Source organism: Ammodytes marinus (genome assembly GCF_949987685.1).
Source record: "Ammodytes marinus genome assembly, chromosome: 9".
Lineage (NCBI taxonomy): Eukaryota > Metazoa > Chordata > Actinopteri > Uranoscopiformes > Ammodytidae > Ammodytes > Ammodytes marinus.
This window is the reverse complement of record NC_137213.1, coordinates 15,122,642-15,265,723: the sequence shown is the minus strand read 5'-3', so window position 1 is coordinate 15,265,723 and position 143,082 is coordinate 15,122,642. Positions and strand designations below refer to the sequence as shown.

Here is a 143,082-nt window from a genome sequence, read left to right as displayed (position 1 = left end):
TCACTTTACAGCCCGGGGTTTATTGTGCGACAGCTTAAACGTAGCTCAGGTTTCATGCAGGACTGCTTCACTGTTCTCCCCTCTTCTGACTGGGGGATAAGAGGCATCTTGGCTCTGGGAATGAATATGAATTGAGTGTAAAAGCCAAAAAAAAGAGAGTTGACACTTTAAGTGATCTTTGACCTGAAAACGTCAATAAACTTAGCCTGATGACTTCAACAGTGGGAAATCCACAAGAGAAGTACAACTTGGAGAATCTGTTTTTTTTTAAATAACCCACTGTTTGACCTGACCCACTGTATGATACCACTGTGACTACAGCATACACAGTAAAATACACTTTATAGTGGTCATCATAAGTGAAGTGAAAATACTGTGGAAGGAGGGATCGATTCCAGGAAAAAGTCATTCTCATTTTCGAAGATATATGAACTGAGCGGTTTTGCACCTTGCGCAAAAATTGAGGGTCACATGTGTCCAAGCTATACAAATGAAATATTTTCGGCGTATACCAACCTATAAATATTGTTGCATTGCAGGCTCATTTAACAGTTTATTTCCTGTGATATGTGCATGTAAAAAAAGCCTGAAAGCCAGCAAAGTCATTAATGGCTCTGACATCAGACTTGTGTGTGAGGCCTGGAATAACTCCTTATCTGGTTAAATGGACCAATGGCTGAGACAGATTTACTGTTCAGCTTAAAGGCAGCCCGAAACAGGAGACATTACACCAGTGTTTTTCAATCACTTTGGCCACTGTAATTGCACTGAAGGGAACACGCAGCAAAAATGATACTCTAACTACTGAGGGAGTCACAGTTTAAGAATTCCCATGCTGTCGTTTGGAACAAAGGTGCATTCATCTCTTGTACATGCGACACGGCCCCATGCTGGGCCTTTATTGATTGTAAATATCAAATATTGGTGTGGAATTTCCATTAGAGTGGACCATAAAAAAACGGCATTGTCAATAAAAACAGACTGTTTTCATTTTTTATACCCGGTCACTAAGAAACAGGGTCTGGTTTGTAGGTAATGCTCCGACTCTTCGTTTTATCTGGGGAGCTCATTGGGTTGATGTCAAGTCTGCTACGAGAGACTGAGGAAAGATGAAATGAAATGATGCTTGGCCAGACGAAGCTCCAAACCAGCAGCCATAACGCTGACCACTACGTCCATCCACCATGAAAACAGACACAGCTTTTTTATTTACCATGAAACCTATGAGACAGAGACTCTAAAACTAACAAAAAACAAAAGAGGGAGTTCCCACTTTTAGTGACTGAAAAATGTGTCTGTTCAATCTGAGCCAGTAATAGTTGGCTCTTTCACATGCAGCGGCTCGCTGACCTGCTCATCTCTTGTGGGTTATGCTGGATTTTTGGCTGAACAGCATCAGATATACTGTACACACAGTTTGTCCTCTAAGTGCTCTTTAAAGGATAAGGCTGGCGATAATTTATAATCTTGACGTGCACAAATCAAATGACAAAAAAACAAGTTGTTCGACCATCTCTCAACACTTTTTTGACTTATTCTGCTTGTCTTTGGCACTTTTAAAAACCCTTGTGAGGGTTGACCTTAATTTTCAAAAACGGGTAAATGATTTTCCAAAGCACCAGGGCACTAGTTTTTAGCAAAGAAATATTCAAACCGGATTAAATTACATAGTCATTGGAGAGTAATTGTGGCCATAGATATGGTGTACCAGTGAATACTTGCAGCAGGACAGTGTAAGTGGTATTGAGAGAGAAAAAAAAGGAAAAAAAAGGACTACGGTGCACATTTTCATCGTAATAAAGTAACGTTACCAATGCAGACTGTGGCTAATTTTTGTTTCAAATAGTTTCAGAACAACAATGAAGCCCTAAACGTCACAGAGGAATAAGCTTTATCAGGCTTTGGCTACACAGACAACCCTTATTAGATGGATCAATTCAGAAATTAATAAATCTTAGCTCAGATTTCTTTAAAAAATCACAAGCTGCCATCTGACAAAATGGGTTTAGAACACAAATTGTAAGAGCAATGAAAACAATAGCCATTGACCTATTTGATATAATGGCTTCATTCCCTGCCACACGCTGTGACGTAAGCCCTCTATTTGTCCAATCTTTTTTTTTTGTTTCCTGTGCAGCATTGCTATCCGGAACAAAAGTGGGTGTTTTTGGCCCCGCTGTATTCTGGGAATTTTCAGAGTTGTTGTCCGAGGGTCTCTGCAGTTCTGTACTCCCTCTTGGCAAAACTTCATAAGAGGACTCACGCCGCTCAAATATTTCGGCTTCAAGTGAACTAGAAAAACACATTCCCACTGGGTGGTTAAATGTGGGCGTGTATGTATGCACACATGTGAAGGGTGTGTGTGTGTGTGTGTGTGTGTGTGTGTGTGTGTGTGTGTGTGTGTGTGTGTGTGTGTGTGTGTGTGTGTGTGTGTGTGTGTGTGTGTGTGTGTGTGTGTGTGTGTGTGTGTGTGTGTGTGTGTGTGTGTGTGTGTGTGTGTGTGTGTGTGTGTGTGTGTGTAGAACTTTATTTGTCTATAACTTGTGACTGTCCTGACTCAAAGCGCTTCAGATCCTGCCGATCTCAGATGACTCTTCCAAACGACTTGTGTGTTATGCTGTGATTATTTTCGGGATTACATGAACCCAAACAAGCTGTCCTGTCTCTGCCGCAAAATTAAAATTAAAATATTTCAAAAGAGAACGAAATCACAGATATCAAGATTAAAAAAGCCAGTACATCAACTAATTCCCAGGACCAAATCGTGAGAGAAAGTCCAAAGATCCTCCTCGTGAAAGTCAGAGCAAAGGCATTCTTACTTACTATGATTCTCATCCAACCACACAACACATTTGTATGGGGTCAGTATCAGCCATTGGGCTCGCGGCCAAAGAAAATGTGATGGAATTCAACTTTATCAACAGAAAACGTGCAATGTTACACAAATGGCTTTGTGAGGCGGGTGCTGCGTGGTGAGTAAATCAGAGGCTATATTGCTGTAGGCCTCTGAAGACCACCCTGGCTTTCAAGCTCCTAAAGCCTACCCACAGGCCAAAAAACAACCAAGCCGCCCCACCGCTGAACTCCCCTATTTCTATGTAGAACAAAAAGCAAAAAAAAGCAAAGTCCATGGGCTGACCAGAGCCAGAAAAACAAGCAGCGTAATCTGCACATTCAGACTACTAAAGCCCAACAGAAGCTGATTTTTTACCAACAAATGCACTGAGGGAAAACCATTCTGTGAAGGGGGCAACTGTGCTGGGTTCTCAATGTATGGGTGATACCAGATCTAAGGTATAACTATTTTTTTTCATTCTATTCTATTTTCATTATATTTTGTAGAGCGAAAGAATTATGGAAAACAGGTAGGACAGCTGCCATTTATTGGAATTTAGACAATAAGTGATTCAATTTAAAATTAAAAATTTATTTTTTAATGAAATTCAGTTTGTCGACCCAGAAAAAGAATGGGTAATATTATCTTATTCATTACTTAATTTAATATTAAAATGAAACTGTTGTGCATTAAAATGTCAATGATCTATACATTTTAGTTGTTGATTATTGAAGTTAGATTAACAACAGCATCTTTATCCTTTTGATTCTTCTTAATTCAGTAACAATCCATTTTAATTATATGACTTGAAATAGTTGTATTTTCATCATAATGGTATGAAACTATTACTGCTATGATACAGGGACAAATCATCCTATTATTTTACCATTTTATACTATTTTGCTGTTAAATGGGATATTTAATGTTTTAATTAGGTAATCTTTATATGTTACTTATCCAATAATACTGGTCAAAATATGCATCCCAGCGAACTTTGAGATATTCATATTTGTAATTCTGTAGATTCCACATAGGTGTAGGACCTTGAGATTTGTTGAAAGCGTTAACATTTAATTTAGCATTTTTATTTTAAAACGGTTCAAATCTAAAAAAGGAAATAGATTGTTCTTATTTTCAAAGCAAATTACATTTTATAAAAGACGTCCAGATAGGATGTATGTTGGGTAAATGCACACCAGATATTTCATATCGCTCACACAATTACTGGCAGTTTAAACATGTCAAAATGGATCACTAACAATAATTATGCTTCAGCTGAGGAGCTTGCTATTACATTACAACAAGTGTAGGTGTGTGTATGCACTTCTGTGCCTATGTTCTTGTTTATCTGAAGCCCTCTATAAGTTTCCATGTCTGTGCGTGTGTGTGTGGGTGCACATAAGAGGACTTAAATAAAGGGGGCTGGAATAAAGAGAAATACTGATAATGTTATGGTAGGTGTATTGGACTGTAGAAATCACAAGTCATTAGAAAGAAGAAACGGATAATTTGCTGCTTTGGCTCTGCCAAAGCCAACACTACTGAACTGCAGGTAAGTACACAATAAACGTTTGAGGTTCTTTGATGTCAATCTCAGTCAAATCTATTGGAATCTTCAACAAGTCCAAAATAAATGCATATAATCAAGATAAGAATGTTACAAATGTAAAGCTAAATGTGAACAGTTACACACAAAAAAATACAGGAGCATTTTTATGCTAAATGAAACCTAAGTAACTTAAATGAACTTCCAAGTGAACAACCAAACTAATGTGTTATCCTCAATATTCACAGGCAAGCCTATACATAAATATGAAATAATACTTTCAAATGATATGTGTAATAGGGAAGGGGCTTGTACTATTTTAAATACCGATCTACTTATTTAAAAAATAAATTAGAAAATGTGTTTTTACATGTGGCTCTTAAAACCCTGTCTATTCACAGCATTTTCTCTGCTAATGTATAGCACATTTCCAGTTCCTATAGTAACCATGTGATTTTAACAAAAAAATACAGGTGTAGGGACCTGGGAGAGAGCTAAGAAAACTCTTCAGTTGTCCTTCACTTCTGTCAAATGTCTTGAGCTGTGATTCGAAGGTGCCAGCCCCTCACTGACACACCTCCCATGGGTCACACTGGTAAATAAGGCCCAGTGTGAAAACTGAGAGCATGAAGTCATTTCCTGCTCATGTGGGCTATGAAGTCTGGCAACTGTGTGGCACAGTATACCTCCCCGGCAATTTTTTGGAGACAATGATGTCATAGCTGTTACCTCAGCCCTGCACAGGCTAAGTGCTGTAAAGTACCTCTGAGGCCACAGGCAGGTGACTCTAAGCATCACTAGTGGCCCCACCAGGGCTGTAATAATATCCTGACTTTTTTTATAAATACCTTTTCCCCTCCAGACATGTATTTCTCAGATTGGGACAATTATGTGCTTAAAGTTAAAGTTTTGCCCTATTTGAGTGCACTGCGCTGTGAGACACTCTGTTTGTGAGCACTACTTGCAGCTCCTTCAATTGTAACTGAATGTTAAAAGTGTGTATATGTATATTCAGAGATACATTTGAAATTTAAATGTTTTCTTCCGAAAAGTTTCTACCCTCACTTGCGAACCACACTGAAACACCAAAACAATAGCTTTACTCTTCTTGTTCTTTCTGTGTTCGCCCAATAGCCAATTGTAAAACCTATGACCACTATGGGGTGGACGGACTGACGTGAACCGACTGTCAGTGGTCTGCTCTTCTTGGTCTCAAGCTCCACTGCGCTTTCTCTACGTTTTGTGGTTTTGTCCAGCATTTTATTCGTAAAATTGCACTCAGAAACTTAGGTAAAAAACATATCTGGAAGAGAAAAGAGAGGTAAAGAAGACATTTATTACAAAACCATGTCCTGGTCCAATATTGGACCTGCAGTACAAACTATAGTTTGTGTGTTCACAGTTTTTTCTGTCCAAAGAAATACCATTACTTTATTTAATAGTAGTTCACAAATTCTGGCTAAAACTGTTTTATTGTAAAAATGTTCTTAGCTATTACATTGGTGAATACAATATCACCATGAGATGACTCCAAAACTATCTACTATGGTAAGGCCCAATTTTTTGTCACATGCCGATCAGCCAAGAGTTTCACTACTTCGACGAAACTCCATATCTAAGTCCTAAGGTTAGAAATGCATGTACAGGCGTGACTCCTCTCTTAGACTCCCACACTGAGTTAAGTTATCTGGCTGGCTTGATCCAGGCTGCTCTGCTATTGCCATTATTTACAGTGGCTCCACTCTGCTTGAAGGGTGCAAAGTGCTCCTAATAAACGGTTTAGGGTTTCCTCATCTGCTCACTGCTTGCCAGCCACATAAGACTATCGGAGTACTGACAGTAAATGGGGGAGCCCACTGGACCCTTCCCTGAGGCAAAAGCTGTGGATTGGGTGGAGGTGGAGGTGGGTTTAGGCAAACAAACCTGTCCTATGAAACAGATGAGTATACGTGAAAACAGACAGAGACAGACATAGAGTATAAATAAAAGGCAAGCCATGGCATCTATGAGTGAAACACGAGAACTATTAGGCCTTGTTGAAAGAGCACTTGTGCGGAGACAAGCCAGGCGATAATATTTCACAGGTAAAGAGATGTGCACATGATGATAACACCCCACTAGCAGAGAGAGGATGAGCGGGGGGACGAGTGAGAAGTCCCAGGCTTTGGTGGAACCCACCCCACACCACTATCACTCCCCCCCTCAACTCACGGCTCAGAGGAGATACCACAGGAGCAGGGAGGCTGTTATTATTCTCATGGCTGCCTGGTTCATCAGCAGATTCTTATCATGCCTTACAGACTTAATCTTAACTCTGGTTCAATCATAATGCACACGCCCAAGAAATTCCTTTAAAAAGAAATGCTTAAACTGTGGGCCGGCCAAAGTCACCGCAGCAGGTAGTAACGTTGTCACGGTTGAGCTTGAAGTGTAGGGAAGGTGGTATATGATCTTTCCTACACGTTGGAAACCGTATATCCCTCGCAGCTTCTTCTCCGTACAGTATGGTCATGGCACGTCTCGTATCGCCGTCGTCATGCATCCGCCATTAGTGGTGCATTTAGCCAACAAAGAATATGAAACTTAATCGTGTCCTTGGTTTTTTATCTCCCGAAAGGATCAGTTGGCTATGGTTATCAGAGGTTTAATATTTGATAGGGTGCCGTCATCTCCTTTCATGAGAACTCTGAATTCTCACCCTTTTTATAATCCCAGAGATAATGTTCAGAATTTGTAAAAAATAAAAAAATAAAAAATGTGTACCTCACACCCTGGCTGGCAGCTACCCACACTTGGTATGGCTAATTCAATAAAACGTTTTTTTTTCTCTTTTCTTTTTTAAAACACTCTCATCTTAAAACAAACCAGTTGAACATCTTGGGAGAAACACTTGTTCTTTTTCTTGCCAAGATGTGGTCGAGAAGATTACCACTGTGCTGTATGTATAAGACAAATATAAAGAGATCATCAGTAGCTAGTTAGCATAGCTTAGCATAAAGACTGGAACCAGGGGTGCACAGCTATAGCCTGGCTCTCTCCAATCAGGTTAAATATCTACAGTATAAAAATATGATAGAATGTGTTCATTGGTAACATTTTGTGTTTGTTGGAGGTGAACGCAGTGAAGTGTTCGGTGGAGATAGGGAGGTAATGTGTGGGCCTGGGTCTCAGTTTAATTGAGTGAGGATGAGATGTCCAGCCATCCTCCCTGCTGCTGCCCCCTCAGAGAAATGGAGAGGGACCGAGCTGCCTGTCTGGCTCTGAATTAATCATCCGCATCTCACTGGTCAGTGAACTGTGGTTCATTAGACTGTAGGGGAGAAAAGAAATGAGAGCGCAAACACGGACAAGGAGAGTGGAGACTGGAGTGCTAAATGATGAGGGGGCTACATTAAATCAAAAAACATACATAGTGTTTAAGAACAATAATTCAATTTGTATGTTGATACACATACTGATACCAAGTTTAAATTAAAATTCATGAAGATGAAAGGATCAGCTTTGCTTAATAAATTCAGTAAATAAAGTAAAGCCAATAGATGTGGACTAACATCTCGGTTAGCATTACTTTATGAGCATCTTGGAAAAGTAATTATAACAAGATCTAATTGCTTCAACTTGACAGGGTTGTCCTATGGGTACTATGGCATAGTCTAACGAAAACGATACGACTGTAGTATTATAATACTGTAATCAATCTTTAAAAACAAGCGTGAGAATAATAATATTATTGACAAAGTATAAAAAGATAAGATTAGCAGCAGCATAACTCATGTCATGTTCAATTTACAATATTGTCTCCATTGAAAATGGAAAAAAAAACAAGTTTGTTGAAACTGACTATGCTCAGATAAATTATCAAACAAATTGCTTGTACAGTTTTGTCATTGGGGATTTACTTGGAAGTACTTATTAATGACTAAGTCCACGTTAATTCTTATATTAATTAAAATAACATAGCCTATTAGTTTTATCATGATTTTTTATTGAAGCATCAGTTTTCTTTATCTGAAGAATATGCGCATTATATAAATGTTTATTTAATACACAATGCTACAATGAATTGACTACAAAATACAAATGCATTCCTGTCCTGTGCTATTCTATTCAATCATAAATAATCATGCATTACAAGAGCATTATGAAAGGAAAGATCCCAAACTACAACAAAAGAGGAAAAAGTAATTATATTTGCATGAATAAGCATAGAAATTTGCAATTGCAAACGTTAAGGTATCAATCCACTCTCCTTTATGTTGGCATCCCACTTTTTTTGTCATCTCTTTGGCCCAGATCATCCCTCTATTCCTCGCAGGAATGTGTAGATGTTGACTGATAACGGAGGCGGCGAGTTGAGCGGAGGGAGAGGAGGGAGAGCTTAATCTGCTCCTTGTAATAAGTGGGGCCGTAAAACTGTGTCAGAAAAATGTTGCCCTCTCGTTCTTCTTTCCCCTCCCTCCCTCCCTTTATTCTTTATGGGTCTGTAACCGCATTTGTTACTCGTTTGATGGGCTGGGGGAGCCGTCCGGGGCCCTGGAGTCCAAGATATTATTCTTCACTCGCCCCCGTCGCCCCCCCTCAGCCCTCCCAAAATAACAGCCTCCAGCAGCCTACTGTTTAAAGTCTCTCACCAGAGGGAGTGGAGGGGGGGAGAGAGCAGAAGAGCAGGGAGGCTGAAAGATGTCTCCACACAGCTCTCCTCCGAGCAGATCAAAGTGGACTATTCCTTCAACCCCGTGGCACCATAACGGTTTTGGTGGAGTCCGAGTGAGAGCCCTCGCTGCTCAAGATGTTGTAACATGGATGATTAGTGACAGTGTAATACTTTGAACATTCTCCGTACAAAGGGAGAACCCAGCTGGGCAAGACGCTTTAAACTTTTTTGGGGGTGGAGTGGGTGGGGGGAGGGGGGGGGGGGTGAAGAGGTGGAAATATGGGGGTTCCTCAGCCCGCCAGAGAGTATTAAGGACTGAGATGTAAGGAGATATCACATTCATTTTTCTCCTTTTTATACGCGTCGCGGGAATAAGGGACAACAAACAGAGTGTGGGAGGCAAGCGTACATGCCTGCCATTCTTTCCATTATTAGAAGAAGGGAAGTCTGGGACATGTTTTTCAATGTCTCAGTGACACATTTGTACAGGGAAGCAAAGTTATTTGATCCACGGGCTTTTCTTTCCCTTTCACATTGCATTCAAAAAGACATTTGTTCATGCACGTTTGAATTTTGAGTCAAGGATCTGAGATGTCTGGAATTTAAATACGAATAAAATCCACTCTTTTTAAGCTTTGTATACCGTAACATCTGCACAGATGCGTAAAGTAGCAAACCACTGTACTCAAGTGAAAGTTTAAGTTATGAGAATATGAACTACTGAATAACATATATGTGTACACAACTGTGTTTATATATATATATATATATATATATATATATATATATATATATATATATTGTATAATTTTTACAATATAAATAATGTTTCGTTTCACAACAAAATAAAGTGATTTGTTGTTATAGTTAGACCTGTCTTTTTTTTTGGGGGGGGGGGGGCGGGGGGTAGCCTATGCTGCATTATTAAAACTCCAACAAGTACAATTCACTTAAAAAGTTACATTAAGCACTTTTGAGGGAACTCCTGATTATTTGACCCCTATAGAGAAATCTAAAGACAGAATAAATGTTATATACAGTAAGAGAGCCAAGTAAAAACTGAGAAAATCATTAATAAGGACAGCCTGATTCGGTCTCTGCTCAGTCCACTTACGTGTCAGTCCAACATGAGGCCTGCCCTTAGTAGAGAGAGTCTTGTCAAAATCTCTGAATTCCCAGGTTGTGACTAAAGAAACGTGCTATTTCAAGGATTCCTTGCCGAGAGCCTTATATAGCAAAAAAAACAACTCAGAGTGCTCTTACTTATGCAGCGCCGTGTTCTGTGGTACAGACACTGTGCTAGAGTTAGACAATATTCACTGTTGGAGTGTTGATGATAACAGAGACATGATAGCTCAGTTTGGCTTTTCAGTTTGAATAGTTGTATTCCTTTCAGTGGAAAAAAATTGGAAGTCAGTGGCTGGAAAGCTTACAACACTTAGCAATCTAATATCTGTGTAAATCGATCTCCATTTGCTCTGTCAGTTTGTGATGTGAAAGTGTTTGTTTGCCTTTGTTCCCTCTGTACTGTCTGTGCGTGTTTCACTCAACACAATCCCTTCCTCTCCTCACTTTATCACTCGCAGAGAGGCATCATCAGGGGATCGCAGCTTACTGACGGGAGAAATCCAACGGTACTTAGCGGAGCTGAAGAGAGAAAAATTGCAACGGATTTTTACATTCCAAGCAATTATACTAGCTATTCTTGTGGCAGTGAAAATGATTATCCTGGACGGAGAGTTTTAAGGAGGTCACTTACGCTCTCCCAAAGCAAACTCCACCAGTTTTCCTATTATCCTGTCTCCCTCCTTCTCTCTCTTCCTCTGTTCATGTGCTCTCAGCATGCATGTGTTAGTGTGTCCATTAGCAAAGCTATAATCAATACTTACAATTATTTTAAACAATGGATCAAAGTATTATGTGTCTGTGAAAGGGTCGATTGTATGATAGACCCACGCAAATTATCACCAGACTTTGTATTTTAGCATATTTTTGTGTCTTTACTTTTTGTGTCTATCATCAAAGTTATTGACTGGCTGGGGGAACGTATTGTTTCATTTAGCAGCTAAAAAGCTAAGTAAATATCATCATAAGAGATAAATCATGTCATCAAACAGAGCTAACATCTATCTGCTAGATGTGTAAAAAGGGCAACATGTTAGCAATGACAACTAAGGTGATAATATGTCAACAATGTGTTAACAGCATGTTGAGCTGCCCCCAAGAGGGCAAAAAATAAGTCGCCCCACTTAATAAAAACTAAAAGATCACGGCAGAAAGTGCCATATTCTTATATTCTTACTGACATTATAACAATCTGTAAAAAACACATCATTTTTTTTTCAGCTCTTGCTCTCTTCACCTTTGCCCCCCTACCTGCTTGTTAGCTTGTTTTCTACTTACTTGTTAGAATGAAATGCAATACTAACAATAGAGAATTGGTCATTTGTTATATAATTATTAATAAGTTTTCAACATGATGAACATAGCAAAAGCGTAATGAAATGAAAGCAATGTTAGCAACCAGCTCGACTTAAATCTTATGTTGAACTGCCTTTTTACAGTAAATAAAAAAAATGCTCTATTGGGCCTCATACAATCATATCCACTGCTGTCCTCTTCTTCCTAAAAAAACACGCCCACTGTGCCTGTACGGTGGTATGATATGGTCACTGCCAGGCTTAAGATACCAGCTATGTAATCCACTTATCTTAAGTGGGCTTTGGCTGCCTCACCTGCGTGGCTCTTAAGAGGAACAGGAAAGGAGTGAGGGAAAGAAACCTTCACCTGGCCTCAGGCAGCCATGACAGAATGAACCAGTGCACTCTGCTTCACAGCACATAAAGGGCGCTCCCAGCTATTATCAGAACACTGGATCGTTCACTTCACAGGTGGAGGTGTTTTGGTGGTCGCTTTATGGTTGCAAAGTCTAAAGCCGGATGTTGTGATATCGTCTTTTGCGTGACAGTTGTTATGTGTGTGTGTGTGTGTGTGAGTGCATTTGAGATGTTGTGTGTGTGATACTGTGTATGTGTGTGTGTGTGTGTGTGTGTGTGTGTGTGTGTGTGTGTGTGTGTGTGTGTGTGTGCGTGCGTGTTTAAACATCTGCACCTACTGGAATGAATTCCCCCCTTTTTAAGCCCCTGGCACTCTTCATTTAGTCTAAAAATATTCAAAATATTCCTCAAAGAAATAAACAAGTTTAAAATAAGACGGAAAATGAGCCTTTTATGGCTGAGAATAGACTTGTCTCTTTCCGCGTAGCTTTCATGTTAGAGGAAGTGCAAAACAATCATATTGTTACATTGTTACATTTCCTTCTCTTGCTGTGAAAACCTCACATTGATCTTTATGAGGTCACATACAGTGCTTTGGACTCCCTGTTAATGCCAGATTTATAAATAAGTATAACTTGTGTTATGAGGATCCTTTTATAATTAAGTGAGATATACAAGTACATTCTCTAGCACAGGAACAACCCCACAATGGAGAGAGAATAAGGTATTGCTACAGTATAAATTACTTGCATTTTATTTTGTGAGTTGATTCCATATTATCGCAGGGTACCGATTTTTTTTCTTCATATGACTTAAAAGAAAAACATAAAAAAACTTTGTATAGTTCTTGATATACTTAATCGGAGCGATCGCTATGTGTTGGCCCATCATGTCATATGCATTCATTGTCATTTTCTGAAAGTCAATTTCCATTACAAGATACTACCATAGGCTGTATGGACAGTAGTACCCTACCCATTAAAGTACCAGGTACCAGGAACTTTTACATAGCTGAAAACCAAAAAAGGCGAGTAGTGTGCAGCCGATACCAGTTATGGAAAAGTGCCATTACAGTTGTCAACTGGAGCCAGATACTGAAACTCTTATTGACCGCAAAAACTAAAATTGACAATCATCCAATTCACACTTTTTAACATTAACACATGTCTTGTGAAAAAGGTACATGCAAAAGTCATGTTTCAGCAGGAAATAAGATGCAAAAAAACATCCACAAAAGATGGCTTGTCAGGGAAAAAGTAAACGTTTGGACCGATGCTGTCATTTTTCTGTTGATGTCAGTCTCCTCCTCCAGCAATGTACTATATCCACTAGATCAAGTCACTAAAGACACACATGAGAAACCAAATAGAACCTGTCTCTCTGTTTTATTGTCTTGTTAAAACCACTGGCCTTTAAATGGCTGTGCAGCAGGACTGTGTAAGAAGAGCATATTTGAAAAGCAGAGGGAGGTAAAAGAGTACAAGAGCTACAGAGACAAAAGAGGAGAGTGAGACAGTCGGAGAGAGGATTTGCGATTTATCAGAGATGTCACAATGTTGAGTCATGTACTTAAACTTGGCAGAGGAGAGGCGAGTGATGTGCTGAGTGGAGTTTCAACAAAAAAAAGACTCCTTGATTATCTCTTAATAGTCACTGGCTTGCTCTCACTGTCAGGACCGATCATCCACCGGGAGAAAAACTGCATTCTTCAACTGCAGCTGGGACTAATGAACTGACAAACTCTGTTAGAGGCACATGGTAGGGGAACCTGCGAGGGGGCAAGCACAGATAATGGCACAAGAGAAAACACAAGAGGGTTAAATAAGTCAGCTATTTCCCGTCAGTGCATTAAGCCATCAACCTTTTTTGTCTTGGACAGTTACGTCATTAGAGATACCGGAAAAACTGACTAAATTCCTCTGGTCAGTCTCAACAAGTTCAGTAAGAGGCTGGGTCTGAAAACCCCTGTGGAAAGTCTGAACTTGCAATTGCCCTTTTTTGTCCCTTAACCCCTCTCCTCCGTGTTGTCTTTCATTGCTTACACCCTCCAACCACCTCCTCTCACCCCCCACACTATTGTAGGGCCCAGCCGTGTCTGCTGCTTCTGAACCATTTGGTGGTAATCAGGTCCCATGTAGGCCAGAAGGCCCACATCCTCTCCTCTGATTAACACTTCTCAAATTCTAACACAGTTCTCGACTCCACCCCCTTCTTGAATATTCGACCGCAGACCACAGATTTGCTCACCTTCCGAGGTAGATGAATAGCCCTGTTGTTGACATGGAAAACAGCTCCATCTTTTGCTATATACCCCGTCGTGGGCTCTCTTTCACTCTCTTCTTTCCCTTTGAAGAAGGGAAAATAATTTTCCCTCCAAGTCTACCCGGCAACTCTATTACAACTGATGGGTTTCAATGCCATATTTGTTTATTTTACCAAGCCAGCAGTGGAAGTATTCTCCTTTTTTGTAATCAGCTGAGTTTCTTAAAAGGTTCCTGGTCCCTGGGTCTTTCTACCTGTAGTGGAATCTGGCCCACTCATACGCTCCATTACCAGGGCTGTCAGGCCCAACGAAGTCAAGGCACAACATGCAGATTAATCCGGGGCTGCGTGTTACAGGACATTTGGAGTAGACGTTTTTTGTCTGGCCAGAAAAGTCAGAGAGAAGGGGGGAAAAAAAACTCCCTTGAAGAAACATTGTCCAATTAAGTTTTCCCTCTGTACTCGGAGTAAATGACTCAGAATCTAGAAATGTTTTATTCTAAAAAATCAGGAAGGTGAATTCAGAGGTGCCATGTGGAAGTTTTTGATCACTAGTGATGCAATATTGAGCATTGTTTGGATGATCTGGTCCCCAAGTTTGTTTGGGAAAGAACACTGCATTCAGTTTTTCCGGCAATTTGGGTCCAACAGTGATCATCAGGTGCAAAAGAAAATTAAGAAAAGATTTCCAAACATCAAAACATGTATAATTGGCTGAGGTGGTAAACTAATTTCTACTGGTAAACTAATCATCTTGCCTTTTAATCCAGTAAATCATCATTTCTAAAAAAAAAAACTAATAATTACAATGGAATGTGTGGTCTGGAATTCTAAGTTTCATTGAATTTAAATAAAACTTTGTTCAAAACATCAACAGTGTGCAAATCCAGTGTCATCATGACCATAGACAGACAAAATCTTGAACACGTTTTGAACACTCACATTGTAGAAAGGTGAATCAGTTGTTAAAACTCTCTCTCTTTGAGGATCTGTGTGTGTGTGTGTGTGTGTGTGTGTGTGTGTGTGTGTGTGTGTGTGTGTGTGTGTGTGTGTGTGTGTGTGTGTGTGTGCGTGCGTGTGTGTGTGTGTGTGTGTTTTTGTGTGATTAGGTTATTAGGATGCAGCCTGTTACACAAACTGGAGTAGGCTTTTGTTTCTAAATAATCACAGACTGCATGGGGTCTCTTCCCCTCCTCGGCCCCGGGCTGTGAAGTTTACAACCTCTCCATCCTCCTTTTATTTATCAGTCGTACTCTTTTGATACATTCAACATGCCTGACCACATTTCCCTTCAGTGACATGCTTCTTTTCATTCAATCCCAAACATGGTCTTTTGTGGCAAGGCACCCCACTGCCAAATCTACTTAGAACTTTCTTTGAAGTTCTTTCCCGTCCGTCTTTTGCTTTATTAACCTCTTGACTCGGGGTGACAACATTTTTCACTTCATAATGGTCTGCTAGGAGCCAACCAAAGGCCATGGACACCCTTTGTAAAACCTATAGTATGAAACCTAAATCACATATTTTAGCCTGACACTGTGTGGCACACTTGCTTGTGACACAGACACACACAAAAAAACAAATAGTACCACTTCTGAAATCCAATCAGCAGTGTTTGATTACAAGGGGATTGTGTGCCCATAGTTCTATTAATAGTTTGCCATGGCATGAAAAGGAAGTGACAATTCATCCCTGGGCTGATTGGCAGATGCATCTGCTTCGAAACCATTCATCATGGACGGAGTTAAAGCTGGTGAGTCCTCCACTTACTCTAAGAGCTGTATACGCCTTTGAACTACAGGGTAAAAAAACTGATTTTCGGTTACTGTAAATGGGTTCATTGTAGTTGGATGGGGACTTTTGCATAGATTAGAATTGAATATACAGTATGGTGGAAAGGTTTATGTGAAAAAATTGTTGTCATAAAAATATTATTATTAGTTCCAGGAGATTTTAGTTCGTTACCCAGTTCTGCAGTTACCTGGTTAAAGGTAGAGTCAGCAATTTATGTCGCTTGTTGTCAAAATCACTTTTTGTTAAAATCATTGAATATCTCCTCTCGATCCGCTTTCTGTCTGTACTGTGTGTCTGAAAATGGAAATGGAAACAAAGGGTATGTCAACAAAGGGGGTCCACACTAGATAGCAACATGCTTGTTTAAAGAGCCTAGGCTATGTATGAACAATGGATTTTTTTTTTCAGCGCACACAGTACGTGCTGGTAGTGAATCGTCAGTAGATATTTGCTGAACATGACAAAAAGTGATTTTGACAACAAGCATTCATCAAAATCGCTGACTCCGCCTTTTAATGACTGTCTCTTCTTATAAAAGACAGCACCACCGAATGGACGCCAGGGGACGTGCCCTAATGAAACCACATCGTAACTTTACATACAGGTGACAGCATGTGGTAGAGGTTAGTTACCAACTCCGAAAGTGTGACCACCTGGCACAAATGAGCTCCCCTGAGAAGATTTACAAACCCCTCGTCTGGAACCTCAGCCCCTCAACTGCACTCTTTTCCCCTCTCTCTCTCTTTCTGTCTCTCTCTACCACCCCCTCTCCAACTTTAGCTCTTAAATCTCCACTCTGTTGCAACAAAACACTGACTGAAGTTCAGAAATACACATACACACACACACACACATACACACACACACACACTTCCCCAGCCCTCCTCGAAACAAAATGTAGGAGTGTAAAAGTGACAAGGGGTAGTGCAAGATGAGCTTTGCCATTATTTGTCTAATGGGCTGCTAGAGGATGAAATATTGCAAAGCTGCTAAAGTTTCCTATTCCTCTTCATCGCATTTGTCCTCAGCATTCTTGCCGAAGCCCAGGGATTATGAGAGAAATCAACATCATTTTTCAGCAGTCAGCACAGAGGGTCAGAGATATAGTCTCGCTGAATTTGCATTATATTACATTTAAAATTTGGATTATGCATTAGCACCATTGCAGAGAGTGTTAATTGTATATTATCTAGTTAGTGAATGCAAGGACGACGGACATTAGACATTGAGTCCTGACGCAATTTTACACTGAAGGAAATCAGAAATATTCATACATATGGTTATTCTGGGGGGAAAACTGGCCTCTAAACAATTGCATGTATTGGTGTGTGAATACAACTGTACCTTGTTATAATTATTGCCTTAACGTTTCCCATGAGGGATACATATAAGTAATTAGAAGTGAACTGAAAACAAGGAGTCGTTCTTTCTGTGAAGCGAGCCACAGAGAGGCAAAGAAAGAGAGAAGGGGAGACTGATTTTTTACACTTTCTGCACAATTTCCTCTCTATTTCCTCCCTGAAGACCCCTGTCTGCAGAATGTGCAGAGTATGCTTTCCATGGACAGGAGGCTGTGGAACCTGCCAGAACAAAAAAAAAGGGGGGAGAGAGAGAAAGAGAGAGAGGAACGCTCCTCCTTGCTCCTGCGATGCAATACAGAAAGATGGAGTTATTACCCAGAAAACCTCACCACCTTGTTTTTTTCACTTTTTTATCCTGGAGTTCCCGGAACACTGAGCTACTATTACGACCAGAATACTTGGACCGCACACCGGTTACCCGCTCTGACGTTGAGACAGAGAAGGAAAAAATAGATCCTTGTAGCAAAGTAGATCAGCCTTTATTTCTGTCCTGCATTGCACCTAGTCAGTGCTCATGTAAGACTGAGACTGAGGTTCAACTGTGGGTAGTAATATTAGATAAAGTTGCTGGCCCCCCTTAAACTGTCTCAAAAATTTGTCCTGGTTTCAGAAAATGACAGCGTGGAGGTTGTTATTGGATAAGCAATTTGACCATACACTGCAAAAAATATTCATGTGAAATCAAGCTATTACTAAGCGAGTCCTAACATGATGCAAAATCAGAAAATGTGTTTATTTTTTTATGTACAGGTCTTGGTATAAAATATAGGCCTGTTTAGCAACACAGTTTACAACATTACTGATATGAACAAATTGTCTTCCATATTAAAATGTTACAAATGTAATTCCCTTTCTCCAGGGAAGTCCTATTTTATTTTATTTGTTTACTGTTTTGAAATACTGACAGATACACGTCCATTTTAACACAAAAGGAAGAAACTTCAAAGGACTGCAAAATAGTACCATACATTTCATTTCTGTATAAAATACTACATATGCTTATTAAATATCTGACATGACTGCCAGACACAAAGTCGTCCTTGTCATTGTGTGATTTTCCAATTCCTGGAACAACAAGTGTGCCCTTGTGACAATCAGTGAAATAACATTTGCGTTTACCGGTATCAGTAAATCATCATCCATTTTGACCCATTAGGAGGATAAAAAAAGAGTAAACATCAACAAAAACCATCCCAACAAGGACACACATTTTCGGTGACTGATGACTAAATCTGAGATTAGTCCTGTAAAGCCATGGTCAATGACCGTTTCCCCCTCCCAGTGTTGCCTCCTGGTGAGGAAGAACGTCTGCAGTTTGAGGCCATTTGTCCTGCAGCAAATTAAAGCTGAAGTCCAAGGGGCACTTGAAGCACCTTCTGACACTCACTGGGAGAACCTGTGAAGCAATGCTTTGCACAATGGGTGTTACAGAGCAGAGGAAGTTGGAGTCAGAGGAGGAAGGATGCCCTCTTAAAAACCAGGAAATGAGACTCCAGGATGCCAACTGCTCTCCACTAAGGATCAGGTCAGACAGTGAGATATTTACTCACTCTGCAGCCACTATTTAACCTTCTGTAGTGGCAACACACACCTTGTTTCAACACATGCCAGATAGTATAAAACTGAAGCATTGCCACGTTTAGTCATTGAGGAAAAAAGTTGCTAAACCTAATTAATACTCTTAAAATAAACGACAGGGTGTATTGCGTCTGGTACTGTCATGGTGTGCTTCAAGTTGTGACAGGTGTGTTTTCATTCGTTTCTTAGAAATGTCACCCCATATATGAGTCATCAACCGCTGGTTGTCACTAAATGAGGCTCTTAAATCAGACACTGCAAACTTTTATGCAACTTAATAATGACCAACTCAGATCTAGTACTCTGCATACTAAACACTCTCTCACACACACACACACACACACACACACACACACACACACACACTGTAATGACAGTAATCAGGTCTGGGTATTTAAACAGTGGGAGGATGCAAGAGCAAGGCCAAGAGCTGGGGGAAAGGGAGAGGAAGCAGAGGGGGAGATGGGTAGATAGAGAGAGTCATTAAGATAGCATGGGTGTCAATGTAATTCATCAAGCCTGATAAGGCCATGGCCCGCTGCCAAAGAGCAAGGTGTGGCACTTTCCCCGACCAATCACTGTCAATGGTATAACCCTCACGGCCAGTTTGTTGTTCAGTTTGAATGAAACTGAAAAGATAAGGGACAGCTGACACATTAGGATCATCTGACTGAAATTCATTGCAATACTAATACTATATAAAAATCAAATGTTCAGATAATTCTGAAGATTGTACCACACATTGGCATATTAATTAACCCTGTAGAGTCCAGGTTGTTTTTGCAGACTTTCTATGCATTCTTAAATCCTTGTTTAGCACTTTTTCAACTCTTCTTTCCATTGTTTTTTTGTTTTTTTTCTGGCGTTAACTCTGACACTGATCTATAATTTTGACAATTTTGAAAAAGCGTAAAGCTGCCAGCTGCCAAGGGGAAAATTCTTTATTGACAAAAATAGTATCAATGTTCAATGTTTTAACATAATAGATTCCCTGTTTATATAGACAAAAGGAGAAATAAAACGAAAGTATATTTAAAAGTAAAGGTATCCCCCCCCGCCCCGCCCCCCCCCCCCCACTCACACACACACACACACACACACTTGCTTTCAATTTAAATGCTATGTATTCCTGTTAATCTCTGAACATATTACTGTAATAATCAACAGTTTTAAAAGTTACTTAAAGGGTGCTTTAGAGTCTTTTGTCATTCCACTCACTCCATCTCGGAAACGATATTCAACTGTGCCTCCGCAACTTGACTGATGGGAGGTGGAGGGTTCAGTCTGTTTTCTCTCTTTAAATTAACCAGAAAACGACTTGAGTACTGTCTCTGCAGCAGGCAATGATGGATGGATCCATTCAGCAGTGTTGTCTACTGATTAAGTGGCAGTATCTAAACACAACCTCCAATTTGCCAATCTGACTCAGAAACAAAACCACAGCGGTTTGATCTCTTGTACAGTATTTTCTCTCTCTTCATTTCAACTCCTTCTCTTTCGTCAACCCAGCCCCATTCAAGCATGTCAAGTGACCAAGGTGCGCTACTCCCCGAGTGGCCTGGCCTCGCAACAAGCACTGTACAGTGAAAAAGCCACACAAATGGACATTCATATCAATCACTAAAACACCAACAAACAGGTCCCTGTGTTTCCAATGGCTATACAGGCAAACACTCCCAGTTCTGTTCTGAAATGAAAAGTTGCCTGTGACCAAAAATGTGAGGTGTTAAAATGGTGCTCGAGTGGCGTGTTGAAACTCAAAGGGCGAGATTCTCTCCACGGCTTTTTTTATCAACGTGGAGGAATCGAAAAACTCAGAAATGTCTCCATTTTCAACACCTTCTTGATAAAAGTTTTTTTATATTATATTTCATGTGGCATGTGAAGCATTGATGAAAGAGAGCATTATGCTGAGGAGGGTAATGGGGGAGGTGGGTTCTGAAAATGAAGTGGAGGAGAGAGTTAAGGCCTCCTGCTGCATTTAGGAGGTGTGAAGGGCTGTCCAGGTTACAGTGTTCAGCATCTGTCCCCTGAGCAACAAGAGAGGCTGTGTGGGGACCAGCTTACCTCGCTACACAAAGGATGTCCTGTGTTTTTTCATGCACACACACACACACACACACACACACACACACACACACACACACACACACACACACACACACACACACACACACACACACACACACACGTACACACACACACACAGTTAAAGCACACACTGAAACACATGACCCCTGAAGTTTTTCCTTTTGTGGGTAAGGCACACGCTTCTGAGGCCCCAGCTTACAGATACTTGTTTGCTGACAGCCTGCTGTGTTTTTCTGAGCCGCGGCGCAGGAGAGTGAAGAGCTTGAACCCACATCTCTGTCCCTCAGGCTGATAAAGTGCTCTGATAAGCTGCGAGGTGCTGGTGAAAAGTGGCTGGCCCTCAGCCCCGTAGGGCTACAATATGAAAGAGTGGCTTGTCTGCAGCAAAGCACAGAACAGAGGAGATGATGAGGCCAGAAAAAAGGAGGGAAGAAAGGAATTGGATTAATGATGAAGTGGTCTGGTTGAGTTTTGTGTGTGTGTGTGTGTGTGTGTGTGTGTGTGTGTGTGTGTGTGTGTGTGTGTGTGTGTGTGTGTGTGTGTGTGTGTGTGTGTGTGTGTGTGTGTGTGTGTGTGTGTGTGTGTGTTTTATGCGAGAACTTACTTTCGCCACCAGCTGTGGGCGGTGGTAGGGGGGGCAGGGTGTGTAAAAACGGGGGAGTCCTGCCATGTGTTTATGTTGACTAATGAGCTAATTACCCAACCCCTAATCTACCTCACCTTGTGTCATTTCACAGGAATGCTGCAGCAGTCAAACGCTTGCAGATTATGGGTCATTTCCTGACAGTTAAAGGCAAACTACTACAGCAGTAATTCCTCCACACACCGGGCGTTAAACCACAAGTGCTGCAGCCTCTCCATTTGCTTCTTCACAAATGTATTGTCCTAAAATGTGACTGTAGGATTGTAATGCAAACGTAGAAATCTGACTTCAACATGTTGCTTATTTATGAGTCAGATGATCTTGCATTGCATTATACTTGTACTTGTTTGGAAAAGTATTTCAAAATTCCATACATTGAGCAAACATATGTAACTGGTTCATGTGTGGCACCTCACATTACTTATGTAGTAAGTAATATGTGTGTGTAAATGCATATAGTCACTGTCCAGTGGAAATCATACATTATCAAATTAACCAAATGTTGTTATATAAATGTTTCTTAAGGATCAAGTTTTCCTTTATGGTTTGAGAAAAGTATACAAAAAAACTATGTAGAAATGCATGGATTAAATACAAATGTATAGTGACAAAGCTGAAAATAGGGCTTTTTTCACAGGACAGTAGCTACATAAATACCTTTAAGTGGACCTGCATTGCTTTTAACATAGTAAGTCTGTTTTCTAAGGGAGGACTATTGCAATTTATTTATATATATATATATATATATATATATATATATATATATATATATATATATATATATATATATATATATATATATATATATATATATATATATATATATATATATATATATATATATATATATATATATATATATATATATACAGTTATCTGGCTCCAGAGAAAGTTTGAAAGTATAAAAATTTAAACATCTTGGGTGTGGAGTTAAAAGGATGTAAGCGTACCAGAACTCTGTTGCCCACTTCTCATCTCAGTTTAAGGCTAGCATCTCGAGGCTACATTGGCAGCTACAAGCATCACTCACCCGAATGTCTATTCAGGTTAGGGTTGGGTTAGGGTTATGCTAGTAACCGAACAGTCAAAAGGGGATTGAAGGCAGCAGGTTATTAACAAGAAGAATGCAAAGAGTAAAAATTATTTTATGCATTGATTGTTGTTTTAATGAGACCGACATTGTAGTGCAAAATTATGCTAAATCAGTTTCGTACTCTAACCAGAATGAGATATCATCAGGAGATACTTTAGCTAATAGCGTTTATGTGAAATAAAAATGGAAAGGATACACATTGAGAGGAAAGTTTGGGAATTGCTTGAATATGTGCCGGGTAAACGTTGACTGATCTGCTCTGCAAGAAATCTCTTTATGTATCTATTCAACTAACTAATAACAAACATTACCACCACTGTACACTTGAACTGTGGGAAGAGTAGCAGCTGTTGGAAAGCATCTTTTTCAAATGAAACCATGTAGATGCAAGTAGAAGATTTGAGATAAAAACAGGCATACCTTACAAAGTACTTTAGAGGTTTGAATCAATCACATTTTTAAGTCGGACAGCATGGGAGGTCTCCATCGCTGCTAACCACAGTGAGAGGTGTGAGGGGGGATTTAGTAACCCCCCTCCCCTTGTTCATCATCCCCCTCTCTGGGGTGCATGCTGCTCCGCTCCCCCTCAACAAGCTCCCATCCATCACTTCTAAGATTTCACTTTAATAGGTGGTCCTCTTCCTCCTTTCACACACCCTTATGGGAAAAAAATTGGCTAAGGAGAACAAAATAGCAAAGGGTCAACATAGGACTAGGTATTATTTCAAATGCATTTAAAAATACAAATATCCAATGTGATATACAGTATTGCTGCTGGCATTTTAACGTCTTTTCATTTTATTGCTGCAGGTATTAGCTATTATTATAAAGTTTTTACAAGAGTACTCAATACCTTCCCTTTTTTGCCTGTGTCTGCTTTTTAGTTACCCAACAACAAGGAATAGTAAGATGTTTTTCTGCAACACCATTTTCTTTCCTGTTTAACAAAAATCAGCCAAATATGTGGCTGCTTCATTCTGTATAAACACAAAGCAGGACATTGGCTGTAATAAAGTTTATTATTAAAAGTTGAATAAAAAGATAAGACACAACAATTAAAAATCCAACCTAGCATTCAATGCTAACTTTCAGCACAGTGCTACGGAAGCATTTTGGTCGGTAGTGAAGACGCAACATTTGCGCGTGGTGTTCTAATTCGTCATTAAACAACCACATAACTATTATTAGAATATGCGCGCAGAAACGACCACCACAGTGCTGTGTGTTACTGATGTTCCCCCAGTTTGGTCCACATCCCTCTGGTTCAGAGGGGCTGAGCACGTAACACCAGCATGGAGGGACGAGCCCGGGCCTAGCTGATGTGCAGTAGCTCCCCCATTCACACAGAAGGCAGGCTGGTTGATATTTAAACAGCCTCTCTGTTTGTTTTTCTTTTGGTCCCGTGTGTGTATGTGAGCCCAGTATAAAGGACCGTGTCCTTTTGAAGGGGATAGCACCAGGAAAGTGAGGGGGAAGGAAACTTTGCTTTGGTGTTTTATATATCAACGGGAATGACTTCCCTCAAATAAAGACGTGCTCCATTCTGCCGGTCGGACCTGGAACAAGCTGCTTGTTTCCTGTCCTGAAAAACCTCGCAGCATGTTGGAACAATGCACAGCGGCCAGAACAGAGGAGGTGGTGTCACCTCTTTAGGATCTGGTGCGGCGCTTTTGTTTCACCCAACAGGTTGTGGGGCTGAATCGTATGTTTACAGTATTTGTGACATTCGAAGGAACCAACACTATTGTGCCATTTGAATTAGTAGAAATGCTGAAACAATTGATGGCAGCTTTTGAACTGTCGTATGGGAACAAAGGGAAAAGATGAAAGTTTCCTTTTTTTCTCCTATTGAGGCTGTAAGGTTTCTTATAACTCACTTTTTCAGCCATAAACATTGCCACACAATACATCTGTCAATGGCGTTAAAGACTGCTAATGAATGGATCCCAGTTGAATTAATTTACCTCCAAACATTCACACTCCTGCCGACTGCCATGTCCACACTATATATACGGACAAAGGCTCTTCTTTGCCTCTCTCTCTCTCTCTCCGCTGGGAGATCGCCATGCAGAGTTGCTCTCTTGCGCTGCTGCCCCCTCATCAAATTACAGCCCTGCTCCCTCCTGTCATGTTGGCAAACAAAGGTCTTAAAGCGCACTCCCAGTGTAATTGCCTCTAATCTCAGACATAATGTGCTCTTTCATGTCAACATGGTCGCAGAGAAAAGGGAGCTGTTGTTTCTTCTTGTCTGCCTTATTGTGCTCTCTCCCACTTTCACTTTGAGGAGCACAATTAAAAAATCTCAACTTTTCACTCCATTTCTGAGGAGGAAGGAGACTTTTATTGTGACACGGCGTAAAACATTTTTCAACAATGTAAAAAGTTTGCTTCAATTGATTGTATCCCTTGTGGACATTCCATACCAAACTGCACCTCTATACGGTCAAAGGCTTGGTTTAAAATAAACACCTTGAGATTCATGAGAGAAAATGTACATGGCATGGCGCAGTAGTCCTCAACCTCCACCTTTGGCCTGGATTCTCTCTCTGTGGCGAGCATCAGGCAGTCTGCAGCTGGAAGTGTTTCTGTGGTTTTGGCCAGGTGTCTCTCTGCCTGCCCCCTCTCTCTCTCTCTCTCTCCCTCTCTCTCTCTGCCTGGGACAAGCAAAGGCCTCAGCAGCAGCAGGGCCTGGGTCTGGGAGTCTGGTGGTGAGGAGTGGGTTGGAGGCGCTGAGAAAGAGAGAGAGCTGGCTTCCCCCCTTTGTGATCTCAAACGTCCCGCAGCAGACCCACCTGACGGCTGTGCTGCTGGTCAGCTTGTAATTGATACGATACCATATAGCAGCGCTGGAGGGGGGAAAAAGGGAAGAAAATTAAGATGTGTGCTGGCGTGTGGGGAAAGAGACAGGGGAACACAGAGCGGTTGGAGAAGAAAGGGAAAAAAGAAGAATCATGGACATTTGTGGACAAAAGAGGTCTGTTGGTGCAAATTATGGAACGTATAGACTTTTAATAAGGTTTCCAGGGGGATAAGGCAAGCAGAGATGGACATATCAAGTATAAAAAACCCCAGTAACTGATTTCTAGATTGTGAGAGAAAGTGCAAGAGTGTAGTGCACAGGGTAAGAGGAGCTGCAGTGTTTCTAAAATGCATTCAGCTGGGCTTTTTTAAGGGACCCAGCTGTGCGCCCTGGAGGTCCCGAGCTCTCTAACTGTGGCAGAGTCAGCGCGGTGAGGCCAGGGCTGCAACTTCAGAGCCCTGGTTAGCCATGACCTGATGTTCCAGGAGCCTCGGTGAATTGATGGGCCCCGTGGGAGTCATCAAAAGGGCCCTTCGAACAATCACCCATTCATTCCGGGCAGGCCGCGGCAAGAGGGCAAACACACTCAGAAATTCAGTCTCAGAAATGTTGAAAAAGCAGGGTTTTTTTATGTGTAGTATCAAAAATAAAACTGAATGTTTTTTTTCACAAGAATATTTTTTTTGGGGTGGGGATAGAGTGTTAGAAATTTGAATTAAATATTTGAAGGAAGCTGGTAGGTGAACGTGAGTGTGAATTATAGATCATTTTTCTATCCACAACCTACGTTGAGTTTCTCAAGGTGGGCAAAGTTTTCTATTTTCAATTGTGAAATTTTCAGAGGAACGTGAAATAACTGTACGGCCAGTTTAATTTTGGATAATGTGGCCGAAACTGGCTCGAGCCCATCACGCCTCATCTGCCAGGACTACACACTGCTGTTACATAAGACAGCTGAGCCAGTCCAGACAGCCAGTCAGACTAGTCCTTATGTGGACAAAAATGGGTGTGTTCACTGTAGTCCAACCAGCCCCAAATCCATTTACCATGACTGAATAAACCAACTTTTCCTCAAGCGTCTGCCTCTTTTTTTTGTCAGTGTCTCTTTCACCCTACAAAGATTAGAGGCCTGGAGGTCAGCTGCACATCGGTTACATTTTTTCGGTAAGCTACCGGGCCATGTTATTTATAGAGCAAGGACAAATATACAATGGAAGGAGGGTGGTGGTTTGGGTATAGGAGGCAGGTTAAGCCCCAGGAACATCTGTCCTTTCAAAGGCATCTCTTCCTTGGTATGCTCAGAATCCACTCCAGTCTGTGTCAGCGCTTCACTGCTAGTCGGAGAGCTGGCATGCTAGTCAAAACAGAGCTGAAGAAGGGGATGGAGGAGGAGGGGGGGAGTGAAGAACCTCATCCAAGCTCAATATCTCATATCATTACCAAGCACAGTACATGTTCCCCATGTCACCTGACCCCTGACAATGCTCGGGTTGAAAATTGAAGAGAATGTGTTTTTGTTTTGTTTTGTTTTTTACCTTATTCTTACTTGAGGATCTATAGGATAATGTGCTGCATAAATGCCATACTGACTTGATTATACCTTTTTTCTCAACATTTGAAGATTGGTAAATAGATGCATGTAGTATGCAGCCAATCCACATACAGTATAAGTGCACAACTGGAACAAATACAATTGCATGTGACTTATTCAACTCCTATTCAGCGTGGTTTTATTTTTAACATGGCTTCATAAGGGCCGGAACAGGACGTATACCTGAAGAGTTGTGCACGGGTGTATGGGTGTATGTGTGTTTGTGTGTGTGTGTGTGTGAGAATCTGGCACAGTCTCTGTTTAGTCTGCGTGCGTCAGAGATGCTTCATTACACACTCGTAAATTCAACCTTGCTAACACTCCCAGTCTGACCTTTCACTCTCTATGCCTCTGATTTGTACTGACAGGCATGGAAACAAGCACAGACACACACACACACACACACACACACACACACACACACACACACACACGCACACTGCGCAAGCACATGTTAGGACAATGCCAACGCCTTTATTCACCTTTATTTCCCACTGAAAATTTGACTTTAAAATGTTTTTAAATACCTGAAAATTGTAATTATTTAACAATCATTTTTTAACACTTGTAGCAATATACCTGTTACATTTCAAATATAGCCATAAATTTACCATAAATATTATAAGCTAATTATTTTCATTTCCTATCTAAAACAATTCAATTGTAATTTCTTTCAAGTTACATTTCATTGTCCAACCTATTTAAATCCCAGCCATCTCTTTGCAGAAAAAATCTGTTTGTGAGATTTATATTGCTCTAAATCTTCATTGAGTATAGTAAATATCGTATTGTCTTTTATCCATTGTGTTAAAAATGCATTGTAACTCATCCATTTGTTTCTTACCGTCAGTCAAAATCCTAAAATACTTTTCAGGAATCTGATGGCAGTAAGCAAAACTGCACAAGCAAATGAATTGAGTGAGAATAGTTTTTTTTTCTTTTCTTTTCCTGTGGACCTGGTGTGTTTTACTTTCTCGGCCATGCAGCACAGAACAAGTAAGGAAACTTTTGGGATGAACAGCAGACTAAATAAACTCACTGAAAGCAGAAATACTTCACGGAGAGATGTACGTATTGTAAACTTTTCTAGGTTTGTACTTGTCTTCTTATTCTGCTGGATACATTTCTATTCAGTTTTTTAATAATATAAAATGTCATTTTTGGAATTATTTTTAGCGGACAGATTTCGCATACATATTTCAAAAGTAATCACAAATTATGATCAGCCTTTTCAATCCCATTACAATCCCATCCTTTACAATGTTCAAACCACCAACATAAATAATACATTATAAAGAATTTAAGATTTTTATTTGATTTCATTTTCATCAAAGATCATTTTCAGTAAGTGCAGCAAACATCTTGAGCAACCTGAATTTCTTTTTTTCTTTTTTCTTTTTTTTTTTTACTTTAGTGGAATTGTATGGTATGGGGAAAACCGAATTGTAATTTATGTTTTAGCAGACAAAATAACATTTGAGCTTGATCTCCTGCTTCATTTTATTTTCCTGAACTTTACCTGGGAAATATGTTGAAATTATTACTGGCCTCTGCAAATAACGCCACAACAAATCGATTGCTTTACATTTGAATTAATTTAGCTGATTATATTATAGGCCTATTATTTTGTGGTACATTTATTTCGAATGGTAAAAAAGAATAGGCCTATATATCTGGTTAAGTTTGTACTCAGATTTTGCAATTTTCCCTAGTGATTTGAAAATGTTACTTTATGATCTAAATAGCTTGAAGATTGACCTTATTATAATTGATGGTGTAATATGTAGGCATTTGCATTGTTACATTTTTCACAGACAGTACACACTGTAGATAGGCTATTTGAATTGTGTGGTTTCTTTAATAGCGCCCTAGTTCCTGATGCCGTGCTGGTGCTGAACATGCGCACCTTGGCCCGTTTTTCTCTTGTGCGGAAGTGTCAACAGCGAGGTGACAAGGATCAATCTGAGATTGAATGAAATCTCGAAAAAACGAACTCCGGCGGAGCAGCTTCAGTCTGAAATATCCACACGCGCGCGCGCGCACACACACACACGCACACACATTTAGTATTCAGCAATAAAATATGACAGCCTAATAATTCAAACAAATAGATAAAAACACTCGTGACATATAAAAAAAAAAACACTAGGCCTATATAAATCTGTTACTTCACAGTGGGGTTTTTTAATGTGCAAACAGCTGAAACAATTATGTGTTACATATATGATCGTCTCGAGAAGAGGAAAATCAGTGTTTTAATTGCTTTTGTACAGTTGACCGACCCCCGCCACCGTTATAAACACGTTCGTTATTTTCCATCGCAGATACATCCTGTGACTGCTCAGGGTTTCTGTGGGGTCATCGGTGCGGTGCATGCTTGCTGGGAAGTCTACAGTGTTTCTCCCTTAGTTGCTTTGAGTTTGTCAGCATGAACTATCAAATAATAATTTCATTTTATAAAGCACGTGATTATACAGCAGAATTAAAATAGTAAAATAAACTACATGTGTATGTTATAAGGAAATATTTATTTGAAACATTTAGAATGTTAGAAACAATGGAAAAAACAGCTAGGCCTACTGTAAAAATGTAACCATAAATAATGTTTAATATTAGGTTTAAACAGGTTGGTATAAATGTACAAAGCATCATGAATCGGCATATTGAAAATAGAAAAGTTCAACAGAGGTGTCAAACTGCTGTGTGCGAGGAAGGCATCCCACTATAATTACATTTTAAGAGTAGAGGAAGCTGTAGGCCTGAACCCCTTCATTTAGTCGCCATTAAATAAACAGGAGCCCCATCAGCGTCAGATATGCCCTCACACAGTCGCACTGTAAGAAATGACTTTCAAGGCCCTGAGCAAAAAAAATGAAAAATCTGGGGTCATGATCAGGGCACTTGAAGAACAGTCGAGCTATTGAAAGGAGATACTTTCAAAGTGGGTTAATTGTTAAGGAACAAAAAAAACAATCCAACAACACTATCACTTCAGTGTGTTATCTCATCAATCCATATTCAACTCCTTCTGGAGGAAAAAACGACACTTTCGATAAAGGATGCCAACTATTCTGCACAGGGAAAAGTTCAGGAAGCAACATGTTGTTACTTGTCCAGTGACACAACATAGACTTTGAATGATGGCGACTGCTTTCCCACAACAAATACCACAGTCCTACGGTGTAACATTTGGATAAGAAATATTGTTACCGTTATACTAAACAATAGGCAATAATTGGAAGGGAGCGCACTGCGTATTGTTCCCACAGAGGTTTGCAGGATTTACAAAAGAAATGGAATTTGATATCTAACACATGTCAGGAAAAGAATTCTACCCCTTCGTCTGCCCCGGCTCGCCTCTGATGCGCTGCCAAAACTGTCGGCACAGTAAAACCTCTAAGAGCCTATGAAGACATGCATTACCCAGGGATTACAATGATTCAATGACAAATAATTATTGTGTGTGAATTTGAGATCAAAAAGGCATCAAATTGGTTCGACAAAGTGTCAGACTGTGATTCCTGTCTCGGTATCAGTATAAACAAATTCAATAATTGTAAAGTATTATTTTGCTTTCAAAAATGTAGATGGCAATCTTATCAATGTTTGATCACAATATGTTATTTAATCTATTTTTTCTCTTTTATTTATAATAATCAAATCGGGGTTGAAATCACATCATAGACCATTTCTGAAGTATATTTACAAGTATTAAAAGTACACTTTTAAAACAATGTAATTAGAAATGGGGAAAAAATCCTTTTGACGTGTACTTCCCAATCCCAAACTTTGATGTACAACTCAATCATACAGAAATGAGATGCCCCCGTTGAGCTCTGTCCCTCTCCGGTTGTAGCTTAGTGATTTAGGCTGACCTTTATAACCTTTAGGTCAACATCAACATTGTTTCAAGGTGTACTTGTGCATGGGTGAGCAGTGCCAGTGCTCCGTGACACTATAAAGCATTTTTAAATTGAAAATAGGAAAGGATGTGACTTTGAATTTTTATTTACTTAATTGTTGTCTTGTGTACTAAAGTGCCACTTCAAAAAAAAAACTATCAAATGTAGAAAAAAAAATAACAAAAAAGGAATGAAGGCAACTATATAAGTAGTATACAGTAAATTATGTTGCACACACCAAAAATCTTCAGCATACATTAACAACAAATGCATTTTTTCTTATTGTCTTCTTTTTCTACCCTCTTAATTGTCACCAGAGATCCCACGCTTATGGTCTCAAGCGGTAAAACGTACAAGTAATAGCTGGTTACTTACTTGTGCTATCTCTGCCACTACAAGCTGTCAATCTCTGCCCTGCAGCTAATTAAAAAGGCCCCGGTGCTTTATTTGTTTGCACACACTCTTGAGGGCAGACTGGAACAGTCAGGCGTGGGGGCATGACGAGCACGCCATGCCCCCTTAAATCACTCCCCTGTGCCAAAATGCTGACACAACGCTTGAAACCTGACAAAACATTTGCCGTGTCCCCGGTGTGGGCGAGACACAGGGACAGATGATTTATAGGCAGGAAATGTCCCAAAAAAAATCAGATTTGTTTTTTATCATTCTTTTCTTCTCACCTCCAGTTACACACTTTTATCCTTTTTCTTTGCACGTAAAAAGTCACACAGTTCATACACCGCTTGTATTCCTTCACCACATAAAGAACAGGAGGCTTTTCTGCAAAGCAAATGCTATAAACCATGCATTAACAACTCACTGTATTGTCCCAGGCCTGAATCCCGTTATCTCATTCTCATCCCTTTAGATGGTCTGCTGCATCTATTTTTCTCTATATGTCGCCACCGCTGTCGTTGAAGGGGTTTTGCTATAGCCTCTGATATCTGGACATCCTGAGAACTGTGACACAAAGATGGAGCTGGCAAGGAATAAAAGGCATACAGAACATTTTAATTGTGTTGGACCTCGGGGGCATCAGCTGCTGTGGCCTAGTGGCTCTCTGCTGCCACCTGTCTGCCTTTGGAGGTGCACATTAGGACCTGCTCTGAAGATGGACCTGCAGAATGTGCTGAGTAATGCCTAGGGATTATGTTAATTTATAGCTTCATTTCTATAATGACCCTTTCATGAAACATGTTTTCATTATTTATTGTTGTTTAAAACTAGAACTAAGATGGTTCACACTAAAAGTACAGCACGTTTTTCCCCTGTAAGAACTTTGTGATCAAAAATCGCAGCATGAAAGTTATGAATGTGGACTGACCAGACCTCCTTGATATAAATAGTGTGATTGACTCCCTAGAGGGCAGCAGTAAAATTGTCTTGATCATGATCAGATCTCTGTAAACGACTGTTTGGAGTAGCGACCCCCTGTTTAGCATGACTTTATAACCCAACAGGAAGCTGTTGAAACTCTAACATAAATAGCAATCAGGCCACGAGTAAACCAATCAGCAGCTTTGTTTCAAAATATGCACCAATCAATTAGCAAATGGATTTCCTTCCAAATTTACTGATGGAATCAAAGCCTTGCAGGAAACAACGTTACGGACAATCTGCAGTTGCGGATTAGAAAGTCTCAACTTTCCAGATTTTGTACAAGCTTAAAAAGGTGTTTACATTACAGAGGTTTTTAATTATTCGACCGATCATCCATCTATTCTGTTGTCAGGAGATGATTCATAATGCAATGTTTTTAGCAGTTATCCCCTGTTGAGCTCATTCCAGTGACATTTTAGCTCGTGCTGATATAAACGTATTGTCGACATAACAATACAAACAATCTCTATTCAAAAAAACGACTGACTGTGGTGCAAGTCTTTAGTAAGACAGCCCTGTTGGCCTCATATGTCCTCCAGTCGCACTGGTACAGCTGTCTCCCAGGCTCCAAGCAGAGCTCCATCACCTGCATCCAGCTGAAAACCACAAACAGATTGAAGCTTTCCCCCTGGAGGGTTTAGTGCAGTCAAGCCATCATCAGCAGTAGAAGATGAAAAGGCAAAATATTAAGTGAAACCGCCCTCCGCCGCCCATCAATACAACAGTTTGCACGATCCTAAGCTGTTGTGCCAGTGATGGCTGATACAGTAGTAGTAGAGGAATGTTGTCTGAGCATGTGATTGGGAGCATTTCCCAGACCACTAAACACCGAAAACAGCCCCGTCGAGGGAACATGTTGCATTGATTTAGTCATTTGACAAATAGCTCTGGAATGAGTATCCACGTCCAGTCGTCTGTAAGCGGTTGCCATATAAGTAGTGGATAAAAGGAAAACACGGTCTCTTATTTTAAGAACAGGAAATGAGACAATGACAGGAGACAAACGTATCGCAACATTGAGACGGTTGCGGTTTACGTGGTGAGAAATGCTCCCTGGATGGAGTCTTTATTGTCTCCCCATGCTCAAGTCCTGATGTGGTCTTATTCCCATCCACAAGATCTTTCATTGCATCTGGTGTACGGCTGCAGCTCTCAAGTCCACATGTTTACAGTGCCGGATCGTACTGTTCAGTGTTTGTTGACCAAGGATTTTTGTAATGACCTACCTGTGAGAACACTGTTTTTTTGTCAGTGTGTTTCCATTTTACCACAGTTGTTTAGTATATAGCAGGTTAGCCGAGTCAGTCGGTCAGTCCTCAAGACTCAAGAAACTGAACTCTTGAGGAATCCTTGGCCCTCTGAATCCTTACACAAGTAGTTGTGACTCTGGTGTGCAGCCAAGCCTGTACTCTGACCTTGTTGGAAGCCGGCAGTGGAGCCGAAAGAATTTCCTGGTTGCAAATAACTGTGGCGTTTATTTCCCTCAACATGCAGAGACTACTGGCCTGATTTGAAATAAGATATCAAATGTTGTTTGAGATTTGATGGAAATTGCTTTAACTATTAATATCTTGTGTTTTATTCTGAAAATCCGTCGACTGGTACAAAGTTGTGGATTGCACCTTACACACCTGCCGTATAAGTATGTGTGAACATGAGATTAGCTCTCTGCATTCTGCGTCCAAGCAATCAGCACCAAACAACCCCTCGAGGCCTCGCAAGAGTTTGGCTTGTCAAAACACGGTGATTGCCCTCCATTTGATTTTCCTAAACCCTGCAAGACCCCAATGTGGAACTTCTGTCAGTGAGAGCAGCGCAGTTGAGAAAACAGGATTACTCGCTATGGCAACACCTGGGAAGCAGCACGTGTGAGCAGGAGAGAAAAATTATCCTGGTTAACTAGCAGATAATGACTCTGCTATATTTATATTTGTCTTTGGCAAAGGGACAGTTCAGCCATTCCACCACAGCCAGGTTCTTTTTCTTTTCTTTTTGTCTAAACAGTGCCAATGTGGCTCTTTACTCCATGTAACAGAAGAGTTTCAAAATACCAACAGTGTCAATGGTGTCAAGTGACTTAAAAGTTTCTAATGACTGAAAGTAGGAGTTGTGTTCTTCTGCGGCATATCAGTGAGTCAGTGCAATAATGCGGTTGACAAAGAAATGACCTAGAAAGTGAAGACAATAGAGGGTGTTTCATTATGTAAGTGACATGGTGATTAGACCATGTGTTCTCGCAGGGCAACACATTAAAGACACTTCATTGATTGCACTGCAACACCTACGGAACATCATGTTTCTGCCAGAGATCACTGGCAGAAAACTGACTTTATAGGCAAGGCAAGGCAAGGCAAGGCAAGGCAAGGCAACTTTATTTATCACAATTCAGACACAAGGCCACTCAAAGTGCTTTACAGGGGCAAGATCAAAATACATAAAACACATTATAAAACATTTAAAAGCGAATAAAAGAAGCAAATAAAATAAAAATTGCAGGTTAAAATGGAAACATTTAACTTCAGTTTGATTCGTTAGGTTTCGTCTGATATACTGACATTTTCCTGGGTCGAGACCCAGCTGAAGAAAAAGCTCAATAAGGACAGGACAGGCGGTAGAAAGTAGGCTAATAAGTGGGTGGCTGCAGAGAAGGAACACAGCCTGATACAATGGATACATACACAAACATTTTTTAACACAAAATGAGAACTATACTTGTTGAATATACTTGAGGAGAGGTTTCAAACACTCATGCCTTCGCAATATGATCAAATTCCTACTATTGAAGCACCCTCATTCTGGAGTATTTCTCTATATCATTAAGTATTGGTTACGAAATAAGCAACAATCAAAGTTAAAATGTTAAATATATACAAAAAAACTGTTTTAACTAGTTAAGAATTCTCAAAAGCACATCTTCTCTTTCTCGGTCACTGACAACAGATAAATAGGGACTATTTTTTGTTCTTCCAAATTGAACTGCTGGACCCAATATGTCTCCTGCTTCACTGGACAAGGTCTATTCCAAGTGCCAGTGGTGCGTCCATGTGCAGTGGAGGTTTTAAATTTCCTCATCACACATTGCAAAAGTTGCATATTGGAACACTTTTGGATTCCAAAATAGTCCTGCTCGTACGTTCAGCCTAGTGTCAAACTCTCCACGAGCATCATCCCGCACAGTGGAGCTCTAACATCCAAAGGTAAAGTAGCAATAAGAAAAGATAAAAAGATTATATCACTTTTAAAAAAATCAGGACTATTTTGGTGTATTTTGATCATATCTGATTGACTTTTTTTGCTTACTTTGGTTAAAACTGTCATCATTTTTAATTCCTTTTTGTCTTTGAAAACTCTTGATGTAATAATAATGGATAGGATTTATATAGCGCTTTATTGCCTAGGCACTCAAAGCGCTTTACAGGGTTCCAGGTTCCATTCGTTCACACACGTAAGCTACGATAGTAGGGATGTCACCACTTTTTTAAAGAACATAGATTTCAGATAAAAAACCAGAGGTCTATTATGTGAAATAACTAACATTTCCGTTGGCCGATGGTTTGTTTGTGTCATGAGAAGATGGCGAGACTAAAATCCGGTCCTCAAAGATTAAAGTTACGATTGTACAACAGATTGATTTGCTGCTGCATATTAAACCCTGAAAACACCAGAGCTGTCATAACAAGGCCGTGGAAAATCACTTGAAGCATCACACCTTCACTGATTTATTCCCATGCATTGCTACTGCCTGTCTCCACTCTCCCAGGTCACATTCAGGTGGAGCTTCTGTTTGACGCCACAGGGCCACGACCCCCCTTTTTTTAAATAACTGCCTGACCCAGACATTACGCCAGGCTGTGTACAATCGGCTTTTATAGAGGCCTTTTCCGGTCCATCACCGTTTGCATTGTGCCAACAAAAAAAAAATGGCAACTATCAAAAGAGATGTAGAGCCAGAGGTGAGAAAGGCCAAAGAGATGTAACAAACAAAGAGATAAGGTGTCAGACAAAGAGATAGTGAAAAACAGTGGAGTGGAGAACGCGTTATCGCCGGGCGCGTTTGTCACTTGACTCAGGTCAGAAGGGGTGTGAGACACGAGTTGGCAGAGCTTTAAGAGCAGGGGGCTCGCTGGAATATGTGTGGGGCCATAGGAAGTGCTGCGTGGAGAAGATAACAGGGTGTTGTGAGCATGTGTGTGTGTGTGTGTGTGTGTGTGTGTGTGTGTGTGTGTGTGTGTGTGTGTGTGTGTGTGTGTGTGTGTGTGTGTGTGTGTGTGTGTGTGTGTGTGTGTGTGTGTGTGTGTGTGTGATGGAAGGGAGAGGAGGCAGCAGAGGGAGGGAGAGAGGGAGGGTGGTGGGTTTGAGAGAGTATAACAGTGTCCTCAGCCCTGCCCTGCTTTCCTCTATTCACTGCCCTCATCCTGTCTGCGCGTTGCTCCCTAATGGCTTATAATGAGCCACTGGTGAATCCCTCTCACTTCCTGCCTTCACACAACATGCTAGGGGGAGAGAGAGAGTGAGTGAAAGGAAGGGAAAGAGAGAGAGAGAGAGAGAGAGAGAGAGAGAGAGAGTGAGTTAAAATGGGTTGAAATGTCAACGTCATCATGGCCTCAGTGGTGGTCAGTTGTTCTCCCCTACAGGTCTGCATGAAACACAACCGTCTAATTAAGATATCATGAGATGACAACCCAATAGTCTTGATGTGTCCCACCCTGCAGGGGCACAATTGACTGTTAAAAAGTCATTAAATGTACGATATACTAGCACATCTCAGTCCTGAAATTAGGATGATGGGTAAATTTAACTAAAAATTTCAAAGACATGCCTTGCAAGTTGTACTGAGATTACTCGCAACACTGAACAATCTTGTACACAAAATCTTGAAAAGCAGGTGGTTGGTCACTCAGAGTTGAGTGTTACAGTAAGTTACTAGTGAAAACACATTCCCCAGAAGCCAATCAGAACAAATACTAAAACTAATATCCATGTCATATGTTAAGCTATGGAGGCATCATTTTTAGGATTCACTTTTAGATCCCTGATCTGTCTTGGAAATAACTAAACATTTCTGTGCACTGTATTGTTGGGTGTCACATTACATTAGTATTATTTGCCTTGGCCTACAGGGGGAAAAATCCACACAGACAAACACTTGTAACTGCTCACTCATGCACAAAGGTATGAAACACTTCTTAGCGCCCCTTTACATGACGTCTCTCTCTTGTGTGCCGTGGCTGGCAGGAACCCGTGGCTCAGAAGAGGTTGTGTGTCTGGTCGCCGTTGTGATAGATGACAGGTGAGAGCATCTCTCTGATCCCTCTGACACTCTGTAATCGAGTTAAGAAGGCTGGATTATGGGCTCCTTTTGAAAGAGGGGGCTGAGGTCAGCGCTCTATTTCGCTTGATGCATAGCTTCACAGAGCGAGGAAAGGCCTGACATTGATGGCAGGAATGTGTGTGCACGAGAGAAATAGATAGAGTGGGGGGGGGGGAGTCAGAGACAGTTATAGCACTTGTATGGATGATATTTGGATGGGGGTGTGGGGGAACGACTGGAGGGTGCTCTTTGGAATTGAAAAAAATAAGCTTTTAAAGAAAGTGGAACGGACACGGCTTTTAGTTATTGTTGCAGCGCTCATCAAGCATTCGTTTTTCTGGATGTAGACTTTTACCTTGTTTTCTTGTGTCTCTGTTATTATGAATATGACAACATAGCGTAGCTTAGCTTAGGGAGACTGTAGAATTGCAATATGCGCAGAAGTAATTCATCCCAAGCTACAAGAGAAAGCCCTCATTTGTTTAGAGTTAACTATTGGACAGTGACAGCAAAAGTCCTCCCAAAAGTCTAACCCTACTGGGAGGTAGGAATCAAAAGTATGGAATGGCCAAACATCAGGGTGATGTATGGCGGGATGTTTCCTGCTCGGGGCTGTTACATCCCTGGTCACAAATCTGTTGAAGCTGGGTGGGCCAAAGCCCCTGCTGAGTTGATAACGATGAATAAAAATGGAAAAGCATTGTACCTGACATGTGCTTTTCGCAACGAGAGGAAGAGTTCAAGCCATGTCAAGGAAGCTAGCATCGGCAAATATATAGCACACCGTTGACAGCGTACTAAAATCCATCCACACGGCTTCTGCTTTCCAGCGCTTTCGAACCGCAGTAGAGTGATAGAAGGAACAGTTGTCTTTTCATTCCTTAAAAAAGAAATCCTTTCTTTGGGAAGAGCTTGAAAACAAATGGAGCGGACTTCCAGCCAAGCCGGTACTGTAGTGGTGACAGCGCCTAACAGATGGCGGTTAGGTTAACATTAGTCATAATAGTCGCGATGGTGATGATGATGATGTCAATAATAGCTCCGGCAGCAGACGACCACTTTTGCAGGTGGAGGGGATACGAGGAGGAGGAAATGTGTAAATGTGTGTGTCCATGCAAACACCTGGGTGTCTTGGCAACGCTCAGAAAGGGAAGGGATCCGGTCATCGGACATCCCAGTCGCAGGACCCACTCCCTTCAGCAGAGCCCCTAATCAGTGGGAACAAAGGGGGGAGGGCATCTAGCTAGAGGCTCCAAAATAGCACGAGGAGAAGGAGGAGTGGAAGGATGTGGGGAATCTGATGCAATGCCTCGCAGTGCACGTATTTGTTATGATCGACTAAAGAAACAGTGTAACCTAGTTAATATCTTGTCTTATAAAAGCAAGCGCTTCCTACGCAGGAAGCGGAGGGAGTAAAGACAGTACAGACAGTGGGGCTTGAAAAAAAAACTGAGTGGAAGGATTCACATTTGTTGACCTTGCTGTGTTTATCGTGCGTTTTGATAATGTTAATCTGTTTAGGGAATTTCGTGTGTGTGTGTGTGTGTGTGTGTGTGTGTGTGTGTGTGTGTGTGTGTGTGTGTGTGTGTGTGTGTGTGTGTGTGTGTGTGTGTGTGTGTGTGTGTGTGATTGTATGTGTGCGTGTTTGCATGTGGTTATGTGTGACTTCCTCAGCTGTTCATTATGAAGTGACAGCCTGACAAACTGTGGCTCTAGTGGTTGCATCAACTTCCTGACCCCATAAGCCTCAGTGTTTTCCCTGATTGACTTTTCCTCTCAGACGCCACACAAGATGGGAGGATTATATCACTTATCTTGACACAAATCAACCATGTTTACTACAGTGAATACACAATCTATTGGCACTTAAGCATTATGTGCACACATATGCATATTTGCAGCATGTATTGCTGTGATTTAGAAGAAAAAAAAACACAGTAAGAAATCCGTTGGCCCTGACACGCGCAAGTTTCCTTTTGAGTTACTCCAAGCACCCGGGCTATCTCCTGTAGCTCCTTTTAATGATAAGTCCCTGTCCTTATGGAGCAAGACCCATCAAAAGCGAGGGATGATAAAATGGACAATAAGCGGGGGCCACCAGGTCCCCCTCCTCCCGGGGCCACAGATTAGGCCTCCTGCACTTCCTTTGGAAAACAGGCACCGGACCCAGAGGAAGCTCCTGTCAGCTACGCTCTCTCACCTCCCTGGCCTCTCTCTTGCTTTAACTTCTAATTCCCTCCCTCCCTCCCACTCCTCCACCACTCTCTCTCTCTTTTTCTCTCTTTCGCTCTCATTCTCTCTGTCCAGGGGATGAAACACAGGCCTTTCCATCCACAATTTGCCACCGTATACTCCACCCGGATACCACAGGCCAAGCCTCATCAGGCTACTGCAGCATGTCACCGTCACTCGCTCTCTGTCTCTTCCTCTCTCTCTCTCTCTCTCTCTCTCTCTCTCTCTCTCTCTCTCTCTCTCTCTCCCTCTCTGTCTCATATTGCTACATGCTATCTTGGCTGAATTTAAAAAATCTCTTTTGTGGATAACGTTGATCAGTAACCACACCGTGTGGGTTTGTGATGTGTGTGGAGGGGTCGTAATTAGAGGAACACAGATCTGTGAATAGAAAGGCGAAGCTCCTGCTGAGAATATCCTGCGTCCTGCTGCCAGGCCCGGACAGTCGCACAGTGGAAGGTGGAGGGTGGAGGGTGGAGGGGGGGTCAGGTGGTCAACAGTGATTGAGTATGGACACTCCCTTGACTGCAGTGCCAAATCACTGTTAAAGTCATTTAGGTCCTCACAAAGATAGTCCTGTGTCGCCTCCACCCTCCCACTGTCTTGAAGATGACTCAGACAACTGTGTTGGGACTAGGTGGGTCTTTAGCCTTTCAAAATAAAGGACTATTTTGGGCTGATTCATAGCTCTAGCATGATTGTTGCAACTTGATTGTGTGTATTTTATGCACTTAAACATTTTAATGAAGACACAACATGCTTCCTTTTCTTTAAATAAACAGTTAAAGAGCAGTAAAACACACACTTCCTCGAATCAACAGCTTCTGCACTACAGCCTTTCTTGGTCTGGTATAACATGAGCAGTCACTAAAACATACATTTTCTCAATAAACTTGCTTTAAAGTCAGGTTGTTGAACGATGAAGTCATCAAAGTAAATGACTTAAGCTTTGTTTATTTCAGCCACAAAAACAGAAATTATCCATTGAGATTTTTTTTCTCACAATAAATACATAACTAAAAAAAAGTGATGCTTGAAAAAAAAACTATGACGAAAATAACTTTGTTTCCTGCATGGAAAATAAAAAAGACATGATATTGTGAAAGTTGAAGACACGGACAGATGAACTCATTACTGCATTAAAGCCACTACGAGTAAGTCGGCACGTTGGCGACACCTTTGAACAAAAGCGGTAGTATTATTACGACGCCAGCTGTCGTGAAGCTGTTTTCTAGCTCGTGCAGGGCGTTCAGATTCAAATAATCAGGAAGCAATATGGTGCGTGTCCGTGTGTTGAAAGCAAAGTGTGAGGGCACCGGACTCTTTTCGGCTCCGTGAGTCTATGGGTGACACAGCATCAACTAATGCCAGTAAGTGCTAAACACACCTGATTGCAATGAATGAGTTGATGCATTGTCACCTCTCACGGAGCTGAACGAGTCCGTGTCCCCACACAAAGCGAATGAACGAGAGATGGCAGTTAGTTAGAATGGATCACGATGAGGTAATGTGTTTATGTTGTAAATAATGACTATTTCAGATGAATAATGGTCATCTGATGATGCTGGTGAGGCAAAGTAAACTTTGTTTTAGTAGGCTACCGCTCATTCATTTAGGAGTAAACACTGCAGTCTACGTTCGCTGCGTGAAATTGTGTATACGTTGCTTGGCAACGCCCTCCCGCCCGACTATCACTCTCCCTTTTCGCTTTTCTTCATTGCATTTTCTTTTTTTTCTTTTATGGTTCAGCCCCGTTATCAGTCATTATGACGACAAACAACTGTCTCAAACAAGGCTCCCGCTCCCCTTCCCTCACCTGGAGGGATAGGCTTCTCAAATCGCGTAACTGCGCCACACTGAAATCTGTGACCAATACGGATATGTGACCATAGAGCATGCACGCGTGAACCGAAAATCGGACTGGGTGTACGACCAGATCAAATGCAGTAATAAAAACTATATAAAAACGTCTTTCTTTGCACTGATGGTCTCGTTTGCTGTTAAAGGTAATTTATGATTATGAGAGGAAACATGAGGCTGTTTAAAAGATATTTAAAAGTTACTCGTTGCCGCTTTAATGCAATGTTCATTCAAGATCAGCAGGTATCACCCATTTTATCCTTTGAGTAAAACCATCCTCTGAAAACCCCCAACATATCTCCTCTCCAGAGGTTTATTTAGCTGCTTGACCTGTGGTTCCAATAAACAGCATTTCAGTTACATTACATTTGCCAGTTCTTGGAGGGGGGAAAAGAAAACATTTGCCAAGAAGTGGCAACAAAACAGCTGCTGTCGATTCCGCTGCTCCTGGGAAGAGCAAATAGCTGCAGTATTTAGTGAGCAGCTCAGATAAAACAGCCAGCGTTTGGGAATGACAACTGTATCTGCTGAGGAGTCAGTCTGTATTACTGCAGAAAAATTCAATTTTGTGATGGATGAGAATAAAAATTTTGAGAAATTAAGTGAACCTCAATGTGTCATTCATTTCTTAAGTTGTATACAATGGGAACGGGTTAATCAGACTTATTTGGAAGAGAAAACCAAAGGTGAATGTGAAATTATGAGTCGGTCAAAATCTAAATGTAAAAATCTCCATTCTAGAAATATTATGACATCTTGGGTGTGATCACTTTGGTTTTACCTCTTTATAAATTGCATCATACAATCCAGTTAAACTGCTGGCTTGTTTACAAGATGTATCGTCTGACCTGCTGTGTCAGACTGTCATAACTGATAGAACCGATTGCCTCAAGATGGAAAAAAATGAAACCCAAATGGTAGTAAAGTGAAGTTTCTGCAGAAAATTCAACCCCTCATGAGCAGACTTTCAGTGAACCTTGTGACGGTAGTTGAGGCTATATCCTGTCTGGGCCGCACAATGCCAAAAAATCATGCTGAAGTCACAGACCCTGATGATTGACATGTTTGGTGTCACATGTGTGGTTATTATTCCATCCAGGGTCCGAGTTCTGCTCTTTGTAGACATGACAGGCATTTCAGGAGACTGCAGTGCTGCACGTTCTATTTCCAGCAGATCCGCCACAGGCAATTTGGATCTCCTGCTGGCCAAGTAGTGCTCCTGCTGCTGTGGGTGCACATGGAAAGCCTAAGTAGGTAACTCTGTCAGGCTTCCCTGCTGGCCCAGTGGCCACTGAAGGCTGGCACACGGTGCCCTCTCCACCACAAACAGTGTCACAGGTAATGTTTTCCTGAAGTCATGCCAGTGTTTTAAGAATTTCCATGCATTGAGGAAAAAGACGCTGGCCTACCTTTCAAAGTACAAGCAGTCTTTTCAGCCAAGTCCAGCACTAATGTAGTCCGCCTCTACGGGCAGACTACAGCTCTCCTGTCTTGGAACAAGAAAGGTGAGAGGATTAGGGTTTGCCACAGCATTTAACGACACTGGATCTTGTTTGATTCAATCAAGCTTGGTAAAAAACAGGCACAGAAGACTGACCTAAACATGCTGTTTGCTGTTGACCCTGCCATGCAAAGTGAGTTTGTATACACGTTTCTGTAAGTGTGTGTGTGTGTGTGTGTGTGTGTGTGTGTGTGTGTGTGTGTGTGTGTGTGTGTGTGTGTGTGTGTGTGTGTGTGTGTGTGTGTGTGTGTGTGTGTGTGTGTGTGTGTGTGTGTGTGTGTGTGTGTGTGTGTGTGTGTGTGTGTGTGTGTGAGCTGAGCTAGAGACATCTGGCACTTTGCCACGCCCTGGGCGAGCAGAGAGACCAGGTTGATCTTGAAGCCAATTCCATCATGTTTTCCCCTTGACAAAGTTGACAAATTTACAGGAAAGCCCCATCACTGGTAATCAACATGCACCTTGGATGAGATTAAAGTTGAGACACTGCTCCTTTCAGAGAAGCCCTTACTTAACGTCTGAACGCTGAACAACACTATACTTGCATATACATGAGAAATGTCAAGTCGGACTAAAAAAACATTTTACAGCTTGATGTGTCGACTAGATCGACATTCTATGCTATGCAACCATCTTACTAAAATCTTTCTCACTCGTTCCCATCCACGTGAGCCAAATTGCTGGCGTTGCTCACCATTACTCTCTTTCTGCATTCATTTCCTGAATGTGACTCAATGAAGTAAATATAAAATCAAGCATCGAACCGAATTTCACTGTTACATTTTCAGAGAAAAAAAAAAGCCCAGCACAAGACTGAGATGTGTCTTTGCTGTCATTCCTTCCATTTCTTTTTTAAAGCCAAAAGCCAGACCTCAGCCAGACACCAATACACCCTATCCCTCTGGAGACAGGTTCCGTGATTTGACAGGGTCTGGGCCTCAATCTGAGCAGCAGCGAGCCGCAGAAGAACGACATGTGATAAATGGCTCTTATCTGGAGGTTGTGGCGTTGGGAAGCGGACTCTGTTTCCCTCCGATTACATTAGCAGGCAGGAAAATGGGACGCGGGGGGAATGGCTGGAATTCCATAGAACAAGGGGCAGACGTTCGTTTTCACTTATTTGCCGACTGATAAAGAGACCAGAAGGAGGAGGTGTGCCGGACAAGGTGTGGGTAAATATGGCCTGAGTATGATTTGACATGGCTGTATAGTGTTTTTATCTGACAATGCATAGTATATACACTATATTTTGAAGAGGAATAAATTAAAGGTGGTCGTCTACGATTCTGGACGAAGTTTGTTGTCAAAATAACTTCTTGTCAAAATAACTGATCTTCACGATCTGTTACCTGTCTGTACTGTGCTTGCTGAAAAACATCTGGTGTGCTAATACACATCCTAGGCTCTGTAAACGAGTATGTAAATAAAGGGTATGTAAACAAAGTGGGCCCACCTGTGTATAAACCCTGGAATTTATTTTCAGGGCGCACACAGTACGCACAGGTGGAACATTGTGAGGAGATATTCACTGATTTTGACAAGCATTCTCCAGGATTGCTGACTGCACTGACTTTAAATGAAGTGTAGTTTATCCGATAGTACACAACACCATCCCTTTCATTTGCAGGAGCATGTTTTGTTTTGGTTCCTGTCCTGTAAGTTGGACAATATATATGTGCCGCTCTGTGCTGACCTAAGCCCCTGGAATAACACACTGTTGAGAGCCGATATCCTGGTGACCGCATGGGTCCATATACTGAGATGATTCATAACTAGGTAGCAAAGTGACACCTGTGCCACTTGACTGCACTTGACTGGATTGTTTCCTAGCCACAGACCTCCGCAGTGGAGCGCAGTCCAGTTTAACTCAGGAGTCACTATAGGTCATGTATCAGCAGTATATTGCTCACAGCAGGGCGGGACAGAATGGCAGCAACCTGATTATGCACAATGAGGACTTTGATTGTTTTGATTGTCTTTAAATGTATAGAGATAAAGTAACACAAATATGTATTATATGTTCTAATTCCATGGATGTTAACATTAGTTTTTACTCATTATTGAAGGTTTAGTTATTTGCATAATTAAAAAAGTTGATACAACAACTAACAATTATCTTAGATGATGTAAGTAATTCCCTACTTGGTTTTTAAAGGTAAATATTTATCTTGTTGCATGTTCTTTCAAACAATCCTCTTTATCGCCATTTTTTTCACAGTCTAGTTAATTTCCTTCTTTTTTATTATGTGTTCAATTTAATGCATTTTGTAAATATGACATAGGAAGAAAGAAAAAAAGGAGATACTGAGAGCCTGTTACAATATCCTCATTAGATGGAGTTTTTTTTATTTTTTTTATTATAATTTTTTAAATGTATAACTTATTTATTTTTATTTTTCAAGATGCAGCTTGTAATCAAAATGTTGAAAACAAGCAACTTATTTTCTCAACAATTAGCTGCTGTTTGTGACAAACTGAATCTGGCCACAACAATCAAACCACCGTCATAGTTCCATTGACTTGCTTTATATATCATATGCTTAGCTGTATCCATGACATGAATTTAGGAGTGGGGCTTTTGTTTTCAGTTTTCAGCGGGCTGTGCTCCATGAATGACTTTCTATGAACAAAATGAAAACATTATTAGGCCCTTGCTACAACTTCTATGCCTCATTCTGAAACAAAATAATATTGTTTTAAAGATTTTGGACTGATAGAAAACATAGATATAGTGATATTGAGGGAGAGGGAGAGGGAGAGGGAGAGGGGAGAAAAGGAAGACAGAGTGATTGTGATAAGGAGAGTAGGCAGCAGCCCAGACAAACACGGCGTGGCCCTTCCTCACTGAACATCCTGAGGAGGAAGCTGTGGTGCTTTGGCCCCTTCTGCTCCAATCCCTCCGAGACCAGCTTCTCCAAACGGGTCATCTGAGCGAGCCAGGATCAACTTGTATTAACACTTTCCCTTCCGCTTTCTCTCTCTCTCTCTTTCTCTCTCTGTCTCTCTCTCTCTCTCAGCAGTTTTTCAGTAAGTACGTGCTGTCTACTTTTTTTCGTCTGTCGAGATATTACCCGCTGCCCATATCAAGCTAGTTCGTTAGCCTTGCATTTTTGCTCCCACCATTGTCTCTATCTTTCTTTTTCCATCCATTTCCATCAATTCCCCCAGCCAAACCCCCCGCCCTACACACACAAACACACACACACACACACACACACACACACACACACACACACACACACACACACACACACACACACACACACACACACACACACACACACAATCCCCTTCCTTTCCACTCTCCTCATCACTTATTTTCCACACCTGCTTGTCATGGTACTGAATGGGAATCATCTACCAAATAACTGCAGATATCCACCAGACGTGCAGTGGAGCGAGTAGAGGAAAAAAATCATACTCCAGGCTCCTTAAACCCCTGTTCAGACAATCAAGCTAATTGCCGCTCAAATGGCTACTAATGAAGCTGTAATTGAATTAGGTGGTTGGTGCAATTTATGAAGCGCGGTAAGCCCAACTCTGGAAAGGATATATATCTCAGAGAGTGTGTTTTTTAAGTGAGGCAGGCCCGCTGGCACCAGAGGCACAGTGGTAAACGGCTCTAGTCTAGCATTACAGCGGTGACTCCCTGTGGGCCTGTCCTCCACTGCATGCAGCAACCTGAGAAATTGCAGGCACTCGGAAAATAAAGAGTGAGACCAGAGGAGAACCAGGTTGTGCCAGTGAAATATGTACACCCGCACAAACACAAGTGCATTTTTTGGCTGCGAAATACAAACGCGCCTGGGCAGTCTTGAGTCCTAAATGTTTATAGATTCCTGTTTATAACATGTGCGTTGTTTTGATTTGAAGGAAATGTGCCAATCAGCCTTCAAATATACCAAAGAGTTGATGATGGACATGTTTTTGAACAAGGCGGCACCGTCAAAAACACAACTGGTAAAGTCCACAAAAAAACAATGAGCCAAACACGCACCTTTATTTTTCACCATGTTGGGTATAAATGATACTGCCCCTGTGTTGTTATTCTCCCTTTCATTTGGTTCTCACATCTATTCATCCTCTGGCCGTGGTTATCTGCCCTCCGCATGCCTGTCCAGCACAGCAGGGGTCCCCCGGGAGAACAAACCGGTGTGTGGCTATGGAGTGGTCCCACAATCCCCTCTCCATCCCTCCACCCTCCCCTGTCCCACTTTTGTCCGCCTCCTCATGTACTACCGTGTCCCTGCCTGTATGCCCCGCCAGTCTGCCTTATGACCTGGCTGCTGATAAGACCAGAGGCCCCGCAGTGCCTAAGCGACTGGTGCCAGCACTTCCCCCCTCATACAAAACCCAGTCGTGCTGTGTCACATATGGGGTAGGTGATCAAAAACAGTGGCCTAGCTCCAAAAAAAAAAGTAAAAACTATCAGACAATAGGGCTCCATGACATGTTAGTGTGCCACTTTTAACCCATGTGTGTAACTGCTTTCCAACCATGAGAGATATTTTGAGCAACACAGCGACAAAGATGGCAGTTTTAAATGAATCCTTCTGACATTGGTAGTTCCTTGGCTTTTCATAACACAATCTTCAAGTCAAAATGTCTTCTTCATTTATGAACAAATATTGAGGCTACCCAACTAATCACATTCCCATCAGCCACATCTCTATTGTGTTTAATTCTAATTAGCGCATGTTAGCACGCTTAACTTGATAACTTGTGATTGTGAATGTGGCAAAACTTAAAGGTGCTATAAGTCATTGTTTTGGCCATCAGGGGCAGAGAATACTATTTTTGACACAGCAGTTACATATCAAAACTTTTAGATTGATATTAAATTTTTTGCTGCTCGATGCCCTTAGAAGTAAACTTGCTTGTCACTTATGTACAGACAGCTAAACAATTATAGGTCTATGCAAAACTCACTATATAGGGCGATACAGTCAGGGGGAGCTGCAAATTGATAAGTTGTTATGATAAAAAAAACATTGACTATAAGGCACAACAACAAATGTTAGCATGCAGACATTAGCATTTAGCTTAGAGCAGTGCTTTGCCTTTAAGTACAGGCTTTAGTCTTGATTTTCCTGTGATTTGCTCAAATCGAGTAAAGTTTTTTCCGCCACTCTGACACCTGTTCAAGGACGCACACACCCTCACACACCACGCTCCTAAAGATACATGTTTACATACAACAACCATTCACTCACTCTCTCACTCAGTCACTCAATAATTCACTCAAAAGCACCCCTATTAAGAGAGAAAGAGAGAGTGTGTGTGTGCAGTCTTGCATGGCTGAGTGTAGTAACTATTTGCCTGGACACATATAACAAGGCTCATCAATCTTCTTCAGGGACTGTTCGGAGTTTGGATTAAAAACACCTGGGCCTCCGCTTGGCTGACTCATGAGGTGGAAACACGCTCTTGCCCTGTCAGAACAGCGAAGAGTGGTCAGCCTAACACACCGTCAGACAGATAGAGATGGAGACCTGGGCAGGGTACAGAACCATGGCTGTGGCGGCTGGGTGCTCTGGGAGCTGTCTGAAATATAATCCCTTCTTCCAGAGCACCACCACTGGAAAGAAAAAGAAAAATGAGCGAGACAGTTTAGCATATGACCCTCTTCATTCAAACCCATAATAAATCTGTTGGAAAAGATTAGAGATTAGAAGAGCCAGCGGCCAGAGAAGGATATTGGCTTCCTTTGTGGCCTGTTTGCCTTCCTGGGCTGTTTTTTCGGCTCTGGCAAAAGATTAAGTAAACTACAGAAACAAGAAAGGTGAGACCTGAGGTAGAAACTTAAAAAGTGTGCCCATGTTGAAAGGCTGGTATAATCCACCGAGGAAGGAAGAACAGGCAGTCTGAGGGTGTTTCATAAACACACATTCCTGAGCAAAAGCCGAAGCAGTGCAGTACAATAAAACCTGTCTTGAGGAGAAATTGAAGGCAGTCCCTGAAAAAGAGAAGACAATAAAGACATAGTGTGGGTATTTGTGTGCATTTCAGTCTGTGCACATGGGATCATCAGTGTGTGTGTGTGTGTGTGTGTGTGTGTGTGTGTGTGTGTGTGTGTGTGTGTGTGTGTGTGTGTGTGTGTGTGTGTGTGTGTGTGTGTGTGTGTGTGTGTGTGTGTGTGTGTGTGTGTGTGTGTGTGTGTGTGTGTGGCTATAAGAGAGGTACTTTGACCCCGGTCAAGTCACTTGACTTCTCGGCACTTTTGCCTACCCCAGCTGTATCAACACATCCCCGCTCTATATACCCAGCTATAGGCCGCCAGGCAGTGGGCCGTCGGTGTGTCAGGAGCCTGGCTTCAGCCCCACCACCCAAGAGACTGACTGGGTGTTTGTGTGCGCATGGGTGGAGGGGATAGAGGGTGGTGGAAAAGAACCTGCAGCCCTCACTCACTACAAACTCCCACTCACACACTGCGGAATTCAAATGATTCCTCTCTGCCCCCAAACGTCCCCCACTGGCAACCATGCCCTGAGTAAACAAGCAGCTGGGGTCAGGGGCAAAGCAATCAGCACCACTGGGTAGCTCTTAATGGATTGCTGTGTTTGCTGACAGGTGGCTTGGTGGTGCTTCCAAATCAACATGGAATCAGAGGAGGGATGCCCCTTTTTAAGACACATTGTAATGCAACACAATGACTCTGTTACATTGTTTTTCAGCCATAACAATAAGAATTCTCAGATCTTTAAAAATGATATGAAAGATGGGAAATTAAACCTACAACTATATATTTGTTTTAATGTGGTTGTTTCACCCTCCTCTGCTGACTCCAAAAGCACTCGTTCCCTCTCTCACTAAGAAACACTAAATACTTTAAGTTACTTTGTACCACTTCCTTTTATAAGACATTTTTAATAAGGGATTATTTAGATCATTCTACTAGTCAAGTCTGCATTTTTTAATGTTGAGAAATACTTAATAAGTTTATTTTTGCCCAGGTACTTTGAAGTGATTTTCTAATAGCTAAGTAGTTAAGGGTTCTTATTAGTTAAAGGCTTCTTGTTTTCATTAAGGGTTTTTTTTTATGATAAATGAAAGAGCAACAGTAGACACAGCTGCTAAAACGTAGGAACCCAAATCTTGTTCTTATTCATGAGTTATTCATTCTCTATAAAGCATTAGTAAATCACTTGTAAACATTTATTAAAGGTGCCTTATTAGAAAGTGTCATCCATTACTACTCTAACAAACCTGATGTAAGAAAATTGCCCCCTAATTCAAAATCATATTGACTTTTTACATACATTTCTACAAATCTATCCCTGGAACATTACCTTACTCAACAGTGCGTCATTCACTCCATAGAAAATAAAAATAAATATATTTACTATTATTTCAATGTTTTGTCCTTTTCACCAACACATTTTACCCTCAGATTGTCAATAAATGTCAGTAACAACATATCACAACATTTTCCAATTTTAATGTTAAGTGTTTGAGCAGATGGTCATTCATCTGTTCACGTACAGTAAAAACCATGTGAGCATATTTCTTTAATGCCAGATAAGAGATAATGGAAGGACAAAGCTCTTTATATATAATGTGCTTAACAGTCATTATCCTCTCACGCCTGTATACTCATGAAGAAACTCAATGTGTGTGATTTTTCTTTTTTTTTTTTAAATGTATGCATGCATTTTACAAGTAACATTTTAAACAATGGTGAACGTAGATTAGAGCAAACGTGAGTCAAGACAATACTTCCTCTCACCAACCTGTAACCTTAGCACTTTAGTAGTCTTCATATCAGACTTCATTTAATTCATTAACTCACTACGGACGGTAGCCGGAAGAGGATGTGGGTGGAGGTAGAGAGTGGAAGTGGTGCACTCTGCCAGGAGGGTGTTTGTCTTGAAATATAATATGAACAGCAGAAATCAATGTCTCACCTTTAGATGACAGCGTGGAAAGATACACACTATCACATTATTTAAGTGTATTGAAGTGTTCAGGTTTCTAAGATGTTTAAAAAAACTTGTGTGCCATTTAGCCATTTGACCTCAGCATATATCCACATACTATTCCATTTTATGAACCGATTTGTCAGGCTGATAAGACACTGTTTTCATTTTCCAGGGTGACACAAATGTCACACCACAGGAAGACTGACTTTCTATACGAGTCGGCCCGGCTTGAGCAGCTGTTAAAGATATGATGCATGTTTCATTTCCATCCACTGGGTCCCCTTTCAAAAGGATTTAAGGATGTTGGATGCCCTCAGCAGTGACATTAAAAGAAAAGAAAAAAGGTCTGCTACTTTGCTAATCCTCTCTGAACTTCTAATATCATTACTGCGGTAAATTCATCTTGGGGGAGGAGGAATGAATGGGCCTCTTTGTTTTATTATTATTATTTCTGGCACGGAGAGCCACACACACGTCTATGCAGCGCTGACCGAAGGTCTTTACCCAGATGGCAGTGGTGCTACAACTTATTGTACAACAAACACATCTTTCAGCCTTTTCAGCCAGTGCCGGCATCACTATGGGCTGGGACAGGGCCAACCAATGCATTACCTCCCACCGCCTATAACCTCCTCTGCCTCCATCCCACATAGTTAGCCCTCCTCTGAACGGGAGCATCCCAATCCCTTGGCTGATTTACTGTCTGAGGGATGCTATGGGTTTCCTGCTCCAGAGTACACATAGGACACAGTGAGACACAGCATGTCGGCAAATGACACAATGGATCTATGGGGAAAAAGGGAGCATTTCAGACGTTTAATTACTTATCAAATATTGCATACTTGCCATTGGATGACAAATGACTATTTGGAGTTGGGCAAGGGTTGGTGGGGCCTTGAGTGCTTGGGTGTGCGGTTCTGTGCAGTCTGCGTTCTGACAGCTGGCGGAGGAAAATAAATTAACCTGGCAGAAACCTGCTCTCCACAAAAAAAGCAGTCAATAACAGGAACTCAATCAAACTGCCCCGGTTTCCGGTAAGCTATGCACTCTGGACTGCCTGGTCTGACAGAGGCTGGCTCGCTGAAAGACTGGTTGGCTGCAGGTCGGCCCCCACCGCAGCACGGCAAACTCTCAGTTGGCTCTGTGGTACCACGCTCATTTGTACTTCATCTGAATGAGGTTTCGTTTCTTATTCAGCTGGGCTTTAAAAAAATACATATATGTGCCTTACACTGCAATTATTTGCCAAAGAAAGTACTGAGCCCCAGTCTCACATTAGGTTAATGCAACATAAAGATTTGAGTTATCCTGTGCTTGCTTTTTAAGACACATAAAGTGGTCAAACATTTTGGAAACGGACGCTTACTATGTATCTCACAGCACTGACTATTTAAAGTGATATTCCACCAGAATGTAGGTTTTGAGAAGGAAAGGGTCAGTGTGTGTCGGCGAAAGACTGTAAAATCTTCGATTACAATATTAACATGTTTTCATGGCAGACAAAAATCATCCATAGACCCTTGTCAAACCGCTACTAATGTATGTTTCCACTGTCAAGGTGTAAGTTCTGTACAGTATCCTGTATCCAACTTTCATTGCTGCATTAGTTTGAGATTCTGCCTCTTCCACATCACAGCCAAATCCTTACCCTGAACTGTTTTGTCCTAATAGACCTCAAAGTATAAATTACAGAAATGTTCCTCAAATCTGTGTATCCATTTAATTATTTATTTGTTATTTCTGCCTGAATACTTTTACCCTTAACATTTATCTGGCCAACAAGGTGGAATTTCAGGTGGCATGGTCGGCAGGACTTGACAGCAGAAAGCAGGGTGCTCATCAATATCTGCAACGTTGCAGTTTCCATATAACGTATTAACACAAACGCAGTCTGGGTAGCATTATATTTGTTCCAAAAGATATTCTTCATTGCAAATTAGTATAATGTAATTTCTAGGTGGTAGGGTAGACTAGCTCACACAGTGGCTAGCCTAATTACCTAACTACCAAAAAACTGAAATAAGCATGACTATCTTTGAGTTCATGTACATTCTGTAAATGTAATGATAAGTGGAATTCACAGGTAATAAAAACCTGTATTGATAGGAAATAAAGAATAAGCTTGAAGGCATTACCTGAAGACACTGTTTCAAAGGTTTGTGTTTATGCAAGATACAATGTGTAAATAAGACACATTATTAACAGCCAGACAAGCTATATCCCCATTCTTCAGCACTGCAGCCCCGCCCCCAAAGGTTCCTGAACCTTTGTAAAGTCCTACCCCTCTGAGTAGGATCTTTTTCTGGGGTAATCACAGTTCCAGGAACTATGGTTTTAGACCCTGGTTCCCGTGGTGGAAACACACAGAGTTCCTCTAAAGGGTCCTAATTCCTGGAACTAGTTCCTGTGGTGGAAACAGGGCTCTATATTTTCATTTTGGGGGGGCAACTTGGGGTCAAAATAAAAAAGTTAGAAGCAAAGCATTGATATATATTATTACCCTTTAAGGTTGCACTTTTCCACATACAGCTGACAAGGAGCAAGATTAGCATTCATTTAAAGTTTCCAGCCACCAGATGCCTCATTTAAACATATTTTCAGTCTCCTTTAACCCATGAAGAAAAATACCTGTTCTTTTGCAGTTAAATATCCCCGAGCTAGTTGCTAGCTGTGTTTTGATTCGCCATTTGAAGCCTGAGCAAAATGAAAACATTATAACTGCTTAAAATAAAATTCTAGTAACATGCGGTGCTGCTGTATTAAAATGTGCACATGTGGAAGATCTGCGTGAAGCGGTGCAAACTGAGATAGTTAAAAGTGCGATGGTGGTGGTCAGGAGGACTGGGTCAGAGGTGGATGTAGCGGTAAACGTGGCACCCCGATGTCACAGCCAGTAAACCTTCGGAGTGACAAGTCAGGGGTGAGCGCTCCACGCTTGGATTCCACAGCTCCTGTCGTCACCTTCGCCTTGTTTAGTCTAAGTGTCACTGTCTATCAGCTCACCGTTACAGAGAAATATTCCTCTTTTTTCCCTGCAGACAAAAGGAGGAGGCAGTGCTGTGAAAATCCCCCATCCAGATTCTGGGAAGTAAGTGAGACGTTTATAGGAACATTTAATGTATTGTAGATATTTTTCAGATCTTTCCAATATTAATTTTGCCCCATTTGCAGTACAGTATGATAACAAATAAATCAATACTGGACGTGAGGTCTGGCCTGTGTGTCATATATACACACTGCTTTTTTTTCACTCCGTACCCACGTCAATGCTCGTGCCCCAGTGGCCAGTATCCCTTCCTGGGTTGTCAAGAGCTTTTGTATTTACAGTTGTCTGATGACATACGATGAATTAAGACTTACAGGTGTTCTTTTTCCTTCCTCAACTGCTACAACCAGCTGTTTCAACTGTCCTTGGCTTCTGTTTCAGCTGTGATTTGGTTTGAGGACCTGGTGCCTCCTCTGTGGCTGGCACATAAGCTTTATACATTTTGATCAGCCTTGATTCATTATATTCTTCAAGCTCAGGGGTCAAACTTGTTGACCAAATACTACAACCTTCAGTAATTTGACAGTAGGTCTCTTGGGTTTCAGGTAGACGATTTTTGTTTAAATTGGCTAAAACTATCCCAAACATTGTTAGTAGAACATTTATACTCAATTGCTTTGTTTAGCTGCACATGTCACAGCTGCCGTTATTGGATCTTCCTAATGATAACAAATGGTGCAGCTTTTTATCGTGCATACATTTTTTCTTTTTTTTTACAGAAAAACTTCCAAAAACTTGGAATTTAAGTCCAAATCTGGTGACCACGTAACTGAACAGCATGCCTCAGAATGTGTGGTGCATGGGGCTTCTTTAGGCTTAGTGATGACCCCTTTTGGAATGAGCTGCAGACTCTTGTGTCATTTATTATTTTAAATTTTTGTTATCAAACTCCCAGCACCACTTATGTGATGTCATACAGGCGCCACCCTCTGGCAGGAGACCTCATCTACACTTGATTCTACACTTTGTAACTTCATATGACAAAACATTTACAATGTCTCAGATGATTACTGCTCCTTCACTCCCGCGTAATAAAACACAGACCGGGATTCTTGAATGTTTAACATAAACAAATGCTGCTCCACCCGCGGCCCCACACCATCACAAGGACAGACGGCCATCCCCTATCTCCTCACTTTCTCACACTCTCTTCTGCCCCGCCATGTTTTGAGCCACGGCTTCAGACTAATTGAATAAGCAGCGACCCTGTGGACCGCCTCTCTGAGGGATTAGGATATGATCTCAAAAAAGCGCTCCTCTGAGGGCAAACACAGCCAATTTAGAACCATTTCATGCTCTGCACTCCAAGCACACGAGAGGCCGGCATGAAGGCCACACACACACACACACACACACACACACACACACACACACACACACACACACACACACACACCAGAAGAAAAAAAGTAATTCATGGGCTCTCAAATCAAGCATGCTTTAAATTCTGGTCTTTCTCTTATGAAACACAGCTGTTTTAATTTTTTTCTGTTTTGTCTCTGCCTTGCATTTCGCTCTCTATATTATACTGCAAAGACCATTAATTATATATTTTCATAAACTACCTTTGGGTTCCAGAGCATCAATTAAAATGTTAATTATGTATTATGATCACAATCTCAAACAGGACATATTGTAATTAAGAAGAAGAAGAAAAGAAGACTGGTAAAAAATAAAAGTTTGTCCATTTATGTTTGTGAAGTAGCATTTCAGTATTCACAGTATACGCCTCACAGTAATCAAATGCTTTCACCCTTCTGGCTCTGCTCCAAGGCTTTGTTTCATCCAATGAATTGTCTGAATTCTGTTTTTGGGTGATTTCTGGACCATTGGGTTTATCAAAGTCCCCTATATGGACTATGTTTAGTCATTCTAAAAAATAGAAAAAATTTAAGTATTCAATTTACAATTACTTAAGATCTCATGAGCCGCTGCTTAATTTTTGTTAAATCTCCTGCAGTCTATGAACATTGTCAAAAAGACTCTCCAGTTTTACAGCCTTTACTTATTTTCTTATATTTATGTCGGACGTGTTAAGTGATTTGTGACTGTCTAAGAGAATATAGTTTATAAGATGATCCTTCTCATATTAAATGCAACAAACTATACTATACCTCCAACCAGCTATGGATTTTCACTCCCATTCTTAAATATGCAATTCATAAGCATTCACATCACTTTAAAACACCATTTCTAGGGGCTCTAGGGTTCAGGGGAAGCAAGTCAAACAGTGTGTGTTTTATTACATGCCTCAGTAATCCAGGAAAGGGGAAGCACATGTCCCCGGTGAAATACGATCGAAATTCAGATTATCTTGTGGATATTTTGCCCCGTTTTAACCTCGCACATAAAATGAATCGTATAAAAGTCTGTCCTAATTCAGCGTAGGTTATTTGTGATTTCTTCTTCTGCTGAGAGCAGGCCCGTGCAGTAGTTTATGTCTGCCTCTCTTTTTCCAGCTGCCTATTAGGATTGTGGCTTTCCCCCCGTGGCAGTGTATCCCCCCCCCCCCCCCCCCCACACACACATACACACACACACACATGGCAGAAAGAGAAGTATGCCCTGCCATTGCTGTCAAAATACAAGTGGGGAGTAGATCTATTAGATACCTATATTTCCAGCCTCAATCCCTGCCCACCCCCCCTGGCACATTAAATATAGAGACAAAACCCAGATGACTGGTTCTGAATCTATGAAAACATGGACTAAGTACACATGCTTTGGATGTGGATTCTCAGAGAAAATAATGAAAAAGCCACTGATGGAGAAAAAAAAAGTATCTCAAAGGACAATTCAATTGAGAAGACACAGTTTGCTGACATGGCTAGCAACAATGCCAACTGTAGATCATTTTTCCCTTTTTAACTTATCCTGCTGGTGATTTTGCTTGTTTTTCACTGTTTGAGAAGAGCTTTTATTAAAAGAGTCTAGCCTATGTTTACGAAATATATTTAACCTTCAACCTTCATCTTTATACATATAAAGTAAATCACTTTTTTAGTGACAGTGCCAGTTGAACACTCTGATTTCAACTCATCTATCTTTATCACGAAGAGTCAAAAACAGTTGGAAGTCATCTATGGTATTTAGTACTGGGTTTCCGTTCAAAAATGAAGCAAGCCCTGATGCCTTAAGTAGCTGAGGGGGAATGGTGCGAGAAAGATTTGTAATAAAAGCCCGCTCAGGTAAATCACTTTTCAGCCTGTCATCACCCGCAAGGGTAATATTATTGGAAACAGGCGGTGTGCATAACATGTGGATATTGGCTACTCGTTTTCACGGTCCCTTAAGACTTGGACACCGGTGAATTCTACATTTCTTTATGAATTATCCTTACAAACCTTGATTTGGCAGACATTTCAATAACCTGTTTTCCTTCTGGTAATTATTTGACCGCTCAACTTTTAATTTCAAACATTCAATTGTAGCTCATAGCATCTTTTTGTTGTCCATTATAAAGGACAGAAGAGTATGATTAGCTAAATGGACTGAAAGAATCAAATGCCTATAGTAAGTACTCAATATGGAAAAATTGGCAGGAGTGAGTATCATAGTATCATTATCACATTATTGGTTTAGTTTATTATTGTGTATTGTATGTGTAAGAAGCATTTTACTCTTGTAGGTGATTCAGCTGAAAACAGTTTAAACCATTTTATTTAATAGCTAAGTTTAAAATAGCGTTGATTATAACATATTTTAGTTTGCATAAATAGCCAAACAGTAATATATCTGTATTCCCATTGTTTTGGGGTGGTTGCTATATTGACCTAAATTGAGTAATTGTGTAGAATAATGTATTGAAGTTTTTAAAACTTTAATTTGCAAAAGAAAAAACGATTAACTTGAGCTATCAAATACATGTGGTGGCTTCAAAAGTACATTATTTGCCTCTGAAATGTAGGGAAGTAGAAGCATTTAGTCTCAAGTACAGAACAAGTAAAGTTGTAGGCTACTTATGGCCAGGACTTGAGTACTTATAACATTCCAACCACAGTTCCAAACAGAAAAGTTTGGTGGTTGAAGCAAATAAATAAAAAACTAATTCTGTTGCTTAATTGAATTAAACAACCCAATATTAGTTTTCTCTCATAAAATAATCAAATCTAATTAATTGACCTCTGGTGGAAAAAGTCCAGTTTTGGCTCTCAGGAAAATGAATTCAGTTACTTGACTATAGCCCCTCTGTCTGAACCAGAGCCTTATCGGCTAAGCAGAGTGAGACTCAGGGCGGTCCACTCACTGTTTGTGTGAGCTCTGAATCTGCAGGCTTTAGAAGCTTTCCTCTTCCCCAGGCAGGGTGGAGAGAGGCTGCTGACTCCACATTCTCATCCCTCTATCCCTCTATCCCTCTTCCTCCATCCCTCCATCCCCCAGTGTCCTGTTTACTCTCTGCAGCCCTTGCGGCCGTGCCACCTCGGAGACACTCCAGACCACCAAGGTCCTGGCGGCAGCCTCCGATTGGCCAGTGACGGGGCCCTCACCATGGGAACAACGAGGGTGAGGTGCTGGGGTGGGTGGAGAAGTGGTGCTGACGGTGACTTAGTGGTGGGGATTTTCTATTTTTTATTTTTTTTGTGGACAGGGCAGGAGAGTGAAGGTATGATTACACGTGGCTAGGCCTTGACATTCAAAACATAGCCTGTTGCATTGTGCCTTTGTGTAAAAATGGAGAACACTGCAGAAGAAGACGCCAGTTCAGCACCAGTTTCACTGGAAATGATTTTGAACGGTTTTCTTGTCGCCCATTCTACTGTTACATTTTGTCTCAGTTCCGGCTGGCAGGAGGTGTTCATACCAACCTACTTTAAAAAAATTCTCAAGCCATGGATGTAATGGGAGATATTATTTTTGACACTGAGTAAAACGGGGAGGGAGGTCACGTTGGCCTAATAATGTCCCAGGATTTTTCTGCAGCTTTGGTCTCCCTCTGCTGGTGGTAGCCTGCACTGCACCATTCTCCTTTTTTCCCAGTCAGCAATAATGTGGAGTGTGTGCACAGAACTATGGCATACCGCAAAACAACCGCAGCGAGCTCCATCATGACATCTATTTTTGAAAGGGTGCCCCCCCCCCCCCCCTGCTTTACATTGTTGAACTCTGTGGCAGCAAACTGAATGTAAAGAGAGAGAGAGTGTCGGTCCAATTTGGGGCAGTAAAAGGGGTTCTGCTTATAGGTCAGTCTGTCAGCGACCCATCAAAGCAAACAGCATTGGCCACGGAGTGCTTGCAGCTATTGAAGGGTTTGACTCAAAACACCCTGCACCCAAAAAAATGGCTGCCATTGTGGAATGACGATAGTGGAAAGAGGGAGAGACTGGTTTCTGTTTTTGGAAGCGTTGTATATGAGGTGTTCGAGGGCTACATTTTGGGGGGCAGTCATCCAGACAGGGAGAAAGAGAGACTGCAGGAGAAAGAGAGGCTTGGAGGGAAGTAGTGAAGAGAAAGGGGGGGATACAGGTGCTTGTGCGTTCGCCTCAATGTGGAGCCACTCTGCAGTAATTTTCTGCTGAGCTTTTTGGAAAGTGGGCCTACCGCTCCGAGACAATCAGCAGAGTGTTGTTTTCCCCATGCTGATGTGTGCTGCTGATGTGTGCTCTGTGGGCCTGAAAGGTCCATGATCCAGCAAAATTAAAAAGGAAATGTTGCTTGTGTTTGTGTACTTTTAGTAAGCAAGGCTTCTTCCCAACTTAGAGCTTTCTTAACGGGGTTTGCACTAAAGTGGATCTCTGGCCTATTTTCTGCGAAGATTCCTGTATTCCCCAATGTGTCCTTAAAAAAAACTTGCTAACTGAATCTACAAACAATCTTTTGGTTCAGATTTCTGTACTGAGACAGGGAAATGCACCACAAAAAAAACAAGTTTAAAAAAAACCAAAAAAAACAAGGGCCTTTCAGCAGCAGAAAGGAAAGAGATAGACAACGTTCAAGTCTGGACAAAAACTCCCACAAACTGAAACAAAACCTGGAACACTGAGGGAAAAGGGGGACTTGCAGGCCCTGACTGACTCTAAAGTGTTTGTGTAGGGTCTTCAAGATTTTGACAGGAAATGTGTGGGCCATTGTTAGTCACTCCCGAGTGCTACCTCAGTGGTACAACTTCCTCTCCTTCCACCAACCCCCATGCCCACACACACACACACACACACACACACACACACACACACACACACACCAAACACAATTAGATGCACCCATAAATCACAACTCTGCATATTTCTGTTGTATGTGTATGATTTATTTTGAAATGACTGACAATTGACCACCTTATTTCATTGTTAAAGTTAAAAGTTATTTATAACTTTTACCTGGACATTTTTTTCTGTGAAATTAAATATAGAATTCACTGTTTTATGGCATGTCCTGCATTTACATTTATCTTGCACAAAACACACTTCTACTGAACTGAAATCAAATTGATTTTTTTTTTTATAATATCCCTAAATCAAAAAATTAAAAGATCATAGAAAATTAGCTCAAAAGTAAAATCCTTAATTTTGATTTGATTTAACCAATAGGCAATACATATAATTTGTTTGATCATTTTAAAAATATATGCAATATTATATAGAAATCTAGAAGTGCTGTATGAAAATGCACTATTTCTTAAATACAGGCTTTGGTCCAAAAAACTCAGCATTTCTCTATTTAAAAAAATATGTAAGTTAAACATAAATGTCCTTTTTCCTTAATACTTTTATTAAAAAAAAGTCACTTCATAATTTAAAATGTATGTTAAACATGTTGTCATGATGCTGACTATAATAATGTCTTTCTATCACTGCCGAAGAATGTTTTTATGCAGGCATTAGAACATCTGTGTAAATATGTATCAGAGAGATATTACATATTTGTTTTACAAACTTAAAAAGTAGCTTTGTTATTTGATAGAATATATAGGAATCGTAGAGATCTTTTGTGGATTTAATTGTTAAATATATTACAGTGTCACTGTTGTTGGGAGAATCTACCTGATAGTATTTCCCAACTGCAATAAATCCCCAGCCTCTACCCGTAAGCGCCTGAACATCATCCAAAGCGCCCCTGAATAGACACAGACACAGTAAATCTTTTTACGCCTGCACTGCCTGCCTACCACACAACACATAAAATGTCTCCCCTCAAAATGGGCTCTTTGTGTGGTCAAGTGAATATGGCCCGAAGAATGAACCGCAGCACTGTGACTCTTTTCCTGTTTCCCCTCGTCTAAAAGCAGACTGGGCTGAAATGAAGGCAGCCTCCCCCCCACCCCCAAAAAGAAAATTACCAAACCAAAGAACAAACCAGCAATGCATTTTTTTGCTTAAATTATGGTCAAATATCAGTGATTCCCCTTAACATTAACCAACCCCCATGATATAAAAAAAAAACCCCAATGCATGTTTAAAATAATACAAATGATGTTGAAATCTGCATGCACGTGGTTGTATCATGTTCCTGAAAAAATGCAGTGTGTAGCAAAAGTTACCCCGATTTTTTGGTTCACCGTTCCTGTAATTTAACATCTCAACAAGATATAGTCGTGACAGATAAATCATTACAGCTTCTGCTTCACCTCAGTGTGACCCTTATGTCTCTCAGTTACATCCAATCCCACCAACTCTCTTGCCTTAAGTCGTGGGAAACGTTTCACACAACAAAAGAGGGGCGGCCGTCCGGGGTTGCCATTTGGGTGCCTTGCGAGGTGTTTTTGTTGGCCATCTGAGCTGTTTTTGGGAGTCAGTCAGACTGAGAACGGGCTAAGGGTCTTTTTCCCCTCAGTATACGGTCCAATTGCTGCAGAGAGAGGCTGAGCTTTTTCGGCTCATCGATCACCGCACGCTAGGAGGGAGGACAGGCGCTGTGGGTGGGATGTGAGAACATACAGTATGGATATGAAGTTTGTGTATGTCCACTTTTTTGCTATGGTGTAACATATTTAAGTTATGCAGGCCCCTTGTGTGTGTGTGGGAGTAGATCCAATAAAACATGACATGGGGAGTATGTTGTGGGCAGGATAAGTACATGTTTGCATGGGTGAGGGGGTCGAGCGGGAGTTCATTTTGTCTGGCTGGAAAAGGTCTCAGTTTATAAAGCACACACACAGGCAATATGTTCATACACCCACCCACGCCTGCACACAAGCTTGTATTAACACACTAACCTCGGACAGAGAACACGCTCCTTCGGTCTGTTTGAACAAGACGTTTGGCTCCATTAAGTTCCCTCAGCAAAGGCTCCTCAGCGAGAGCTAAAGCATAAAAGAGCGAGGCTCGTACACACAAGCCCAATGGATTGGGGGCTCTGTCGGCCACAGAGGCCTCTCAGCAGGCCTGGCAGACTGAACAGAGACCCCGTGCGAGGCAGAGGGGTTGAGTCAGAGGGACGAGTAAATACAGAGCTGATGGAAAGGGCCCCATTGTGGGACCCCAAACCCTGGAGGTGATATGGAGCCCAGCAGATGACCCAGCAGCGGGGAACCTCCAAGATCATTAAAGGCTTCAGCGTGGCCATTTGATCAGAGTGGAACCCACCCACTAAAAACACTGGACACAGCAAGCTGCTGTATTACCCCCCCTCATCTGGAAATCAATCGGCGTGTGGGTGGGACATGGATGTTTTCATTTCAAAAGTCATGTTGTAGGCCTACTGTTACTGAACAATGGGTCGCAGAGTTAAAGTGTGAAACACATACAGTATTATTTGATCACATACCGATCTACTTCAAGCTCCCAAGACTAATGAGTGATTTCACACATAGTACGTCATTATTGAATTATATATTATTAAAGAACAATGTGGTATTATTTTTGGCCTCTTGCGGCAGCATAAGCCAGCATTGACATATTATGAGCTTTTAAGTTGATGTATGGTGTGTTTGTTAGAAGAAAGTTAACTATTTATGTATCCAGCAGATGTCAAGTAACAGTGTCATTCATTTGGAGTTGTGTTGTGCCCACACACAAAAGAAAATAGCATAATAGTGGCATTACAAAATGTACTATAATGTCAGTTACAAATCAAACATTACTAGTGTTACCTTACATTAGCCTGAGCCATGAGCTACTGACTAACTGCTGGGGGTATTTAATTGAGCAAAGGTTTGATTTTCATTCTTCGACGGAGAACCTTTCTTTCAAGTCGTAAAGTCATGCTTTAACAAAAACAAATAAATGCTAGATAAATACTAGGATCAGTGATAGCCAGGTTTAAGATGGCTACTTTGTGGGGGTAAAACCATGAACGGATAATTGGACATTGTGTTCTTATTGGTGGTGAACCTCAGCGGTGTTAAAGACAGATCCCTCACCCAGCATGTTCCCACCGCTGGACGTGACGACACGTGTACTGCCATTAACTGAACATAAACGTGGTCTGTTCGCCCCCCCCCCCCAAACCCCCCCTCCCTACAAATCAGAACCACCTGCCCCTGGGCCCTGAGAACTGGCCGGTCCTCTCTCCGGACCTCCTTGGAGAGAGAGAGAGAGAGAGAGAGAGAGAGAGAGAGAGAGAGAGAGAGAGAGAGCTCTTGTTTGGACAAACGTCAGGGCCAGCTTCGGGGCTCTTACATGAAACAAAGATTGGAGCAGGGAATCTTAGCCTCCTACAACCCCAGGCCCCGTCTCCTCCCTTCTGAGCAAGGGCCCGATATTTTTTAATTACGCACAGGAAACTCTCGTTACAAAGGACACTTTCTTTAGTCAATCTGCGGGGAGGCCGCAAGGAGTTTTGGGGGTCACCCTCCTCTTTTTCTCTCTCCCTCTGTCCTTTCTTTGCTAAGTGAGTGTGGGCGGTATCCACTAACAAACTGGAGAGCATGCCACCCAGAGATTGGGGTCACTGCTGACAGCCTACCTTCTCACTAAAGCCAAAGATGGCACCTGGTCTGTCAATGCAAGCCCCCTCTCTCAACACATAACACACACCAACACCAAAAATGACACAGCCAGCATCTTCACCTCTCTCCAGCACCAAACTCCCTGTTCACACATACTGTCTTATAATGCTTGTCAATATTATGATATTGATATAATGATAGTCTATATAGCTGGACATAGAAATGGTAATCTTTTTTTATTTTTTTCTCAGCTCAGCTTCTTAGCTCCGGTGGTCTCTAACTGACAGGAACTCAGGCACTATTTGTTATCTTTAGGCCCAATAAGTCCATCTGGTTTTGGTTTGGCTCCTCGAGATCGCCCCTGGAGATGTGGATGGAGGGGACTTAGGGGTGAGGCCGCGTGGTGGAGGGGCAGTTCTAGGAGGGCTTTCTCTCTCTCTCTCTCTCTCTCTCTCTCTCTCTCTCTCTCTCTCTCTCTCTCTCTCTCTCTCTCTCTCTCTCCTTTAATTGAATTTCTCACCATTCCAAACCCTGGGCCTTGGACCAAGGATGGAGCGGTAGCATGCGTTTGGCTTCCAACCCTCGGGCTCCTGAAAAGCTACGCAAAAAAATGAAAGAGGAGAAGTCAGAAATGAGAAAATGATTTGGAATAAATCAGTATCACCTGTTTTTTTGCCAAACGACTTGCATGTTTGGAGTAATGGCTATTAGCTGGCTCGGGGCTCGCTCTGCCTGTAGTTTGTGATAGAGGAATGTATGAACTCTCTCTGAACCATCCCTGACATGAAAACCTTTTGTGTCTGACGAAATGACGTGTGAAAATAAACAAACAGTGGACTAAACAAAGCTGTCAGAAGGTATCTGAAATACGTGTTTATTGTGTTGTATTGAAAACGTTGTCTAAAGGTTTGTTTTTATTACATGTAGCCTAGACTTCACCAGGAGAAATATTTTCCACAAAAAAGACAACCTCTGTAGCAAAGGTCCATGTAGTGTTGATGGTTTAACATGTACAGTAGCCCACAAGAAAATAATCTATCTAGCTGGTTAGCTACATCATGATTCATGGGCACTGCTATCTAGTCATCTATGAGTCGGCACTTGAAATACAGAGTATGTTTTCATCAACATTCACTTACGTCCACGATCTTAGGAAATTGCATCGAAATATAAATATTGTTAGTTTTGAATGATTTCTTAAAAGCAAATTGAGCAAAGTTTCTTTATAAATATATGTATTTGTCATCCATCACAATCATTCAACATATAGCTTATAAAGTTATAATTCTGAACATATCATTATCTTTCTATATTTAAATTGTTAAGTTGGCTTTAATATTTGATGTTGGGTAAATATTCCAAAGGTGGTTTTTCATTTTTCTTTCTTCTTTCTTCTCGTCCACTGTCTTAGCAGGGATTTCACAAAAGGGGCTCAAGCTCAAATCATTCTCTCATCCATGTCTCTTGTCACTGTTGGGTGTGTGCGACATAAATCAAAATTAAATAAGAAATTAAAATAACCCTAGTACACTGTGAGTTATTTTGTCGGCCCTTACAATTTTACGGGCATGACAGTCTCAAACTACTGGATGTAAAAGTGGTCAGCTATTGGGTTTCTATGATTTTTGATGGTAGGGTTTTGCTTTTCTGGTATGTCTGTACAATTAAACACACGTTTCCAATGGTACTACCCCCGTGAAGTCTGCACTAATCCCTAACTAACCATGTGGGTTCTGTAAAATAAGACCTTTTCCCTTTCTTTTAAAGGACATGGCAGCTGAAAAGTTAAGGTATACTTTGTGGAAATGTAGGGCATGTGCTCCTCACAATCTCGCATGTTTCCTCGCTGTCATTCTTCTTAATGCTTTTCTGTGCTTCAGCCATTCCTGTGACCTCTGTGGAAACACGTCCATACACACTTTTTTTTCCTCCCTGACATTTTTGAGCAAAGTACCCTTTCCCCTACCGACGTCGACATCATCATCATCCCACGCACTGAGTTTATTTTCTCAGGTGAACAAGCTATACTGCACACACTGGCTCCCTCAGATGCTCTTTATTAGGCTCCTGGAATCAGCTGGACTTTCATCTTGAGTAAGAGCGTGTTTGTGTGTTTAAGGTTTAAATAGTCCTGGGTTGAGATTAGGAACATTTTCACCAAAAATAGTTCATTACCTTGTCACAGAGAGGGGGCGGAAAAAAACGCTTTATGAAGATTTTTTTTTTCAGCGCACACAGAGCGTATTCCTCCCAGTCAGGGTTTAGCATAAGAAAATTATTAATATACTAATTTGTTTGAAAGAGTATAACATCGCCTCAGTTGTATCTATGGGGGACCATTTGAAAATGCAGCCTGCTGACAAGCAACAAACTATTCCATGGTCCCCAATGGAAATAAGCCTTCGGGCTTTTTTGTGTTTTTATCCCTGGCTATTGGCTTTATGTATTTTAATGTAACAGAGTGCTGTTCTTGTTTTTATATATGAAATGGTTGAATAAAATTAATCAATCAATCAATCAAATATAAATAAATAAATATATATTTTTAAATTACGTGTAGGGGAGAACGGGGGAATCTGAGGCATCGGGTAATGTGAGCCACCCCCTGTATCTAGGCAACGGAAAACATTTGTGGTCATGTGAGATATATGTTTTCAAGCCCCTCTCATTTCCCCATGGCCCTGAAAGAGAGGACCTCATGGTGCTGTGGTAAGCATGTTTTTTTTATCACCAAAATAGGTATTTTGCATGTAAAAGTACATTTTCTTGCTGTCAACTTAATCAACAGTTGTGCCAAAGCAAATGTATTCACGTAGAAAAACTTCTATCATACGTGTTGATGAACTACCAACATGTAAAAACCATGTGATTAGCCTGAAATGCTAAGAGAGGTAGTTTTTTCTCAAATTGTGGTGGTGGGGGAAAGTGAGCCAAATGCTGTGGGGGAAAGTGAGACACTGTTAAGTTTAGTCTTAAACACATTTTAATGTAATATTACATAACATATGTTTTATTTTAATGTCATACACATTGTAGAAAAGCCATCATGCCAAGGAAATACACCAGGAAGACGACATGGGGCAACCACACGGAAAGAGCACCTTCTCATCTTTCCCTGTAACCTTAAGGGCTGGAATGTAGAGTAGGCCTAGTTGTAGAGTATGACAGGCTGATGTTATAATCCAGTTGGGTCTTCTCCTGTGTTCTGAGTCCCAGGCTGTTCTCGCTGGTTCTGATTTTCCTATAGCCTGGAAATCCAGACCCTGATATCTTGAACGATAGAGGGTCTGGCCACGATCAGTAGTAATTTCCAACTCAAGGGGCGGCTCCTACTTGTGCATTTCAAATGCCACTGCACGCAGTTGGATAGCACTACAACCAATCAGAGCGATGCACAAGGCGACGTGAGCCCCTTTCGTTTAGCGAACAGCTGTTAAACTGTTAAATTAAACGTTTGCCGTTGTCGGTCGGCAAAATAGAACATTCCACTTACTTGCTAATGAAAGATTTGAGTGCCGTCTTCCAAATCGTTAAGGGTCGAGGCCAAAGCAGTCTCAAACTCACACAACATATGCGCAGACATCTTTGATGTTTACTATCACGGCTTCGACGTCGCATGCACGTCACTGTCGTCATCCGGTTACGTCCTCCCCAGAGCACCATATAAAGGGCTCTGGCGTGCCCATATTAGATAGAACCAATTGAAACCACCAGCCAGATTTCTGGCTTTCTTGATAAAGCTTCAACGGAGCGTGTCCAGACCAACACGCGCAGCAAATTTTATTTGCCAGCGCCTAGTGGCAGGTCTGGGAATGCCAGGCTAATTTTCCTATTTACCTAGTTTACCCCACCGCTGGGGTAAAGTGAGCCACATCATATATTCACTGCCCTTTGTCATGAAAAAATTCTGCTAATGCCCATTTCTAGGAAAACATGCCCATTTCTAGGAAACATCCTGAATTAATGGGAAATGTGTACATTTGAGTGATAAATCATTTTAACTCGCTTAGAGGGGAGCAAATGTAAAAAGTGTCTCAGATTACCCCGTTCTCCCCTAATGTAAAAAATTAAAATATTATTGAGGAGTATAAAGTTGGTCAGTAAGAACTCAATGCCTTTGGATATCGAAAGGGCAAAGTTGTCAAATCCCCATCTTCTAACTTTACTCAATGCTGTCCAAAGAAAAAGTCCCATTTCTTAATATTTAAAAATATTTAGTTTAAGGTTCAAGAGAACAATATCCTTCTATATGACTTTGTGATTAAACCTGAATTGTAATTGCAAACTATTTGTTGTTTTTTTGTCTTTTTTCACTGTTAGTAGTTTGTATTTCCCACATTTTATTGTGCCCACTGTAAATTCATGAGAATGTACGACACATTGCAGATACACTCGACTGCACTGTGTGTTGCAAGCTGGACTTAAAACAACAGTAAAAACAGGAAACACACTGTCATTTAAGACACCATTTCCATTTAATGGTTGTGTGCGCACTTCACAAATACATGCTGAATTTGAAATTGTTAACACTCGATGAGGACAACTTCATTTACTAGCACTCTGTGTTCTACAAAAAATCTACAAATCATCATGGAGTTTAATTGACTTAAAACCACATACACATATAGTTCTAACAACCTTTCATTATCTTAGGCAACATTAGGTAGGTTGTGTATTACTTTTCAGTCAGTGGACCTTCACAGAAGGCATTTCAAGGATAACCGTTTTGTGGAAAAAGCTTCTACGAAAGTTTGAAAAGACAGTTAGAGTGGTATCACAGCTCAAAGATATATAGTAGAATAAATGTTTAAAAAAAAGTTTAAAAAAATTACTTCTCTGGGTATCAAGTCTAATCTTTTATGGCTAATATAACACATAGAGACATGCAGGGAAATAATTAAAACAATACATTGAGCGCATAAGACATTAACTGTGTGGGTGAACAGTTTGTTATAAAGGGAAAATGTATTTTTTCTTTATGAACATCTGAACAAAGCGGGACATAACAGATGTAGGAAATATGGGTAGATCTGGCCTCACAAGCCTTTTTAAACTATGTTAGCTTTAGGTATAATCAATGTATATAATAAATAAAATTATAAAGTGCACATTCTACATCTCATGACACCGACTGGGCGAAATAAATTCTATCTATACGTACAGTACAATACATATCTGAATCTGAGTTGGGATCTAAATCTCAGCATTTATTTACAGCTTTTTAAAAAAAAGATATCGGATACTATTTGTAACTGAGCGACGAGAAAGCCGACACGGATTATTACAGTCACATGATACGAAACATGCTGTGTCCTTTGTAAAGAAGCAGTTATGAGGTATGTTTAAATCCATCAACAGACGATGAAGACAGCTGCAAACAGTGACAGCACAGTGTGTTCTGGTTTGAGATAAATGAGGGGTGTCTCACTGAGGGGATATTTGAAAAGTGAGTCAAGGCAAAGGTGCCACACAGAGTTGAGTTCTTAGTGAAATTGGTAATACATGTCTGATGAAGCACATTATGACATTAGCACAGTTATGAAACGCCTTGTATGAGGGGATTTAAAACATGACTAGATTGAATCCAAAGCAAGGTAAAATGCCCTTGTTATTTAATATTAATATTATTATATTATATTGGATTGGGTTAAAAAAAAAATGTGTCTGTATAGGGTTTATCTATATTGCTACATTGAAACAGCACACTGGATCACATGTAAGGAAAGGGAAAAGGTTTGAAGGGGTACCCAGAATTCCGGCCCATGCCACCCATAGGTGCATGGACGGAAAGTTAGGTAATTAACATGGACAGGAGGGTTGGTCCAAGTGGCCACAGCTGGAGCCATCACATCATTGTAGCCCTGGAAAAAAAGAAAACAGTGTAAATGTTCAGATTTTCTTTCTGAGTGTCACTGTATATCTGTGACGGGGAGCAAGCTCAAATAGATACAGAATCTTCTTTGCACGAGTCTGCACAAAAATTAAGTCATGCTTCCCCCTTGTGGATGTTTTTTTAAATAAGTCCTGTGAGGGTTAAGCATTTGAAGTTAGACTCTCGATTATAAAACATATATTTAAAGTAAGTAATAATAAGGGAAAATAAGAAGAAGAAGAAACAGACCAACCTCAACTATCAGTTGTGGGCACACACGAAGATCGTCGTGATCTACACATAGTTTTCTGTGGCAAGCAACGAAAACAAACCAAAATTCAATAGATAGTTCACTGGAAGAAATGTAAAGGAAGGATAATGGAACATAATATAGATACACTTATTAACTTCCTCCTCTTCAAATTACAAAGAACAAGAACATTTATTTTGGGGCTGTATAACATCATTTAGTTTGTTTAATATCAGCAAATCTGTGTGGTGTCTAGGTTTATATGCAGGTCAGGGTCTACTGTATACAGTATATTTACCTTTGTATGAAGGCGATGATGAAGGACTGGGTCAGATAGCCAGGGATGTCTCAAGGCCTCAGTTGCCCCCATCCTCCAACTGATGACAAACACAACAACACATCATTCACATGTTAAAAATCCCCAGGTTAACGTTCTTCGATAAGAAGATGGTCAGACAGAAGGAGAAGATGGATACCTCTTATTCATAATGAGCAGTTTGGTGATGAAGTCTTTGGCTTCTGCAGACGTGTCTATAAACTCGGGTTCATCTAAGTTCCACTTGCAAGCCAAGATGTTATTCAGAGTCTGGTTGTCATCGTCACCGAGGAAGGGGCAGAGGCCACTTAGACTAAAAGGAGGGGACGAATTGTCTTTAAAATGAGTGTGTGTGTGTGTGTGTGTGTGTGTGTGTGTGTGTGTGTGTGTGTGTGTGTGTGTGTGTGTGTGTGTGTGTGTGTGTGTGTGTGTGTGTGTGTGTGTGTGTGTGTGTGTGTGTGTGTGTGTGTGTGTGTGTGTGTGTGTGTGTGTGTGTGTGTGTGTGTGTGTGTGTGTGTGTGTGTGTGTGTGTGTGTGTGTGTGTGTGTGTGTGTGTGTGTGTGTGTGTGTGCGTACAGTATGCGTCTACCTACAGCATGTAGGTGATGACGCCAAGGCTCCACATGTCCGTGTTGAATGACACAAAGTCGTAGTTGACCACTTCCGGGGCAAGAAACTCTGGAGTGCCAAAATTCACTTTTAATTTCTCCCGTGGTTTATATCTGTGAGGGAAAATAATTGAAAATGACATTTGTTATTTTGTAGGATTACAGCAGTCCATAAAACATTCAGTAAAATACAGGCAGATAGCGGTACTCACATCCTGGCAAGACCAAAGTCGATGATTTTGACCTTATTTGTGACTCTGCTCACACACAGAATGTTTTCTGGCTGAAATTTACAGTAAAAACAAAACAAATGTATTATTATTTGAGAAACTGATTAAGTATACTCTGTGATTGCAATTAAAAAATTATGTATTTTAACAATTATATGAGTGAGTGAGTATACAACCTTTAAGTCCAGGTGCAAAATGTACATTTTGTGCATGTGCTGCAGGCCTTCACAGATCTGCCTGATGAACATTACAGTGTCCAGCTCCATCAATTTGTAGTTCTCATCAATGATCCTGTCAAACAGCTCTCCTCCACCAACACTAGGGTTAAAGAGAAATGCATTTAAAGAAAAACACCCCACATTACTGGGCAATACTGAAGAAACTCAACAAGCGACAACTATAGGGCGTTACAATGAGCTGTTTTGACAGAAATAAAAATATGTGCTGAACAAATACAAAAAAAGGAGGAGAGAGAGCATACTATTCAAGTACAAGGATGATGTCATTTCGGGATTCATAAGATGCATAGAGTTGGATCAGGCTGGGATGGTCCAGGTTATTCATGACTTGGATCTCATTCTTCACCACCTCCTACCAAAAACACAGGTGCCAACAGACAGACAGACAGACAGCCAGATGCAGATGCGGACCAACGCGGACACGCAAGTTCAGACCAACAGAAAAGCCAGCACACACACACACACACACACACACACACACACACACACACACACACACACACACACACACACACACACACACACACCACACACACATACAGAAACACAAAGACACGATGAGAGGTGACAGCTGTTACCCCGCTATGAGACAATACATCTTCTTGTCTAGGTCAAATATTTCTCGCCTAGGTGATAAGTATTCCGTCTGCTTCTGTTCCAAGTGGCCTTGTAGTAGGCTAACATGTACTAAAAATTGTAACTGAACCCCTGCTTTTTATATAGCGTGCAGTGTGGCTCTCACTGCTGCATCTGAAATAGAAAAATAAACTAATTCTTTACCCCGACACTGAACGTCATGGTGCCGTACCTTTTCCTTCGGACTCCGGGCTTTGATGACCTTCGCTGCCAAAGTGAGGCCGGATGAGTTTTCCACACATTTGTGCACCTGGCCGAAACGACCCCTTGAAGAAAAGAAAGTGTGAATATTTGCAGAGAGAAACAGTAAACAACTCTATCAACTCAAATTGTACATCCTAGCATCTGAGAAAACAAGACTGTAATAGTGTCCTGTGCTTCCATGACAATTCCAAAACTGATCTTTCTCTTCAGACAATCAGGTTTTACTGTAGGACAGTGTCGTCACTTAATCTGTTATTTGGGAGTTTGGCTGTGTCTCCTCTTTGAAGACTTGGATTAACACTTAGTGATTAGCTACCAGCTGGCACCAGGGATACGATTTCACATACCACCCAGGCCTGAGGTAAAAATAGCTGCCGTGACTCTGAAGTTATGAACCATGGGAGAGGGAGGGGTGGGGGGATATGCACTGAGGCATTATGGGGAATTGACAACTTATTTCTCTCTGCCTTTGATCTGATCAACTGGTCAATCAAAAGCTTTCTTCTTTCTTTTTTTTCTTTTTACATTACACAGAGATTTGTGAAAGCATGCATGCTCACCCGCCCAGGACCTCCTGCCAGTTGATGGTGTAGTAGTTGCGGATCGGGTTGGGCTTGGCCGAAACAATGCGGTGATTAAAAGGAGCTGTTGGAGGAGGACCGGTGTCTATAGAAGGATGGGGTGGGAGCAGAAAAAAAGATAGAATCTGTTCTAGTGATTAAGTTATGAGGAATGTGAGAACATAGGAACAGCGCTGTTAATCAGCCACAGTAAAGCTTTCCAAAAGGCACGGCTGCTATAATCGAGTTAGCACGTTGTGCACTGATGCGCTATGATAAACATCCACTACAGACGCAGTTGCTGTCTGATTATTACCAGGCGTTAGCACAATGCGTTGTGTGGTTTAAGTGCCAGACTGCATCAAGGGCTTGATCTTCAGACTATTGCACCTCCGCACAAAAATCAATACTGATGTACTCTATCTGCAATAGGCTAATATAGGCCGATCTATCTGTCCAGCTCTGGTTTGAAGTGATTCATAAAACAACTATAGACTTATGTTAAAGCATTTAAATTCAAACTACTAGGCCTATATATCCCGATACAGGGGTAACAATACGATATATTGCAATATATTGCGATCTACAAAGCAAGAAGATATGTTGCGATTTTTTCTATTTTTAGAAAAACTCTCATAGTGTCGACACACAATGTTAGTATATGCATAGACAAATACTGTTTATTTGTATGGAATCAGATTTAGAACAGTGTAAATGATGGCATGAAAGCAAATTAATGCCCATGTCTTACCGGCAGCAGCGAGATACATATATAATTATAATTTTTTTTATATTGAGTTTTGCAAATCATGTTTCGATACTGTATCGCGAAGATAGGTATCGCGATATTTGAATGTATCAATATTTTCCAACACCCCTACAATAAAAGTTACAAAAACAGTGTATTTAACGGTCAGTCAGTCAGTTGATCTTGCAATGATGGACTTATTGAGTCTTTTTGTGGGCCAAATACGTAAAACTTGGTGAGTAAAACTAAATTTATTCCAAATCGGGGAGTCTTCACTCACCGATAAAGTACCGCTGGACCTCCTCTACTTCATCGTCCTCTTCCTCCTCCTCAATGTTTTCCTGTCTCCCTCTCTCCACCATTTGTTTGAGGTTTAACTGGAACTCCACTCCATCTGCCTTGAAGACGGCCCAGCCCTCCGACTCCAGCCTCCCTTCATCCTCCTCCTTGTGTTCCTTCTTCTTCGTCTCCTCCACCACCTTCACCACCTCCACCACTTCTACCACTTCCACCACCTCCACCTGGCTCTGTGTGTGTTCCTCCACTACAAAGTGTTCCTCAGTCACAAAGGACTTGACGGTTGTGCTGCTGATCTCTGATATCTGGTCCTGTTTTCCCTCAACAGATGGAGAGGCCTCTTTGTTGTCTTTGCTGCTGGAAAAAAAATGTTTTTGTTACAGCTCATTAATGAAGCGTATCCTCTGTAGATGTTGCTAAAGGTATAAGTTCAAAAACTGAACTAGATCTAGGGAATTTCCCAATTCTCGCGTCCTGCATTATCAAAAAGTGTGTCATGAAATTATTTCTCAATGATATGATGATGACGTGTGAATGAACTAAACTAAACATGGACTACCTTGTGGCAGTCGGCTCTTTCTCAGCTTCCTGGACTGCAGGGGTCGCTTGGGCTTTGGCTACTTCTTCAGCAGGAGGACCGGCCTCTTCCTCCTTCTTTTCCTCTGGGATGCTGAGCTTTTCTTCCTCTTTCTCTTTCACTACATCCTCTGCATCAAGCTTGGGTTCCTTCTCTGTAACCGCTGCTGCCTCCGCCTCCTGCACCTTTTCCCCAAACACTTCCTTGATAACCGTTTCGACAACCTCTTCTTTCTCAGCCACAGCCACTTGGGCATCTTCACGCAGGTAGTCCACCAAGTTGCATTCTGGGGCATCGGGTTGTAGATCTTTAGGGGAAACTCCGGCCTCCAGATCCAGACATTCAGGTGTCAGCTGCTGTTTACTTGATTTCTCTGTATTCTCCCGATTGAGCTTTTGGACCTCTTCGAAAAGCAACACATGCTTCTTCCGGGAGACAATTTCTGCAAAACATACAAAGAGAACTTGAATGTAGTCTCTCGCAAACCCTATCTTGCAAAGCTTTCCAACAAATTAAGATGTATTAGGATTTTTTTTTATTGTGTAGGGTTATAGACTTCCTGGGTTTGCCAAATATTTCACTCTGTCCCTCTGAAACGTGCTGTCTGTGTGTTGGTTGACTATAACTTTTCATGTAATTGAAAATCTCTCAAACACAATTAGACGTTCAAAGTAAGAGATACACGTATATTTATGTTAATATACGTGTTACATCGCTATATATTCATACAGTGATCACTCATACAGTGTGCGCCCTTCATAACACAGCTCTGCACGTAATCGGCGGATAAACTTTTTCTTGTATCCTACAACCGTTTATCCAATCAGAAGAGAGAACTCTACAAAGAGGCAGGCTTTCTGCCCTTGATGAACGCACAGAGAGTGAGAGAGAGGTAAATGTTTGCCTGGCTATGATGGCAGAGCAGGGGGGTATTCCATCAAGCAGGATTAAGCAATGGCCTATCTTATTTCCATAAGTCAGGCTTAATTTAGTGAGAGTTGAGTTCCATCAACGTGGCTTCTATGAATCCTACCTGCATAACCATTGTAAGTTATGCTTCTGAACTAGCCTGGTTCAGGGCAGGCTAACTGTCAAGCTAAGTTTAGCTGCGTGTCAAATAATGTCCCACAGGAATCATTCCCAAAGTTTTTTTTTTTTTTTTTTAAGACCACTTTGTGTTAATGTGGTGACGTAGGGACGAGGGAGGGGACTGCTAACATAAGTTACTGGCAGATAGTTACTTACTTTTCCTTTAAGTAAGAGAGTGTCTTGCTTTGAGAGTTAATTCATGTTTTTATGCACATATTGTGTGTGTAATGTCTCGATGGATATTTGAACCAGACACTGGAGTTTAAGAAGTGTAATATTTCTGCAGAAGTAACAGTAGGCTATGTTGATCTCAGCACCTGTTGTGTCCGGAGGCTTCATCTTCTTTTGAGCTTTCAGGCCCATGGCGCTCAAAGAGGGCTTATCTGTCCCATCATTACCTTTCTGGTCCTTCAACTGGGAAATACAACAACAACAAAAACATCTCCTCAGTTAAAATGTTATATTAAAGGAATATAAGCTTAGTGACATTTTGAATTCTGGTTGTTATGTCTAAAATCTACATTTCAGCGGGGTTACATTAGAACCAGTTACTGTCCCGAAGCTTAGATTAAAAAGCAAACCATGTTTTTCTTTTCTTTTTCAAATTTAACTTGACAAAATTCAAAAATCTTACAATGTTTCATGTTTCTTGTGAAGAAAATCAGTGCAATAATGTTCACAGTATGGAAGAGCAAGGTGCGGGCCTGAAGCCAGAAAATTCAAAAGCACATATACTTACATATCAGAAATAAAAAGACAAATACCTGTAAACATGCAGACCATAAGCACAATAAACCTACAAAGTTTCCACATTTGCGAGAGGCGAAGAAATGCTTAGGTCCGCGGAGCTTTATCTTGTGAGCCGGCTGTGGAGAACTGGGCTCACATGCAGGAATTATCTCCAGATTTCTTTTACTGGCTTTGTTAGGGGTCGGTTTCTAGTAAAAGACAAGATGGCAAACCTTAGTAGGGTTATCGGAAAGCAAAAGGAATTAAAGAAGTATCACGTGTTAAGAATGGATGTCAATGCAAGAGACAGATATGATGAAGTTACGATCACTTATAAAACACACAGTACAACAAAAAGCAAAAAACAACAACATTGAATTATATGAAAGTGACAGGTTGATTTGATGACGTTAGGGTCAAAATGTACACATGTAACATGAAAATGAATCACATCAAATGAAAACAACAGATAACATAACCAACAAAGGAACAAATATATGCAATACCTCTTCTGTTGTCAGCTTCAGATTAGCACATTTATTACACAGGTCTGTGTGTGCAGTCTAACTTGTGTAATGGCATGCCTTTGATTATTCGTGGCAGATGGATAGACTGGCAGAAGGGCAGTGAATTTATAGCTTATCACTTGTCGCACTCAGTGAGGGAATGCCATGCCGACCATGAGCGGAAAATATTACGAGCGACCCTAGGCTAGGCTGTTGTTCAAATTTCTCAGCTGAGGAAACTCACTAAACACTCACACTGTGATCAGGTTAGCATGGAAAATCCTGGGGGTCTCACATTGGTCCGCTGTATACTGTCGTGAGGTAAACAGAGGAGGGGATATTTCTAGGAGGGTATTTCCCTAGTGACAGCAGTGTTTTCTGGAGTTCAGAACTCTCAATCGCGGGATTGGAGGCAGCGTTGAGAGGCCATACTAAAAGGAATTACTTGTTAGATATCGTATATACCTCTGGAGGTGGAGGGTGATGGAGCAACCACCTGATAAGTGCTCTGACGACCACATAAATTCCCTGAAATGTTATTCACGCCGAAGCCCTTCCGATTGGCATGTGGTCATTAATCATCATGTAGTTGGATCAGATTCAGTGAGTCATATCTTAATTTAACACAAATATAAATACAGAGAACTTCACTGTTGTACACTTTCCACTTAAACACAACATTCCTTGAAGTATAGGTGATAACCTTGCCCCATGATGTTACGGCCACTCAGTTGTGTTTGCTCTTTGCCTTGTGGGACACAGAAGGGAAAGCAATATGATTCTGACATCTTCAGCTACGCAAGCAATAGGAGTGTGGTGATTAGATGCTAGGGTGTCTTAAAGTGCAACTCATGCCATTCAAGCCAAGCAGCACTGAGTGACCTTTGTATAGGGTCGTGGTCTAGGTTATGATGATATATTAATAACAAAAACCTTAGGATTGATTTGGAGGTGACTTCGGTGTCACAAGAAGTATTTAATTCAGCCAAGCTCAAAGTTAAGACTTAAGACATATGTTAAAAAAATAATAATAATAAATGTAGTAAATTCAACAACGCTGACTTACTAGTGCAAAGCACAGTGGACCTACAGTAACCTCACTGAGGTTGGCGCTCCTTCGTAGCGGAGTGGTTACCACGCATGCCATTAATTTGCTACGTCGCCAGTTCGATTCCAGCCGGCGACCTGTGTTGCATGTCATTCCCCTCTCTCTCCCCACATTTCTTGTCCACAGCTTTGAACTATCCATTAAAGGCAAAAACGCCCCTACATATACCTAAAACAAACACAAACAAAAAACTCACTGAGGTTATATTTACATAAGTACATATTAATCTTTTAACTTTTTCTGAACCTGTGCCAGCACTTCCTAAAACACCACACACATTTACTGGAACCTCTAAATCAATGGCACCATGACAGCGATATATCAGCAGGAGTCCAAATAAAAATTTATGAAGAGCTATTTTGCGCTGCAGCAAGTTGAGTAATTTGCAAGAGACTTTAGGCAACAGAGAGTAACTAGTGATGTAAACCCACCATGTCCTAACTGGCACAGGTTTGAATTGGACACAAGGCTCAACAGTGTAAGGCTACACATGTGTGAGTGAGTGAGTCAGAGAGAGAAACAAGCTGCCAGAAAGAGAGGAAGACTGACTCATCACAATTTGTTGACACCCGACTCCTGGTGAGCTGAGGAGGTTAAAACCCTTTTAGACCACAAACACTGCAACCCGGATCCAAAAACAGCCATTCTAAACTGGGCCACTCACATTTCACCCCTGGCCTCACACCGGCCCTCTCGTGCCTCGCCGGGGTGGCTATGTTACACTCAGCATGGTTAGGGATCCACCAACTACACGTGCGTTAAATGGGTGCTTTAAAGTAAGCTTTTTAGGTTCTTAATTACTCTACAATGAAAAGTTGGCAAATGTACACGCAACATCCCATACACTACCTCTTACCCCAGCTAATTATATGTGGAATTTAACACACAAGCCAAGGCACATTCATGGGCAGCGAAACGGTTGGAGTGGTCAGATTTACTGCTATGATCATTTTCACATGTTCTGCCAAGAACACCATCTTACCAATATCTGAAACATCAAAATCAGCATGGACAATATATAGCAATTTTGCTACACCTAAAAGAACCAGAATACATCTATCAACAGTGATGAATGAGCTACGATATTGGGAAACACCTTCAAACTAAACACTTTCGAGCACAATCTTAAAACGATTAAAGTCTTAATCCATATAAACGATAACAGTTATGGATAGTAGTTCTCCAAAACCTACTTTACCTTAAAAGCAACATTATGCAGCCCTTTCACATTTGGCTATACAGTCTTCACACACTTGAAGCAACGCTATTCATCAGCATGTAATTGCAGGCTCTTAGTCTCTCACCTTGTCAAGCTTCTTGTTTATTGCGTCTGTAGATGATTTCCTCTTGATAGCTTGTTTGCCTTTACTGTCTTTGCTTTTGGATCCCTTCCGAGCTGCAGGGCCCTTTAACATTAGCTCCAGAACCCTGGAACTCTTCACCGTCTCCCCGATGAAGCTGATCACCTGCTGCATGCTGACGACCAGTTTTTCCATCACTTCAAGCTTCTGAGCCTGCTGCTCGGACCGCTGGTTCACCACCGACATTACGGTGCTCATCTCCTGACATATATCCTTCACCTCTCGCCCCATGCCCTGTGTCTGGTTCACCATCTTGGGTGGAAGATGGATCTCCTCCTTGTCAACCTTCAGGTTCTCCATATCCTTTTCGATGCCGTCTATGTCGTTGGACATCCCATCCAGTCGGTTGAGGACCTTCTCTTGGATGTTGATGAGCTTGTCCATCTTGCTGCTCAGGGACTCAATCCGATTCTGGATGAGGTCGAAGCTTGCACTGTTGCCATCCCCTGCAGCGTTCTTTACCAAAGAACTCATAATGTCCGTGAAACAGAAGGAAAGATCTTTTCAAAAATTGCAGCCAGCTCTATACCCTTCAGTCCTCCCCGTTGGTGTGCAAACCGATAACAATTCAGAAAAGCTGAATAGTGCAACAAAAGTGATTAAAGATCAAAAATCAACAATCATCAGCAATGCAGTTGAAGGTTTTAAACCTTTACAACTGAAAACTCAAGTAAAGATTGTTCTGACTAGTAATTAGTCCAAAAGAAATGTCTCTGTTTCCCTCACACTTGGTGAGAGTGCCTGCCTCTCTCCACACTAGCATAGTATTAAGAATGGAGTGAGCCGGTGTCCCTAAATCTAAATGGACAGCCTACGTCAACAGAGGTCAAGTATTTGGGGTGGGGGTTTGGCAGAGCTTGGGCAATGAGACATTTGAGAGCCTTTAAGTGTTAAGCCCACAACCGTTGGTCGCCTGCTAGGTGTCAAAATGGTCACCGCACACAGTGTGTAAGACAAATGTGACAATGCTCATTTAGTTTTACAGTTGTTGTTTTTTCTTATTCAAATGACAAAGACATTAACCCGTTGTAACAGATGGACATGCCTGGTCCACATTCACGAGTGGATTGCACAGGTATTGAAAAATAGAGAAGAAGCACACACAGAAGGTGTGTTGTTTTGTTTATTTCAAAGTAAAACAGAGATTTTATTGAAATTTCTAAATACATGTTGTGCTGACAATGACAAAGAAATGTTTAAATAATATTCATGGCACTGAACAGTATGAAAGTACTGAGCTGCTGCTTATGACACACTGCTGTATGAGGTTCTGTCTAGGTACAATTGTAAATGAGAACCATGTTGCTTTGCACATTCCCTCCTTATCTATGGATGCCTTTAAGTCGACGTCATGGGAAATAGAGAGTCTGCGGCTCCTAGCCGAGTGGTGCTACAGTAAGATGTTTAGCCCTTCTGCTGAAAGAAGAGATGGATGAAAGATGATTTATACGATGCCTACTCACTCAGTGACAAAAACATCCAATGATAACCTCCATACCAAAGTCAGGGACCAATTTTAATTTAGCTCGTGTAATATGACCACCATACTTATTCCCTATAAATCAAAATATGTATGATTTTTTCCTACAGACTCGTGTTTAGTCAACTCACAGGGTACAAACAGATATAAAAGTGTATAAAGAATAAATGCAATAGTCAAATGACTTAAATAAAGATATGCTATATATACTTTCATTGCTATATATACGTATATTTCTATTTGTACTTTCATTGCTATGTATTTATATACATATACATATATACATATTTATTGCATTGAAAGTTGCTTATGCACACAATTTCCTGACAGTTTTGCCTCACAAACCATACAAAGTCATTTTGTCTCCATTAATTAGTGGGCGGCAGAGACAAGGGGGATTCCTGCTTTGCACAAGGCACCATGAAATACTTGTGACAACAGAGGCCCAGACTGCAAACTGAGCCGCGGTGACCCCGGCCAAACTCGCCTCACGGGTGCAAGAAACCAAGGAGGGATGTGAACCTGGCAGATGAAGTGGGGTCGGGCACCAGCTTGCATATTACTTTCTTTCAGCCGCGTGAAAGGATTGCCGCAGTGGAAAGAACAAGTGACTCTGGTGGGGCAGAGACAGATGGGAGTGAGACTAACCATCAATCACACAGGGACGCTCACACCTGCCTGTGGATACAAACCGATGACAGACAACGTAGGTCAATCACAGCATGTTGTATCAATTCAAAGGGGCAGGGACTCAGTCAACTTTCTAATGCCTTGGCGTGCATGTAACAGACTGGATGGTTTCCAAACAGGCGGCAAAAAAAAGGCAAGTATTTTTTTCAACTTTAAAAAGTGTTGCTTAGAGGTAGGGGAGCATTCTAAGGTTATCAAACCCTGCGGTGGATATAAACAGACTCCTGGCCTCTGAGGCTTATGACACAAAGCAAATATCGAGTGTATATCACTTCAACTTGACAGTGACACTAACGCCAAGAAAAGTAACAGCATCATGAGCGGTGCTAAAAGTCCTCTCTCACCTTCTTTGCCAAGCCCAGGGTATGTGTACACACACAGCCTGAGCAGGCAAGGTGGCAGCTGAGAAACACTAGCCTGTCTTCTACTATTGCACGACTACAATGTTGTTTAGGTAATGTGGCAGCAAAATGATTAGGATGAAACGAGGAATTGTCATCTGCTCAGAAAGCCTATGCACTGTGAAACAAATAATTAATATTTTTTTTGTGTGTGTGTGTGTGTGCGTGCGTGCGTGCGTGCGTGCGTGCGTGCGTGCGTGCGTGCGTGCGTGCGTGCGTGCGTGCGTTTGTGTCCTGGTTGACCTTGCAGTTTGAACGCCTAACGACTTACACACATCAAGAGCGGAAAAGGGTTTAAAAGTAAACTGATCTACGGCAGACGGCTTAGCTCCTTTAAATCATAAAACTTCAAAGGCTTAAAGGCCAACATGAAGTCTTTGCAACCCTAATACCTATAAAACGAATAAGTTGTAGTTGTTGCTGTCTTTTTACAGAATGTCAATAAATGGGCATATTGTAGGGCTGCAATGTTCTATGTAATGTTCAAAATTAAATAAAAGTGCTCATCTCAGTTATCCAAAGCCCAAGCTGACGTCTTATTTTCATCTGACCAAAACCCCAAACCCAAAGATATTAAATCCACAATGGAGTTGTTTATTATACATCTATAGGGAACGCTAATTATAACATGCATAATTATGAAGACATGGTAATAGATAAAAGCCTCTGGGATATTTTTTGTATGCAAATAACTGCTTGCTTATAGTTTTAAACATTCAAATTTAAGCATACATTTTATATAGGCTTTCAAATAAAGCGGTTGAACCAGATGGTATTGTCCTGTGAGTGCATTTACATGAGCACATGTTCACTTAGTTTTTATAGCCTATCTACTTTTTCAGTTCTCGGGGAGGTTACGTGGTTGAATAATGTAACGTGCATGGCCCTCTGCATTAAGGCTATTTGTTTGGCACTGGGACAAGATGAACAGTTAAAAATGGAGCCCGCCACCTCTGAAACAGAGAACACAATGTCCTGGGAAGCCCTGGGACCTGAGTGCTGTGGCTGATGTCCAGTCACCTCTCCGCTCACACACATCACACAGGCCTGCCAAGCGCTGGCTGCGTTCTCTTTCGGAAACTTGTGGGCTTATATGTGTACGGCAGCCCTGAAACTTAACTCCTGTGCTAATGTCTAAGACATCTCTCCTGTACTTTCCCCGTCATCGTGTGTTTTCTCCTGGCATGTAAACACATTTGACAGACCCTTTTGCTTGTGTTTATTCAAGGTTATACTTACACTAGGCTACATTATGCTAACTTAATTAACTGACCCCCCACATATATACAGTACATACATACATACTGTACATACATGCACACAAATGCACGCCTGTTTGCCTTGTGAAATGCAGTAAATGTGCATGTTATTGCATCCAAGCTGATGTATCCAAAATGTTGAGAGATTGCATAGGACAGGCACCGATGCCTTTTTGGAATTGGACACGCTCGGAGGAACTAAATCATGTGAAACTGTATGTGCCTGATCGAATCATTCTCTAACTACTACAGCAGGTTTGTATTTTCAACAGCAGGTGGCATTGACCACGTGTTATGAAGGAAGAAGAGTGAGCTGGATTGTTAGTCATATTCCAACCCAAAATCTATTGTTGAGAAACACAAAACTCCTTGGCTTGCCAGGCACAGCTCTAAAATATATTTTCAAAGATGGAAAAAACATAGAAACTTCTCACACCACTCCTGCAGCATAATCCACTTCTCCTAATACAGAGAACTTCTTCCTGACAATAATCTTTGCAAATGAACACATGTGTCTTCTCACAAGCTAGAGGATGGTGTGTGACTGCATGACACTGTAACAGGGGCAGTGTTTTATAGCTATAAAAGCATACACATCATGTACAGCAAAGGAGAGGGATCAGGCAGGAGTGGTACTATTTTTGGTGCAAATAAACATCAACTAAGTAATATTTTCGTAATATATATTAAAACATTATTTGTTTGATGAATTGTCAGAGAAAGGACGGAGAGGTCTATTACAATTTCCTGCTGTTGTACTTTTATTTCTATTTAGCATAATCAATCTTCCTTTTACTTTAGAAATCATGTCAAGTATACAGTGTAGTGCATCTGCTTGAGGAAGATATTTTCCCAGGTGCACTATTATTATCAGTATATGGCGTGCAAGAAAGGATTTCATAAGCGGTATTAAGGGTTAGCGACAGAATGCAAAGAAAGCTTAGTCACATACTCGCTCATCTGACAGCAAATGTCAGTGTGGATTTACTAAATGCCAAGAGAGGAATTGAAACAAGAGAGGGCGAGAGGGCTTCGGCTTGTCTCTGAGGTAAACCATCACGGCATTAAGGACTACGGTACCTTTGTGTTTTATAAAGATGTGTAGTAGCTTTACACATTTATACGTACTGTATATCTCATATAAAAAAAGCCTGCTTCGGTGTGAAATAGGTCGAGTAAGATATGGGGGAAAAAAAGGAACAGATATCCTACAGTAATACCAGAAACACAGAAATAACACAGGAGGAATCATATTGTATATTAAAGGGTAATGAAATGCAAAAACAAAGCTCCCTTGTGCTGATCTGCAAACGTTTCTCACCATATGCGACAATATAAAATGTCACCATTGTACTACACATTAAGAAATGCTACAATGCATCACATAACCAAAAATGGGGATTTTCAATCACTAGGTGGCAGCAAATGCAGCTTTTCCAGCCTGTGTTTCATGGCCATGAAACAATGCAGTGTACATGTAAGGCTCTACCACTAGAGCCCACTGTACCTTCACATGCAGACTCTCTAAACTCAGCGATCATTCACACCATCACTAACCCCCTTGGCACTTTGTATCCTCATGGTGCTCTACGTAACACACACACATCCTAATGACCACTATCAACTTTCACTAAGATACTGAGCATTGCATTACTGTTGGAAAAGGATTAGACACCATATGTTGAGCTAACTTATCAAATTAAATGTGGCACTTAGCCCTGGGATAACATTGGATAAGTGGGTGCAAAAGTTAGCCCTTAATTGTCCAGATAATGCAAATAATCAAAGAATTGTATGGAAAAAACACAGAGTATGCAGGAAATACAGGTAAGAAATGGGTTTTTAAATAAAACAGAAAAATCTAAAATAATGTTATAATAAAGAAAAGAATATATCAAGATATCCCATACAGAGCAACATATCCATTGTATAAAAAATATCTAACCATAGCATGTTGAAGTCGGAGGCAAAATTCATTCCTTTGTTCCTGTACCAATGATAATAGCTGTCATAAATAAAGAAGACAAGACAATGCATTCGCCTCATCTCATATGAAGTGGCTACATGTAATTTGATGCTGCAATACATCACTACATCACAACACCTCTCTTCTCCCAGCTGGAAACTTGTGTGTGTTGTGTTCAATGGCGCTTGTGTGGGGATTGTACCCAACGCAATTCAAAGTCTTGTCATGCATCCGTTTAGGAATGTGATACCAACTGTGAATCGGGGCCTCTTCCAAGCAAACTAAGAATAACATCAAACCGAATAAAGAAAACCAACCAAAGTGTAAGCAAGGACGCCGTGGTCCCTCTGGCTTCCATTTAAATAACAGGTCTTCACGTTTCAAGAATGCATTCTTATGCCAATTCTTCATCTTTAACAGTGGTGTTAATACATCCCTGCTTTTACAACTCTAGATGCTTCTCGGCTGCATAGCCCAAGAGGCGAAGACAAGACAGTGAAAATGATGCTCAGTCAGTGCCAAAGGAGTAGAAAATGACAGAAATAAACCAATGTGTCAGCAAAACAGCATTTTAAAATGGACTCCTTCTTCAGCCTGATTGGACATTCCTATGAGGAGGACACCCAGATGATCAAGTAAGAAAGGTTATTAGTTGTTAGGGTTGCACCAGCTGCTGTCACCACCTCTGAAGACAGCCCAAAGAATGCTGAGAGGACATACGGTATAAGTAAGTGCACCAAGCCAAACACACAACTACAAATAAATCTGACTTCTGACTTCTGACTTCTGACTTCTGACATCATTGTTTCTGCAAACAGGTGACAATATATTGTGTCATTTCTTGCAGTTTTCGCTATATACCTGTGTGTCTGATTGCTTGCTATATAAATACAGTGTATCAACGCAAACAAAAGAAAAAAACTTTACACAAAACTTTACTGTACTCAAAGGTAGACACTTGTCTTTGCCATCTGGCAGTTCATTGCAACATTTCAACAAACACAAATATTAACCATATAAAAGAGATTTCTTTTTTATATGAATAGCTTTATTATAAATGACCAACTGCTATTGCTCCAAGGTTAATAAACTAATGTTTGAGTATTATTCCACAAGTGAAACAGTCCTGTACATACATATACAGTACCTTTATTGCAGGTGAAGTGGATGCTCTGGGCCTCCTCTTGTAGCAGAGTAAATCGCCCAGCCGGCGCCAGAGATAGGAGGCGACCAGACACATGCTGCTGACGAGCCAAATGTCCCAGCCCGGGACAAAGTTTTCCACGTCTTTAACTTTACTCTTCATCCTTCTTCCGTAGCGTTGATGTTCCCCTCTCATTAACCACAAAGGAGCTTAGATTTGAGGAGACTCTCAAGTGGAGCGTAAGAGGAGATGACAGTTCCTTACTCTGTGGTAACGGACGGACCGCCCCACCATTGATACCACACTATCCTCTACGGCCTCTCTTAATTCAGTCAACGCCCCTCACCCATCAACACCTACAGCCAAAGGACGGGCAGTTTGTCCCCATGACAAAGGAGTGACAGGTGCCAGCAAAGAGGGTTCGAGAGACGAGCACTCTCTCACACGATCTAATACTTCCATCTTTGCTACAGAGCGGTACTTTCACAGTACCCGAATCTGGTTGAACTAAAAAGCACAGTCCACCCAAAGCAAAACATTCAAAAAAGTGGTGACATTTAAAACTGAGAGAATTGTGATAAGGGGTGTCGTCTTCCTGTCAACAGACAGTTGGATGTGGGGTAAATAAATAGCCTGTGCTATTGAATTACCGCTCCAAATGTCACACGGACTATCACATGGGTGCATACACTCTACTGACGTGTTTTGTATTATGTTGTCTGTCTGAACCCTAAGTAATCATGTTGTCCAAACTGAACAACTTTATTAAACCAAAATCCAATTAAACAATTAAGGCACAGATTATTTTTTTAACGGGCAGTATCTCTGATGACTCAACCACGTAATCTGTATTGTGCAACAGTTCACTTACTGTTTAGGACATAAGGCCACAAGGCCCAGAATACATCATCTGGCTGACATCAGCCAATCACAGATATGTCTGGAAATCTCCTCGGGGTCTGGATTCACCACTGACTGTCTCTGCCAAACACAATCATGAGCTCACTTCTGGATGGGAGCTGCTCTCTCACTGCTAAAATGATTATCTTGTCTGCCATGGGTGGTGTGGGTGCAAAACTGGTCTTTAGTTACCCACTATGTGTCAGTTTGCGTAATAGGACACTAGTTAGTTAGTTATTAGTTACACATGCAGCATGTGATCGATAGATCACAACCTCTGGCACTGTAGTATGCTCAACTCAGCTGGAGTTCAGGGTGATAAGCCACCTATAGCTACTCAGGTAAATATTAAGTTATTACCACGGGAGCGCCCCCACACGTACCATTGGGGCTCAGTCCCTCTCACCCCATTTTAACTCTGTCTCTTCAACTGTCTAAAGGTGAACATCGCTCATAAAATATAGGCCAATCTTTTTATTTTTTTTTTATTAGGCCTATATTATGTAGGCTACCGATGTGTGTGTGCGTGTGTGTGTGTGTGTGTGTGTGTGTGTGTGTGTGTGTGTGTGTGTGTGTGTGTGTGTGTGTGTGTGTGTGTGTGTGTGTGTGTGTGTGTGTGTGTGTGTGTGTGTGTGTGTGTGTGTGGGTGGGTGTGTGTGTGGGTGGGTGTAGGCCTATATTCTATAGACAAAGCTGGCCACATCTGGCCACAATAGACTACTGGGGAACTGTATACCGCCTGAAAAACCACCTTGAACATACCGTTAAACAACATCAAAGCGTCGAAAATGCTGTTCCAGTCATATTTTATTTGCAACGTAAGCCAAATTCAGCACCCAGAAGATATAACCAAAACAACCCAAAATTGAGTACGCTTACCATCTTTAAGCGAACATAAACTAACGTTAGACCAAAAATTCCCTGATTTCCGACTGTCCTATCGGCACCTGAACACATCGAGACAGTCAACAAATAAGAGAAAGTCCAGTAAAAAGTTGAACAAATAAAAATAAAGCCTACTCTTTGATTAGACGTCATATTCGGCAAGTAAAAAGGGGCAAGTGACAACTTCTAATTAAAATAAAGCGATAGTTTATTTTACGAAGGCTTATAAATCTGAAAAAAGTGTTTTGGTCACGTGATTAAAAGGTCCAAAGTAAGGCGGGAATCAACATGGCGGACGAGATGACAGCCGCAGCCGACTCGGTGCAATGTCCCGTCTGTTACAAAGAATTCAAGTCTTCCGCAATTAACGGACACCTCGACGCTTGTCTGATGAAAAGCGTTACCGACAGCAGCCCGTCCACGATGGACGAGAGCGAACCTCCTTTGAAGAAATCTCGCATCAGTGGAGAGGCTATGTCACCCAGCCCCGGTGTCAACAAACCGGTGTTCAGCTCCTCGTGCGCGGCTGCTGAGCCTTCATCTGCAATGTTTTCTCTGTTTCAAACTAACAAAACCAAAGTCTCGCCACAAAGTGAACGTAGCGGGTCAGTGTCAAGTAAACAAACTGCTGCCACTGCTGTCAATAAGGGAATTAAACGTAATTTGTTGAGCGAAGCTGAACCTGGAGCAGCGGGTACAGAGGCTGCAAACAACCAACCATGTGGATCAAACGGACACACTTTGAAGACTCGGAGTGATATATCGACACGTACGCTGCTAGCGATAGACAAGCCTTTGGCGGAGAGACTGAGACCAAACACACTGGAGGAGTACTTCGGTCAAAATAAAGTTGTGGGCCAGCAAACACTCTTCCGGTCACTGCTGGAGTCCCAGGAAATCCCCTCTCTCATCCTCTGGGGACCGCCGGGGTGCGGAAAGGTGGGCCGGTGAACACATTCAGCATCCCCCCTGCCTGCCCTTCATTAATTCACCTTCTGTTGTATCTGTTCAACAACAGCACATCCTACTGCGTTTGGTGACACCTGCTGTTTTGCAGCTTTCTGTCAAGCTTGAGCTACACCAGTTAAGAAATATTTAGGCCTACTCCTTAAAGAAAGAAAAGTCAAATCTATGTAAGGAAAAAGGTTAAATTAAACTTGCTACTAGCAGCATGCAAATAAGATTATTTGCACTATAAATAAATTAATGGATAAAAAATATATTAATTTCCCAATACAGAGAAAATAGCAGTAATAGAAACCAGTGAATGTTCTCCAAATTGTTCTTGAATCATTTATTCAACAATTTACTTAGGATTAAAATGTAAGAAATGTAGGCTACCTAATCAGTTAAGCACTACATGTTTATAACAAGCAGTTCTTATAACCAGTACCATTTTGAGAGTACAGATACGCACTGTTAACACAATTGTGTATGTCAATTTACAGGCCTACATGACTATTTCCTGTTCTTTTTTGTAGTCTTCAACTTGTTAAAATGTTCACTAATGAAGTTTTATTACTCTTCCCTCTCTCTTGCACTTGATAAAGGGACAGTTGAAACTTTTACAACATGTTGAAAGACATAATGCTCTTGGGGGTTGCCAGGTCGGTGCTTTGCCTTGCAACTGTTCTTTGTCTGACCTGGACGCAGCATGTTAATGACTTCCTAGCTATGCCAAGCCACCAGGGGCGGGATGCCGGTCAGCGTCTCGCCATTACTTCGACATAGTCAACATTGCTTTGGTAACACTTTGCCTCTTTAACTCCATCTGTCAGTTGTCTCGCAGTGTTCAGGTTTCACAATAGGAGGGTTATTTTCGGAGCTTGTTACAAGGATAAGTGAAGACGAGGCTCTGTAAGGAAGTTGTATTATATGACCAGGAAAAAGAATGTCTCCAAAAACTAAAGATCAAAGATGTCCTATAGGTGCATTATATAATTATTATTATCATACCCCACATTGTTTACATTCTCCAGTCATTTTGGTGTGCTTCTGGTCATTGCCATACGTTTCGATCAAACAACCTTGTCTGTTTTGTTGTTGTCTCTTTAGACCACTCTAGCCCACATCATTGCCAGCAGCAGCAAAAAGAAGGGCACGGCTCGTTTTGTCACTCTGTCCGCCACCAGCACATCCACCGCCGAGGTCCGAGAGGTAATCAAGCAGGCGCAGAATGAGCTGCGGCTGTGCAAGAGGAAGACCATCCTGTTCATTGATGAAATTCACCGCTTCAACAAATCCCAGCAGGTAGAGAATTTAGCCAGAAAGATGTTTTATTAATCAATGTTTGTATAGTAAGCTGCGAAATCCAGCCAGTGTTCAAAATAACTGATATGTAATAATTCAGTTTATCAAGATGGTGTTTGTATTTCTTCCTCAATTTCTGTGTCCAATGGTTAAAAGGAATAGTTTGCCATTTTGGGAAATATGCTTATTGTCGGTCAGTTAAATATGAAGCTATAACCAGGAGATTGGTTTGGTTAGCTATAGGCTTAGCATAAAAACAGGAAGCAAAGGCAAACTGTGTTGAAGTGTAAAAAATGACAAGTGTTGTTTTTGAGAGGCGGCTTGCCCAGTTAAGATAATCATGTATTATAACGTTATTCCCTTATGCTTTCGAGCACAATGAAAGGGGGGCTAGCTCCCAGCTTGGCATGTCTTAGCTGCTCCGTTATGAGTACAGTATGTACTCACTCCAAAATAAACATACATTCTTCATGAGCAAATAAGAATCAAAGCATGAAGAAACATTGCTATATTATTACCCTAATGTAATGTTGTCACTTACTTTTGCTTTATCATCATTGTAGGTAAACAAACCAATGACGCATTATAAAGGTCAAATAAATACTCACTCTTGATATCATGTCAGAGATGGTCATTGATTTCTCTCTCTCTCTCTCTCTGTCGACACGTGCCCTGTGTATCTGCAGGACACCTTCCTCCCTCACGTTGAGTGCGGGACGGTAACTCTTATCGGGGCGACCACAGAGAATCCTTCCTTCCAGGTGAATGCGGCCCTGTTGAGCCGGTGCAAGGTGCTGGTTCTGGAGAGGCTCTCCGTGGAGGCGATGGGCTCGATCCTAGACAGGGCCGTGGACACACTAGGGATCAGAGTACTGGGAAGAGATCCAGAAAACCCTGAAGATCAAGACCAATCAGACCGACACGAGTAGGTTTCTGAGCCCTCAGTGTCCACACCATCATGACCGAGGTGTCGCTCTACAACACCCAGAATCCTTTGTGGTTGAGGGGGTTCAGTTCTATATATAATTTATATATAGAAGGAGTAGTGTACTAGTTGGTTGTTGGAGCCACATCAATCCCCTCAGCACTGACCTGGTCTTGATATGTTGACAGTAAGGAATTTGCCAATGAGGTGGTAGAATGTGGTGCAGATGCTCCCCCCTTTCATCTCAACATGTTGAGATGAAAGGGTTAGCGTTGGCGAGCTAACTTAGGGTTTAAACCCCGAACCAAAATGGCTCACTTGTATCACCATGGAAACCTATATTATACAGCCATCTTTCTCAGGAGAAGGTTTATTCAGAAGATTACAGATTAAGATGTGTTCACAACTCACCTGCTGCTAACCAATCAGCTCTCTGGAATATATGGGTCATAATTCCTCCAGACTTTGAAAAAAACCCATAAGGAACACCAAAGTGAAACAAATTATAAACTAAATATTTTTTAAATAAGGACTATATTATACTCATGTATAATAACGTGACATTAGTGTAATGACATTGTTTTTTTTCTGTACTTGGAGAGAGGTTCTTGTTGAGCAGTTATCAAAGCAGACTGGACATTGTTGACGTGCTGGTATTAAGGCAAGCACCAGGGAAATTGATGATGCTTACCGTTTCACACTTGAAGGGAGCCGTGCATGGGGTCTAATTTTGTCACCATTTGAGACTCTTGGGGCTCTGAGGAGCTAAAAACAGTGGCACCCTCCGGAGAGCTTGTCAGCAAAGGACTGTTTGAGATGATAAGATGTCCTTTGGCCAGGTCTGATTTCCTTGGTGGACTCCTGGTATATAATGAATATTTGTCTGAGTTGGCATCCTGGAATTCATGTAATATGATAATGCTACAGTGACATTATGGATGAATGAGAAGGAATACTTAGTATGTGTGATTAATTTTATATGTTAAAGTATTTAATCTGATACAGTAAACCTGATATATGTTCTTGTCTTCCTAGGCCAAAGATTTTCATTGAACAAAAGGCTCTGGACACCATCGCCTACCTCTGTGATGGTGACGCAAGAGCAGGACTCAACAGTCTGCAGCTGGCTGTTCAGGCTCAGATCAGCTCAGCCCGGCCCAACAGTTCTCAGGAAATAGTGGTAAAGGAGGAGCATGCCAAGGAAGGTCTTCAGAGGTCCCATATTCTCTATGACAAAGCTGGTAAGTGCAGATATACTCACCCTGTAACCTCTTATATTTGTAGTAAAGCACTTCCACACTGTTATTTTTATTTTTATTTTTTATTAAGTCATTTATTATACTGTATATTACTATTGATGGCTTAAACTGTGAGACACTATCGGTAGAAAAAATAAATTGCATTATTTCTAGCAAGCCAGGATCAAGCATGGCCTCATCAGATTAAAGGAGTGACTTTAAGGGATATTAAAGGGGCATCTCAGACCGGTCACAAAAGTATTTCTGCACATTAACAAATGTATACGAATCCTCTCAGCAGGATCTAAATACCTCAAGGTTATGGGATTAACATTCCTATTTTACTGTATTACTTACCAGGAAACTGTGATCGCTTTCATATGAAATGTATTCGCGGGTAGGGAGTTCGCCTCTGGTGTGCAGGGTCGGAGGTTCGATCCCCCGTCTCCCCGCCACATGTCGAAGTGTCTCTGGGCAAGACACTGAACCCCAAATTGCTCCCGATAGTTAGCTTAGTTAGCTTAGCACCCTAGTGCTAAGCCTACCCTGCGTGGTAGCTGCTGCTATCGGTGTATGAATGTGTGTGTGACTGGGTGAATGTGTACAAAAAAACAATGTAAAGCGCTTTGAGTCTGTGATAAACGGAGATATAGCGCTATACAAGTCCATTTACCATTACCATTACCATTAGTATTGAATGATGGGAGTTATTTTCTTAACTGCAAAACTAAATTATAAATAAAAATCATAGTTTAATCAGTGTATTTACTCTTTCCCTTCGTAACAGTATCTACATACTTTAGTATCCACCGACCATTTACACTTTCACACCTTACCCCTCTCTCTGGATGTCTATAATTGACTCCAACTCTTTCCTTCATCTTATCTAAGATTTCATCAGTCCTCTGCACTCTCCTGTTGCATAACACGTCAGCTGTCCCTAAAGGTTGAGATTTACTGTTCCCTTCACTGCGCACCATAAACTGTACCTCGACTTGACTAATGGTGTGTGTGTGTGTGTGTGTGTGTGTGTGTGTGTGTGTGTGTGTGTGTGTGTGTGTGTGTGTGTGTGTGTGTGTGTGTGTGTGTGTGTGTGTGTGTGTGTGTGTGTGTGTGTGTGTGTGTGTGTGTGTGTGTGTGTGTGTGTGTGTGTGTGTGTGTGTGTGTGTGTGTGTGTGTGTGTGTGTGTGTGTGTGTGTGTGTGTGTGTGTTACTCATAGGTGAAGAGCATTACAACTGCATCTCAGCGTTGCATAAGTCTATGAGGGGCTCCGATGAGAACGCGTCCCTCTACTGGCTGGGCCGCATGCTGGAGGGCGGCGAGGACCCTCTCTATGTGGCTCGCAGACTGGTCCGCTTTGCCAGCGAGGATGTGGGTACGTGAAATGAAGAATGACATAATATCCAGCTTTTGTTTATTTTTGATAATTGTATTATGACCGTATAGACAGCTGCCGAATAGCCCCACCATTCTTGTTGCATATAAGGTTGAAATCATATGATACTTATAATGAAGGGAACTTTTTGAATGGATGTTCCCCTATTAACATTCTTAAAATGGCAGCTTAAAAAATGTGAATGTTTGAGAGAGAAAAAATATGTACTTTTGCTAAATCTTGCAATACTTGTAGGATCCTGGAATACTTTATTTATGCATCTTTCTTTTTTAGAACCTTCAATTTTTTTTTCTTCATGTACTTTTCAACACTGTTTTTAATACAGTACATTTTGGTACCAATAAAGCTAGTATATGTTGTTTTATTGTGTGAGAAAAGAGTCACTTCTCTTTAAATAGCCTGGTATTAAAATGTCCCTTTTCATTACATGGGAACACTATATGGTTGCATGAACAAATTTATTACAGGAAATTAAATATTGACTCAGCTGAAATGCATACAGAAATGTGTTAACAGAGAAATAAAAAAAAGAGAAAAATGTTAGCAAGAAACTGTATGTTTTTAATAACAGTCTGACCGCATGTTCTCTACTTGTGTGTCATGTCCCTCTCAGGAATGGCAGATCCCTCCGCTCTTCCTCAGGCCGTGTCCGCCTTCCAAGCCTGTCACTTCATCGGGATGCCTGAATGTGAGGTGGGCTTACTTGACCAATCAGTCATGGTTTTAAGTCTTCCATGGAGGCATTTGAAAAATAGTCTATAGATGTGCAAAGCTGGTAGAGACATACCCCAATAGACTTGCAGCAGTATTTGCAGCGAAAGGTGGTTCTACAAAGTATTTACTCAGGGGGGCTGAATACTTTATCACGCCACACTTTTCAGTTAAAAAAAAGTTATTGAAAACCATGTATCATTTTCATTCCACTTTACAATTATGCGCCACTTTGTGTTGGTCCAATAAAATACAGTCACTTGTGTGGTTGTAACCTGGCAAAATAAAAACAATTCAATGGGTATGAATACTTTTGCAAGCCACTGTATATAGAGTCCTCACCTCTGTCGCCCTCCTTTCTGCTCACTAGGTGATCCTGGCTCAGTGTGTAGTCTATCTGGCACGAGCAGCCAAGTCTGTGGCGATCTACAAGGCCTACGCCAATGTGAAGGCCTGTTTGAGGAACCACAAAGGCCCGCTGCCCTCTGTCCCCCTGCACCTTCGCAACGCCTCCACCAAACTGATGAAACAGCTGGGCTACGCTAAAGGCTACAAGTACAACCCAGCCTTCAGCCGCACCGTAGAGCAGCAGTACTTACCTGAGGAGCTGCAGGGAATAGACTTCTTCACCTGGACCCCTTCAGACCCGTGAGGGACCTAATGGATGGACACGGTGCGCTTTCATATGTACAAAAACTGGCAACTGGTTGAAAAAAACTATCTTGTCAAATGATCACTTGTTGGGATATAATCTGCGTTTTATATAGCAGCTGTTCCAAATCTGAATTTATGTTGATTGTGTTTCATTAAACGATAATGTGCTAATGTAAAAGAAAATAACATCCGTCTTATCAGTCAACTCACTGTCATGTAGTGTTCAAATGTACTGTATCTTCAATTTCACTTTAGTCTGTTGTTTTGTACAAAAGATACTCAAATCATTGACATTTAATTGACTTAAAGAGATAGATAATCAAATGTTTGTTCCCCTATGTTTATAATCTGTATATATTTTGATAAAATAAAAGACGAATAGAATATGAAAATATGGTCATACAGTTTATTTACTTCTTCACCTGTGGACAATTCTTCAATTTTGCGCCATGGTCTGAGGAGAAATAACACAAGAATATGTTTGTACACTTCACAAATATACAAAGTTTACTTTTTAATTTTTTTTTTCCTTGTGATTTTGGTCCCGTTCATGTGGTTTCCCTTACCTCACTTATCCAGGGGATGAAAGAGGCCACACGGGTAAAGACTGTTGGCTTCTTAGGAGTATTACAACCATTTCCATTAACAAAACTAGTCACTCCTTGTATGTACCACTTGCCATCCCTGCCCTTACAGTTCAGAGGGCCTCCAGAGTCACCCTGTAAGATAAGGGCATATTTCATAACACATTTTCACAGTATCATTTATATAACACAGCGTGGAGTTGCATGGTTTTTCCTCACGTGGCATGCCGACTTGCTGTCTCCTCCTGCACAGACCATTGTTGTCTTTGCTGAGCTTCCCCACCAGTCACTTTGACTACAGATACTGTGATCCACCACAGGAAGTAGGGCCTGCTGTAGAGTGGTCGCCCGAGGACCGCCAGCTTAAGACAAAATGACAAAAAATACCAACTGAGGTTTTTTTTGTAATATTTCCTATATCTGTACAGGTGTCAGAACAATGAATGATAGTTTGATTTACATAAAGGTGCAGTATGCCCCACTATTAGTTGGCTGATAGCAGACTTGGCGGCAGGGTCTTACAGTAGAGACGGCCCCAGCCTGTGATGTAGCAGGGCTGGTTGTGGGTGAGAGTAGCACCCTCCTGTGGCAGGCAGGCCAGCTGCACCTTGTCATTAATAACAGCATTTTCCTCCAGCTTTAGCAAGGCAATGTCATTCCTACATAACAGGAATGAAACAAATAATTAAATGTGTACAATTTATTGATTGGTCAGAGTCTGCTTAACTATTCAGAGCTCCTAAATTCAAGGTTTATACATATACAGTTACCAAGTTTGTATTTACCCAGCTGTTGTTCAACAGAAACTCTCAGGGTAGGCACTTTTATCAAGGGCATATTAACAGAGTTTCTTGATAATCGACCACATATCTGGAACACTTGAGCGGGTACGTTTAGAGGCGGGTGATAACCTACCCACAAGACACACAGTTGGCGTTCCATTTGGGATGGAGGAACATTTTTGCCACCATTATGGACTGTTCAGGTCCCTCCTCCTTGTTCATGTCGTGCTCAGCAAGAACCACCCTGTACGTGTGGAATCTGGATTGGAAAATAAAAAAAGCTTAAAGTCTATGAATTTTAAAAGTAAATAGGCCTATCAATGACATTACATAAGGAAAGGTCAAGGTCAATTTTATGATTGCACAGTACACTGTGGTTCACTCTAACCTCACAATGCAATCTGACCATTGCAACAACAACAACAACAAAAACACACACATTTAATCAATTCAGGAATCCCACGTGTGATATATCTTATTTGTTTACATGTTAAATGTTCCTCACGTGATGCAGTGTGCAGCAGTCAAGACCCAGTTGGGAGCAATAAGTGTTCCTCCACAAGTGGGGAAGAAAGACTCCAGAGAAACCTGCCATGGCCAGCTGTATGGACGGGCTTCTTCCCCATCCACCACACGGCCGGTGTTGGGCTGGTAGCTGGGTATGCCACACCCAGACGCTTTAACACAGTGGCATACAGAACCAAGTTGAACGGAAAAATGTGTAAGGCGTAATTTCTCTCTATAGTGACATATATTATAGCTTCACTTCATATGTTATTTCTTAAAGGCAAATAAATGTTCAATATGAGCTTACCAGTCGTTATAACCAGGAGGAGGACAAGCACCAGTTCCATCTCTTAAGCCGCTTTAGAATAACTGGTTCATCGTGCGGGGCTATTTATGGTCGACAGACACGGCCTGGGAGTTTTCCTCACGTTTTCCAGGTGGCAAAGACGCGGTGTGTAGTCATATAAAGGCTGAAAAACAGTGATGCAATGCAATACACACATTTTCAAACATATTATCCAACATTCAAATGTCCCTTCAAATCCTTAGGAAACCACATAATTTAAGATGATTTTGTCAAATAAAAATAGGATATTGGGGACCAAAAACTAGCCTACACTATATGCCTCTTGTGTTTTTAAGATGCTGCCAACTTATTTAGCAGAATAAAAAAAATGTCTCTTTGTCAAGTTTTAAAGCTAAAACTGTGTGAAAAAAACGTGGCCTATTACCCTTATTTCCCCCTCGTACAAATTGGGGGATAACTGAGTTTAAAAAAAATACGATAATTTAAAAAAACTATAAAGTACAATTTAAAATAAATAATCCATTAATATTAATAATTATATTTTTTGAATAGCACCTTGCAAGAGTAGACGTCATACATTTTATTTAAACAAATGCTAAAAAATATTGGTAAAATAATAGAGAAGCAGAAAATCAATGCAACTAAAATACACAATAATGCATGTCAAATAATAAACTCATATACTGTACTGTAGAGGTCAAATTGCTGTAGAGGTCAAATTGCATTATGTTTTTGAATTTACACTCCTCGCCAGACGGTGTCGCTGTGCGCACGCGGTGTCTACTTGACCCCACTGCCGCAGAAGAAGTATTTGTAGTTTGAAGATGGCGCTGCCCGGTGTTTTACTCGTGCGGCTTAGAGGGCTGTGCAATATCGCAAAATGTGTCCAAACAGGAGGCAAAACAGCGTCCAACCTGAGCACAGAGATGAGGTGGTATAGGACCAAAGCCCAAAGCGTTCAGGAGCATGGTACGTCGGACATCGAGACCAAACGAGGTGAGTGCATACTGACGTTAGCTAGATTAGCTAACAGGTTACAGCTCCTCAAGGGCATCCATCCCCTAAAAACATTCCATTCATACTTTTCTATCGGGCTGGTTCTTTCCAAATTATACGAAGTAATATCGTAGACCTTGCTGTTGTCTGAATTTTATTTTTATTTTTTTATGTTCATTAATTTTTCACTGTTATAGCTAACCGGAGCCCAAACCTCCTGAAGGAGTTTCCAGATCCTAAAGGACTCTTACATAGTACCATCTCCCGTTCACTGGGAGTCAGCGACCTGTCCCAGCACATCCAGTACAGCTGCACGGAACATGCGGGTGTCAAGGTATTAACACATGTAATCATGAGATGGTGTGGGGGGTTTGAGGACCCACCTTAGCATTGATAGCTAATGTCTTCCATAGATAGATACATTCATTTGTGTGTGTGTGTATGTGTGTGTGTTTCGCTATAGAGAGCCACTGTCACACTACAGTGGCCCTGCAAGATCGAAGAGGAGGGCCATTCCTCCAAGAAGAGCGACGCTGAACGTTTCGCTGCAGCTGCTGCTTGTCTCAGACTCAGAGTAAGCCATAACAATGACCTTAGGCTATATAAAAAGAGACGCGTTTCCATTTTGCCTTACAAGAGTGGAGTGATATTCCTCCATTTGTCCCTGTTGTGTACAGGAAATGGGCGTCATTGGTCCAAATAATCAGCTCCCTAGGAGGAAAGCCGGCAGGGGGAGTGGAGGGCAGCTACACTCTGCTCTTTACGATAAGGAGGATGACTTTGGAGGGGAACAAATGGCCGTGGCTACGCCGAGAGCAGATGAAGTGAAACGATGCGCGCCTCTCGAAGAAGACATCTCAAACATCTCCGAAGCTCTGTCCCTCTTTCCACAACCCAAGTCTCTTCTCTCCAGGGTCATCCAGGTGGCCACTTCATCCAGCGGCACCAGGGTTAGTAGCTATTCCGTCTATTGCACAGTGAACCGCAATAACCTAAATCCGTTCAAGAAGCAGACTATCCCTTTTTTTTTGTTGGTCCAGTTAAACAATACAACATCATAATCATTCTCTGTTTTAATGTATCCAGCATTCATATTTTAATGTTGGATTAATGATACCCTTTCATTAGCTATGTCACACATCTTTGTGCTACTTGGTTTGTCTTGATGTTGAATCTCACATAAGGTGGGCAACCTGACAAGCCCTTAGGTTTTTTTTTTTATTGGCCCTTCCTGCACATTTCAGTTAATTGTTTTGTTTTCTATGTTTTATACTGATGTATTGTGTTGTTCTCTTATGTGCAATGAAGAAAAGGGAGAAAAAAACACTAAGTACTCTAAACGTGTCACCCTCATATCTTTTTTCTTTCCAGGAGGCTTTTTATCGGTTTAAAACAACAGGAGGAAAGCTGAAGAGGTGCGAGCTGACCCTGCGCTGGCCAGAGGAGATGACGTTCTCAGCCACGGCGAGCGGCCGCGTTATGGCGGAGAAGAGGGCCGCAGCTCTGGCCTGCATGAAACTGAAGGTGAGGATGACTTTGAGAAAACCACTTTACCATTTTTTTTTAACGTCCATATATGCGCTGTGTTGACAAATGTGCCACATCACCTGCTTTCAGGAGCTGGAGCTGCTGGATAAAGACAACAACCCGCTGACTCACGCCAAGTACCATCGAGAGGAGGTGAGGGAGGCCGGGGAGCGGGAGAGACGCGCCCTCCCCCTGGAAGTCCCACAATACCTGGAGGAACACATGAGAGAGTACCTAGCTGAGGTGAGTCAAGTGAAAGAGAAAGAGATTTTCTTATCATGTGTATATACAGTATTTTTTGTGCACTACCTGGCCATAAACACTGCTAAACAGTTTACTGGAGAGAGGATTTTACACCTCTCAAAGAAATCTAGGGGTAAACGGGAGAAATATACCAGAGAGTGGCACGGGTTTGAATCACCTAAATCCGTTCAGTTCAAAGATTTGTCACTAAATTGTCAGTGTTCAAATGCTCTTTAGTGTGTACATAAGGAAGTGAAAGCATAACCCTTTGGGGGTAGGCACTTTTAGTTGTGCACCTTTCCTTTCTTATTCTGTACCTCAACGTTACGTTCCTGTGCCTGAGTGGGATTAAATCCCTTCAGAGCCAGGTTCCAAAGATGTTCCCAGATGTTTGGCTGCTGTTATAGCAACATATATTTGCCCATGGTTTTGGCCTCAAATGTTCATCAATGGTTGTAATGTTCGATGGTCCACATATTTTGTTGGCTATGTACTGAAATGACAATGACAAGACTGATACATCTGTGGTGTGTGAAAGAGAGATACCGCAGGTCTTTTCTTCCTGCAGCAGTCAGACTGTACAATCAGCAATCTTGAACTGTCTGTCTACTTCATTAGTGTTTTACTGTCACTTGCCTTTTTTAATGTTTACATAGGTTATATGTTCTTTTTTTTAATTATTATTTGAACTATCCTGTTGCTGCCGTAACCCTGAAAATGTCCCCACTGTGGGACTGATAAAAGATTATCTTATCTTATCTTAAATGTAATGTCAAAGTTCATTTTATCTGTGTCATTTAATGGCAGTACCCGGTGGCAACAGAAGTGCAGAAGCTCTGGGAGGAGGAAGAGGCCAAGGGACAGCAGACAGTGAACCAGGAGGACGGTGAGGAAGAGGAGGACCGCTTGACTGATGCCATTACGGGCCGGTCCTACAGGCCTCTCTCTAAGGACGAGGCCCGTCAACTCAGCACACACCTCCACGGGCAGTGGGAGAGGGCCGACCCCGGGCTCAAAATGGAGCTGCCGGTAGACGCTCACCGACAGCGCGTAGTCTCGGCGGTGCAGTCCTCCAGGGTGGTGGTGATCGACGGGGAGACGGGGTGTGGCAAAACCACCCGCATCCCTCGCTTCCTATTGGAGGAGAGCGTGAGAGCAGGAGAGGGAGCGGAGTGCAACATCCTGGTGACGCAGCCTCGCAGGATCAGCGCCGTGTCCGTGGCCCACCGCGTGGCTCAGGAGCTGGGTCCAGCTCTCAAACACACAGTGGGATATCAGGTAGATTTAAAAAAAAAAAAATTTTTTTACAGTATAGAGGATTTGTGTTTACTAAGGGTGTCCATGACTAAGAATTGACATAGTCGAATCTGATTGGTCAAGTCTTGCCTATAGTTGAGTTGTGTTTTTTTCTGCTCTTTGATCCATTTTCTAAATTGTGACATTGGCTTCCATTATTAAACCAGAAAAAGGGGCTGAAACGTTCAATTACAGTTTGTCTTCTTGACTTGGCATAACATTTTATTTAAAATTGTATTGCGACTGAGTCAACCATTCACGCACACTAAGGAGATGGATTAATAGTTATTTAAAAAAACATATTAATTAAACAGTATTATTAGCTAGGTGATATTTATGCCACAATAGGCGATGTATCATGATTAATTGTGTTTTAAAGTATGGCATTCAGCACCCCCATATAGCTGGAAAAGAACGATCCTTGTTTCATAACCACATTTTGCGACTATTCCACCATGAGATTATCGGTTTTATTGGGCTCTTTCCATCCAAACATCGAATAGTCGACTATTCACGGTCACCCCTTCTATTTACTGCATGTTTTTTTTCTCCTGTTAATAACCATTTTCCTTACAATAATAAGCTATATTCTCTTAAGGAAAAACCGGAAGAGTCGAATATTGCAGTGATTCAAATCTACAACTAAATGTATTATTTGACCATGCTTAGGTGAGACTGGAGAGCCGCCCTCCCGAGCAGAGTGGAGGGGCCTTGTTGTTCCTCACGGTGGGCATCCTGTTGAGGAAGCTGCAGTCCAACCCGTCCCTGAAGGGCATCAGTCACGTGGTGGTGGACGAGGTTCACGAGAGAGACATCAACACAGACCTGCTGCTGGCCCTGCTGCGCTCCGGCCTAAAGGAGAACCCAGACTTGCGCGTGGTGCTCATGAGCGCCACGGGAGACAAGCAGAGGCTGGCCCAGTACTTTGGAGGCTGCCCCGTGGTCAAGGTGCCCGGCTTCATGCACCCTGTGAAGGACAAATACCTGGAGGATGTGCTGAGAGAGCTGGGCCGCCCGCCGCCAGCACAGCAGACAACGGAGACGTACAAGCATGTGAGACTAGAGACGGATTTATAAGCCTATTAATGTGTCATGTTATTTTAAGATTAATAGTATGTTTCCGTGTGTTTCTTTTCTCATGAATTTGTATCTTTATTTTATTCAAGGGAGGGAGACAAGAGATTACGCCAGATGTAGATCTAGTGGCTAATTTAATCGAGCACATTGACAGACATGGAGACCCAGGTAAGTAACTGACTACTTCTCAGCTTTTTTTTTTTTTACTTTAGTAAGGCAAGATACAGCAGGGGAATAGGGTAAAAAAATAAGAAAAACTTCTATATATCATCATGAAACTTTTCCAGTTGGTAATTTACATCCAAACAATTATTTTTTGTATGACAATTTTCTTCAGAAATGTTTGAGTAAATATGTAAATTTGGCATTATAATTATGCATTCTTTTGCGTCTCTTTAAAAACCAAAAATCTAGCCCATGAGACAAGTTTTTGTTTAATAAACACCTAGATGAACATTTTGGACCTTTTATTATTATCACTAGTATGAAAGAAGACAAGTTATGGAAGCAAAATAGACGGAACTCAAAATTGACCAGTGCATGAGAAAAATATTTTTGCCTGTGTGTCGCCTTAAATGATGCTTTTAAAGCTGTCTATAAGGTGATGGCCCTGACTCCCTCATTTTTCTATTCTGTCCCGACATGCTTCAGGTGCAGTGTTGTGTTTCCTCCCTGGATGGCAGGACATCAAGGCTGTGCAAGATCAGCTGAAGGCGAAGCGCCACTTCTCCTCAGGCTCACACATGATCTTGCCATGTAAGAGAATGCAGACATGTTGTCGTCCATGTATAAAGATAGGATTATTCTTCACCTAAGGAATTTGATTTAAAATTTCCATCCTTTTTTTTTTTTTTGTCTTTCTAGTGCATTCTAGTTTATCAGTAGCAGAGCAGCAGGCAGTGTTCCAGCGCCCCCCGGTGGGCCAGAGGAAGATTGTCCTCGCCACTAACATTGCTGAGACCTCAATCACCATAGATGACATCGTCCATGTGGTGGATGCAGGAACTCACAAAGAACAGAATTATGACCCGCTCACTAAGGTAAGTGTCTGCTTGACTGTGAAAGCATTTCATATCTTCAGAAACTGAGCTTGAAATTTGTTGTATTTCGTGATGGAATTTTGTTAAATGTAAAAAGCGCAATCGGTCATAATGTGGTTTTGGTTTTGCAGGTCTCCTGTCTGGACACGGTCTGGGTTTCTCATTCAAACGTCACTCAAAGGAAAGGGCGAGCAGGGCGATGTCAGCCAGGACAGTCCTACCACCTGTTCCCACGGAAACAGCTGGAATCCATGGAACAATTCCCCATCCCAGAGATCCTGCGCACGCCGCTGGAGAGTTTAGTTGTGCAAACCAAAATCCACAGTCCTAACTGCAAGGTAATGATAGAAAACAGCATGGATTTGTTCCCCTTCTTTTTAATTTTTTTGTAAGCTATTATCTGGAGAATAGTCCAAAAGAGGTGATTTTTTTTAAATATCATGGACAATGATCTTATTTTTTTAAGAAATAAATAAATAAGTCAGGGTACAACCAGAAAAGTTTTAAACTTCTTCTTACATTCTTTTGAAGATGAACAATGTTATTTGAGTCGCTTATGTCTTGCTTATATGTTGCTGAGGATATTATGTTGTGTTTGTATTATTTTAACATGTTCAATATGTTGACTAAACAAAACAAAAAGATTTCCATGGTATTGAATGATGGCCTTTGGTCATATTGTGTGTGTGTGGAGGCTGTAGATTTCCTATCCCAAGTGTTGGATAGTCCAGAGCAAGAAGCCGTGAAAGAGGCTGTCCAAAATCTGCAAGACATCGGTGAGTGACTCACAACTACTTAATCCTCTGGAATGTGGTCAGAGTTGAGGCATTGGTTGTCTAACTTTACATGTTCAATATGGGATTGGGTAACACTTAACCATAAGGTACACAACATTTTTGTAAATACTACATAGTTATGCATTACCTACTACATCCTTTTTTTATTGTTTTTTAGTAGCTACTAGTTTTTTTGTTTACAAAAAAAAAGAACTATGTAGTAGGTAATGCATAACTATGTTGTAGTTACTAAAAAAAACTATGTAGTAGGTAAAGAATAAATATGTAGTAGTTACTAAAATGTTGTGAACCTTTTTTATTGTGTGTTACAGGGATTGAATTGATTGATTGTCTAAGCAAATCATTATCTTTTCCTTTTTATAGGAGTTCTGGACAAGACAGAAGCCCTGACGCCTTTGGGACAGCGTGTGGCCTGTATGTCATGTGACCCTCGTCTGGGCAAAGTGCTGGTCCTCAGCGCCATGTTCAGATGTGTTCTGCCCATGCTGTCTGTAGCCGCTTGTCTGACCAGAGACCCCTTTCACAACAGCATGCAGAACAGAGCCACTGTCCAGAAGGTGAGATTAAAAAAATTAAAATAAATTATTATGATCAATTGTCGTTTTAAATAACAACAAAGCATGTGTTTGTGTACTTATTGGGTTTTTTCATTCAGTCATCTGTGTTGTGTTTCCTCCTAGGCGAAAGAGTCTCTGAACGGCTCCAGCTTCAGTGACTATCTGGTGTTCATCAGAGCTGTGCTGGGCTGGAGGAGAGTTCAGCAGGAGGGGGACAGAGAGGACAGAGATGAATATATGGACAAATACACTCTGTCCAGGCCAGGCCTTCGATTCATCAATGGTGAGTTAGAAACGCACACACACACTCACTCACTCATTTAGACATCTACAGTACATTTCTGGGATATTAAATCACTACTGTTTGTTTTTATGTGCCATCCTTCTGCAGGTCTCATTTCTCAGTTCAGTGAGAACCTGCATGAAGCCCAGCTGGTGTCTCGTGCCAATGAGTGTCCCCGTCGCTCTTCTCTCTACAACGAGCACAGCGACCAGGATGAGCTGCTGAAGGCCGTGCTGCTGGCTGGACTCTATCCCAACCTCATTCAGGTGCATGCCAGCAAATAAGTCTTTTATAATATAACTAGCAATTCTAATTTAAAGGAGCAAAAAAATATACAAATAATGCATAAAGGTTTATCTGGACCGCTTTGAATGGTTTGAATACAGAAGAACATCAGAACTGAACTTTTTAATTGCTAAATTATTTTGAATGTGTGCTACATCACATAGCTATGGTCTTAAAAATGTTCTTTTCTTTCATAGTTAAAATAGTTTAGAAAAAATTTAAAAACAGACTATGGAATTTGGATCGGAGTTGTCAGTCAGATATCCGTTAAGTAGATTGCAGCCATATCGGACATGATACCAATATGGGATCGGCCCCATCCCTAAATATAACTTTTATACACTCCATTTGTTTCTGGGTTGAAGCCAGAATTGCAAGATCTTGATAGACATTGTTATTGTTTGTAAAAACCTGCCTGTGTCAAAGCCCTCATTAAACGCTCCACTGTACACATGCTGTTTTTCCTCAGGTGAAGAAAGGTGTTGTGACCAAAGGAGGGCGCTTTCGTCCCAACAGTACTTATTTGCGCACGTTCAGTGGGCCAGTGCTGCTCCACCGCTCCTCAGTGAACAGGTTTGAACATTCTCCAAAATTCAACTACAGTATCACTACGGTATTCACTCTCATCGTTTGACATTAAAGTGACTGTCTTCCTGTTGTGTTGTAGAGGGAAATCCGCGCTGCCCAGTCGCTGGTTAACCTTCTTCAGTGCTGTCAAGTCCAACGGCAATGTTTTCATCAGAGACTCTTCTGCAGTCCATCCACTGGCCCTGCTGCTGCTCACAGACTGTGATATCACAGAGACAGGTACATGTATAGCTCGCCACGTAAAGGTGCCAGGTTGGAGGGTACAAACACTGACTTTATTTCACTACATTATAAAGTCTGAAAATGTCTTCATGTTAGCAATTTTAGTTTGAGTTGTTTCTTTGCCTTGAAGCTGATACAATCAATATTTTTTGGAATAATTCACCTGAATCTGCAGCTCCCCTCAGCTTCATGAAGCTTTCATAGGAAGATTCTGCTCATTGGTTAGCTGTAAGCATTTTTTTTTTTTTTTTTTTTTTAAGCTTTAAGAAAAAATCCCACCATTTAATACCTGCTGAGCACCAAATAGCAGCCAGACACAGTCGGCGACTATTTTGTGAACACGGTAAAGCATTAAGCAGCTAAAACGTGAGATATTTGTGCTGGAGCCAGAAGAGTCAATGTTTGACTAGGTTATCAGGTTGACAGAGGCACAAATCCTTATAAATGATTGTTGACATTTTGCTGAAAACGATAACTATACTAAACATTATAGATATGCCTCTTCCAAGCACTTAAATATGATCACCTTTTTGGATATCCATATCCTCTCTTCTTCATAACTAACCCTTTGTCCTTTCTCTAATATCCCAGTGAAGGCAGACATGGTTGAAGTATCGCTTCATGGACGCTCTCTGGTGCGCTGCCAGTTGCCAGCTGAGACCTGGGAGCTGCTGTGGGAGCTACGCACCTCCATTCAGACCATGCTGTACCGCAACCTCAACAATCCAAGCAACGCCATCGCCAACTCTGCTCAAGATGGAAAGCTCATCTCTTTACTGGCGGAGCTGCTCAACAAAACAGACTCAAACCCTTTAGTTCAGAACCACAACAGTGACAGTGAGGTGGATTAATGGCACAGAGCACTTTCTACTGGCTGGTACAGAGGAACTAAACAGGTGAGATGGGGGATCTCATTTGTATGTTGTTTTTTTTTATGTTTGTTTGTTTGAAGCCTTTTTGAGTACTTGAGTCATTACTCAATGTGGCAAACTCTGGACTGGACTCTTGAAGAGCAGAAATCCAAAGTGGACACAGTGTCTGCTATGGCTATTTTTAAGGTAAACCATGAACGACATTTGAGGTGTGTGGAAATCCATCTGTTTGGATTTTGGACTGTGGTCTATTATTTATGGTTATTTGCTTTCTAAAAAAGCAGAAGTTGAACTTTAACTCTAACGAGTTAAGACAAATGGTTGACAGCCGTCTGTCATTAAAATACCCTGTATGAATTATGTCATTTATTGCAATAAATATTAACATTCTGTCATGAAGGAAATGCTTGGATAATGTTTATTGTTTGTAATGAATCATTGATTTGCAGATACATGGAAGAAGTAAGAAAAGCAAATGATACCTTATCAAGATGCTTTTTTAAGAAAAGTCCTTCATAAACTGTGTGTGAAAGCTTGTCAGGCGTTTCAGGACTTCTTCCATAATAACCTTAGGAGTCATAATGCAAAATCTGCCGGGGGAAAAGAAAATGGTTAAAAATTATCCATTTTAAGTATTCAGTTATGTTTACTGTTACTAATTACAAGGACAATTATTATTTAACCATTGTTACTCTTTACAAGAAAAAAAACATGCTTTTTATTTAGCGAAGCCTGGTATGTAGACCAAATGTGCTTGATTTATATGATAAAAGTATTATACCTGATGTGGTAGGTGCCCTCCTTTTGTCCGTACTCACAACCAGGAGTGACCAACAAACCAGCCTCCTCCAGTAGTCTGCTGCAGTAGAACGTGTCTGGTCTCATTCCCACTTCCTGAAATGAGCAAACACATTCACCAGATATGTAACAACTTCTTTGAATGATCAGATTGCTCTTTTCCTGCCGTATATACTTGTTGTATAGGAGATAGTATTGTAACCTTGGCTTTCTGAATAGCTTTAGCTGGAAGATGGATTCTGGGGAACGCAAAAGCTCCTCCTTCCACCGGTTGGCTGCAGAAACCCGGCAGACTGTTCAGAACCTCTAGGGCCCTCTTCACATTATGAACCAGCGTGCTCTTGATGTTTTGTGTCTCCTGCAGGAGAGGAAAGAATATATTTTTTTAAAGTAAAAATCAAACACTGGTCCTTTTTTTTAGAATGTGTAAAGCCCATGTAACCCAAATAAAAAAAAAATCCTTCTAACTATGTAATTTGGGGAGTTAGTTGCATGATAGTAAGCGTCTGAAAATAGTTGAACATATTTATCAATCCAAATGAAAGATATTGTCATTTTAAGTCTGATAAACGTTACAGAAATTCGGTTTAGATGAGGCGGGCTATTCCCTGGTTCTTGTGACAAAATAAGTATTTTGAACCGATCACGGAAGCTCCCCTGCTCGGACGTTCTATAAAAACAATGACAGTTGCCATTGAGACCCGTTTGATACGGCCACACCCACGCAGTCTACCTGCCAAAGCTGTTTCATAATATTTATGAACATTTATTTTGGATTTGCATTAAGACGACCAACTTTGATATCACATTTAGATTTTTTTTTAACTATTTTTGACCATGTTTCCAGAGGCTTTAAAAAGTACGCTATAAGCCTTTGCATCCCTCTGGTCTCACCTCATTATAAAGGGGATATGAGGGATCTCCTGGTTGTGGCGGGTTGGTCATCAGATCTAGGGCAATCTGACCCAGCACGGGCGCACCGGAGTCTTTGGAAAACAGCTGGTGGAGGTGTTTCATAACTGCGGGGTCCACGTTTACCAGCTCCACATATCCACAGCGCAGACCACACCTGGTGATGAGGGGCAAAGAAGACAGAAAGAGTCCAATCAGTGGATGTTCTTGAGCTCATGTCAGTCAAATCGCACGCTCCACCAGACGACAACTTATAGCCTTCGTCTTCGTCAGAGTTGCATTTCTGGAGCCTTTAAAGGAATAGTTCAACATTTAGAATTTTTGCTTTTTGCCTCACTCTCCGGCTCAAGAAAAGGTGACAGGAAACATTCCTGTAACTGTGTGTTAAAGGAATGTAACAACTCATACAGTGCAATTAAAAGCACCGGTAGATTCCTACTCCTGAACTTTTAACCATTGAGAAGACACATATATCTCTTACATTGTAGGGAGTCATAAACGTAGTCTGTTAAGTTTACTAGAACAAAGGTCACTAGCAGAACAGTATTGTAATGTGTTACAGCATCAAAATGTTATAAAACTATAATGAAACAAAGTTTCGTTAACACTGTGCATCCATTTAGGATTTAGATATGAGCAAAGGTTGCTCATCCAGGTAAGCTTAACTCAAACACTGGTAGTCAAGGGGAGCAGGTCCAACTATAAACTTCCAGTGTTTGATCTAAGCTAACCTAGAAGATCAACCTTTGCATAGTTACAGGAACGGTTTCGGTCACCTTTACTTGAGCCAGAAAGTGTGGCAAAAAGCTAAAAAAAAAAAAAAAGAGCTATTTCTTTAAGGAGGATGGCTTGCTCACACGGGCCTGAAAACTTACTCTCCCATGAAGCCTTTGGACGCTGAATGGAAGGACGCCAGCTCCATTGTGTCTGAAAAAGGAGGGCCCATCTCAGCCAGGACCCTCTTGTAAGAGACAAACTCACTCTGGTCCCCCCAAACACAGTCCTGATAGACCTGCGGAGGAGAACAAACATAAAAATCCAACTTTTTTTAGTTTTCCATGTTTGTCTATGCTCATTTACTCAATGGGCGACACAATGCTTTGAGACACCCCACCTCATCAGCCAGAAGGAAGAGCCTCTTCTCTGAAGCGAACCGGATCACCTTTTGTATGGACTTCTTGCTTTGAACGTAACCTATACGACCAAACATACCACAAAAACCACCCACGTGTTACAATATTCTGTGATAGAAAAATCACATGTGAGGCCTACTATCTCCATTCTTTGAGGAGATTTTAACCACCTGAGGGATTTCCAGGGTTGATGACATACAATGCCACAGGGTTGCAGACTCCCTTTGCAGATTCCAGCGCTTGATTCAGCTTCTCCACCTGTATCTGCCAGCCCTCCTCCTCACTGACGTAGTAGGGAACCATGACGGCCCCCAGCCCCGTCAGGGCCAAAGTGCTGGTGACGTGGCACGGCACCGGAGTCAGCACACCTGTTCTGCTGGAGCCCTGGCTGTTCACCAGGATGTTGAAAATGTTCTAATGAAAGCGGAGGAGGTTGAAGATAATGATGATGATGATGATGATGATAATTATAGGCATGGGCCTGTATGATATTGTAACGGTTTGATAGCGAAAATACCACAGTATCACGGTATTGGGATAACAGCTTTCAAATGTGTTATTTTGAAATGTCTGGGTAAAAAACATCATATAGAATATTCTGAACATTACCCAACGTGTATGATAACGATAATTAAATTATTCTAAACAAAATGTTATTAAAAAGCAGTCCTTTAAGTGAGCAGCTCAACAAGGTTTTTAGAAACCAGTTATCGTCCAAAGTCAATACATATACGGTACGTGGGTAATGGACAGTTACCGAGAGCGCCCACTGCGAGCCCGGGCTGATGTAGATGTTTTCAGGGTAAGATGGAGCCCCACCATCTCGTCTGCTTATGAATTCAGCAACCCGTTGGACTATTTCTGGTATACCGCGTATAGCAGAGTAAGAACCTGAAGACAGAACGCAGATTCGGATGATAAACTCTCACAAAGCAAATACAGACGGGTCAGAAAAGCTAAGATGACACTGTAGAGCAGACGGTTAATATCATTGTAATATTTTACCTCCAATGGAAATGCTCAATGTATTATTTTCCATTATATATTTCATAGCATTGTGTTATTATAGTTTAGTGTGTGAGTATATTCTGACTATTTACAGTCTTTCTCTAAATACAACTTTAAATGGCCATATCACTATCTGCATTGTCACAGGCAGAGAGGAAAATTAATAAGGAGACCTAAAATTGTCTGTGTATTGGAATGCATCTTCTTAAAAAAAAATATATATATATGTTTTAACTGTATCAGTAGCTGTGTATCTGAATCTTATGGCAGTGGGGGCGGGACCTGATAAGCCTTTGGCTTCTCCTGCCACCCTTCGGACGATAACACAAAGTAATATGTATGAATATGCAAAGAGAAAATTGTGTATTGTGTGTAATTGTCCGGAAGAATAATAATAAATAAAAAATATTTACATTTATTCGTATGTATAGTGTGTGTATTAATAATGTTGTTGTATATTGTATTGAGCTATTTGACAGAGATATTGGAGTCATATCTCAAAACCTGGGCAAAAAACTAAACTTAACAAAGCCATCTGCTTGGTGATAAACTAGCAGAAGAAATCATTGACTTGACAGCTGATTATTTAACATTTTCATTGTAATGCCCCATGCACATCCCTTACCAACGCTCCCTCCTTCACATAACCCAAGCAGCCGCTGGGCCCTCTGTCTGACGTCCACTGGCAGTTTGACGCTGTCCACAAGCTGAGGGTAAAGACATGCTGCAAGAACCTGAATAATATGAAGACACACAGTAGTGAGATTTTTTTTCAAAAGAAGATGCATTAGCTTGCACATGCAGTTGTAAATGCAGCTTAAAGGTGGTTACAGTTTACCTGTCGGACAAATGACAGAGGCTTCAAACCTGCGGTGTGTGGGTCCCCCCAGGAGACATCTATCACTTCATTGTATGGCTTTTCCACTCCCTAAGGACAGGCGGATATAAAAGCAGAGGTTCCAGCTATCACTCTCAGAGTCCAGAGTCCAATTTTGCAGATATTTCAAAAATCCTTTTTTCATCTTTACCTGTCTGAGCTCTTGGTTGATCTGTCTCACCCGTCTGGCCAGGATGGCATACTCATAGGGCTTCATGTTCCTCACATTCTGACTGATCTCCTGCAGGACAGACATCTCGTCCTCTTCACTTCTATCAGACCAGCCACTCGAGTGTTGAGTTGAGTACAGGTGAGCTGCGTTTATGAGGTCAACTTGACCCACGTGTTATCATTTGCATGTTGGGCAACCATTTACTTCTTTGTTAAACAATTGTACATTAACTTTTAATTGGAGGACGTTCCTCTCAGACCATAACCACTAAAAGTATTGTACAGCCTTGAATAGAAGCCAACGATCTTAATCTAGAAAATGTATGTTCCCAGGCTTAAAGTTACAAAAGTAGAAGAGTGTGCTGCGTTGAACTGGTGTTTGATCAAAGACAAGGTGTATTAAATTTAAGTCCTGGGGTAGTTATTTTTTGTTAAAAATACAAACATATGGGGCGCCCTTAGCTCAGTTGGTAGGGTTGGTTTTATTTGTAAAGCTTAATATCACAAATAGACATTTGCCTTAGTGGACTTTACATTCCGTACAGTATGACACCCTCTGCCCTCAGACCCTTAGCTCGACCAAGAAAAAACTCCCAGTAAAAAAAACCTTTAACGTGAAAGAATTTAGAAACCTCAGGGAGAGTGACAGAGGAAGGACTGAAATCATGCAACTAATAGTTAAAAGTCTGAAGACAATTAATGAGAGTTCTGAGAAGACGACCCCTGATCCTCTGTCATGTTTTTGGCTTCACAGGTTGATTGTAAATGTTGTAACAAGATGAAACTCTAATTGGCACCATCGAGGAATACGAACAAGAAGATTGCGAAAGATGTTTGCATCTTGACCATAGATAGTAGGGGAGAACGGGGGAATCTGAGGCATCGGGTAATGTGAGCCACCCCCTGTATCTAGGCAACGGAAAACATTTGTGGTCATGTGAGATATATGTTTTCAAGCCCCTCTCATTTCCCCATGACCCTGAAAGAGAGGACCTCATGGTGCTGTGGTAAGCATGTTTTTTTCACCAAAATAGGTATTTTGCATGTAAAAGTAAATTTTCTTGCTGTCAACTTAATCAACTGTTGTGCCAAAGCAAATGTATTCACATAGAAAAACTTCTATCATACGTGTTGATGAACTACCAACATGAAACCATGTGATGATGATAACTGAAGATTAGCCTGAAATGCTAAGAGAGGTAGTTTTTTCTCAAATTGTGGTGGTGGGGGAAAGTGAGCCAAATGCTGTGGGGGAAAGTGAGCCACCGTCTCACTTGCCCCCACCATGAGGCACAAGTTAAGTTTAGTCTTAAACATATTTTAATGTAATATTACATGACATGTTTTATTTTAATGTCATACACATTGTAGAAAAGCCATCATGCCAAGGAAATACACCAGGAAGACGACCTGGGGCAACCACACGGAAAGAGCACCTTCTCATCTTTCCCTGTAACCTTCAGGGCTGGAATGTAGAGTAGGCCTAGTTGTAGAGTATGACAGGCTGCTGTTATAATCCAGTTGGGTCTTCTCCTGTGTTCTGAGTCCCAGGCTGTTCTCGCTGGTTCTGATTTTCCTATGCTTTGACCCCCAGACACTAGTTGGCTCTAAGGGTCCTGTGTTCTGACCCCCAGACTTTGTTCTAATCTAACTGGTTCTATCTTTCATTTGAATCTTATTAAAACCTTTTGAATTATAATATGTTGTATTTGATTTTGTTCAGAGTTACTTTCAAGTGTTTAGAAAATTTGCTTTGCTTAATTGACCAAACCCCATCATTCTTTTACTAGTCCGACATTAGTTCTGGAATGTGTGGCTAGCTTTCAGGATTCTTACTGTTACAATATGTGTTGTTATGGTAGTTTCAGAGTGGAAAAAGTAAGTGGATCAGTTTACCCCACAGCTGGGGTAAAGTGAGCCACATGACAACTTTTTTTAAAACAATTATATTTTCACTGCCCTTTGTCTTGAAAAAATTCTGCTAATGCCCATTTCTAGGAAACATCCTGAATTAATGGGAAATGTGTAAATTTGAGTGATAAATAATTTTAGCTCGCTTAGAGGGGAGCAAATGTAAAAAGTGGCTCAGATTACCCCGTTCTCCCCTATATCTTGACCCAACTTTTTTTTTTTTTTTTTTCTTTCAGATTTTTTCTTTAGGAACACCAACAGACAGCTGTAAAAGTGAACACACAAACAAAAGACAAAATACAAGAAACAACTACTTAACTTTATTTTATTCTCTTTATAAAAAAAACTTTTATTATTAAGTTGGGCCTTATTGTCGTCTTCTCCATTAATTATGGCATATTTGAATGTAAAGCATTTGGTGCATGTAATTTCCTCATTGTAAAGCACCTTTAACTGTATTTATGTATGAAAGGTGCTACAGTATTCCAATAAGGTGTGCTATAGTATTATTATCATTATTATGAACAGAAAAATAAAAACTTTAAGATTTGTTTGTTTGTTTGTTTGTTTGTTTGTTTGATTGTTTGTTGTTTTAAGTAACCATTAACCACATCTGAGTTAACCTTATCTGTCTTTGTGAAACCTCAACTGTTTTACGGGCTACCACAGGTAAGAAGTGTGGGTTTAATATTTTGGTAATATCTCAGAACAATTATGATTTCTAATAAATGTGCATGTGTATTTTAATATCAATATAGGCCTACCTGTGGTTATATTTAATTAGTTAGTTTCACTGCTGAATTGTCTATTTAATTGATATGTTGTGCTCACTGTGAATTAGAGAAATCTCTTTCAGTTTAAAAAAACAAAGCTATATCCATATCCATAATATTCTATTTCCGCATAGTGCCTTTTCTCGAGTGCTTTATTATGGCATTCATTTGATGTTTCACTCGGCCAAGTTTCTCTACGGACAACAATAAGAGACGTACCCCCGTTCTTCCTGTTTTGTTTTTCTTTCGTTCGCTCCGTGTCTGCTCGGGTCGGGTCGATATGGAAGCATTTTCGAGAAGAAGAGGAGAAAAGCAGAGTCTCCCCGTGAAGACACACAGTCTCTCCGGACGCCGGTGGACCTTATAAACCGCACACGAGCAGCGGGCAGCAGCAACACCTGCCGCGGGGCTTCCGACACCCTCCCTCCGCCTTCGAGCTGCGTCCAGCGATATGGCTCTCAGCTCGGGCGGCTGGGCTCCTCCAGCCCCGGCCCCTGCCTCGTCACAGCAGGCTGCTGCGTGCGGCGGATCTGGGCTGTCAGCTTTCTGCAGCACCGTCTTAATGTCGGTCCGCGTGTCGGTGTGTCACTCGGGGATCCGGCCGCTGTGTCTCCCAGGGGCGGGCAGCGAGGCTCTGCGGCTGCAGCTCAGCATGGACCCGAGCCGGGCCGGAGAGTTCCGACTGGCGCTGCGAGACACGAGCGGGAACCGCAGTGTGGTGAGATTTCATTCACATGTAGGCTACACCCGGCCTGTGTGTGTGTGTGGTTGGAGGGTGTGTGCTGTCGTATCCCCCGCTCAGACAGGATTGTGATCAACCGTGTTTATATTTGACAACAGCAAAGGCCTGTTGTAGGCTACACGCCATTTTATGGAGCTCTTAGCCCCTCTACAAATCCTGCATTAAATCACTCCAGATTTCATTAAATGCAAATAGACACACTGCTGCTGCAACACCGACACCAAGATATTTTCTTCTAGGCGTTTTAAGAATCTACTTTGACAGACATTCATCCCATCAGCAGAAGTTTAGCTATCCTTCTTGATATCTTTCTTCACTCATCTGGCATTAACTCCAGTCTAGTGCTTATATTTCGACAAACATTATAAAATGTATGATTTGTTTTAGTTGTTTTAGCTACATATACTAAGAACCTTTTATTGTTTTGTTTTTTTGTTTCACTTTCATTTTCAGTCTTCCCATGACCACTACACCTTCATTTGTATAAAACGTCACTAGGGGGAAATCCATCAATGAGCACAGTGGCAATCAGCTGCATTGAGACTTCTTTTCCCTCTCAACCATCAAACTCAAAGAAAATACTATTTATTATGCCATAAAAAGATTTAAGATGTCCCGATACATGCATGTCTCGATACATGCATGTCTAATGCCTTATGCCAAAAATACCCAGATGCCCTAATACATCCAATTGCATTTTGCAGTATGTAAACCAGCATGCTTTAGTATGAAGTATAGAAAAAAAAAGTATATGATATGATTTGGAACACAGGGTCAGTGTTGAGCCTTGTATTTGTCACATGTCAAAATTGACATAAAGTAATTTTCTGAAAATAAAAGGTGGAGTCAACATCATCTTTAGAGGGCAAAAACAAACATTGTGGGTGTGTTTTTGTGTGAAAAAACAAGCTTTTGTAAAATCACAATCTTGGGGTGTGGGGAATTATAGTTAACATCTTTCATCATTCTCTGCATTTTATAGAAAAAACCGAACGGAGGAATAATTGGCAAGTGAACCAATACTGAAAATAATCTTAATGGTGATAGGTGCATATTGTTAAGCTCTGTAGGCCTTCTGTTAACGTCAACTCTAGTTACCACCTTTAGCTAATTAGATTCTTCATTCTTTATATATGAAGGTAACTGCAGTGTTGTTCAGACGCTGTGGGACACATTTTAGTAGGCTATATGAACCAGTTGTTTCATTATTATGGGTGATTACTGTCAATGGCCTCATCAGTCCCAGCTATAGACACACATGCTTGATCATGCCTGAAGGTTCATTTACGTTACTTTTTTCTGCCTGTCCTTTGTTCTTCAAGTCTTCTTCAAAAACCTGAGGGGCTCCGAAGAATCAGACTTTCATTACGGTAGAATAATCTCAAGTCAGACAGATTTCCCCCTCGACTGGTTGAGATGCTTTGTGATTTGCATGGTTTTTTGCTTTGATCCCAGGCTTCTTTTAAGCTCTTCTGTCTGAGCTGTCTTTTCCTTTATAGTCATATCACTATCAAGAGTGTGTGTACAAGCTCTCTGGCAGCAGGCAAATCCCCCCCTTTGCTGCTTGTGTCAAGCCATAACACCCAGCTTCAGTGCCCCTAATGATTCCCTCCACTGCCATAATGAGTGTCAGAAGACAGATTAGGTGTGTTCAACCTCTGGGCTGCTAAACTCACTCATCAGAATGAGCATTTCACTTGCCCCTTGTCAAGTTTAAGGGAACTATTTCCATATTTGCACTTCGCAAACCCTCAAGGCCTCCTTATTTTCCTAAGTCCTTAATTCTACGTATTTTTAGCTAGTTTTTGTTTAGTTTGGTAGAAATGTCACACATTCACTAGTTTTAACTTTTAATTGTGGGGAATATGCTAGTAAAAGAAATATATTTGGATCTGCTGATTGGACCAAACAATCAATTTGAAGATGTCGTCTCTGGCTCCGACACACTGTAGTTGGCATATTGAAAATGTGATCAACGAAGCGATAATCAAACAAAATGTCTTGTAGATTGATCAATAATGAAAATAATTGTTAATGGCAGTCCCACAAAGCCTAGGGGGAAATGGAAATCAAACTATCAGGTTGTTTTACATTTTCTAGGTCTTGCATTTATGGAAGCACTTTTTTTATTTCTGTTCTTTTTGTGAAATGATAATAGAGGAAATGTTTGACTTTATTTTCAATTTTTTTATGCTCTGCCCTCAGTTCATCGCAGAGTTTGACCTGCGCTCGGTGCAGTACGAGGTCAAATCGTCGCGCTGCCATGAGATGCGTCTGGCCGCTCCGCCTCACGACTGCATCCGCTTCAACTTCCGCTGCGACCGCGAGGCCGAGGAGTGGGCCACCGTGGTGATGTCATCACTACGGGAGGCGCACAGAGGTCAGTTTGACAACCGCTTACTCTAAAGGTGCTACGAGGAACTTTTAAATAGTTCTTAAACAGTCTCCTTTTTTTCCCTCTGATGATCATAAATGACATGTAAAAGCAAACAAGCCTTTGGGGGAAGGAAAAATAAAAGAGTTTTGTGAAAAGTTTAAAAAGACACCATGTTTTGCCTGCAAGCAAAGTCAAAATTTTGGAAGAATAAATTGGTGTCCTGAGATATAACACAAAGAGACACCGAGGTGCCTGGTACCTTCAGCTCTTCATCAAAGTGTCTACTTAATATTTTAGAAACAAACAGTCAGTGGAGAATGTACTGTGAAAGCTCGCCAGCTGGTTTGTGAAGAAATCAAGAGCTAAAGAAAAAAAACAGCTGCGTTAAGTTTACTCCTGGGAGGATATGAATTGGATAGGCACAATTGTGACAAGTATTTTTCAATGTATATTCTTTTAAAGGTAGAAGTTTAAAATGTGTGTAGGGAAGAACACATAAGTAAATGCTAGAGGGTCCTGAAAAGCATTGAGAAATCGAGACTCCACAAATTATTTTCCATTATTAAAGGGTTAAGCTGATACGTACATTGGGCCTTTTTCAGCCAAATGCAGCTAGACTAAATAATCACGTTGGCTGATATATGTGTGTCCTAAGACCACGTGTTGTAAGGCCTTTTCTTGTAACCCTGTTTCATGTTTTTCATCTTGACAGTTGCAAATATTAACACAGTGGAATCAGATGGCAGAAACGAGCACACAGCAGCAGCAGCAGCAGCCCCGGAGCAGTGGAGCTCTGCCTCGCTGCCGCACACCGGTGGGTATCTCTGCTCCCCACCATGCATTTGTTTTGGACCTTTCATCCGCTCAGAACCTGCTCTAAGTATTGTCCAATTTTTGATTGCCACCTCTTTGTTTTTTAGAGGAGCTATGCGTAGAGCTGGCCAAGGCGATAGAAGCAGGCGACACCCAGGCAGCGTCACAACACGCACTCGCTCTGGCTCGGCAGAAAGCGGAGCTGATCATTCAGCTGTCTGAGAAGAACTACGCCGACGGAGAGATCAGGTAAGATCTGGACGGGTGATGATTTATTAGAGGGCGCTGTGACTGACGTGTCCTGCATGTTGTGTGTTGTTTTGTTTTTTAAATACATTCTTTTATTGGGATCAAAATAGGTGTACACTGTACAGCTCAACATGAAAACCTAATCTTCTTAAAAAAAATAGTATATATAAAGTATATATATAAAGTATATATTAAATAAATAAAAAATAATTATAGACAAGTAAATAGATAAATAAATAAATGGAAGTAAAATAAATAAATAACATTAAAATTATAATAATATATGATAATAATTCTAAAATAAAAAAAAGTGACAAAAACAAACAAGGCTGTGTGTTTGTGCATCTGACGTTGCCACTTGTTGTGTTGCAGTTTATCGGTGGTGGTGGAGGATGTTTCGTCATCCTGCTGCGTCACAGTGAAAGTCTTTCCCTACATGACCGTGGCCGCACTCAAGCAACAGGTTTGAAGAGTTTCAATAAAGCAAGAAATAAATGCACTTACTGCAGTTAGTTTTCGATCACTAAACTCCCGCTGCTCTTTTCTTTTCTTTTCTTCTTCTTCTTCAGGTGTTTCTGGAGTATGGTTTCCATCCCCGCGTGCAGCGCTGGGTGATCGGTCAGTGTCTGTGCACAGAGCCCAGGTCTCTGGCTTCGTACGGGGTGCAGAAGGACGGTGACACAGCGTACCTCTACCTGATCTCTGCCCGACAGGCGCGTATCACCCGCCAGCTGTTCCATCAGGACCTGGAGAGCGCCTTGCTGGCCCCTCCCCTCCCACCGGGCAACGGCCCCACCTCACAAGACTGGAGGGGTTACAGCACCCTGCCCTCCAAGCTGCCCAACAACAACCACGGTAAGCCTCAGTACTACACAGACCCATTCTGTGACTAGGCCAAACACTGAAATGTCTTGACTGGCCAAATGATTTAACTAGTCTCAATCCATCTGTTTAATGTGTCTGAATGCGAGCATTCTTTGAAAGGGTCAAGCCCAACAGATCATCACAACAGTAGAGATGAGTGGCTGGTGATGTCTGTAGACTTAAATCAGCCATTAACTGCAAAAGACCCAATTTTGAAATAAGATGACGTAATTTTGATGTATGTTAATTTAATATTGAATTTTCCCCCGGGGATCAATAAAGTATATCTGATTCTGATTTCTTTAGTCTGTGAAATCTGTTTCACTTTAACTTTGTAGTCTGTGTTTGATTTTAGATTAAATGTGCTGACGTACAGAAAAAACACCAGGGAGAATATGTCCGTACAGTCCCCTCCATAAGTATCGGAACAGTGAGGCCAATTCCTTTATTTTTGCTGTAGACTGGAAACATTTGGGTTTGACACCAAAAGATGAATATGAGACAATAGATCAACATTTCAGCTTTCATTTCCAGGTATTCACATCTGGATCCGATACACAACTGAGAAGATAGCATTATTTGTAAAGGAACACCACATTTTTAGGCGAGCAGAAGTATTGGAACAGATAGACTTTAAATAAATTAAAGTGAGTAAAACATACTATTTTGTCGCAAATCCTTTGCTTGCAATTGACATCACCAAACTTTTGCATTCTTCTTTTGTGATGCTTTTCCAGGCTTTCACCGCAGCCTCATTCAGTTGCTGTTTGTGTTAGGGGGTTACTCTCTTAGGTCTCCTCTTTAGCAGGTAAAATGCATGCTCTATAGCATTTAAGTCTGGAGATTGACTTAGCCAGTCTAAAACCTTTCACTTCTTGCCCCTGATTAACTCCTTTGTTGTGTTTTGGGTCAATATCTTGCTGCATGATGGAGGATCTTCCAATCAGTTTGGTTGCATCTTTCCTTAAATTGTCAGACAAAATGTTTCTGTACACTTCTGAGTTCATTTTACTGTTGCCATCATGTGTTACATCATCAATGAAGAATAATGAGCCCATCCGAGAAGATGCCATGCAAGCCCAAGCCATGACATTGCCTCCACCGTTTCTCACAGATGAGCTTGTATGCTTGGGATCATGAGTAGATCCTTTCTTTCTCCAAACTTTAGCCTTTCCATCACTTTGGTAAAGGTTCATCTTGACAACAACACAGTAACACATGATGGCAACAGCAAAATGAACTTAGAAGTCTACAGAAACATTCGGTCTGCCAATTTAAAGAAATATGCAACCAAACTGATTGGAAGATGCTCCATCATGCAGCAAGATAATGATCCAAAAAACTGCAAAAACAACAAAGGAGTTCATCATTGGCAAGAAATGGAAGGTTTTAGACTGGCCAAGTCAATCTCCAGACTTAAACGCTATAGAGCATGCATTTTACTTGCTAAAGAGGAGACCGAAGGGAGTAACCCCCCAAAACAAACAGCAACTGAATGAGGCTGCGGTGAAAGCCTGGAAAAGCATCACAAAAGAAGAATGCAAACGTTTTGTGATGTCAATGGATCACAGGCTTGATGCAGTTATTGCAAGTATTTGCGACAAAATATTATGGTTTATTTACTTTAATTTATTTAAAGTCTATCTGTTCCAATACTTTTGCTTGCCTAAAAATGTGGTGTTCCTTTTCAAAAAATTATATCTTCTCAGTTGTGTATCAGATCCAGATGTGAATACCTGGAAATGAAAGCTGAAATGTTGATCTATTGTCTCATATTCATCTTTTGGTGTCAAACCCAAATGTTTCCAGTCTACAGCAAAAATAAAGGAATTGGCCTCACTGTTCCGATACTTATGGAGGGGACTGTATATTTTCCAACTCATTGTGAACACTGTGTTCAAACTAGACAACGCATAGTTCCAATAACTTTGTGTTGTTGTTGTTGTTCTTCAGGGAGCACGGCTGGTGGAAGCGATAGACCGGGTGACATCAAAGACGTCCTTGACATTGAGAATCTGCAGCTGAATGATCATACACACAAAGCCAATAGAACACAGGTATGTTAGAACAGATTTATTTTTGGGAGGTTTTGTTCATTGGTCCTCAAAGATACACGCAGTGCGTTTTGGTGAGAAACGGTAAATGCAAACATTCAACAGTAAATCTCCTTTTAGAAGCTAATGGTACGATTGTAGATAATAAAGAAATTGTATAATGTCAGTCTTGCTTATGTGCTCCCTCAGCCATGGTGGATGAATACAAGCGTGCAATCTTTTCAAACTGTAGCTTTCGACAATGATATTATAATCATGATGATTTTCGTAAATTCTCAGCAGACAGAGTGGGCTTGTCCCTCGTGCACTTTCATCAACAAGCCGTCCCGTCCGGGCTGCGAAATCTGTGCCACAGCCAGACCCGACGCGCACATCCAGCAGGTAACTACGTAACATCTCATTAATCAATGCTTTTGCTCTAGTCCGAACATACCATTTTTCCCCCCTCAGTGACATTCTACTCCTTTCCTTTTTACGTCTTTTTCATTCTCTCCCGAAGGAGAAAGGAAGGAGAGAGGATCGAGGAGAGTCCGGTTCAAGCAGCAGCTGACTGCCTATCATTGCTGTCCTGGTCGCCATTTCTCACTCACTTAACACACACACATGCACACACACACACACAGGGTTGAGGTTGCCTAATCCGCCACGTACATGTTGACAAACTACTCACACAAGAGACTGTGGATGCACTGAGGGCCCTCTGACAGCGTGCGGGCTGCTGAGGACCGGAGAGTTTGAAGCACTGTAGCATGACGCAGAGCTGCGCCGGTCGAGGCCTGCAGACAGTGTGCGGCTTAGACCCATTATTTGGACACAACCATGACATACATCTGAATTTGGCCTGACCTCTTTGTTATTTATTTTACAGGGTGTATGTGTCCCAAACAACACAGACGGCCTTATATTTATTTTGGTGAGATGGAAAGAGAGAGAGAGAGAGACGTGATGTAGCCTACGTCTCTGGATTCGAATGCAACTTGGAAGACGAGGGACTTTAGGTTTGTGCTAACTGTGAAGTGAGAGGAGAGGTGAAGCCTTGAGCAATACCCTGTTGTGTTTGTTTAGCGGGGTCATCTGTCAGTGCCAAAATAATTATGGGACGCCATTGGCCGAGAAGATACGGAAAGTCGCGTTTACAGGGTTGTCAAGTGCTTTTATTTTTGTATAACATTGTATTAAGTGTATTATTTGTAACAAGCTGCATTGAGATAGTAATTGATGTACATGTTGGCAGTTGATCTCATTTTAATCAATCCCCTCTGAGCTGTGACAGCAACAGAATGACCTGTTTTCTGTACATCATACTGTAAAAACTTACATTAGCAGAATAAACATAACGGAACCAAGAAAATCCTGTTTGTCTATTGACGATTTGACTTGTTTTTTAGTGTGGCCGCTTTTTAGATAGTTCATTGTGGTGTGTAACAATGAATGCAAACATACGCTTGGTTTCTTTAGATAGACTCCACAGGGCACGTTAGGGGCACACTCACACTAAGCAAGTTTGCCTGTGGCAGTTTCTTTGTGCAGTGCTTTTATCATGGTCTTGCTGTATTTTAGGGTATCATGAAAAAGTTGAATCACTGAAACTAGTTGCTATTTCTTAAGAGCTATGAAGTTTGTTTAAGTTGAGAAAACAGCAGTATTCAATCTATTTTTGATCCACTCGTAATTTTTATGACTGATAATTGTTAGATGAAAAAAATGGCAAACACACTTAATCCCCATCTTTTTAATTGGCATTTATAAATATGAAATAAACCTGTTTCAAATAAAGTTAACACAAGTATAAAAATATTAGCTGTAGTGATGGCTTGTTCAACAGATGCAGATCTATTCAGACTACAGACACATCTGTGAAGGTTCAACAGCTGTTTGATCAATCACCATCCTGCCTGGTTTAAAAAAAAAAAACAGGCGCTACAAAACAGTGCAGTCATTTTCTTAATGTACCACAAACAAAGACATTCACAAAGAAATCCTTAAATTTACAGAAAGCAACTCAACCATGGCATTTTTAATAACTTGAAAAGATGTCCCCCCCCCTCTTCCACTTGAAGAAAGTGAGATGTGCGGTACAAAGTTTATCGAGAACCTGATTTTTCATCAACATTTTAAGGATAAAAGACTTGGGAGTTGATGTTGAAAAAATCACCGCATAGAAAAAGAGAGTCACTGCATTCTTTCCAAGTCAACTATAGATAGTCCTCTTCTTTTCCAATCCAGTGCATTCAACTGGTCATTCACATATCCCCCTTTAAGGTGAAGACAAACCTGAGAACACCGCAGAGGGATTCACTTCCCAATGAAAGCCTTCAGTAAGAGTCCTGTCTGACTACACTTACTGCATTTACTTCCAGAAGAGGATGTTCCAGAAAAGCAGCCAGCAAGGGTAGACCAGCAGGGCTATGAGTGGGTAGACCAGAGAACCATAGAGGGCGTGGTCCAGTATGCCCTGAGAGATGACTGACAGGTAGAGCAACCAACCGTCCTGGAAGCTGACAGGCACTTCCTGAAGCTCTTGGAAGAAAAAGACCGAAAAGAGGAGCGTGAAGGCCGGGCTGAGGATGACCAGGACGAAGGCTGATAGAACCCTACGGGAAGAAGAAAGGGGGAGAGTGAGGGGTTTTCCTTCCATTTGACTTAAAGATGGAGCAGTGATTCTGGAGAATGCTTGTTGTCAAATCAACTTGTTTGTCAAAATCAATGAATATATCTCCTCACGATCCGCTATCTGTCCGTGCTGGGGAAATAAATCCAGTGTTAAAAGGTGCTCTGTTTATGTTAAATCTTGCAAATGCTGTAGCATTTTTACTACGCCAGCTGTAGTTCCTGGGTGAGTGTACCCATGACAAAGAAAGGCGTTAAGAAAAAACTATACACAAATAGCATTCTTTGCACTGATGGTCTTGTTTGCTGTCACATGTAATTTATAATCATCAGAAGAAAAATTTGACTGTTTCAGAAATTAAAAGTTCCTCGTAGCTACTTTGATACTAGGTAAGGTGGGCACATTTTTTTTCCAGAATCGCTGACTCCACCTTTTGCACAAACGGCAGCACATAGTGGCAATGGCCAGAGAGTTTGTGCGTTACTTACTTTGGTACGTGGGGTGTGACGAAGGCAGCCACAGGCACCAGGGTGAGAGCCAGGATGAAGCCCAGGGAGAAGTTGATGAGGGCGGTGCAACCCAGCAGCACGGCCAGGTAGAGCACAGCTACCAGCTTCAGCACCTTCCAGCCCTGCTCCGTCCCCTCGCCAGACAGGATCCTGAGACAGACAGACAGACAGCAACACAATTAGCTCCATCTCCTGGGTCGCAGAGCTCTTAAAGCTACTAGCTCTGTTCTTGTTGGTAACGGCTAATTGTTGTGGTTACTTTCAGGTAGTAGACAGCGGAACAAAAGGGTCAATGAGGTTTTAAGCTTGTGAAATAATGACAGAGAATATCTAAATAAAAGACTCAAGGGCACTCACAGATACATGTGAGTGCCCTTGTCTAAAATACACAATACATGTGGCATAAAAGTACAATATTTTAAAGTGTCTGTTGCTAGGTGTGAGTCGCTACCTGTTTGTGTTATGAGGCAGAGCCAGGCCTGCTGTATAAACAGCGATGACGGTCAGTACCACGGCCTCTGTCTCAGACACAGGGAAGTGTTCCACGGCCAACTCCTGAAAATGGATGGGCAGTATGTAGAGAGCCACTCCGGTCAGATGGCTGATCACCAGAGGAGTCAGCACCGACAGCACTGATGGACTGGCCGTCTAGAGAGGAACCAGATGGTATTAAAGAAGCAGGTTTAAAAGAATCCAAAATAAATAAGCATTTTCTCTCCTGCTTGTCAGAGCGCGCGTGTCTAACCTCGGGGTCGATGACGCCGTCTTCTGTTCTCGGCGGGGGAGTCGAGAGTTGGACCCACAAGTCTAAGGCCTGTGTTACGGGTTAAGGGCTAATCTGACAAGCATGTATCAACAGCAGTGTTAAAAAAAAAACACACTGCTAACATGTAATTATCAGGCCAGGGCTAAAACACATACATGCAGTTCAAACTGAGCATATAAAAATAACAGTGAAAGGATACACGAAGGAGCAGGATGACGGCGAGGAGGCCGAAGGCTGGCATGTAGTAACCAATGGAGACAAAGTGAGTGAGGGATGGCATTAGGTAGAAGAAGTAGGACTGGTGTAGACGCTCCAGGAGGTTATTCAGCTTACGATACATTCCTTCCAGGAGCCTAGAGGTGGTTCATTAAGAAACAACAAAACCAGTAATTGAGTATCTGCCTTTGAAGGTGAGATCAACAATGAAACAAACAAACAAAAACTTGAAAAACAAAGGTTATTATAAACTGGCTCTGACCTGCCAACGGTAGTGATGTCAGTCTTGTACTGGCGGAAACTGTTGAGGCCCTTGATGGTGGCGGCCTCTATGTGGTATCGCAGGAAAAGGCCATGATCCCCCCAGGGCCGCCCGCTGGCCTGCTTCATCACCATCAGCATCATGGTCTGGACTGAGTGGCTGTAGCCCGACACACTGTCCCAGTCGTTCCTTTGCAGCTATAGGAACACACACACACACAGACACACACACACACACACACAGAAAAGCTACATTAAAAAAATCTATCCTTGTCCAAAACAACTTTGGGTTTTATCATCATTCTGCTCATTCAGCAAACAAATGGTGGAACAAAAAAATATTTGTATACTGCATCTGCAGGCCTTCACCTTTCCCTGGATGGTGCAAAGGACTCCTATCTTCTGACAGAAGGCATAGAAGAGGTTGGCTAAATCCAGGTTGGGCAGTTGGCCGTTGAGGCCTTCCAGCACCAGGTCCAAACTGGTGATGACGTCGCTGCTGAGCTCCAGAGAAAGAGCTGCCTGGATGGAGCCACCACGGCCATGCAGCGGGGACCAGTCCATACCTGGAAACGCCAGCACAGGAGAGAAGTCAACTGAGGAATGCAGTCTTTTTGGGGGTTTTTAATGAGTGAGTGGGTGAATGCTGTTGACTACCTGTAGTGTTGGTGTGGTGGTAGCCCTCTAACCAGGCCTGCATACCAATCAGGTCATGCTCATTCACCAGAAAGATGATGTCCTTGGCCCAGTAAATCTGACCTGTTGAAGAACACAGCAGACATTAAAGTAGCTACGAGGAACTCTCAGTTTGTGTTGATGTAAGCTGCACTTTCGGACAAAAGTGGTAGTGTTTTTACAACAACAGGCCTAAGTGAGTACAGGCAGCTCCTGCATTCATTTAGTAAGCGGTTGAAAGAGAGACCACAGGATGCACCTCGATGAGGTAATGTGTTTATATGTGACCATGTAAGATAAATAATGGTAATTATTGACGATGGTGAAGCAAAGTACACTTTGATTTAGTACTGTTCGGGAAACAAAGGTTGTTCCTGTCTGCCTGCAATAAATCATTTTGTGAAAGTTCCAGGGGAAAAATAAGACCCAAACATGTAAAAGTTCCCTGTAGGTTGTTCTGTACTCACTCCTGAAGTATTGCGCCAAGCCAAGCAGCAGCCCCACTGCATGGTTGTTATTATCCCCCGGCGTGCAGGGGGCACTAAGGACCAGGGCTTCTGTCCGTGGAGCTCTAGGGGCCCGAAGGATCCCGTATACATTTGTGCCTTTGACCATCTGAGAGGAGAGATGGATTATGAATATAAATATAATATAACAAGCAATCAATCTCTTTTTAGAAGCTTTAAATAAAGTGTCCATGATAAAAAACAAGTGAACATACATATCTCTCTTTGTTTTCATCAGGGAAGGGCAGAGTGCGAGAGAAGCTTTGTGTGAACACCTCCAGCCCTCGAGCCTGCATGGTCTTCACCAGCCAATCCACTGGCATGCCACTGCAGAGACACAAGCGCTCACATTAGATTGGTGGGATAGGAAGCAGATATCAGACATATATAGAGGCTTAAGTACTTACATTTTATTTTTTAAACACAGCTGGAAACATGTAAAATCCTGTCCAACTGGGTAAATGACCAAATGATGCTTGTTGACATTCACTGTGACTGAGGGGTGTTGTTTCTCTTACCCTGCTTTCTTCTTATGAGCTGAAAACTCTCTGCCTGTGGCCAGCGCCCTCTCCCCTGCTGGAAAGCGCTCCTCCACCATGGTAGACCCCATGGCGTTCTCTGACATGTACGTCCGCAGAGTGAACGGTTCAAACGCCAACCCCATGAACCAGGCAAAGCCGGCCATGTAGCAGACCACACTAAAATGATGGCAAAAGGAAGCAATTACATGACGGAGATAATTTCAGTTCTTCGTATATAAGCATTATAATTGCACATAAGGTGGTGTGAACATGAAACATTGGCTTTTGTTCACTCACAAATTCATTTAAAAAGGGACTAAAGACATACCAGATAGGGGCATTGAGGCGGGTCAGCATGCTGATCAGAGCCCTTCTTCTGTTCGGGTCAGACAACAGGCCCATGTTGTTGTCCGATGAAAAGCAATGAAAGACTGGCGACACTGGACCCTGAAGGCAGCACACGAACTGTAACTGTGCAATATCAATTATACGGGATTGTACATCAAGAAATGCTGGATATTATGGGTTGTATTAATATCTGACGGTCCAATATTCAGAGTCCAATAAATGGGTTTCAATACAGCTCGAGCAGAGAAAGTTGTTCCTGCCCACACCCATTGTCACAGTATCCATTGACAGCTTGGGTTAGCATGCTGCTATAGCTAGCTAGCTGGCTTCGAGAGACGGTAAAATGTTTTAAAGCGTTGTCCTCTTTGAAGGTGATTATTATTGTAATAACAGTAACGTGGTTAATAGTTCAAATAATATGTATAAAGAAATACCTGTTTCCAGTGTACAGCGGGTCACATCCACCTGCAGAGATCAGGCAGCGATGGGGCTTGTTCACAGTGGCCGGTTTTCAATTTCCTTGTTCCTGCGGGAAGGTTAGAGCTACGGACTGACTTCCGGTCAACAATAAAATAAAATTATAAAGATTACAAGCACCAAAACATACAAGGACTTAAAAGAATAAAAACAAGCAACGCAATTACTTTTCACAACTAAATTTTCCTTGAAATACATTAATTTACATTTTTATTTCAAAGTTTATTTCATATCAGCTACTAAAAATGACCTGGGCTGTTTTGATTGTTTTTAATCATGTTTTATTGCACTTTAGGGTCTGAGATGATGCTAGATAACTCGCTGCTTGAAGACCGCAGTGCATTAATGTGGTGACGTAGGGACGATGGAGGGGACTGCTAACTGCAGTCACCTACAGGAAGTTAGCTAAAGTAACCATTTCGCTTACAGCACCTTTAAGTACTTTATTAAATAACTCACAAATGAACAAACAACATAAATTATGTAAGGTTGACGTATTTATTATCAGCTTCACCACATATATACTGTACAAAAGTATAATTGCCATGAATACATAAAAAAAACAATTCTCTTCCAGCTTCTCAAACCACTCCTCTCTATTCAGTCCAACAAAACTTCCCAGCCTCCTTGCTCCCCCCTCCTCCTCCCTGCTTCACTCTCCAGAGAGCACAGAAACCTCTTGGAGATGCTGTCTCACCACCTCATCGAGCACCTTGCTCACACCTTTACAGGCTGTCATGGCGGCTTCGATCAGAGTCTCTAAGTGGTCCTGGTGTAGTCTGGCGTCCATCTGCAGCAGAGCTATCTGTCCGCCGCGGGGCAGCAGCGCTAAGGCCAGAGAGCTAACTCCTCCGCTCTCCTCCGCGTAGCAAAGGTCAGCCAGCGGTGTCTCATCCACAAACCCAACCGTACAGGCGCACACGTAGTCCCTCATGGGGATGCCTGCGTCAATCACTGCCAGGGTGGCGGCGTTCACGCACACGCTGTAGTTCCCGCCGTCAGACTGCAGAATCTGAGCAGAAAAGATTTTTTTTCAGCACAAAAAATGAAATCTTCATATTAGTGTTTCTCCCAGTATGTCCCCTAAAAGGTGGTGTCAGCCATTCTAGAAAATGCTTGTTGTCTAAATCACTTATTTTCAATGTCAGTGAAAATCTCTTCATGATCCGCTACCTGTCTGTACTGTGAAAAAATATCCAGTGTTAATACACAGCCGAGCCTCTGTAAACAAGCACATTGTTAGCTACAGTGGGCCCCCTTTGTTTACATACCTTTTGATTACATACCACTTTACACAGAGTCGACACTGACACACAATTGTTTTTTTCAGCGCACATACAGTACAGACAGATAGCGGATAGTGAGGAGATATTCACTGATTTTGCCAAAAAACGTGATTTCGACAACAAGCATTCTCCAGAAACGGTGACTCCACCTTTAATCCTGCTCTCTCCCTGCTAGACAATCACTAACCTTGACATAGATGTCTATCTGAGAGCGCGGGTAGAGCTGCGTCATCACTGCCGCTTCAAACGTCTGCTTGAGGTGGAGGCTCATCTCGGTGGACTTGCGGTCCCCGTGCGGCCTCCTCTTCCTCTCGGCTGTGCTGAACGTGGCCATGCTGTACTGGCAGTTGATCACAGCGCTGTCGTGACGAGCCCGGCCGCGTGAACCTCGCATCTGGGGGGTGGCAAACACATCATTTACACATCTTAAAAACATATCCATCAATTAAGATCATATTTGCCTTTCCTAAATAACGTTCGAGAAAATTTAGATTTTTACCCACATTTTGCCATATTGATATATAGGTACGTGGCCAGTTTCTTTTTTTAGGAACACCTGTAAGATCTAATGCACCACTCCGTCGTTGATTCTACAATTACAAGGGTATCTATAATAAATCAACCGGTATATGTATAAAATTGAAGATGTATTGTAGAGGTGGTGTTGTACTGGACTGCATTTGACTGAGGGGTGGTCCTGATATTTGGCCCACATTTAAAAACCTGAGGGATTAAAAATATTACATACACCTGTCGAACATGCAGTATAACACCACTTGGACCTCAGTTATAAACAGTGTGTTTGACATTTAAAGAAAAACTGTCTATTATTAGCTTAATATAAGGCAGAGCTGATAGCTGGAGTGCATTATTAGATTGTGTAAGTGTAGCTAATAACGTGGGCAGAGCATTTAAATAATATTGTGGAATACATTTTGATATTGGTTATGATGGAATTTCTATACATCACTATGCATTTGTATAACTAATTTGATAACCCAAATTATGATGGGCTTGATAAGACATTTTGTAGATTAAATAAACACTTGATTGATTTGCTAGCTCAGTATTTTTTATCAAATCAAAAGTATTGATTGATTTAGAAAACTTAAGTTAGTATTTTAATATCACCTAATTAAAAAAACACTAGATTATCATTTCATCCTAATAAACCTTTAATTTGTACTCTGATTCAGCATTATGATCAGTGTTGTTGTTCATGTTTGAAATATACGTACTGGACTGGACTGTCCAACAATGACATGCGTTCACTTTGATTGACACCTCAGGATAAACACAGATGCACGTGCATATAACAAACCCTTTAATTAAAGCTGGAGAAGGGTGCCCTATTTTACACATTTAATGAAGGCTTGCGGAGATGCTGTTCTCCAGCAAATAATTCATGCTGCTGGTGTTACTCGCTCGTCGTCCAGCCTTGACTTACTTCATGTGGCCCGTACACCACCGCCAGAGCTTTGGTGTTTCCCTGCTCAAGATACGCGGAGCCGTCGGCCTGAGCGAACACACCCATGCGGGCCTGAAACTTCCGTAGCTCGGTGGCTTTTCTTCCATCCAGGCGGTATCCCTGGTCCGACAATAGCTCCATGCCCGCCATGTTTCCGCAAAACTTCGAATGAACAACGACGCAATGCCCCACGTGTCTGACGCTGCACTACATTACCCACAAGCCCAGTCGCTAGAGGGACAACGGCAAGGCGGAAGCCACAATAAAGTGCTACTTTGTAAAATATTATTTAAAAATAAGGAAATGTGTGCAGTTTTTGGACGCATGTTATTATTTATGCATAATGTAAATTTTACTTGGTCCTCCTTTGAACCTTACTCTTCATTATTCTTTTTTATATTCATTAAAGTATAATATATTATCTATGTCATTCACACATTTGACACCATAGATAGTAGTATATCTTTGACACATTGAACTTCATGCTACCCGTATGTATACATTTCTTATGTTTCTGTTGTGCAAAGATACATGGGGTATCTTCATAATAATGAAAACTAAACAAAAAAATACTAATTTGACCTTTTTTATTCCTGCTTACTAGATTCATTCATAAATAAGTTTTAAATAACGGTTTAGAAAGTTGGATACATTTCCACTACAACTGTTTTCATTGAGCCAGGATTTTATTTTCTTTGTGTTGGTAATAAATGAGAGAACAATGCAATGTAGTGCTGTGACTATTTGTAGTGATGAAATTGAGAAGTTGGTTTTGGTTGGTATTCAAAGTATAGACCCCTTAGGATCCCTTGGACCACCCATTAGGATCCACATCCATGCAACAGAGAAATCAAACCCTGAGTTTTTCTTTTCTTTTGAACAATTATCTAGTGTGTGGACAACTAAGTCCTGTGTGAGTTAACAGCATGGCACAATAGTCAGTAGTCTCACAAGGCATGGAGAGTTACACAACTTCAACACTTTTAAAAATAAAATTTATTAGCATCTCTAATGTGTATAAATAAAAACATATATGAAACAATGTATATACGTATGATGTAATGAGTAACAATAACGGGGTTACATGTGATACAAAGGAGCAGTCTTTATTTTAGCCAGTGTATGGTGAGGAAAACTGTACCATGAAATCAAGCTTTTCAAATATGCATACCTATAAGTTGCAAATCATCTACATTCTTTGATAAGAATGAATCGGGGTTAATAACAGGGAGAGTGTGGTAAATATGCAGTTTTGCGTTCCTGTCTCTTAAGATCTTTAAACAGCTTTGATTTTAATACATTACAAATTTTGTACTTTGTTTTTCATGATTTCACTAACAATGTTGAGTCACAAAGCCGCAACAATATCCACACGGACTCTCAACTTTACATAATTACACTCAATTAAAAATCCTAAAAAAGGATTTCACCTCATCGCTTTCCATTTACTGAAGTTACGTTTGTTCCACAGACTCATAAGAAAAGGTCTTTATAAGCAGACCTGAAATCTAGGGACAATATGACTATAATGTTAGACACAGCGACAAAAACAAAAAAAATAGGACACCAAATTGCACATGGAACTAACAGATCCAAGAAGGATCATCAAACAAAACAAATCCTTCCTTTTGCATTTGTACTAATGTAACATGATTTGTCGTTTTTCTGCGATGGCTTGCTGTGCCTGGGTCAGAACACCAATACTAACGGTGAACTGATGCTTTTTTAGTGAGAGTCTGATTACTGAGGCTTTCTAGGCAAAAAGCAAAGAAAGGAAAGGAACCTCTCTTTTTGTGTCACCCAATGTTTTTCTATTTGGTCATGCTTTCAACACTCGGTGTGTTCAAATGTCTTACAAAACTGACGGATATGCACATAGGACGAAATTGCTAGCTGTGAAAGCTGGCCTTAACAATAGCCAATGTGATGTGGACTCGTAACAGATCATTTAATGTACACTGCTAAGAGTCTACAACCCACACTAGTGAGTGTCAAACTGCCATAGAGAAATCAGTTACAATGTGTGGACGATTATTGGCCATTGTCTTAGTTTTTCCTCATAAATTGAAAAAATATCACATTTCAAAAAGGGGATAACAACATCCAAGACTAACTGCTTCAAAGTTTAAAAAAAAGAAAGAAAATCAGTGGGTAGGTACAAAAAAAAAAGAAAAAAAAAAGTGGTGTCTGCTTTAATACGCAGGTGTACGTGACAGTGAGAGGTTATCGGCACCCAAGGACCATGGCGACCTCATTCAGCCTTATGGAATGAAGGGACTATGTAGTAGATCTGAAAAACGATGGTCTCTGCTCCATCCCAAGTCTTTAGGAGAGTGCAAAGATCCCCCTTTATTTCCCTGATATATCCATGTCATTGCATCCTAAAACTCTGCAAACTCCTTTGCGCATTTTTCCGTTACAGAAACGCGGATTTCCTCCTCCTCATAGTCGTCGAAGTTGCTGGTGTCCCCAGGGCCTCTGCACTTTGGTATGAACGGGGCTTCCACCTGCAAAGACAAAAGGAGCGATGCATATTTTAGTGTGCTGGATTAATTTTTATATGTCTACACTGCCAATCACACATGACAGAAAAAAAAGCAAAGGCAATTATTTCTCTGAGGAAAGACAGACAATGTTCCACTGTCAAAACACGCAGAGAAACTGGCGGGAACAGATGATGCTCAAAGAAACTAAATTCTGACAGCATGAGGTTGTCGGTATGTTTTAAAGGGAGGGTTTGTCTGATGGCCATTGGGTGATACGCTCTCAACTCCACACATGCTCAACATTTTCAGTTACTTTCAAAAAAAGACAATCGGGCCTACTTCTGAGTTTTCCAGGCAAGAGTTGGGTTAAAGTTTGTTTACATACCAGTTTACAGAGCCTAGGTTGTTTATTAACACTAGATATTTTTTCCAGTGCAAACAAAATATGGAGCAGATTGTGAGGAGGTTTTCGACAACAAGTGATTTGTCAACAAGTATTCTCCAGAATTGCTTACCCCACCTTTAAATACCCATTTTAACAAGTATCCTGTCAGGTGTTTAATCCCACCTTCAAGTGTTGCCATTCGAAATAGCTGTAAACACTGGGTCAATTGGAGCACACCCCAGCCTAAAAACGGTATCAAAGGTCATAGATTTTGTTTAGCACATGCCAGTTTACTTAAAAGGAGAACCTGTTGGCTTTGTTTTTCACACTTCAATAATTCAAATTAACCACACAGGTAGAGTATTACCGGCTGTTTAGCCACAATGTAAAGTTGAGTTCTGTGTGCACTCTATTACAGTGCTCATGTTTTTAAGGGTAGCACCAGGTGCAGAGCAATGTCCTCCTCCCTTCAAATTTGTATTTACTAAACATGTAGCGTGTTAAACTGTCAGAGAAAAGACAATGAAGGTGGAAAGATACAGGGAGATATGACTTCAGCTGGAATTCAGAAACATACAGGGACTTTTGTGTGCAGGCTGATATAAGGGAGTACATTCAATCTGGTTTGGTCATGTTTTTCACTACCAAGCCATAAATTAGAGAATCTTAAAAAAAGAAAGACAAGGTAGCTTATAGCAAAAAACTATAGAAATAAATAAATAGCTCTGCATTTTATACCATCGATACATGAAGTCTGGGCAAAATGTCTAGTTTGATTAATCCAAAAACTTCATTTTATCATTGTAATTCTGCAATATGGCAAGTGACACTGGTAGCTCCCTCCAGCAGTGGAGGTTGGTGATCTATTTCTAAGTTGAAGAAAAAATGTATTGGCCGGTTGTGAAATAAAACAAAAAATAAAGCTGCGAGTAATGATCATCACATGGGAACATCAAATACAACTGTTGAACATCCTCAGGTAACATTACAGAAATAATACAGTATAACATTAATCTGTTGTAGCACTGTTGACATCTTATCGCAAGCGAAAAAAAGGAAAAAATAATCAATATCTAATGAAGTCGTTTTTTTTTTAAATCGGGTTTACTGTGTTTGGTGTCACTACAAACTGTGAGTGTTGTCTTGCCTTTCTCTCATAGATCGCGATCCAGTCTGTTGTGGCAAACCATTTGTGGCCCTTGATGTCGTTGACTCCGTTCTTCAGGTTGCCGTAACGTTTGGTCAGATCCACCTGCAGCAGGTTTCTCAACAGATCCTTCAAGTCAGAGCTGAAGTGGGAGGGGAACCGTACCTGAGGAGAAAAAGAAGAAATAATGTTTTCAATCATCTCAAACTACAAGTAGAAAGCACATCCCCACTTGATTTCCCTCCAGTAGAAAATATCAAAAACCCCAACACCTGCTCACCTTCCCAGACACGATCTTCTCATAGATCTGAATTGGTTGATCTGCAAAGAATGGAGGATAGCCAGCTGCCATTTCATAGACCAGGACTCCGAGGGCCCACCAGTCCACAGCTTTGTTGTAGCCCTAAAAAAAAAGGTTCAATCAAATAGATAACAGAGGAAAAATAACTTAAAAGATGGAAGTGGAGGGGGCGCCTTTAGCTCAGTTGGTAGGGCGTCCCAGCAGCGGACCCGGGTTCGATTCCAGCCCGCGGTCGTTCTCTGTATGTCACTCCCCTCTCTGCCCCATTTCAACTCTGTCTCTACACTATCAATAAATTATATATTTTTTTTATAATGGAAATTCATGCTCGACTTCGACCGGCATATTTACAATTAAGAATTCCTCTTCCAGCTGATGTATAACTGGACCAAATGTTAACATTGAGCAAGGAAACTTATTTATTTCAACAAACATGCTGTGCATTAAAATGATAACCACCAACAACCTTGCGAGTGACATTTCTAGTCAGATTAGATAATCCATGTATGATACACTATTTTGTTCTAATTTAGCGCTCAACAATAGCCGCTAACGCCGCTATGATGACCAGCTACACAGATGCGGTAATATTTATTTATTTATTTATTTATTATTATTCTTCCGGACAATTACACACAATACATAATTTTCTCATTGCATATTCATACATATTACTTTGTGTTATCGTCCGAAGGGAAGCAGGAGAAGCCAAAGGCTTATCGGGTCCCGCCCCCACTGCCATAAGATTCAGATACACAGATACACAGCTACTACAGTTAGATTTTTTTTTTTTTCTTTTTTTTAAGAAGAATCATTCTAAAACACAGATAATTTTAGGTCTCCATTTTCCTCTCTGCCTGTGACAATGCAGATATGGCCTTGTCCATTTCTTCTCTAGTAGCCTAAACACATCTGCAAAAGTATTCAAAACAATATCATGGGTACTTCCTTGTAATTGAAATCGTCAGTAGAAAATAAACCGGTACCAAAGGCGAGACGGTAACATATAGTGGAAAAAGTAACCATAGTGAGTTTTTTTTAGTTGATAAAAAAGTGAGTTGTGACTTGAGAAGTGACTTGAATTAGCTTTACATTGTTTCTTTCAAACCCGTTTTAAGATGAGCTCGAAATCCTTAACATTACTTAATGTTTACCCAGTAATCTAGTGGGGGAACAAAAAGTACGCAACCAAAAAAAATAAATCGCTCCAAATCCATATGAACTCCATACTTTGCTGAGAATGATTTCCGGTGCCAGGTACTCCGGTGTCCCACACAACGTCCAGGTCCTGCCTTTTACCCGCTTGGCAAATCCAAAGTCTGTCACCTGGGAGTGAGGAGCACAAATACCATGTATGGGCAATGTGTGGACTTATGAAAAGGAACAGGTTTGAGTCTTCATTCGCTGCGTTCTGACTCACCTGAATGTAGCCGTGGTGGTCAATGAGAAGGTTCTCAGGTTTCAGATCTCTGTATATGAGATCTAGTGAATGGAGGTACTCAAATGTCAGCACTATCTGGGCGGCATAGAAGCGTGCGTGTGGTTCACTGCAGAGTTGGGAGGAAATAAGCAAGAAAAAAAAAAAGCTATCTTAAGAACTGATCAATGGATGTTATATCACACAGCAGCACGAGATACCGAGTGTATTAATATGTCAAGTGTCGTTGACAGGTGCAGTAAATGACTCACCTGAACCTTCCAATTCGTCTTAGGTGTGAGAACATCTCTCCTCCGGGAACGTACTCCATCACCATGTACAAATTGGAGTTGTCCTAGGAAAAGTATAAGTATAATGATACCATGCTCAACACTGAAGGAATTTGAGTAAGTGAATGAAAACTTAATTTTTTTAAATGACACTGTACCTTAAACGCAAAATCAAGTCTGACGAGAAAGGGGAAGCTCACGGCCTGTAATATCCTCTTCTCATTTAATGTATGTTCTATTTGCTTAAGTTTCACCACCTGACAGATAAAAAAAGAGATAAGATGAACTTGTCCGGCAAATCTCACTTACACAAGCATCAGAGATAGCAGGCTTTTCGTTATTATTTTCTTTATTTTACTTGTGTCCCCTGAAGGCAATGTAATGCAAAAAGTTTTGATTGTCATACACAGTCTTTTGTAATAGATCTTACTGACCACGTCAACACTATTATTTATTTGAAAATGCTACACAAGGCTCAATACATGCTTTTTACTGACCTTCTGCTTGTCCAGTATTTTCATGGCAAAGTGTTGCTCTGTTCCTTTGTGTTTCACCAGCATGACTCTTCCAAATGAGCCGGTACCCAGGGTCTTTAATCTTTCAAAGTCATCTAGGCACGTTGTGCTCTGTGAAAGTAACAACGTGTTAGCTTTTCTTTTCTATTCTTTTTTCTGTGCATGCAGCTCCCACAAAACATTGGAGTTCCAAGTTTACACAATTCTTACCTGTGGTGGGGATTCCCATTTCCGTAAGAAGTCTTCTTTGGCTTTGGCTAGAAACTCTTTTACTAAAAACAAAAAGAGCACAAACAAAAACAGTTAGCATGTGACTATTTACGCGAGACAGGAACTGGATTACTGGCAGAAGAACAATTTTAGATTTTAGATTAAACTGCCGAAAAGACCAAATGCTATCAAACTAGACGAGGAAGGGGGAAAACTTGGGAATTGGAAATTAAAACTAATGGAGAAGAAGGTGGGCAATGTCAACTCTCATCTGGATATCAATTAAATTGGATGATACAAATATCTCGTACTTTGTTCGAGAGTTAAAAAACCAAACACACAAACACAAGACAACAACATCCAAGACAGGCAGACTAGTGATGCATGCCAAGACACTCAGTCAGTATGTTTGTTTCAGTTGTTTAGTAGCCTTAAATCAAGAGGGAGGGGAAAGCACAACACCTAGAATTACAAGGGATTCTTTTTTTTTCAGAGCATCTTGTGCATCACCTATTACAGTTTGGGGGAAGGCTATTAAACACAGTGTTTAAAAATGGTAAGCAGAGACAAACCAATGTATGGGGAATCCAGATTGAGAGAATATGGATAAAGAAAAACACAGATAACAAAAACACGGGACTTATTATCAAGGCACACAATAAAAAGCAAGCAACATCTAGCAACTTGTCACAATGCGAGACCAATGCCGTTCTGCCATTCTGGTCATCTTTTGGGAGGAATGAGCATACCAAAAGTCTCTATTGATCACCAAGGTTTGGCAGGAACAATCACCCACATGGATGGGATGATACGGAAGAGAAGACAGAGAGAAACATAGAGTTCATGTACATAACAACAAGTAGAACACATCAACAAATGTCAACAAGCATATGTAGTGAATAAAAAGCAACAGGAAAAGACAGACAGTTGACGTTCACCTGAGGAATTTGAACAGAGACTGACTGTCGACGTTGGGTATTGAAAGAACAGGTCTACCAACCAAAATGCCGTGTAGCCGAAATTCAGTCGTGCATACTAGGTCAGATTGATAAGATACTGTAATGCTACATACTAGAGAACAAAACATTCTAAACCTGCTGCTGTATGTGACATAACGAGCGCCTTAGTCCAATCACTTCTCTGCTTAGAATAGCTTTAAAATGATGATAACTGCTTTGAGGAAAATTGAGCTGAAACAGTTAGCAGTAGACAGAAAAACTTTCTGAAAATCTATTTTGATAATCGATTAACTCTACGAAATTTGTTTTTTAAAGCCAAAAATATCCTTGATTCATCTTATCAATTTTAAGATTTGCTGCTTTTATTTGTCTCATGAGGTGAGTGACTTTCTTTTTGTAAGCAATTTTGACCTCAAAATTAACCTCACCAACATTTTGTACCTGGAGGGACAACTCATAGCCAGCAGAGTTATGCAACCATTTCTCATAGCCATGCCAGAATCCAGACACTCATAACATGGTTCCGTTATGGTGGTCCGTCCTGCTGCACTACAGTGAGTGTGAAATACAATACGTGGACACAGGGAAATAAAATAGGTATGATGGTTGCAGCTGTTCTAATCTCCAGGCCCAGTGCAAGTGTGGCTGTGTTGGTGCCGTTCCAACCGTTCCTGCTAATAGCAGCTATACAGAAAACACAGATACTGGAGTGTATACGGAACTGTTGGTAACCAGGTCCTGCTGCCAGTGTTGCACTGCAGACGGATCTGCAGCTCAGGGCAAAGGGTCAGCTTAAACAGGTTTAACAGTGAGCACCGGCACAGGAACTAAGGATCATAAGATACACTCAAAAGAAATGCTTGGCAGTACGTGCAGCGCACTTTTGCTGATCTGATCATCTCTGTCCGTCTGAGTGTCGCTGGTAGGGTTGGGCGGCGGTAATACGGTCATATCGTATACCAGGGTATTTAAAAATAGCAACAGTATTCCTTTAATTCTAGTCATGAGAAAAATCTGCTGTATAACGCACATGTTTATGACAAATGCCTTAAGACTGTGTGTGTCCGTGTCCATCAGCAGCACCAATGTCTGTGTTTCAAGATACTATAAAAGTGATGACATAACTCCTCCTAAATGATCTAGGCCTAATTTGAAATATAAAGAACCTGTCAAAAAGGAAGCAAGCGAGTTGAAATTACATTAAGTGATTTTCTTGGTAACCTTTGTTTGGAATGTAGGTTGTATCGAGTTACATTTTGATGTGCTCAAGCTCTGTTCAATCAAAAGGAGTATTTAGCGAAGGTAATGTCATCGTTATTGGTTCTTTGTAATCTTGCTAAATGTAGATTTAGGCGCAAAACTAAAACAAAAAAGGCTAAAATGCATTAGAAGTAGAAATAGGTATTACCCGACAGTTAAACCATATTTGGTTTAAGTTTAAAAAGGTATAACAAATTGGATACCGACCAACCCTAGTCTATCGGTTTGGCATTTTTCACCACGCGAGCCTGGTCTCTTTCACCAGGTCAGTAAATCCCAAGAGGAACGTATTCTTGGCATGGTAAAGTGACGCTACTTTAACAAACTAAGTGTGAAACTGAACACAGATGGTTTTCTGCATGTTTTTAAGATTACAAAACATTTCCACCAAGATTGACAACCCTACCCAACAGGTGTTAGGTTTACAACCAGGCATAGGGGAAACATTATGATTGATCACACTTGATGATGACAAGCTGCACACATCACTGTATATGATGAGCCATGTAACACTGGCCTAGGCCTAGTTAATTACGTCAAACCTTTCAGAGCTTGTAATACCCCTTATCCTCTGACGAAGGTCTGAATTCAAGCCGAGTGTGAGGTGTGAGCCATGGTGGATCTTTACACAGTAAGACAAGAGAGGGGCTCTAAATAAGCCCACAAGGGACACACAATTCAAGTGTGTTTGTGAAAGTGCCTGTGCATATGCTGGGAAGACAGTAGTAGGTCCCCGTTTTATGAATGGAAAGAGAGCATTTGTCATTTCTTCACCATATTTGGTCACGATGCAGTACAGAGGGAACACTTTGTTTATGTAGCCAAGAATAAAAATGTGGCAGTGAAGACCGGGGCAGGAACAATCCCACACTGCCTTCAGGTCAAATGTATTGGCCATTTATAACAATTACTTATGGGTTTTGCGGTTTACTGCTGCAAATGTAAGATCGTCGGTGCAAAGTTGCTGTCTTATTACGGCTCTCTGTGCTGGCTGAGACAGCAGCCAAACATAACAGCGCAGCAACCACATCCTGATTGGTATTCGCCTGAGTTAAGGATAAAACCACGGAGGAGACGATGTTTGAGCCATTATGTAAGGCTCTAGTTAGGGAAGCGACCAACAGTACTCGTCCACGGGGCTAACTGTATGCGTGCACAGGCCCCTCACAGCTACCACCATCAAGAGGCAAATTAAATGACAGGGGCCTTCAGAGGACTAATACCCTCCCCTCACAGCTAAAGTTAGCAGGGGCTAGCTGGCCCTCAAGCTTGATCCACCTTGTGCTCCTGTTGGCAATGCAAACAAGCCCTTTTAACTGTCGAAATTGTCAATATGGAGGGGGAATTTGATCGAAGAGCGTTGCTTTCACGGCTCTGTAATAGGCTTTAACGGGCTGTTAACAGTCGCTGCTCCCCTTCCCCACCCCCTTGCAGCCAAGAAAACCACAACATCCACGGGGTCTTCTAGCTACAAGCTAACTTAGCTAGGCCTTAAGATAATAACACTTGTTTTATTTGCATATACATAAATAAAAAGTGAAATCACACAAATGCTCTCCTGCATAGTCATTTAATGTATCAAGTAAAGGGCGAGTGTTTGCAGCGCTGCTCGGATAACTGTGCGGAGGATGACGGACACGGCCCTCAGCTGCTCTACTGTAGCTGGCAGTGAGGACAGTTTGAAGTGTTACAGCGGGCTAGCTATCTACGTTGTGGAGGCTCGGTGAGTGTCAAACGCCCGAACACAACATTAAAAACAACAAAACAACGTCTCGTACTTACCGCTCTCTAGCTCGTTGCCCTTCTTGGCGGTGGCAGCGTTCCCCATGGCGCGGTGTTAGACACGGCGGTCGCTCCGACTGAGAAGAGATGGCGCTGCTGCTGGCTAGCTAACCTTCCTACAGCTGATATACCGTTTATCCACGAGCTCCTTTTAAAAATAGCTAAACCTAAATCGATATGACTATTTAGTCGGGTCAAACGCACGGAAGTTAAAGTCCGATATATCCCTTCCAGCGGGGGACCCCTCTTTCTTTCTCTCTCTCCCTCTGTCACTCCCTCTCCTTCGCCCCCGTGAAAGATTTCCGCTGCTAGTTCACTGATGTCTGTGTGGTTGACATGAAGCTAGCGGTCACTTCTGTTTTCGGACTATGCTAGGATCCTGCTCCTGCTGCTGCTGCTGCTCTCCCTCTCCCCTCCGCTGCATTCACGGCGGCATGGTTAGGATCCGGATTGGCCAGAGATGAGTGTGTGAAGATACCAAACTTGACTGGGTTCCGCATTTTTATGAAAGGGGGCATCAAGATAGCATGGGATGACATTTGAATATTCTCGTTTGCTGACTTTACTAGTTATAACTTGGGCTGGCATCTTTGTTTGATTTGCACTTTGTTGCCAATCCAGCGGTTCACATGAGTGTTTGCATGGCGCAAAAACTAGAAGATCATGATGTAACATTCAAGTATCTAGTTCAATAGCTGCACTTTATTTGACTCTGTGCACTGCAGTGCATGTAATTATGTGTTAAAGGCAAGAAGGATTTAGCAGAGAATTAGACTATATTTAAATAGAACTTTAATAGACTAACTTTAATAAAAAA

General features: G+C 41.3%; 9 protein-coding genes across 13 annotated transcripts; 3 read left to right on the top strand and 6 right to left on the bottom strand.

Moving 5' to 3' along the window:
- Positions 1–70,120: 70,120 nt before the first annotated feature.
- mylk4a (myosin light chain kinase family, member 4a) lies at positions 70,121–79,798 on the bottom strand (the record flags this gene model as incomplete). The annotated part of the gene is made up of 14 exons (XM_080034039.1): positions 70,121–70,174; positions 70,415–70,493; positions 70,593–70,745; positions 71,026–71,154; positions 71,253–71,323; positions 71,447–71,588; positions 71,752–71,861; positions 72,318–72,411; positions 72,910–73,015; positions 73,938–74,311; positions 74,514–74,973; positions 75,938–76,034; positions 76,421–76,558; positions 79,268–79,798. 14 exons carry the CDS (start codon positions 79,796–79,798, stop codon positions 70,121–70,123), a joined length of 2,538 nt encoding a protein of 845 aa, XP_079890165.1.
- Positions 79,799–88,337: 8,539 nt separating this feature from the next.
- On the top strand, positions 88,338–95,555 carry wrnip1 (WRN helicase interacting protein 1; the record flags this gene model as incomplete). Of its 2 annotated transcripts, none has more annotated exons than XM_080034890.1 (7): positions 88,338–88,988; positions 90,105–90,299; positions 90,986–91,224; positions 92,260–92,465; positions 93,683–93,838; positions 94,473–94,547; positions 94,941–95,555. In XM_080034890.1, 7 exons carry the CDS (start codon positions 88,338–88,340, stop codon positions 95,114–95,116), a joined length of 1,698 nt encoding a protein of 565 aa, XP_079891016.1. In that variant the 3' UTR covers positions 95,117–95,555. The 2 variants fall into 2 exon arrangements, with proteins under 2 accessions (XP_079891016.1, XP_079891015.1); XM_080034889.1 differs by having other exon boundaries at positions 94,473–94,552.
- A 105-nt stretch (positions 95,556–95,660) lies between these two features.
- On the bottom strand, positions 95,661–97,444 carry LOC307255356 (chymotrypsin-like elastase family member 3B; the record flags this gene model as incomplete). Its single annotated transcript, XM_080034038.1, has 7 exons — positions 95,661–95,678; positions 95,791–95,943; positions 96,028–96,170; positions 96,331–96,467; positions 96,724–96,849; positions 97,096–97,267; positions 97,405–97,444. 7 exons carry the CDS (start codon positions 97,442–97,444, stop codon positions 95,661–95,663), a joined length of 789 nt encoding a protein of 262 aa, XP_079890164.1.
- Positions 97,445–98,228: 784 nt separating this feature from the next.
- On the top strand, positions 98,229–107,557 carry dhx30 (DEAH (Asp-Glu-Ala-His) box helicase 30; the record flags this gene model as incomplete). The annotated part of the gene is made up of 19 exons (XM_080033852.1): positions 98,229–98,400; positions 98,598–98,734; positions 98,864–98,974; positions 99,078–99,350; positions 99,772–99,924; positions 100,018–100,170; positions 100,978–101,448; positions 102,136–102,519; positions 102,633–102,711; positions 103,195–103,299; positions 103,408–103,583; positions 103,715–103,921; positions 104,278–104,359; positions 104,744–104,937; positions 105,061–105,220; positions 105,329–105,486; positions 105,975–106,078; positions 106,173–106,312; positions 106,907–107,557. 19 exons carry the CDS (start codon positions 98,229–98,231, stop codon positions 107,164–107,166), a joined length of 3,519 nt encoding a protein of 1,172 aa, XP_079889978.1. The 3' UTR covers positions 107,167–107,557.
- A 129-nt stretch (positions 107,558–107,686) lies between these two features.
- Positions 107,687–112,168, bottom strand: LOC307255077 (alanine aminotransferase 2; the record flags this gene model as incomplete). The annotated part of the gene is made up of 11 exons (XM_080033682.1): positions 112,067–112,168; positions 111,877–111,966; positions 111,664–111,772; positions 110,788–110,921; positions 110,201–110,444; positions 110,012–110,091; positions 109,773–109,909; positions 108,880–109,054; positions 108,188–108,343; positions 107,969–108,081; positions 107,687–107,777 (listed from the first exon to the last, which is right to left on the bottom strand). Exons 1-11 carry the CDS (start codon positions 112,130–112,132, stop codon positions 107,687–107,689), a joined length of 1,395 nt encoding a protein of 464 aa, XP_079889808.1. The 5' UTR covers positions 112,133–112,168.
- Positions 112,169–114,995: 2,827 nt separating this feature from the next.
- Positions 114,996–123,221, top strand: sharpin (SHANK-associated RH domain interacting protein). Of its 2 annotated transcripts, none has more exons than XM_080034614.1 (9): positions 114,996–115,488; positions 117,718–117,892; positions 118,602–118,703; positions 118,810–118,951; positions 119,324–119,414; positions 119,521–119,806; positions 121,769–121,872; positions 122,152–122,250; positions 122,369–123,221. In XM_080034614.1, exons 1-9 carry the CDS (start codon positions 115,222–115,224, stop codon positions 122,417–122,419), a joined length of 1,317 nt encoding a protein of 438 aa, XP_079890740.1. In that variant the 5' UTR covers positions 114,996–115,221; the 3' UTR covers positions 122,420–123,221. The 2 variants fall into 2 exon arrangements, with proteins under 2 accessions (XP_079890740.1, XP_079890739.1); XM_080034613.1 differs by having other exon boundaries at positions 122,149–122,250; positions 122,369–123,218.
- A 360-nt stretch (positions 123,222–123,581) lies between these two features.
- On the bottom strand, positions 123,582–128,802 carry gpaa1 (glycosylphosphatidylinositol anchor attachment 1). 3 transcript variants are annotated; one of them, XM_080034610.1, is made up of 13 exons: positions 128,717–128,802; positions 128,263–128,381; positions 127,932–128,111; positions 127,629–127,740; positions 127,375–127,522; positions 126,890–126,991; positions 126,602–126,798; positions 126,234–126,430; positions 125,955–126,108; positions 125,735–125,803; positions 125,441–125,637; positions 124,969–125,139; positions 123,582–124,463 (listed from the first exon to the last, which is right to left on the bottom strand). In XM_080034610.1, the coding sequence occupies exons 2-13, from the start codon at positions 128,334–128,336 to the stop codon at positions 124,220–124,222; spliced, it is 1,845 nt and encodes a 614-aa protein (XP_079890736.1). In that variant the 5' UTR covers positions 128,337–128,381; positions 128,717–128,802; the 3' UTR covers positions 123,582–124,219. The 3 variants fall into 3 exon arrangements, with proteins under 3 accessions (XP_079890736.1, XP_079890737.1, XP_079890735.1); XM_080034611.1 differs by having other exon boundaries at positions 128,263–128,399; positions 128,717–128,789; XM_080034609.1 differs by having other exon boundaries at positions 128,263–128,405; positions 128,717–128,783.
- A 447-nt stretch (positions 128,803–129,249) lies between these two features.
- Positions 129,250–131,670, bottom strand: exosc4 (exosome component 4). Its single transcript, XM_080034708.1, has 3 exons — positions 131,493–131,670; positions 130,233–130,439; positions 129,250–129,771 (listed from the first exon to the last, which is right to left on the bottom strand). Exons 1-3 carry the CDS (start codon positions 131,661–131,663, stop codon positions 129,412–129,414), a joined length of 738 nt encoding a protein of 245 aa, XP_079890834.1. The 5' UTR covers positions 131,664–131,670; the 3' UTR covers positions 129,250–129,411.
- Positions 131,671–132,491: 821 nt separating this feature from the next.
- Positions 132,492–142,607, bottom strand: prkacbb (protein kinase, cAMP-dependent, catalytic, beta b). Its single transcript, XM_080033609.1, has 10 exons — positions 142,266–142,607; positions 138,265–138,326; positions 138,037–138,165; positions 137,698–137,796; positions 137,522–137,604; positions 137,253–137,379; positions 137,063–137,158; positions 135,812–135,934; positions 135,532–135,696; positions 132,492–134,020 (listed from the first exon to the last, which is right to left on the bottom strand). Exons 1-10 carry the CDS (start codon positions 142,309–142,311, stop codon positions 133,895–133,897), a joined length of 1,056 nt encoding a protein of 351 aa, XP_079889735.1. The 5' UTR covers positions 142,312–142,607; the 3' UTR covers positions 132,492–133,894.
- Positions 142,608–143,082: the final 475 nt, after the last annotated feature.

What these genes read in the sequence shown, in the direction of transcription:
- sharpin (XM_080034613.1), top strand. Translation starts at nt 115,222, where the DNA reads ATGGCTCTCAGCTCGGGCGGCTGGGCTCCTCCAGCCCCGGCCCCTGCC. An exon ending in ACTACGGGAGGCGCACAGAG is followed by an intron (nt 117,893 to 118,601) that starts GTCAGTTTGACA and finishes TCATCTTGACAG; the next exon opens with TTGCAAATATTAACACAGTG. An exon ending in CCGACGCGCACATCCAGCAG is followed by an intron (nt 122,251 to 122,368) that starts GTAACTACGTAA and finishes TCTCTCCCGAAG; the next exon opens with GAGAAAGGAAGGAGAGAGGA.
- exosc4 (XM_080034708.1), bottom strand. Translation starts at nt 131,663, where the DNA reads ATGGCGGGCATGGAGCTATTGTCGGACCAGGGATACCGCCTGGATGGA. An exon ending in TGGTGTACGGGCCACATGAA is followed by an intron (nt 130,440 to 131,492) that starts GTAAGTCAAGGC and finishes GCCACCCCCCAG; the next exon opens with ATGCGAGGTTCACGCGGCCG. An exon ending in AGATAGACATCTATGTCAAG is followed by an intron (nt 129,772 to 130,232) that starts GTTAGTGATTGT and finishes TTTTCTGCTCAG; the next exon opens with ATTCTGCAGTCTGACGGCGG.
- prkacbb (XM_080033609.1), bottom strand. Translation starts at nt 142,311, where the DNA reads ATGGGGAACGCTGCCACCGCCAAGAAGGGCAACGAGCTAGAGAGCG. An exon ending in GGGCAACGAGCTAGAGAGCG is followed by an intron (nt 138,327 to 142,265) that starts GTAAGTACGAGA and finishes TTTTGTTTTTAG; the next exon opens with TAAAAGAGTTTCTAGCCAAA. An exon ending in AAATACTGGACAAGCAGAAG is followed by an intron (nt 137,797 to 138,036) that starts GTCAGTAAAAAG and finishes TTTATCTGTCAG; the next exon opens with GTGGTGAAACTTAAGCAAAT.
- gpaa1 (XM_080034610.1), bottom strand. Translation starts at nt 128,336, where the DNA reads ATGGGCCTGTTGTCTGACCCGAACAGAAGAAGGGCTCTGATCAGCATG. An exon ending in ATGAAAACAAAGAGAGATAT is followed by an intron (nt 127,523 to 127,628) that starts GTATGTTCACTT and finishes CTCTCCTCTCAG; the next exon opens with ATGGTCAAAGGCACAAATGT. An exon ending in GACATCACTACCGTTGGCAG is followed by an intron (nt 126,109 to 126,233) that starts GTCAGAGCCAGT and finishes AACCACCTCTAG; the next exon opens with GCTCCTGGAAGGAATGTATC.